The sequence below is a fragment of the Prionailurus bengalensis genome, chromosome A3 (genome assembly GCF_016509475.1).
Source record: "Prionailurus bengalensis isolate Pbe53 chromosome A3, Fcat_Pben_1.1_paternal_pri, whole genome shotgun sequence".
NCBI classification, from domain to species: domain Eukaryota; kingdom Metazoa; phylum Chordata; class Mammalia; order Carnivora; family Felidae; genus Prionailurus; species Prionailurus bengalensis.
The window spans coordinates 119,731,838-119,875,298 of NC_057354.1; the positions used below are offsets into that span (position 1 = coordinate 119,731,838).

Consider the following 143,461-nt stretch of genomic DNA (forward strand, 5'->3'; position numbering starts at 1 on the left):
TTGAACCTGTCCTGTCAATGAACATTTGTTATTTATAATATTTTGCTATTAGAGAGCAATGGTGCTATGCACTCTCTTGCACGCGTCTCCTGGCACTCCTGTGCTGGGTCACAGACCGTGTGTCCTATTCAAATGTGCAAGATGCCAAGCTGTTTTCCAAGTGGTTCATATCAATTTGTATTCTCACCAGCGGTGTGTGATCGTTCCTATTGTTCCACATCCTCATCAACACCTGATATTGAGTCTTCATTTTTCCTGATGGGTATAAAAGAATAGCTCATTATGATCCTAATTTGATTTTTCATTACTAATGAGCCTCTTTTCATGTTTATTCTCCATTTCTACATTATATTATAAAAAATGCCGGTTCATATCTTTTGCCCATTATTTTGTAAGTCATCTTTCTTCTTTCTGATGTACGGGAATTCTTCATATAACCTGGATCCCTTGAAAGATAGATCTATATCAGGGTGACATAGATCGTGAGAGAGAGAGAGACGTATCTCCTTTGTAGGATGTATCTGTATCTTTGTCCCTTTTGTGGTTTGTCTTTCCATTCTGTCACATAAACAAAAGTTCTTATTTCAACATAGGCATTTTTTTTTTAAGGTTTATTTTTGAGAGAGACAGAGCGCAAACGGCGGGCAGGCGGGGGGGAGGGGCGGCAAAGAGAGAGAAGGAGACAGAACCCGCAGCAGGTTCCAGCCTGGTGCTGTCAGCAGAGCCCAGCGTGGGGCTCGAACCCATGAACTGTGAGACCATCACTTGAGCCAAAGTCGGACACTTAACTAACTGAGCCCCCCAGGCACCCCTCTTTTAAAAAGGTTTTTAATGTTTTTATTTATAAAATTTCTTTACACTTGACTTAAATCGTGGCAGAGACATCTCCGAACAGTGAAATAAATTTACCCCCAAGGAGCAATGGGGAAAAAAGTGTTATTCTAAAACGGGTTTTTGTTTTTGTTTTTTAACATTTATTTATTTTTGAGAGACAGAGCATGAGCAGGGGAGGGGCAGAGAGAGAGGGAGACACAGAATCAGAAGCAGCCTCCAGGGTCTGAGCTGTCAGCACAGAGTCCAACACGGGGCTCGAACCCAACGAACCGTGGGATCGTGACCTGAGCGGAAGTCGGATGCGCAACCAAATGAGCCACCCAGGAGCCCCAAAAAGGTGTTATTCTAAAGCAGGACCCTCTTTATACCCCTAGCAGCCACATGACTGACTAAAATGGCTAAAAGTTACAAATGAGTAATTAAAGGCAAAATCTGCCCCCAAGCCAAGGGAACCACCCTTTACCTCTGGTAAAAACTAAGGCAAACAGTTCTTCAATACTCCCTCACTTTATTAAGTGTAACAGGGTACTTACATATCTAAACATTTACTGTAAGTTTTCAGTGACATTTAAACTCTGAATTACCTTTCCATAATTAAGTTTCTTTAGGCACATTGGTTTGTATTTTATAGAAAACACACATCTTTAGGTCACAAATAGGAAGGAGTATACTTTGCAAATGTTACAAAGATGATTCCAAATCTCAGAAAACCTCTCTCCTGAACTGCAACCACTCATTTAAGTATTTAATGAAAATAGAGCCCCCAAACAGCTGTTTAAACATAACACTGAGAGATTCTGCTGATTAAGAAATCCCTGAAAGAGTAGTAAGCCGTGATTACTGGAAAGCTCAGAATACTAGCAAGGCTTAATTGCAAAGTATTGAACAGAAGGCCACAAATTGTCTTTTCCTAAGAGGAGATAGGAACTAAGGATGTCAGTTAGTAATGCATTGGAATGGCATTGCCTAGTGCGAGTGTTGCGCAGAAACTCCAGGTCAGCTCTCCTTTATTATTTTGGATAAGCTTCCACTATCATCGCATGGCCCTGTAAAGGAGAAAAAAAAAGAGCTCCGTTAGAGCAACGGAAGGCAATGAATCCAGCCAGTCCTGAGGCAAGAGGGAACAATGGGAAAAGTACGGGCTTTGGAGTCCGATCCTGGGCCTGCCTTTCAAACACTGTGTGATCTTGTGTGTGTATGGGCAAGGGGAGTGTTGCCACTGGCATCTAGTGGGTAGAGATCCCGCTAAACATCCTACAACACGGAACACAACCCCCCCATAACAAATAATTATCTGGCCCCAAATGTTAATAGAGACAACGCTGAGACACTCTATATCCACAATGCGGGATTCCTCCTCTGGTCTCCCAGTCACATTTGCATCACTTATTTGGCTCTTGATGAAACAATGCCAAGTTTAATCTACTTTTTAATCATCTCCTCTCGCCTTCACCAGACTGTAAACTTCTAGAAGAAAGGTACTGGGTGGTATTCTTCATTCATCCACAAAAGCATCCGGTATTGGGTTTTACTCTGTGTGCTAGGTGAACAACCAGGGAGCACACACTAGAAACCACAAGACACTAACCCACGTGGGCTGCCCACCCCGCACGATACTGTGCCCTCGTTATCTCCCTCAGTTAAGCCTGGCACAGATGGTGGGGGGGGGGCTCCAGTCCTGACTATGGTTTTCTCTGGACACAGGTACACAGACTGAAAAGTGCTTTTCATCATGAAGTCTGAAATACTCTAGCCTACAAATAACTGACCCCTTGTTTCTTCAGTTTCTGAGACAGGTCATAAATAAAGGCTTTTAAATGCAAGATGTTTAAACTTTTATATAGCTTATTATTTATCTTGATCAGCAACAGAAAGTTTCTGTAATCTGGAAGAAAACCAGATCTGTTTCCCTCAGGACTGGGGACAAAAAGATTACAATCAGCCCTCCTTTTGGATTTTATTCCCAGAGTGAAATGTCATATGTAGCAGGTAGGAAGTTGTGTCTGTAATGCAAGTAAGGCCAATGAAACGAATCTGTAGAATAACAAATTCCCCCCAAATAAACAGCAATGTTATCCAGCAGTAAATTAATTTTCCAATTAAGGTATAATTCAGTTTTCAGGGAAGATAATTTACTTTTCGGAGAGATTTTATAAATATGACCTCAGGGTGACTAGATAAATGAGTAAAATTTTATCTAAAAAAAAATTTTTTTTTAAGTTTAAGACAGAGACAGTGCAACTGGGGGAGGAGCAGAGAGAGAAGTAGAGAGAGGATCCCTCTTCGCACTCAGCACAGAGGCCAATGTGGGGCTTGAACCCCCGAAACCATGAGATCATGACCTGAGCTGAAACCAAGAGTCAGACGCCTAACCGACTGAACCACTCAGGTGCCCCGGCTCTAATTTTTTTCTACACGCTTTTTGTATATAGAAACATAATGAGGATGTATTCCTTTTAAAATTAAAAAATATATATAAACATTATTTTAGGAATAGAAATAGCTCGAGTTTAAAAACTGTCTTCCTTCCAAAGTACTATCAAGAATTAAAGTTGTACCCTCCTCCCTCAAAATAGGCTGCTTTTTTTAGTTGTCTGTCATCAGAAATACTGCTCTAAGGATGTTTCAGAGTGAACCAAATGAAACGTGCTTGGAATGAGCTGGTTTGGTTTCCAAGAAAATGACTTTCCAGAAGCACCTCTGAAGCTGCTGTGACATACCTGCCCTCCGGCGGCACAGGCAGCCACCAAGCCATACTGGCCTCCCTCCTTCCGTAATCTGTTGGCAGCTGCCATGACCAACCGGCAGCCAGTAGCTCCAAATGGGTGTCCCAGGGACAGCGATCCACCCCAGTTGTTAAACTTCTCCAAAGGAGGTGACCCAACCTGGCTCCCACAAAAACAGACACAAATATAATGATGAGTTTACTTAAGGTTAAGAGTCAGGCCAGACTCCTAGCAAGAGGAAGGTAACAGAAATGGAGAAAATGACTAACTTGAGACACGTCATGTATTACTTTAAAGTAAAGAAGAAATTCTAGGTCAATTCTGAAAGCCACTGTCTATTTACCTTCACCTAACACCAGAACTGGAAGAACAAAAGACAAAATAGAATTTTACTTTCATTTTTTCTAAAGATTTCCAGGAACTATTTTCCAACTAAGAAATAAATACATTTAATAAAATAAAAAATTCTTCATAAAAAGGAATTGCTTTCCCCTTCATATTTTTATTAACAGCCCAAATATTACTGTGCTTTGGAAATTCAAGCATGCTTTTAATCACTTACCTTGGTTTTTCTACCCATGTAATTTTGTGCAAACCAATCAGAATCCATGGCTTTAAAATTAGCCAAAATCTGACCCTACAAGGGAAAGGACCTTGTTATTAATGTCCCTTGACATTAAAGTTGAGCAAATCTTTACATCAGTTTTCAGTGAAATCTTCCTAAGGGAACATTTGCTTCTTTTGAAGGGCCTCTAAGAGATCACAGCAAAAGGTATGTCTTCAAAACTGCACGACTGGATTCCCCCCACTTAACACCCCTTCCAACAGCATAGGTCAGTATTTCAAATATAAAGCTCTACTTGTGTTTTATAACACTATCATAAAACACACTTGGATCTCCCCAACACAATACATTTTTTATGATTACAGTCCTTTGATATGTATCTTTTAAGTGACTTACTGAGAACGCTTCATGAAATTCAAAAGCATCGATATCAGTCATTGTTAATCCTGCCCTTTCCAGAACTTTTGGAGTAGCGTAAGTTGGTCTAAAAAGAAAAAATAAGTAATGTGTTAAAACTTTAATTTTTTTTTTTCAAAAAATTTTTTTTTCAACGTTTATTTATTTTGGGGACAGAGAGAGACAGAGCATGAACGGGGGAGGGGCAGAGAGAGAGGGAGACACAGAATCGGAAACAGGCTCCAGGCTCTGAGCCATCAGCCCAGAGCCTGACGCGGGGCTCGAACTCACGGACCGTGAGATAGTGACCTGGCTGAAGTCGGACGCTTAACCGACTGCGCCACCCAGGCGCCCCAAAACTTTAATTTTTAACCTAAGAACTCCTTATTCTCCAAGGTGAGTTTTACATAAGGTATTATCATGCCCTCCACTCATTCACTGTTTCTGTACAAATATTAAGTATTGGGGACACGATACTGAACTAAACAGACATAGCCTCTGTCCTTACAAAGTTTACATTCTAGAGTCAGGGATATAGCTAATAAACAAACTATGAAAGAGAAGGGCAAACAAATAATGTGAAGAATTAGAAAAACACAGAGCTGTGAGGGATGGGAAGACAGTCTAAACACTAGGAGGCTTACATAAAAGGCCATTATAAAGACTATGTAGCAATATGAAAAAATGCTTATGACACCTTAATGAAAAAAGAATACATTATATATATATATGTAGAAATGTATATGAAAAAGGGAAAAAAAAATCCAAAACTGTAAAATAATATACCAACATAAAGGATTATTTTTAAGAATCCAGCACACAAAACAATTATGAACTCAGAACTTAATGTACTTTAAAATCTATATAATAAATGTGGGTAATCAAATACTTCTAATGATAGTCCTAGGATATTTCTACACTGTTACCTACCCAAGTAAAAGTTGATCTTTTGGATCCTGAGACACATACACAAAATCCCTAGGTAAAAAACAGAGGGGTTAGCTCCAGTAATAAAATAAAGAAACCGAGGTGGCCGTTTATTTGAACATTTACTTTACCTCAAATATGCCTTTGGCTTATAACCCATGGCCAGAGCTTTCTCCTCTGCCATTATCAGCATTGCAGATGCACCATCAGTCTGAAATGTTAAGCAGAACAATAACGTTAAATTCTTCAGCCTTTCTGGAAGTCTTTGTACAACCATTTTCTATGTAGTGTTCCTGAATCTATCAACTAATTACACTGTATACAGAGATTTTATAAAACAAAACTATTTTCATTTTATCCATAATTAATGGGCGACCCAAATACACACACTGACCCATTGTTTTAAGGAAGAGGGTAGAAAAACCTGTCCAAAAGTACCATCGTTATCAAAATGGACAAAGAGAATAGGTAACATGAGAAGTATGTATTCATAATAAACTTAAGCCAAAAGATTTTTGCTTTTGGCACAGAATGAGAAATCTTATGAATTAAAATAGTCTCTCATTTACTTACTTATTTTTACATTTTATGGACTGTTTCTGAACTTGTTTCCTGACTGTGGAAGGAAACACAGGCTTCGAGGTGATATGAAAGAAACAGGCAGGCAGCTGAGAACATTGGAACCATGGTCTTTCCTCTCTGGACACACCCCATATACTTCTTACCAACTGAGAAATCAAGTTGAGAGACAAAGAGCTACCACTGAAAAAAAGCCTTATACCATGACTAAAAGAAAGCTCAAAAAAAAAAAAAAAAAAATCCAGGGGCACCTAGGTGGTTCAGTTGTTTAAGTGTTCAACTTCAGCTCAGGTCATGATCTCATGGTTCATGAGTTTGAGCCTCACGTTGGGCTCTGTGCTGACAGCTGGAGCCTGCTTCGGATTCTGTGTCTCCCTTTCTCTTTGTCCCTCCCCTGCTCGCCCTCTTTCTCTCAAAAATAAACATTAAAAAGAAAAAACAAAAATCCAAAACCCACTACTTCGGAGTTTGCAACATAAGAACAATTTCTACCACATTCTATGATATTATTTTAACTTAGTAACCCTGAAGTCACGATGGAGCTACCTTACCACCAACAGAGAAGCCATAAGGTCTGGAAACAGTGGTGACCATACATAATAATGGTTTATGGACATTACATTAATATGTTCAATGTGCCATTGTGCAAAGTTACAATGAATGTGGTGCATCAACACATTGCCCAAAACCCACCTATCTGTGATGTGCTGCCTCTGATGATTTGCATTTCTGACTTCCAATGACTAAACCTGCCCCTTTAGCACACACCAGAAGTAATCAAGGAAGTTCAGATCTGGCAAGAGTATAGCCCACCCCATATGGCCCTATCATTCAATTTGGTGGTGGAAATGATTATCTAACCAGTCCTTCACCGCTCACGCCTAACAAGATGGTGGCGTACCATCCTGCTGGAATCATTCCAGGCACCCCTCCCCTAGCCCAAGAGTGGGCGTTAAGTAGTCACTTAACAAGGTCAAACATGTCAACATGTACCCATGTTACCCATGCGGGTAAGGAAGATACACTGTAAAAGAAATGCTGACCAGCTAGACTCTGTCCAGAGGACTATACCCCAAGGTGGTAGGAGAAAAGAAACCACATCTTATGAGCAGAAACAGAATCAAAGGGATGTTTAGTTAAGGAGGAGCCACAAAACAAGGAAGGATATGAAGCTATATGCTGATAAATAAAACCACCACCCCAAGAAATGAGGGTAGATATACTTATTCTATAGGTTTTATAGGAAAACGCTTATAGAAATTGCTTATAGTAACGTAATTGGGGACCAGTATAGAGCATCATTTTCTAACAAGCGGAGCTAAAAGATAACTTGTCACACTCTCTGCCTACTTTCCACATCTCATACAACTCCTCAAATTCACATCCTGTGCTCCAACCAAGCTTTTCCCCGAAGAAACCCTCGCTCTCATACCTCTTTGCTGTTCCCCTTGCCTAGAATGCATTTATTACACTTCTTGAACTGGCTTGTACCCTTCCTTCAAGATTTGCTGCTCAGATGCTACCTCCTCTATGGAGCCTCTCTGACTCCTCCCGTGTGCGTCTTCTCTGTTAGCCTGCGCTTACAACCTCCATCGCATCTTCTCCTGGCATTATCATCACTGGCCTTTCTACCCCCAGTGCCTAGGAGAGCTAATCAGAGCTTCCTGACCGGTTAAATGCCTGAAGTGAACAGCTTTTGTATCAGAATGGTGGCTAGATTAGGTGACTGTGAAGGCGTTAAAACTAGGCTTCTTTTTGTTTTTTTAATAATCCCATTTTAATATTTTTATAATGAATAACTTAGATGTTTACGCCTCTATAATACATATAAATAGATCTATTGTAGGCTTTTCTACTGAAAGGCCACAGATATAAAAGTCACTAGTAAACACATAGAGCACACATAGTTACCAGGAAAGAAGAATTTGCAGCCGTCACTGTGCCATAGGGCTTGATGAATGCAGGTTTTAGTTTGGCCATCTGCTCCAGAGATGAAGGACGAATGCCATTATCTTTGGTAACTGTATCTTTTCCTAAAAAAAAACATGAACTTTTTAACTCTAAAGAAGTACAAGCTTTATATATCTTCTCCAGAGAAATATGTTTTAGAAACTATAAGAACAAATGAAATGTAACCCATAGCTATTTACTAAAAAGAAAATCTTTTACAGTTATTAAGATGTCATCGAATCTTAATCAATACTTTGTTTTAGATTTTTTTTTTTTAAGTAATCTTTATCCCTAACCTGGGGCTTGAACCTACAACCCTGAGATCAAGAGTCGCATGCTCTACCAACTGAGCCAGTCAGGCACCCCTGAACTATATTTTTAAGACATCTGGGAAATAATCTAAATGATCTAACAAAAGGACACCCTACTTTCTTTCTTTTTTTTTTTAAAATGTTCATTTATTTTTCAGAGAGACAGAGTATGAGCGGGGAAGGGGCAGAGAGAGGGAGACACAGAATCCGAAGCAGGCTCCAGGCTCTGAGCTGTCAGCACAGAGCCCGATGCGGGGCTCGAACTCACGCACCGTGAGATCACGACCTGAGCTGAAGTTGGACGTTTAACCGACTAAGCCACCCAGGTGCCCAGGACACCCTACTTTCTTAAGGTATTTATTCACATTTGGCTATTCTTCTATTCAGAAATCAGATGAATGAAGAATTTTTAAATGGGCATCTACATAAAAAATAAATACAGCAGGAAGACCTAAAAGCAGACTCTTATGAGACTTCTCTTTAAAATGTTGTGGAGCACCTGGGTGGCTCAACTGGTTAAATGTCTGACTCTTGGTTTCGGCTCAGGTCATGCTCACAGTTGTGAGATCAAGCCCCACCCCTTGCACTCTTCTGCACTGGCAGTGCAGAGCCTGCTTGGGATTCATTGTCTCCTTCCCTCCCCCTCTCTCTCTCCCCCTCCGCCCCCACCCCCACTTGTGCACATGCTCTGTCAAAATAAATAAACATTTAAAAAAATAAAATATTGACCTATTACAACGTAAATCGAACCTTGAGTCCATGTTTAAAAGTGAGTGTTCTGGAAACAGAACCAACATACTTACTGAGAAGTCATTTGGGGCTTTTGGAGCTTCAGAAGCAATTCAGAACTCTCAGAACTCCCTAACAGGTGGCATGAAGCATCCTCCTTTATAAAGCTGAGGAAACCATTTTACCTGGTACTTTGAAGGGCACAACATCAGACAGGAGTCCTTCATCCTGGGCCTTCTTGGCCAGGCTGTGAGAGCGCAGCGCGTACTCATCCTGGTCCAGTCGAGAAACAGCAAAGGCAGCGGCCAGTCGGTCTGCAGAGTGGCCCATGGTCTCACTGGTGGAGAACTCGGCCACCGCAGGGAGCTGGGGAAGGGAACGTACAGGATCAGGTACGCTGTCAACAGGTGTTATACCATGCCCAGGGTTATCTGGGAAAGTCAAGACCCAGACAGGAGAAGCTTTTTGTGAGCAGGGCGTCTCTCAGGAGGGCTTACAAATTCAAATTTTCTAAGCACCATCTTTTTTCCCCATCTTGAGCAAATAATTAACCTTTCCCTGTAACTAATAGAATCTACAAATGAGCATAACCGACCGTATAACTAATTATGTATCTTTGCAGTGGGATGCTTTGGAAGCACAGGTCTTTACATAAGAGGTCCCAAGTCTTACCTCAGGTGACAGGAAATTCAATCTGAATTTAGAGATTAAAGACAGCCGCTGACCCAGAGTCTTGGCCTTATTGAGATCAAGCAACATCTTCCTCATTTTCCTTGAATGACGAATAGGGACATCAGACATTAACTCTACACCACCTGCCACGACCACATCGCACTGCCCGGAGGCGATCAAGCCAACACCTACAGGGCACAGGTTACAGGAACATGAACATCTTTTGCAGAAATTAACAGACCACTGATAATTGAAGCTTCTTGATTAAATTCCTGTTGTACGACAGTTATCAGCGTTCTATAACATGTGTAATTACGATTTTAACTTTTTCAGAGGGATTAAGATAATTTTTTTGAATGACTAAAACTGTATTCAATGCGCTAGAGAAAAACAAGTTTCATTCAGTCCATATGGACAACAGCTTCTGGAAATATCCACTGGACCAACCCTCAAATCAGTCTAAACCAGAACATTCTGCATATTTTACAAACTCCCAGCTTTAGTTTTCAGAAAGATTTTTATCCCTACAACAGGAATTTTTACAAGCTAGAGAAAGTCTAGCTTTTGAAGATGTAAGGCAGCCCCTGCTCCTCTTTCTGGCCACTGGCGAGTATTTTGTTGCTCTGTCTGGAAGTTGTCACATGCTTCACAGAGTGGTGAATGCCCCCAATCACAGCCTGTGGCATCATTTTCTGCCACTCATGAGGCAGGCTGCAACGTGGCCTTGATGTTACTAAAAGAGCACAGTCATCTTTCAGGTTTCGGTCTTTTCACAACAGGCACTGCCACTGCAAAATGTCCCACTATTTTGCTAGAGTTTGTCAGGAGAATTTGTAACTAATTATTAAAATTCCACAGGTGTGGGGAGAAAGCAGAGGAAAGAGTCTGTACTTCTTACACAGTGATTTATCACTTGGGCCACAACCTTCATGGGGGTGTATTAGACTCCCCTAACTTAACCATTTTTTTTTCTAATTTTTTTTTTTAATGTTTATTTATTTTTGAGAGGAGAGGGGAGCAGAGAGAGAGAGAGAGACAGGGAGACAAAGAATCTGAAGCAGGCTGCAGGCTCTGAGCTGTCAGCACAGAGCCCAATGCAAGGCCTAAACCCATGGACCGTGAGATCATGACCTGAGCCAAAGTCAGATGCTTAACTGACTGAGCCACCCAGTCATCCTGGGATTCACCTGACTTTAAAACCCAACAGGTTAGGGGCGCCTGGGTGGCTCAGTCGGTTAAGCAGCTGACTTCGGCTCAGGTCATGATTTCACGGTCCATGAGTTCGAGCCCCGCGTCGGGCTCTGTGCTGACAGCTCAGAGCCTGGAGCCTGTTTCAGATTCTGTGTCTCCTTCTCTCTGACCCTCCCCCGTTCATGCTCTGTCTCTATCTGTCTCAAAAATAAATAAACGTTAAAAAAAATTAAAAAAAAAAAAATAAAACCCAACAGGTTATAAATTATTCATGGCTCAAATTCAGAAGCACCCTCCTAGAGACATACTTCTCCAGCTGATAATCCCTGCTGTGGCCAGCCACATTACTGATGGAGAAACTACATGAATGGTTGTGTCCCTCAGGCATAGACAGCAAGAAAAGATGAGAACTACTTCAAAAATCGAAATGTTAAATATAACCTTATTTTTGAAAAATGACAAATTCAGAGATCTCTGCTGATCATATACTTTTGTTAAGAGTACTTTTTTTTATGATCGCATAAACGACCAAGGAGAATTAACATGTACCTTCTGCTTTCAAGTAAACATACCTGTGGTCATGGCTTGGTTGGCAGAGATGCAAGCCATGGTGACAGTGTGAGCAGGAGTCTTGTCAGAGAAGCCAGCTCCCAGGGCAGCCTTCAGGAAATACAGGAACGAAACGGTCACTTCTAAAGGAAGCATTACGTGGAAATGATGTCATGTGAGCACCACTTCTCCGTGTGGTGAATCAGGAAAGGGTTTGAGGTTAATACTCTACAGAGTAACATTCAGAATGAAATTAGGCGAAATGGCCCACTCATTTTTCATCTAGCCATTAACCGACAAGCGCTTGACGAAATTCTTGGTAGCCGGTTTCCAGTGTGGTCAACAGGCTACAGGTCACCTAATTCCTTAGCAATGCTGTGCTCTGGGCCTTTGAGAATATCAATACATAACTGGATTTTAATCTAAATTTCCAAATAACCTTAAAGTAAACCTTTCAAATCTACCTGGTGGAAGGATGAAATAGATCATGGAGTAAGATCCTCACGATCTGTGTTCCTGCACTTGAAAGGCTTGGTGGCAAAGCAAAAGTTACCAAAGCAGAAAGTGATTTCTAAAGAACCAACCACTCCCCTAACAGCCTTCCCACTCAGGTCCCTGCCTGCTCTCCACTCATTCCTCCCACTGCTAGTCTGTCTCTCTTTGTGACTGCCACAGAATTCAGACAGCACCCTGAAGACCCAATGCAAAGGCGACTTGGAAAACTTACCATTAAGGAGGAGTTCAAGTTGATGAAACAAACTTTGCAAAAGTGCCTAAGCCCCAAGTAAGCATCTTTGAAATAAGGTCAGACCAGCTAACCAACTGGAAAAAGACAAACCTGTCCAGGATGATGACACAATAGTTGCTTCAAAAGAGAACAATTTGAGGGGTCTTGACAAGAACTGAGGCCCTCCAGGGGCGCCTGGGTGGCCCAGTCGGTTGTGTACCCAACTTCAGCTCAGGTCATGATCTCGCAGTTTCTGAGTTCGAGCCCCGCATCAGGCTCTGTGCTGACAGCTGGGAGCCTGGAGCCTGCTTCGGATTCTGTGTCTCCCTCTCTCTCTGCCCCTCCCCTGCTTGTGCTCTGTCTCTGTCTCTCAAAAATGAATAAATGTAAAAAAAATTAAAAAAAAAGGGGCGCCTGGGTGGCGCAGTCGGTTAAGCGTCCGACTTCAGCCAGGTCACGATCTTGCGGTCCGGGAGTTCGAGCCCCACGTTAGGCTCTGGGCTGATGGCTCAGAGCCTGGAGCCTGTTTCCGATTCTGTGTGTCCCTCTCTCTCTGCCCCTCCCCCGTTCATGCTCTGTCTCTCTCTGTCCCAAAAATAAAAATAAACGTTGAAAAAAAAAAATTAAAAAAAAATTAAAAAACAAAAAAAGAACTGAGGCCCTCCATTAATCTTGCAAAATGGCCTCTATCTCTATGGCACAGTAAACGTTACACATAACATGAAGACACCTATTATTTTAATACTTATTGGGGAAAATAATGCTGCCAAAAAAAAATCAATGTCTGATCCCATGTTTGCTTAAGAATTAATGCATAGATACAATAACAAAATATTTCATAACATTAAAGTTACGTTTTAAAAATAATGCTCTCACTATCCCCCCACCAGCCACCACCACCACTATTTAACTATGAGATTCTGGTTCCCATGAGGGGAATTCTTTTTTAGTGGCCCTTTTCTGAAACTATTTAACTATGTTCAGAATACAAGATCTCCTGTAATTTGGTGAAATAAACCTGTTTCCAAAGTCGAGATGAAGGAGGCTGAATGTATCTTAAATAAGTTTTACTTTTTTAAAGTTTATTTAGAGAGAGAGAGAGAGCCCGCGCATGGGAGCGCCTGAGGACGCATGAGAGTGGGGGAGGGGCAGAGAAAGAATCTCAAGCAGGCTCCACACTGTCAGTGTGGAGCCCGACATGGGGCTCAAACTCAAACACCGTGAGATCATGACCTGAGCTGAAACCAAGAGCCGGCCGCTTAACCAACTGAGCCACCCAGGCGCCCCGCTTTTATATTTACACTACCCATGTATCATCATCTGTAGAAACAGAAGTACGTCATAGTACATAGTACATACAGTATAACCTTATTCTGGTCTTTCCAGGTAGACTTGATACTCAGTGCCCAACCTACTCTGCTGAAAACTACACCCTGGCAACGGCACGTCAGCCTCTCAATGCAGACCAATTCAAAAAAGGAAGAAAGAAGCAAATCTCCAGGGGCCAAGGGAGGAGAGCACACCAGTGGGGCAAGTGTAAAGGGCACTCAGGTTGTATGGCCCAATCCTCATAAGGTCCTTTCTAGCACGTATCCCACCCTTGGCCCCAGCTGACTCTCAGCCCTGAAAGAGCTTTAAATAGAAGTGGTTTCTGGGGAACCTTGTCCACATGCTTCTATTTAAAGCTTGAACAGCTCTCAAGGCACGCTTAGGCTCTAGATAGCACACTAAGAGAAAAGGAGGAAGACGCCTCTTAGACAAGGAGGAGAGCAGGGAAATCTGCAGAGGCCTTTCACTAAAGTCAGGTTCATGGGAACTCAGCAACAGAAGTCTTTAGCATTTCCCATAAACATGACGAATACAGACAACAGGTCCTTCAAAAGCTCCCTAGTTGGAAGGTACATTAGCTTTTAGGTTACAATACAACTACGGAGAGACATCCTCATAACATCCTCCCCCAGGGCAACCTTCCCCTGGAGTGAATGCCCCTGGTATTGGTACAGGGCAGGGAGAGGCAACTACCACACGTCAATTCATAGCTGCGATTTGCACATGGATGTAAAATTTTCTGACAGAATTTAGGGAAAAACATTATGGCTTCAAGTATTAGAACGGAAATACTGAAAAAACTGAAACGCTTGGTTGTTTTCAAGTGCTCTTATAAGAGCCACTTTGCTTTTTGCAGAATATAAAAGTTGCAAATGTATTATGACTAGCTTGACGCAGTCGTAAGATTGTCGTATTCGACCCAGTCAGAAACGTGAAAGCCCAGGGAAAAACCAAAATAATCAGGAAGGGAAAAAAAACATTTTCTGTTCATAATTTTTTTTCTGCCTCCCTAACATCCTACAGTTGATTCTGTGGGCTTAAGTAACAGCAGATGTTCAGCAATATTAGCATTTACTGGCAGGTAAAAATGTGGGGCAGAACCAATACTTCCGGCCCTGCTCATGTCCCCTCCTGGCTGATAGTGATGGAAATTATTGCTCCCACAACTGTACTGAACACAGAGATATGGCAGGCACAAAGCTAGAAATAAAGAAAATGCTTAACACACTGAAATGTGCTTTGGAGCCAACTTTATCCAAATAATCACTTTCAAATTGAAACAAAGCCCAGAAGATGTGTTTGGACTCTTTACCAGGAAATGCCTGTGTGACGTGTCACACAAGTTTTAAGGTCTGTTATAATCTCAGTTGCCACCAGTGAACACTACCTGGAGCTATGCCAACTAGGGTAAAGGTAAACTCCTATGAGATGGTTTTAAACACACACCCTATGTGTCATGTAGTTAATGGGAACAAATGAATCAGCAATGCAACCTCCAACAAAAACCATGTTGTGAAATAAGTTCTTTGCACAGTGTTGAAATTTTGAGTTAATTAGTAGCCACCGTAACATTATCAAGGTCACATCACCCATACTTCCCTACGATCTCTATTATCCTAAGGGATAGAAAAATGAACATATCGCAAAGCAGCTCAAATAATTGATTTGACTTATAGTATGAATATACACCAGTACAGGGCAAGTCATTTGGTTTATACTATAATTCTCTCAAACATTAAATAACATTCATTATTCAAATTGTAAAATCACATTTTAAGTCAAATATAACCTTACTTAAAACTTTTTAATAACTTTTGAAGAATAATTCTGTTCACTGAAATTCAATCGATTCTCCTATCAATCTCTCGGAACAACATGAAGTTCGTTTTACTCACCTCTCTAGCCACATTGCTAGTCTTCACTTCCTGTATAACTGTGCCAAAGATGATATAATCAACAACATCCTTCGGGACATTGGTCCGATGCAGCAAACCCCTGAGAGAAGTCCAAAGCAATAAAAACCGAGACAGTGCCGCAGGTCATCACATAAAACATTGTAATTCTTTTAAAATGACAAGCTAAATAGGAAGAACCAAAAATCATTTTGAGGGGTGCCTGCGTGGCTCAGTTGGTTGAGCGTCTGACTTTGGCTCAGGTCATGATCTCGTGGTTCATGGGTTCAAGCCCCGCCATCGGGCTCACTGCTGTCAGTGTGGAGTCCACTTTAGATTCTCTGTCCCCTTTCTCTCTCTGCCCCTCCCCATTTGCACGCATTCTCTCAAAAATAAAACATTAAATAATTTAGAAAAAGATAAAGCAGATACATAAATATAGTAATGTTAATAGGAACCAAAGTTTCAGTCAAAAGAGAAAAGAGAGACAAGTATAAAATCAAAGAGATGAAATAAAATCCCAGGTATATTAAATTTAAATTTGGAGTACCAATATAAACCCATAATTGAAGCTATACATTTGTCTAGTTTTACCCACTGATAGAGACTAGAAGCAGTCATATTCCAATAGGAAAGGAAGGAGTCAATCTTTTGGGTTTTTTTTAAATGTTTATTTTATTTTTGAGAGAGAGCGCAAGCAGGGGAGGGGCAGAGAGAGAGGGAGACACAGAATCCGAAGCAGGCTCCAGGCTCTGAGCTGTCAGCACAGAGCCCGACGCAGGGCCCAAACTCATGAACTCTGAGATCATGACCTGAGCCGAAGTCGGACGCCCAACCGACTGAGCCACCCAAGCGCCCCAGGAATGAGCCAATCTTGAACTCAGACTTGGTTCTTTTTTTTTTTTTTTTCAGACTTGGTTTCTAAATGCCATTCCCCACTAAAGGAATCAGCTTACTTTTTTTTTTTTTTGAAGATTTTATTTTGTTTTTTAAGTTTACCTATTTGAGAGAGTGGGGGACAAGGAAGAGAGAGAAGAGAGAGAAGAGAGAAAGAGAGAAAGAGAGAAAGAGGAGAGAGAGGGAGAGGGAGAGAGAGAGAGAGAGAGAGAGAGAGAGAGAGAATCCCAAGCAGCTTCCCTGGTGTCAGTCTAGAGCCCGAGGCAGGGCTTGATCTCATGAACCATGAGATCATGACCTGAGCCTAAACCAAGAGTCGGGCACTTAACTGACCGAGCCTCCCAGGTGCCTAAATATTTTATTTTTAATTAATCTCTCCACCCAACACTGGGCTCAAACTTACTTACAACCCTGAGATCAAGAGTCACATGCTCTACCAACTGAGCCAGCCAGGTGCCCCAGGAATAAGCTTTTTAAAAAAAATGACAGAGGCTAGGTCTAAGGCAAGACAAGTACAAAGTAAATCTCACTGATCTTTTTTGTGCCAAAAATAAGAAAGTACTTAAAGACTAACGGGATATCAAAAACAGGAACATGGGTGTACACATATGTCAAAGTTCATCATACTATACACTTAAATCTGTGCATTTTATTATACTCAAGTCATACCTCAGAAAATAACATTATGCTAAAAAACAAAGGGACATAAGAACTTGGGGGTGCCTGGTTGGCTCAATTAGTAGAGCATGCGACTCTTGATCTCAGAGTCGTGAGTTTAAGCCCCACAATGGGTGGAGAGCTAACTTAAAAAAAAAAAAAAAAGATGGGGCGCCTGGGTGGCGCAGTCGGTTAGGCGTCCGACTTCAACCAGGTCACGATCTCGCGGTCCGTGAGTTCGAGCCCCGTGTCGGGCTCTGGGCTGATGGCTCAGAGCCTGGAGCCTGTTTCCGATTCTGTGTCTCCCTCTCTCTCTGCCCCTCCCCCGTTCATGCTCTGTCTCTCTCTGTCCCAAAAATAAATAAAAAACGTTGAAAAAACAAAAAAAACAAAAAAAACAAAAAAAAAACAAAACAACTTGACAGGAGCTCCCACAGATAAAATGCGTGAGCTTCAAAAAGAATATTGACTAACCTTAGCTATGACACAGTAAGTATAATGGGGCACCTGGCTGGCTCAGTCAGTGGAGCATTCGACTCTTGATTTTGGGGGTGTAAGTCTGAGCCCTATGTTGGGTATAGAGCTCACTTAAAAATAAAAAAAATCTTTTTAAATGGTTATATATTTTATTTTTTGAGAGAGAGAGGAAGGGTGGGGCAAAGAGAGAGGGAGACAGAATCCCAAGCAGGCTCCACACCGTCAGTGCAGAGCCCGTCGCAGGGCTCAAACTCATGAACTGTGAGACCGTGACCTGAACCAAAATCAAGAGTCAGATGCCCAACTGACTGAGTCACCCAGGCAGTCCAAAAATAAAATCTTCAAAAAAACACAGTAAGTAAAAATTCGTAAGTCTTAAAACAAAGAAAAGCTGTTCTTTACAGAAAATACCAGCCGATAAATGTAGGAGGAATAACAAAATTAGAAAAATCATAAATTTGTAATGTAATAAAACTGATTCAGGCAAAACTGTCAATGAATGCTAAAAACCATCTGGTGAAAGACCGTTGGGGAATGGGCTAGTCACACGGTGCTATGATACCACTTTACAGATTACTAATTGCAAAAGAAAAAAATGTACCTTTATAATCAAAAGACCTGGTAGTCTGACCATGACTGAGTGGTTAGATTTAGTATCACATATCATGTGCCTCCTGACATGACAGAATACCACGTGCGTAAACCCATAAAGCATTCTTCCCAAATACTGTTTAACCTGAAACTAATCAAGCCTCTAGAACGCATCTCCAGTTTACAGGAAATTCATAAGGGAAGTTAAATATCACCATGAAGAAACATCGAGAATACGGGACATTCCATCAAACAGGTGGCCTAGAGTTTTCAAAAGTCCCTGTCCTTTGGGGCGCGAGAATGTTGGGGGAGAAAGAAAATGTTCTAAACTGAAGAGACGAAAAGAGACCTATCCATTTGTAATATGAACCTCGACTGCGTCCTGGTTTGGGGGCAAAAAAAAAAACTAATGAAAGAAAAGACATTCTTGGAACAATTATGGGGGAATTGACTATGAACTGAACATTACTAGTTATGGAATCACTGTTACTGTTTTAGCTGTAGTAACAACATCCTGGAGGTCCTTATGCTCAGGAGATAAACACTTGAAGTATTTAGGGCTGAAGTTTCAAGATGTCTGCAACTCACTGTCAAATGCTTTATTAAACTATATAGACATGGCCAAATGGTTAACAATTATTAAATCTAGGTGGGAGGTATTTAGGTGCTCACTATATTATACTTTAAATTTTATTGTACACTTGACAGTTTTTAAAACAAGAAGTTGTGGAAAAACTTGCAAAGCACCAGTCTGGGATCATAATCAGAAATAGGACGGGGCGCCTGGGTGGCTCAGTTGGTTAAGTGGCCAGCTTATAAGTGGCTCAGGTCATGATCTCACGGTCCGTAGGTTCGAGCCCCACGTCAGGCTCTGTGCTGACAGCTCAGGGCCTGGAGCCTGTTTCAGATTCTGTGTCTCCCTCTCTCTGCCCCTCCCCTGTTCATGCTCTGTCTCTCTCTGTCTCAAAAATAAAACATTAAAAAACAATAAAAAATAAATAAAAAATAAAAAATAAAAGAAATAGGAAAACAAGGGGTAACCGGGTGGCTCAGTTGCTTAACCATCCATCCGACTTCAGCTCAGGTCATGATCTCACGGTTCGCTGAGCTTGACTCCATGTCGGGCTCTGTGCTGACAGCTGGGAGCCTAGAGCCTGCTTCAGATTCTGTGCCTCCCTCTGTCTCTGCCTGAGCGCCCCCGCCCCCCCCCCGCCACCCCCATCCCACTCGCATTCTGTCTCAAAAATGAACACTAAAAACATTTTTTTTAATGGAAAAATAAGCTAGTTTTAGGGAAAAGATAATTTTTATTTTTCAATTTTTGTTTTTTTTTTTTTGAGTAGGCTCCATACCCAATGTGGGGTTCAAACTCACAACACTGAGATCAAGAGTCACGTGCTCTACTGAGTCCAGGCACCCTGGTAAGTTTTATTTTTGATACACTGCACTTGGAAGTGTCTAAGGGCTCAAGTTTAGAGATTTGGGAACCCTCCACATAACAAAATAAAGATTAAGTAGATGAGATTTTTTTTAAGGAAAAGCATGCATACATAGAAATGCAATGCTGTAAGAACTAAAACTTGTGAAATACTTGTAGGAAAGTTAAAAAGATCCAGTTTTTTATTTTTTTTATTTTATTTATTTTTTTCTTTTAATTTTTTTTTTTCAACGTTTATTTATTTTTTGGGGGACAGAGAGAGACAGAGCATGAACGGGGGAGGGGCAGAGAGAGATGGAGACACAGAATCGGAAACAGGCTCCAGGCTCTGAGCCATCAGCCCAGAGCCCGACACGGGGCTCGAACTCACGGACTGCGAGATCGTGACCTGGCTGAAGTCGGACGCTTAACCGACTGCGCCACCCAGGCGCCCCAAAAGATCCAGTTTTTTAAAGTAGGGAAAAATCATTCAGAAGATGGAAGGAAAATCTTAAAGGCATAATATGAATAAGTCAAAGGAAGACGGGGTCAAGTACAGCTGACAGGTCAATGCTAGAGAATACAAAGAGACCAAGGCCTGGGAAAAGGCCTGGGGAAAGGCCTGTGCATTTAGTGACCACAAAAGCCATTATAGAGAGAAGCTCCCGAAAGTATGGTTACTGAAGAACAGTAGGAATGGAAATAATTATTATGAGATTCAAGGAAATGAATGGTAAGAAAAGAGAAGCAACTGCTGCTTTCATTCATTTTTAAAGTCTGGCAGGAAGAGAAGAAAAAGAATCAGATGGGCAGAAATGTCACCTGAGGGTTTTTTCAAACTAGAAGAGACCTGTGGCTGGTTTCTGAAGACACAGAAACAAGGCACTGATGAAAAATGAATGAGGTGATGCTTCACATGCTACTCCTACTGCAGAAACAGCCACACATTGTAGGACTTTCACCAAATTACTCACCTGGCTCAATCTCCTGTAACCATACCTAATTTTACATTCTTACTTGGCTTACATATGGATCTTCAAGTCTCATTCTAGGCTTCTTTGTAGATAAATATTAGCTCCCATCTAAAACAATCATCAGGGGGGCGCCTGGATGGCGCAGTCGGTTAAGCGTCCGACTTCAGCCAGGTCACAATCTCGCGGTCCGTGAGTTCGAGCCCCGCATCGGGCTCTGGGCTGATGGCTCAGAGCCTGGAGCCTGTTTCCGATTCTGTGTCTCCCTCTCTCTCTCTGCCCCTCCCCCATTCATGCTCTGTCTCTCTCTGTCCCAAAAATAAAAAAAAATAAAAAAATAAAAAATAAAATAAAAAATAAAAAATAAATAAAAAATAAAAAATAAAATAAAAAAAATAATTAAAAAAAAATAATAAAATAAAACAATCATCAGGGGCGCCTGGGTGGTTCAGTTGGTTAAGTGTCTGACTTAGTCGGCTCAGGTCATGATCTCCCAGTTTGTAAGTTCGAGCCCCATGTCGGGCTCTGCGCTGACAGCTCAGAGCCTGGAGCGTGCTTCTGATTCTGTGTCTCCCTCTCTCTGCCTCTCCCCCGCTTACATTCTGTGTCTCTTTCTCTCAAAATAAATAAATAAAATAAAATAAAATAATCACCAAATACATACATTGTATTTGCACTGATCGGTTATAACTAGCTACCTAGCTACAGTGCTCGTGAAGGAATACTGTCACACTAAGAAACTGTTTGTCAAGCCCGCAAAAGAAACACTGCTGACATCTACCAGCTGCTTGAATTTGTTTTGCACACATGGCCAAAATGGAGCGTCAGTAAATCTTGAAAAAGCTAGTAGGTGTGTGTTTCTCACCACATAAAAGGTAATATATCCTAGATATGGAAATCCTATTAAACATGTTTCGCATGTAAAAACTAGAGTAACAACTAAAATAAAACTGCATTTACTTACAAAAGTGCTGCTCTAGCCAAATCATGTGGCATCAGTTCCTTATATCTGAGGAAAGAAAAGAAACAATTTAAACTAAAAGCCTAGAACATTAACAGTGTTTTCATTCTATTTGAAATACCTAGAGATACCATCTAATATGCTCCTGCAAATGCACTTCATGATCTAAGGCAGTCCAGCATTCCAAATGAAGCAATATTGTGACTACTCTTTGTCATCCTTCGCAATCTGGCGGGCCTGAACTCCTACTGAGCTGGCTAAGAATCTAACCAAGATGTGGCCCAGTATCTTATTGTTCATCATGACATATGTTACACGCTCTTTGAAACTAAACTCCATCTTCTCAGTTCTCTTTACTTCATTTTTTAAAATAGATTATTTTTCAACGTCCAAAGGGACCCGAGGGATGTATTAGGACTTTTTCGGAAACTTTTTGAAGTAATTTAAGGTCTACGACAGAACTGGAAAGACGGAACAGACATCCTGAATACCCTTTACCTGGCTTCCTCTAATGCTAGTATCTTATCCAACCATGATGCACCAGTCGACACTAAGAAATTGGTACTGCTACAACATTCACTAAGCTGCTAACTTTATCTGGATCTCACCAGTTTTTCTACTAATGCCTGCTTCCTGTTCTGTTCTAAGACCAAATCCATGTACTTAGTTGTCATGCCTTTGTTTCCTCCAATCTGTGACAGTTTCTCAGCCTTTCCTGGTCTTTGTGACCTTGACATTTGAAGACTAGGGTCATGGGTTTGGGGGAAGAATACGAGAGAAGTGAAGTGCCCTTCTCATTGCTTCATATCAGAACGTGCATGATAGCAACATGACTTATTACTAGTGAATCACTTGGTTAAAGCAGTATCTGCCAGTTTTCATCACTATTTTTCCCTTTCTGTACTCAAGTTGAGTATAGAAGTGAGTCACCAGTCTGGACCTCGCTCGAAGGGAGGAGAATTCAGCTCTACTTCCTACTGGAAGGAATAACAAAGGATTTGTGGACATGTTAAAAGCACCACAGTAATTAATAAATATTTAAGGGGAAAGAGTTGAGGCAACGCAAGTATCTCGTTTCTCAACATTTCTCACCTCCTAATTTTAGCATTCATTCATAGATCCTCCTGGCAGCAATTATTACTGTGGTGTTCCAATGGTGATTCATTTCTTTTCATCATTCCTTCTATATTTATTAGCTGAAATTCTTTGGTAAAGATGATGTGTCCCTTCTCTCTCATTTATGTATTTATTCAATTATTTATTTATTTATGTAAGATGGGACTCACATAAATATTTATTCTTTGGGTTATGATGTAATACTCTATTTTACTGGTCAAATTGTTCTAGCTTTCATCATTGGAAGTTATTTCAGATTGGTCCCTTGTCCTTTTCTCGTGTCATTTTTTTTTTTTTCTTAAAGCACTTCTTTACTTCCAGGCACTACAAAATGCTCCAGCCTCATCTTGTATTTTCTCTGGCTCAGCCCTGGTCATTCTTCTAGGCAGGCCTGGCTCCTTATACTGAAGAACCATATTTAGAAACCAAGCTCTGCATGCAAACTCTGTTTCAGTGTCAAAAATAAATTCCCTTTAAGTCAAAGATTAGGCCATTGGATTGAATAAGTTCATTCTACAAGTTCCTGAAAATCAAAACCTAAAAATCCAAAAATGTTTTTATTTTAACTCTGAATCACAGAAGAATTATCTGTAGTTTTCCAAATCTTTCAGAGGTAAAATGAGTTCCCTCAAATTTAGAACAGAATAATCTGGGGAAACACTGTGTGTCAATTTTAAAATGTCCAAACACTAAATTATCATTTTACAGTTAACACTCACATTCCTACACCTTTCTCTACAAGGACGATTAGCAGATTCCCAAATCCCACTGCTGGCATCCATTCCTACGAGTGCTTCCCAAATGCCCTCCCCTTTTAAGAACCTTGTCTTCCAAATAGCACTCAAGTTAAAAGCAAAGTTTCCTCAAACTGAACAGAAGAAGATCTTTTTCCACCTAGAAAATCATCTATTATATATAGAAGACCTATTTGTCACCTCAATCATAACATCAATCTCATGACTTGATTATTTGTCTTCTTTATAAATTCTTCTCGCTATATTATTTTGTCACTTTTGTTCTTTACATAAATATTACCTTGAAATTTTTTCCTCCTTTTCTACCAACTTTAATTTCTTATGTTATTCCAAGTTCATCTCTTCTCTGTACCACTAAGTTGCCCACGTACTTTGTCATCTCAGTCAGTTAAGATCCTGAATTAAACTAAAACACAACCCCAAACAACAAAAGGAACCCCATACCAATGTGCTGAATATCTCAAATCAAACTTTAGGCAAATACTAATTACCAAAGAGTTTAAATAACGTAAGTAAATGATATAGCTGAACATGTTCAAATTTCTTAATAACTAGTAAAACAGCTGGAAATAAATACCTACATAGTATATAAGCAACCCTTACAAAAAAAGAATCGTCTTCCTAGCCTAGAACTTTCTGCTCTTGACAGAACTTTCTTTTTCTACCCTGCTGCTGCGAAGTACGAGGCTCTCCTGTCCTCACTTTCCTGCTGCTACAGCTTGAGATTCTTACTTTTACTGCTTTTGTCAGTAGAGGAAAAGATTATAGAGAAAAATGGCTTTACGATGCTGAGACAAGAGGGTGAGTGAAGAATCTTCACCACCACTCACTTACAGCATTAATTCTGTAAGAAAATACTCTCTAGGTTCTAAACCATATGTTTAAAAAAGAACGTTTACTGTTTGTGTATGTACACACACACACAAAGGTATGCGTCTTTGACAAACACACTGCTCTGCACCTTGCTCTTTATACTTAACACATCCTCAGAAACTTTCTATATTAGTATATATTGATAGGCCTCACTCCTCTTAGCAGATGCCCAACATTCCCCAGGGCAGTAAGTTAGTGACTGCTTGTTCAAAATATGAGTATCAAAACAACCTAAACAAAACAGAACTAGTATTTCACTTAGTTTGAACCTAGTTACCAAAGCCCATTATCAGCTTTTGGACAGACTAGGCCCCACTTGGGGATACAAAGCAGCAGACAAGTCTAAGGAGAACAGCAGTTTGGTTCTGGGAGACTTCTGTGCTCATCTAGGATCATTCTGGTTCTATTTACTTGGGGTTGTGCTATGCTGGGATTTCGACCAGCCTGTCAACTGCAATTCTGATCAGGAAGCCAAAGCAATGAATTAAAGGCCCTTCTGAATACCCACTGGCCCACAGCCTCAGTATTCAAACTTCTGAACAAGGACAGAAACAAGGTACTTATCTCCAGACAAGGAAAGCATACCTCTGCTGGAACCAAGGCATCTGGATCCACACTAGGTTTTCAAAATTGGCTTGGTTCAATCTAAAACTATACTAGGCTTGTTCATGAGAAAGGATGAAAAACAAATTTTGCCATTTTATTTTAGCACTGGCCTGACTTATTCTGTATTAATTTCATAAAGAATGCTATGCGTCCATTAACCCACTAGCGACAGTATTACCGACTGGGTTACATTTGCAAAGACCACTTTCGAAAGTGTTGTAAAAGAAGAAATAAATAAAGTTATGTGTTCATTAACCGGATTTTAGTAATCATTTCACAATGTATACATGTGTGAAATCATCACATTGTATACCATAAAAAATCATGTCGTACAACCTAAATATATACAATTTTTATTTGCCAGTGATACCCTGAATAAAGCTGGAAAAGAAAAAAGAAAAAAAGAAGAGAACACAATCATTTAATACTTACGAAGTGCCCGACTGCAAAAATGGAATGCGAACACCCTCCACCACCACAATATTCCTTATATTGGGTTTGGCTAAGGTTTTCTTCGACTTGGTCTGGGCGGCTTTAAGGTAAAGTTCAAAGAACTATTAATTCAAATACATGAAGTCAGATGACTTTTTACATTTTCAAAAATAGACATTCTAAGAAGAATTACAACATTCAATGCCAAGCTGCATTTGCCACTTACCAAACCAGTTCAATTAAAAATTTTTAAAAAAGGCTAAGAAACTGACTAGCATTTACAAGTTTCCAAACGATATTTAAGGTAAATACAGAGATTATACCTAATAATGGTATATTCATTAGTGAGAGTATTCATGCCACTAACAAGATTGTTTCTTTTTATCAAGTGTTTGACAATCACATTGAGAGCAGCCAATGTGTCACAGGTCTTCCCTTAATATTAGAAGTCCCGGGGTGCCTGGATGGCTTAGTCCTGCAACTGAGAGCATGCAACTCTTGATATCAGGGTTGTTAAGTTTGAGCCCCACATTGGGTATAGAGATTACTTTAAAAAATAAAAATCTCAAAAAAAAAAAAAAAAAGGAGTCTCAATAAATGATATCTACTCTTCACATAGCTTAGTATTCTTGTTTTTTATGTAGAAATAAAAGCCATTTGGTTGGTGATTATCGCCATTCTGCAAAAACCTAGAATGCCTCCTGATTCTGTTTGACTCAATTTATATAGTTACTTTCCAACATCAAAAGAGCAACCTTCGTGCCAGTATAGGACCGGCACAAAAATAGACTCAGATCCCATGGAACACAACAGAGAGCCCAGAAATAAACCCATGCTTATATGGTCAATTAATCTATGACAATGGAGGCAAGAATATACAATGGGGAAAAGACAGTTTCTTCAACAAATGGTGTTGGGAAAATCAAACAGCGACATGCAAAAAATTGAAACTGGATTACTTTTTCTTACACCACACACAAAAATGAACTTTGATGAGTTAAAGACCTAAATGTGAGACCCAAAACCATGAAATTCCTAGAAGAGAGCACAAGAAGTAATTTCTTTGATATCGGCTATAGCGGTACGTTTCTAGATAGGTCTCCTGAGGCAAGGGAAACAAAAGCAAAAATAAACTATTGGGACTACATCAAAATCAAAAGTTTTTACACAGCAAAGGAAAACATCAACGAAACAAGGCAACTTACTGAATGGAAGAAGATATTTGCAAATGATATATCTGGTAAGAGGTTAATATCCAAAATATATAAAGAATTTATACAACTCAACACCAAAAAACCCAAATAATCTGATTAAAAATGATAGAGGGTCTGAACATTTTTCCAAAGAAGACATACAAATGGCCAACGGACACATGAAAAGATGCTCAACACCACTAATCATCAGGCAAATGCAAATCAAAACTACAATGAGATCACCTTACACCTGTCAGAATGGCTAAAATCAAAAAGACAAGAAATAACAAGTGTTAATGACGATGTGGAGAAAAAGGAACCCTTGTGCACTACTGGGAAAATCGCAAATTGGTGCAGCCACTGTGGAAAACATTATGGAGATTCTTCAAAAAATTAAAAACAGAAATACCGTATGATCTAGGGTCACCTGGGTGGCTCAGTCAGTTATGTGCCCAACTTCGGCTCAGGTCATGATCTCACGATTCATGAGTCTGAACCCTGCATCAGACTCTGTGCTGACAGCCTGGAGCCTAGAGCCTGCTTTGGATTCTGTATCTCCCTCTCTCTCTGCCCCTTGCCACTCACACTCTGTCTCTCTCTCAAAAATAAATAAGCAATGAAGAAAAGAAGAGAGAAGAAAAGAAAAAACACAAGACAAGACATACCATGTGACCTAGGAATTCCACTTCTGGGTACGTACCCAAAGAATACAAAAACACTAATTCAAAAAGATATACACACCCCTGTGTATACTGCAGCATTACTGAGAATAGCCAAAATACGGAAGCAACCCAAGCACCCACCCATAGATGAATGAATAAAGATGTGATGTGTACACACACATACACGCACTCAATCAAATATTACTCAGCCGTAAAAAAAGAATGATATCTTGGCATCTGTGACATGTATGAATGCCATGAATACCATGCTAGAGGGTATAATGCCAAGTGAAGTAAGTCAGAGAAAGACAAATACCATATTATTTCACTCATATGTGGAATTTAAGAAACAAAACGAATGAACAAAGAAGAGACAAACAAAAAACCAGACTCTTAAATACAGAGAACTGGTGGGTTGCCATAGGGGAGGTAGGTGGGGGAAATGGGTAAAGTAGACTAAAGGGATTGAGCATACACTTATCTTGATGAGCACTAAGTAGAGAACTGCCGAATCATCACCTTGCACACCTGACCCTAATATAACAGAGTTAATTATACTTCAATAAAAAAAGAGCAACCTTTCTCTAATTTTTTAATTAAAAAAAAAAAGAATACATGCTCGTGGTAAAGACACAAAAACAGAAACACACAACTCTAAAAGATGGAGAGTAAAACTAAAGTTCCCTCTTGATGCCCTCCCCTGTCCTATCATTTCCTTTGAAGGAGATACTGCTAATTTGGTGTATAACTTTCAAACTTTTTTCTCTTTGAAGTTACATACATGCATACACTTATGTGTTATGTACAGTCTTCTGACCTGACCACCCCTACTGATATCATAGAGAACTATTTATGATAAATATCCACAATCAACTTGAAGGCAACAGTGGTCAGAGCTAAGAACCATGATAAAATGGGGTACAGATTCCCCTGTCAGCTCTAACAGAGGTGTGCTGGTGCAGGACACAAAGGCACAGGGAGATCAGCAAGGAGACTCTGGCAGACTCAAGCATGTGGTGCTAAAAGCCAGGATACAGGCAGTATCAGCGTATGAATGGAAGGAAGGGACCTAGACAAGAGATTTTATCAAGGAAGATGAGGCATCCTGGTGACCAATCAGATATGGAAAGAAAGGACAACAGGATTATAAAGGAAGCTTAGAGACTAAGAAAACCTAACTATTCTACACAGAGTAACAACTGGTTTGGGAAGAAAAATGACTTCACTCCTAAATATGCTGACTTCGAAGTGACAGAGAGACACCCAGGTGGGTATGTCCGCTTGACGAGGTAAAGCTCTGAAGACAAATGGGGTGTAGATGGGAGACCCATGAAGTACTTGCGGTTCGGAACACGGAAGAACAAGAGGCAGGTTTGACAGCAGCAGCTCACCCATCCCCCCTCTAAAGGGAGCTGGGCAGCCACAGACACCTCATCCCTGAGCCCACGGCCAAAGCTGATTAGATTCCAGGTGGGTCCTGGACCACCAAAGGACAATCCAGAGAGTGGCCAGCCAGTAACCCATGTCACCTGCCTGAAAGTGATAAGCTGTGCCAGTCAGATTCTCTCTCTTAGGAATCTATGCAAAGAAGCATGAAGACAAATACTAATTAGTGGAAGCTGAAAGGATGCTGAGGGAAAACCAGGGCACTGGTAAACTGAAGTCACTTGTAAGCCAGTTATGGGGAAGCAAAAACCTTGAGTGAGCAAAGAAGCCAGCAGGCAGAGTGAAGAAGGATGTAAAGAAAGAAGAGAAAAGCCAGGAAAGAACACACCACATGTCCAGGAGAAGACAGCGTAGCTGGCCCCTAGGGCTTCCTGGTTCCTACCGCCTTCCCAGCTGCAGCACGCTCAAGCCCTCTTATCCTTCACTTGAGCAGGTCCATTACTCACAATTAAGGACTTGGATCTGTTGACCTCCCTACATTCAGAGGACAGGGGGAAGGTGTGGGACAGAAGGTGAACTTGAGAGACAGCAGGAGAGTCAGTAGAGATCAATGCCTGACAGCAAAAGCAGGAGAGAATCAAGGAGCACAAGATGGTCAAATGATTCAATACTCAAGGAGAATGAGGACTGGAAAGAGGCCATGAAATTGGAAGACGTGCAGATTACTCGTGACTGACCTTGGAGACAATAAAGAAATAAGGGGAAGTCAGATGACATGCCATCGTGTCCTTCCACTGACCACATGTCCCTTTTATACACTTCCAGATACAATTCAAATTCCTAACTCTTCTAATGAATTCCCGGCTTCACTAGGTTCCACCTCAACTCTCCCAAAGCATTTTCCCCTATTCAACACGTAACAAGAAGAGTGAGCCCCAGTCCCTCACACTGCTCGTGGGTTCATTTCAACCTCCCTGGCTTCATTCATGTACCCTCCCATCCGAGTGGCCTCTGCTAATTCTTACTTATCCCTCAAGGCTGGTTCACATTCCACCTCCTAGGAAACCTGTCCCTGATAACTAAGGTTACCTATGGTTCTTGCCTCTGAACTTCTGGCAACCTCTGGGGAAAAAATTGGCTATTCAAAACAATTTGGCATATTATAAAGCAATTAAACTAATGTTACAAGCCACATTTAAAAATAATATTTGCTACTCATTATGTACTGAAGTCACCCAACGGTCTCTCATTCTGTTTCTTGTGCACACTGGCTCCCAACCACATCAGAATTTTCTCAAAGGCTCCTTTTTATGTATTCCACAATGTATTCTAAGAAACTGAGTTGGGGATTAAAATATCTGGGTTCAAGTCCCTGCACTGCCAAAACTTTACTATTTGCTGAACTAGATGGCCTCAAAAGGCTCCTACACATTCTATATTTTATATATATAATTAAAGTCAAAGCAGATATGTGTTACATATCATCCCAGTGGTATACACACGTGTGTATACAGACACATAACATATAGATATAAACACTGAACCAGCCCATAATCTCCAGTCTGTCTAATGACTGAAAACACCAACAAATTCTGTATCCCTCTATTCTAAATCCTTCATCCTAAGAGTTCTGTCAAGCAAGGATATTCACGTGAGCTTCAAGAGGAGTAAGTTATAAAATTACTGCAACCTAAAACCTGTTCAGCATATGCCTCCCACCCCCACCCCACCCCCACCAGCTGGTCACATTCCTTTGTCTTATCATGTGCCTTCCTGCACACGATCATCATCAACAGAAATCACTTTATGGCACAAAAACAGACACTCAGATCAATGGAACAGAATAGAGAACCCAGAAATGGACCCACAAACGTATGGCCAACTAACCTTTGACAAAGCAGGAAAGAAGGGCCAATGGAATAAAGACAGTCTGTCTCTTCAGCAAATGGTGCTGGGAAAACCGGACAGCGACATGCAGAAAAATGAACCTGGACCACTTTCTTACACCATACCCAAAAATAAACTCAAAATGGATGAAAAGACCTAAATGTAAGATAGGAAGCCATCAAAATCCTAGAGGAGAAAACAGGCAAAAACCTCTTTGACCTTGGCCGCAGCAACTTCTTACTCAACACGTCTCCAGAGGCAAGGGAAACAAAAGCAAAAATGAACTACAGGGACCTCACCAAAATAAAAACCTTCTGCACAGCAAAGGAAACAATCAGCAAAACTAAAAGGCAACTGGCAGAATGGGAGAAGATATTTGCAAACGACACATCAGATAAAGGGTTAGTATCCAAAATCCATAAAGAACTTATCAAACTCAACACCCAAAAAACAAATAATCCAGTGAAGAAATGGGCAAAAGACAGGAATAGACACTTCTCCAAAGACACCCAGATGGCCAACTGACACAGGAAAAAAACACTCAACATCACTCATCATCAGGGAAGCACAAATCAAAACCACAATGAGATACCACCTCACACCTGTCAGAATGACTAACATTAACAACTGAGGCAACAGATGCTGGTGAGGATGCGGAGAAAGGGGATCTCTTCTGCGTTGCTGGTGGGAATGCAAGCTGGTGCAGCCGCTCTGGAAAACAGTACGGAGGTTCCTCAAAAAATTAAAAATAGAACTACCCTACGACCCAGCAATTGCACTATTAGGTATTTATCCAAGGGATATAGGTATGCTGTTTCAAAGGGACACATGCACCCCCATGTTTATAGCAGTGCTATCGACAATAGCCAAAGTATGGAAAGAGCCCAAATGTCCATCGATGGATGAATGGATAAAGATGTGGTATGGTGTAATACAATGGAGTATTACTCGGCAAACAAAAAGAATGAAATCTTGCCATTTGCAACTCCGTGGATGGAACTGGAGGGCATTATGCTAAGTGAAATTAGTCAGAGAAAGACAAAAATCATATGACTTCACTCATATGAGGACTTTAAGACACAGGACAGATGAACATAAGGGGAAGGGCAACAAAAATAATATAAAAACAGGGAAGGGGACAAAACAAAAGAGACTCATAAATATGGAGAACAAATCGAGGGTTGCTGGAGGGATGGTGAGAGGGGGGATGGGCTAAATGGGTCAGCAGCATTAAGGAATCTACTCCTGAAATCATCGCTTCACTATATACTAATTTGGATGTAAATTTTAAAAAATAAAAAATAAAGTTAAATTATAAAAAAAAAAGAAATCACTGTTAGACACCAGGGATGTAAAAAGGTTCAGGTCTCACAAGGGCTTGCAATACAGTTGTGGAGATAGAAACATGTATAAAGAAAAATAGTCTAAATGCTGGGTAAATGCTTTCCCTCTGTTGGTATTCGGTTTGACCTTCTCCCAGTTGGCAAGAATCAGGTCTATTTATGTGACTGCATAGCAAAGGCATCAGGGCAAACATCTGAATTAGGGAAAAGGTAAATGAGACAGAAAGGAATTATTCTTCATGAGACTAAAACAAATCAATACTCTAGCTAGACTTTAGAGGCTAGAAGAAATCTATTTGTTATATGACAACATTAAACTTCGCTAGATGGGATTAGGCAATAGACCTCTGAGGATATACTATATGTAAAATATAAAAATATCGGGGTGCCTGGCTGCTCAGCCAGTAGAGCATGCAACTCTTGATCTCAGGGTTATGAGTTCAAGCCCCATGTTGCGCAGGGATCCTGCTTTAAAAAAAATTTTTTAATTGTAAAAATATAGGGGTGCCTGGGTGGCTCAGTCATTTAAACATCCAACTCTTGGTTTTGGCTCAGGTCATGATCTCGTGGTTTTGTGGGTTCGCACCCCACGTGCGGCTCTGCACCAGCAGTATGGAGCCTGCTTGGGATTCTCTTTCTCCCTCTCTCTCTCTGTCCCTCCCCCACTCCTGCTGTCTGTCTCTCTCAAATAAATTAAAGAAAAAAAAAAAAACTTAAAAAAAATTTTTAAAAACTGTAAAAATATGTATGTATCTAAAAATACCATTTTTCACTTATATTGAGTTTAGTTTTCAAAGTGCTTTGAGATACCTTCATAACTATCTGAGACTCTAACAAGACTACAATTGTTATTCTTTTTTAGACAAAGAAATTAAAGCACAGGGAAGTAAAATGACCAGTTCAAGGTCACAGTGACTTGAGACAGAACTGGATGGAACAGAGTAAAGGTCTTCTGAATCCTGGCAAGATGCTTTTCTATTAAGCTATCGTCCAAGTAGAAATAGCATAATAAAACCAAAATCGTTAAATCATAGGTCAGTATAGGATCCGGGCAAAGAGAATAATGGCATGAACACGTCAGAGTGTTTTTAGCTCTGGTCAGTGAAGATACATACCTACAGCAGATTTACATACCTACACTGGGCTTACCAAGGGTCTACATGACCATATAAATTCAACACATTTCCCGACTAAACAACATTCTTTTATTAACAACTTCCCCAATCACCCCTATTTCAGGAATGGGTCCTCTCCCACATGTGGATTGACAGAGAAGCCCACATTATTCACCGCAAATGTAAAAAAGCGAACTTTGTCTCAAAATGTCTGTATCCTAATCATCTCCAGGACTGACAGCCGACTACACTGACCAGCAAGGTACACGGAACTGCCGTGAGTCCATCAGTAGCCTCCTGGCAACCCTACACCATGTAACGTTATTACTGGCTAGCCCTATATTGTTTTAATGTGAAGGCAATCGTGATGTTCCTGTTGCTCAGAAAAAAGAGAGAATTGGCAAATTAGTCTTGGTTTTTATTCATAATTCACAAATCTAGAATCTAACTTTTAAACCAGAAATGTTTATTTTATAAATTACTGTACCTGGGGCAGCTCGTAGCTGGGAGGAACAGCTTAGAGGTCTTAAAGCTGGAAGATAAAAACAGACTTTTACAAAAAGCAGAACAATTCCATGTCTGTGTAAGTTACTTATAAATCCAACTCTAATCTTAAAAAGAAAGAAGAAATACTTACAAAATCTGAGGGCCCATTTTGATGTACTGGGAAGACTTTTAAGCGTGTAAGTCAAGATGGAAGTCATTCTGAAATCTAAAAAGAGCAGACCAAAAATATATCCTGGGTTACTTGAACAATTTTGTGGCTTATAGTCTATGATCTCATCTTATCCATGGTGGCTATAAAGTACTATAAAATTACTGTATTACAAACTATCCTTCCTCTGATAATATAGCTACATTGACATGGCTTTCATAGTGTGTAAACCACTATTTTAAGCATTATTATTACACTCTTTGTAGGGACGAGAAAACTGAAGCACACAGGGACTGAGTGATTTGCCCAAAGATACACAGCAGGTAAGGGGCAGAGCTGGGATCTGAAGCCAGGCAGTCCAGCTCCAGAGGTTACATCCTTCTCTAGGGTCAAAGGAGTAGAGAGATTGCTGGACATGACCATGAAGCCACCAATGTTAATTTGTTGACTTTGAAGGTTATGCTGTGATTAGATATAATGCCTTGTGCAATGTTTGTATGTGAAGAAATGTACACTAAAGAATTTAGGAATGGTGTAGTGTCATGTCAACAACTTACTACCAACTGCTATAAGAAAAAAAAGGTCATGTATTGTACTTGCGACTTTTTTTTTAAGTTTATTTATTTTGTGTGTGTGTGAGAGAGAGCGAGAGACAGCGTGAGCGAGCTGGGGAAGGGCAGAGAGAGGAGAGACTCCCAAGCAGGCTCCTTGCTGTTAGCAAGGAGCCCAGTGCAGGGCTTGAACCCACAAATCCTGATCTGAACAAAAACCAAGAGCTGGAAGCTTAACGGAGCCACCCAGGTGCCCCTGCACTTGCTATTTTTAATAAGCTCGCTATTGTTTCAAAATAACAAAAAAAATGAAAAGACCCTACATATTAAAAATATTTAAAATACACTGCTTCCCTAAATTCTTCAAAAATGAATTCCTACAAATCAGTAAGAAAAATGGACAAAAGATATGCACACACTATTCATAAAAACAGAAATACAAATGGCTCTTAGATACATGAAGAGAAGTTACTAAGGGAAAGGCAAATTGAAACCATAGAGACAGAATATTTGACCTGTGAAACTGGCAAAGGCTGGAAGGTTTGATATACCGTGTGCTAAGAGTATGCACAAGCAGGAGCTCTCCATACTACTGTAGAGAGGGCAAACTGGGGCAATCCCTACAGAGGGCAATTTGGCAATTCACTGTCACAACTACAGTTGCCTAGAACTTTTGACCCAGCAATTCCACTTCCATGAATCTATTTCAAGGACGTTACCTACACACGAGACAGGATGCATTTCATTACTGCGTGTAACAGTGAAAGATTAGAAGAGTCAATAGGGAATTGGTTAAGTAAACCAAACAACAACCACCACCCAGTGAAATATTATGCAGCTATGAAAGATAAGGAAATGGTTATGTACCATATAGTATATTGGTAACCTATATTAAATGGAAAAAGTGTTGGGGCGCCTGGGTGGCGCAGTCGGTTAAGCGACCGACTTCAGCCAGGTCACGATCTCGCGGTCCGTGAGTTCGAGCCCCGCGTCAGGCTCTGGGCTGATGGCTCAGAGCCTGGAGCCTGTTTCCGATTCTGTGTCTCCCTCTCTCTCTGCCCCTCCCCCGTTCATGCTCTGTCTCCCTCTGTCCCAAAAATAAATAAAAACGTTGAAAAAAAAAATTAAATGGAAAAAGTGTAAAATAGGGGACAGCAGGTATTGTTCATGTTAAAAGGAGAAAAAATAATGTATGTTATTTCCTTGTATCTGTGTAAAAATATCCCTGAAAGTAGAAAAACACATTAAAAAGGAAGAAAACTGAGGAGCGCCTAGGTGGCTTAGTTGGTTAAGTGTCCGACTCTAGATTTCGGCTCAGGTCACGATCTCACGGTTCGTGAGTTCGCTGGGCACGGTTTGTGAGTGTCACTGCATTGACAGTGTGGAGCCTGCTTGGGATTCTCTCTCCCTCTTTCTCTGCCCCTCCCCACCTCTCTCTCTCTCAAAATAAGTAAATAAACCTAAAAAATAAAAAAAAGAGGAAAGGAAAGAAACTGAGTAAGTAGGGGGCAAGGTGTAAGGAAGACTTGTCATTTGTCTGTCTTTTGTAATTTCTCAATTTTGAAACATAATTAAAAAAAAAAAAAAAAAGCTGGTGAGATTTGCCTATGAAGACTGTGGTAGCCAGCCTCCAAGACGGCTCCCGATAACCTCCACCTTTTGGTATTCCCATCCTTGTACAGTTGCCTCCCACATCATACAGCAGGTGGCCCATGTAAACAAAAGAACACAACACAAGTGACTGTGTCATTTCTGAGATCAGGCTATAAGAAACACTGCAACTTTGCTCTTGGTCCTTCTGATCCCTCACTCCGGGGGGAAGCCAGCTGGCACATCTCGAACCAACACCTGTGAAAGGATTCACATGGTGAGGAACTGCCACCTCCTGCCAACCGTCACATGAGCTTGGACGTGGACCCTCAAGCAGAGGCAAGCTCTCAGATGATGACAGCTCTGGGCAACATTCTGATTGCAACCTCATGAGAAATTAAGTCAGAACCACCGAACTAAGTCACCCCCCAAAAACTGTATGAAATAATAAATTTTTGTTTTAATCTGCTAAATTTTGGGGTAATTTGTTACAAAAATACAATAGAAAATATAAAAGCCTTGTTTAACTTCTCTTGGGTCTTTACAGACTAAAAAGAGGATGCCCTATGACTTCAATAAAGAAAAAAAAAATCACATTTTTCCAGATATATGGATTGAAAAGAGATGAAGGAATCCAAACTCCAGGCTCACCAGCCTAGGGATGCTCAAAAGACTTTGGCCAGGGAGAGACAAACTGGCCCATGAGATGAGGACCACTGTTTCCAGAAGCTACCCATGATGCCACATGAGTCCTGGATACAAATTCTCTTAAGTTCATCTTAAGCATCATAAAAATAATCAAGCAAATGTCGATAAAGAAAAAGGAGTGGGTGTGGGGGACCTTGCTCCAATAGATACCAAAACTTTCTATAGAAATACCAGGAACTGGGGCACTTGGGTGGCTCAGTCAGTTAAGCATCCAACTTCAGCTCAGGTCATGATCTTGCTGTTCATGAGTTTGAGCCCTGCATCGGGCTCTGTGCTGACAGCTCAGAGCCTGGAGCCTGCTTCGGATTCTGTGTCTCCCCCTCCCCCACTCACGCTCTCTCTCTCAAAAAAAAAAATAAATAAACATTGGGGCGCCTGGGTGGCTCAGTCGGTTGAGCGGCCGACTTTGGCTCAGGTCACAATCTCGCGGTCCGTGAGTTCGAGCCCCACGTCAGGCTCTGTGCTGACAGCTCGGAGCCTGGAGCCTGTTTCAGATTCTGTGTCTCCCTCTCTCTGACCCTCCCCCATTCATGCTTTGTCTCTCTCTGTCTCAAAAATAAATAAACGTTAAAAAAATTTTAATAAAATAAAATAAAATAAACATTAAAAAATTAAAAAACAACACGAGGAACTAGTAGTGCAACACTGCCACAGGAGCCAATAAAACTAGTCAATAGAACAGAACGTAGCAAGTTCAGAAGCACACTCAAGTGCAAAAGAATTAAGTATGTAATAAAGATAACATTTCAAATAAACAAGAAAAAGATGAATTATTCAATGGATTTGTTGGGGGAAATGGCTAATCATTTGGAAAAAACTTTAGGTCCATAACTCATACATGCACAAATCAAGTCCAGACAGATTAACCTAATTGTTCATAAGTTAACTATAAAAGTACTAGAAAAAAGTGTCAGAGAATATTTTCGTAATCTTATATGGGGCAAGGCTTCCAACATATGCCATAAAATCCAGAAGGCATAAAGGAAAAGAGAAACTAATGGATATGATTAAATTAACATGTAAAGATCTACACAGCAAAAGATACTAAGAGAAAGTTAAAAGGCGAACAATAGATTCAGAAAAAATATTTGTAACACATAAAACAAAGGTTTAAGTAAAACAAAGGGTTAGTATCCATAATCCATAAAGAACTGTTACAAATGACAGAAAAAAGAGAAATAACATACAATGGAATCTGTGGTTTTCACCCAAATATCCATTTCACCCCGCTATGCAGTTGCCGTATGTCGTTTACATGGGATTGAATCCAGCCCAACTCCAGGGTTTAAACCAATTAGAATAATTTCATTTTCTTTGTCAAGATCATTGGTTCGGATAACCGAGGCCTAAAACAATTGTGCATGGTATTGACTTGACCGCTGGTATTGACTTAGGGATAATCTAGTAAGTCTGACATGCATATCTTCTGCCTGGAATTCTGGAATATAAATCTTTCCTTCTGCAGCTTGGCACAGCTACCACAGTTTGCAAACATGAAAAAAGTTAGCCTAAGCATAGAGAGCTGACCCCCAAAAGAGGACAGAGCCGAGACTTTCACAAAAGGAAACTAGAAAAAAGGAAAACTGCATCATATCTGAAGTCCATCCTCCCTTTGTGCTTTTCAGCTATCAGTCAGTAAATCCCCTTTAATAAGCCAAGCTGAGTTTAATTTTGTTCTTTGAAACTAAAAGCCTCCTTACTGATACACCACTAAAAAGACAAAAACAAATGAACAATTCACAGAAGTAAAAATGTCAAATAAACAAAATATTAAATGTTCAACCTCACTAACAATAAAAATATTTTTAAACAAATCAAACAAGGTATCATTGTGGGGTTGTAAGATTGGCAAAAATTAAAAATATGGTTAATACATAACTCTAGTAAGAACGGATCTATTTGAGCACTTCCATACACAGTGGGTAGTGGTGCCAACTGCTAAGGCCTTTTTGGCAGGCACTTTTTAGTCATCTGACAAAATCTGAATTGTGAATCCTCGAATTGGTCTTTAACCTGTAGAAATACTCAAGACGTATATGTAGCATACACAGATCTCTGGCCTACAGAAATAGTCAAGATGTTCATTGTAGCACCGTTTGCCTCAGTGGAACACTGGAACTAATGTAAAAGCACACCAGTAGGAAATGGTTAAATACACTACAAACATACCATGGAACACTGCACAAGAGTTTGGAAAGAAAAATGAAACACAGTATACATGTAAATACTGACAGTGGAAAGATGTCCACAATATATATTAAATGAAAAAGCAACGTGCAGAACAATATATACAGTAAGACACCCTCTTATTGCAGAGGGAGAAACAAGTCCATAAAGCTACGAGTCTACACACGGAATGAAGAAAGGGCTTTCATTTTATATTCTTCTGTCTTCTCAAAAAAATTTTGTTACAATGAGCATTTTACTTTTTATGTACAGTTTAATTCTAGTTTTAAAGTCTACATAAATATTTCTATACATGTAAGTACACAAATGCATAAAAAATGTCCAGACAAATACATTGCAAAATGTTAACAGTAGTTATCTCTGGGTAGTGGAATTATAGGTATATTTATTTTATTCTCTGTAGTTTCTGAAAAATACTTAATATTATGAAATAATTAAAAATATATTTTAAAAAAAGAGACAAAGCAAACTACCCTAGGCTGACCTTTACTGTCATTTGCTCTAACCTTTAGGAAAGAGACATTTGAACTCAAGAATTTGGGAAGTGTGGAAACTCAGCAGAGTAGTCTAGAGCAGGGTGTGGAACTATAGAAAGATGCATGAAGTTACAGGCACCTGGGTGTAAAGAAAAGGAAAAACACCCTAGGTAAGTAATGAAAGCCAAATGGAGCGGCTTAACACTGTTACACTGTTACAGTGTCATTAAGACAATATAATGGTGGCACAAAAACAGACACTCAGATCAATGGAACAGAATAGAGAACCCAGAAATGGACCCACAAACGTATGGCCAACTAATCTTTGACAAAGCAGGAAAGAAGAGCCAATGGAATAAAGACAGTTTCTTCAGCAAGCGATGCTGGGAAAACTGGACAGCGACAGGCAGAAAAATGAACCTGGATCACTTTCTTACACCATACCCAAAAATAAACTCAAAATGGATGAAAAGACCTAAATGTAAGATAGGAAGCCATCAAAATCCTAGAGGAGAAAACAGGCAAAAACCTCTTTGACCTTGGCCGCAGCAACTTCTTACTCAACACGTCTCCAGAGGCAAGGGAAACAAAAGCAAAAATGAACCATTGGGACTCATCAAAATAAAAACCTTCTGCACAACAAAGGAAACAATCAGCAAAACTAAAAGGCAACTGGCAGAATGGGAGAAGATATTTGCAAACGACACATCAGATAAAGGGTTAGTATCCAAAATCCATAAAGAACTTATCAAACTCAACACCCAAAAAACAAATAATCCAGTGAAGAAATGGGCAAAAGACAGGAATAGACACTTCTCCAGAGAAGCCGTCCAGATGGCCAACCGACACATGAGAACATGCTCCACATCACTCATCATCAGGGAAATACAAATCAAAACCACAACGAGATACCACCTCACACCTGTCAGAATGGCTAACATGAACAACTCAGGCAACAGATGCTGGTGAGGATGCGGAGAAAGGGGATCTCTTCTGCGTTGCTGGTGGGAATACAAGCTGGTGCAGCCGCTCTGGAAAACAGTATGGAGGTTCCTCAAAACATTAAAAATAGAACTACCCTACGACCCAGCAATTGCACTATTAGGTATTTATCCAAGGGATATAGGTATGCTGTTTCAAAGGGACACATGCACCCCCATGTTTATAGCAGCACTATTGACAATAGCCAAAGTATGGAAAGAGCCCAAATGTCCATCAATGGATGAATGGATAAAGATGTAGTATATATATATACAATGGAGTATTACTCGGCAATCAAAAAGAATGAAATCTTGTCATTTGCAACTACATGGATAGAATTAGAGGGTATTATACTAAGTGAAATTAGTCAGAGAAAGACAAATATCATACAACTTCATTCATATGAGGACTTTAAGACACAGGACAGATAAACATAAGGGAAGGGAAGAAAAATAAAAACAGGGAAGGGGACAAAACATGAGACTCTTAAATATGGAGAACAAACAGAGCGTTACTGGAGGGGTTGGGGGGGTGGGCTAAATGGGTAAGGGGCATTAAGGAATCTACTCCTGAAATCATTGTTGCACTATATGCTAACAAATTTGGATGTAAATTAAGAAATAAAATTTAAGAAATAAATAAAATAAAAAATAAAATGAAATGAAATAGAGAAAAAAAAAAGACAATATAATGGAAGGCACAGACTCTAAAATCAGCCTAAAGCCAAATCCTGGCTCCACCCTAGTTTTCTGACCTTAAGCAAATTAATCTTTCTTAGAGTAAGATGTAGATAATCCCAGTACATACCTCATAGGGTTTCTGTGAGGAATAACTAAATTAATACAGACAAGCAATTAGAACGGTGCCTGATATGCACAGTAAGGGTCAAAGATGTTTGTTATTAATATTAATGGATGGTGGTAGAAATACACTTAGTTCCTCTCTATGTAAGCCACAATAAGCATAACATTTCTGCTCTGATGGAACTTATGATTTTGAGAGTACAAGGAACAAAAAAGTCAAGAGCCAAAAGGGGATGGCAAACTACAGTCCACAGGCCTTTAGCTAAGAAGAGTTTTTATACTTTTAAAGAATTGTAGAACTGAAGAAAACGAAACAACGAATATATGAGAGATCAATATGGGTCTGCAAAACTTAAACTATTTACTATCTCGCCCTTAATATAAGAATTTCCCACCGTTTATCTAAATAATGTGGCTAAACGTAATTATATGCAGAAGATAGCATTATGACGGCAGGAGACAAGCTTTTAACTGTAAAAAAAAAAATCTTATGAGCTGGAGGGCTTCTGGAGATCATCAAGAATCCTTTTTGCAAATTAACGTTATTTCGTTTTGGAATCAATTGCATTAAGGCCTCGAACCCTTCTTTTCAACACACAAAAAAACTATTATGCAATGTAGAGCTCGTGACTAGAAGTTAGTAGAGCGGCTCTAGTGCTATTTCCACCACCTGTGGCCATGGATGAGCCCGCTGACGCTGATTTACGGGCTTCATCGATAAAGTGGATAAATGACCAGATGATGGCCAGGCCCCTCCTACGTTAGAAAATCCTCTGGAGCCCTGGCTCTCCCAGCAGGATAGAAGAACAGCTCTACTCCTCCCACACTGGAGGCCCGAAAGGTCATGTGACCAAGCCCCGCTCCAGGTAGCTGGTGTAAGGTAATCCCAACTCCCCGTTCTAAATTTCTATTGCCGCTGACCTGCCTACAGGCAAAACGGATGAAACAAAAACACACAACGCAACATAGCCCAGCGCTTTATGCCGACACACGAGCAAAGAATTCGTTAACTTGCGGTGATAAGTTTAAAGACACAGATGACACCGCTACTCAGAGCTACCGACTTCGAGCAAGTCCGTTACTGTCCTTATTGCACTGGTCCTGGAGACCCTGTCCGAGGGGCCTCCTTTCGCTCCCTGGAACTCCCCTCCCCGCGAGAAGGGAGGCGGCCGCGGCTACTGATGCAGTAGACGGGAAAGAAAAGGCAGATGTCGCCGCTGGGAAAGACCAGGCGGAAAGCCAAGCGCACGCCTCGACTCACCTTAGCCTCAGTCCTCTCCGGCTCTCGCTGCGGGCAAGCAAGGTTTTAACCCAAGTGCCTGGACTAGACGTGACCAAGGGGCGGGTCCTGCCCAAAAGGACCCCTCACTCCCGCCAGCGAACTCCGCGGGCTGCCCACTGGCCGCCTGTATGGAAAAGTGGGCAATGCGCCTCCTCCTCTATGGGCCTCCTTCCTTCCAGCGGAGAAAGAGTCCTCCCCGCCCTGTTAGCTGGAAGCGAACGGCACGGCAAGGAGCCAGGGCCAATTCGACATTGGGGGTTTTAGTCAGGCAGTATGTCGGGCGCCTGGCTCGGGCCAGGCTGAAGGAGCAAAATCCTCCACCCGCAGCCCCCACCTGAGTGCCTTCCACTCGTCCTCTTCAGCTCAAGATGGTGGCCTCCCGGGCGATAGGCAGTCTCCGCCGCTTCACTGCCTCCAGGACGCTTCGCTGCCCAGGTGAGACCTGGGTGGGAGCACCCCGCAGCCCCAGGCAGAACTCTTGGGGAGGCGCGTCTTCCTTTCGCTGTCACCTTCCAGCCCCGCCTGGGAAACTCTGTCCTGGCTGCAGGGAAAGGATGCCCCTCTTGGACCCCCTTCCTGTGTCCTTGTGCACACTGACACCTCCTCTCTCACTGCTCCCATGCCCTGCAACGATTTCAGGCTCCGTAACCCCTAACGTTTCTGAGTCCTGTCTCCCGGGTCTGGCACCTTCCGCAATTCTCGTGGCACTTCTGTGCTCACGCCCATCTTCTTTTCTTTTACGATGGCCTCGGACCTGTCCCTTCTAGATCAGGAGTTCCAGGAGGACTGGGGCAACCCAAATCCGTCACATGTTTGTGGCCCCACCGCACCTTACTCTGAACAAGAGCTGTCTTAAAAGCTTCTTAGGTGGTATTAACCAGCTTTGCAAATTACTGCCACTCCCCGCTGCTTTCCCACAAAACCTTTTTTTGTGTGTGCCTATTACCACATTTCAATAGGGAGCTCGACTCTTGCAGTTCCAATAATCCCGGTGTGAATGTCTAGTATGTTAAATTTCAAGGGAAGGTTCTGCAGTTTACCAGAAGAAACATTTTTTAAAAAAATACTCAAATACCACTGTCCTGCCTGTGGACACACTGGGGGCGGAGTGTCGAAAAAATAAGATACCTGTACCTTAAGGAATAAAATGTTAGATAATTTTAAGAACTGTTCTAATTTTGTTTCTGATGGTACCCAGTTAGGCTTGCGTTAGCTATATTATCTTTTTTCTTTTCAGAGTGGCAGTGAAAGGGTTAAAGTGGGTGCCTAGGGAAAATCAAGCATTTTCCTCCCATCTCAAATCTCTCTGTAAGGTGAAAAGTGACTTTTTATTGCATGTTACACTTAATACCGGCTAGTTTGAATTTTAACTCGTAATATGCCTTCCTCCTGGACCACCGAAATAGTATGCTTTTTGTAGACGTAGCTGGGGTCTGCTGTAAGGGATTAATTTTGGAAGAGTCAGTCTTTTTCTGCCTTCTTATTTCAACGTGTGATTTTAGTCTCCCCCGGACTGCTGTGTGTGTATATACCAATCATTATATTACAAAAAATTGAAATGTAAAGTTTGGGGAAGGGTTAAGAAAAAAGAGTCACCCATTCTCTTAATACATACATTAATTGTTAGCATTTGGACATGTTACCTTACAGTTTTGTCTTGTTTTCTTTTCCACATTTGTGGCTTAAGGCTTTCTGGAAATCAAATATGTATGTTTGAACTAGCTTCCTCATTGGTTTTAAGGTACTTCTTATGGATTAGCAGCTTGTGTAACACTGAGGTGGTGGTCAGGTCGTGTGATTTCTGGTCACTAACTAGCTGTGTAACTTTGAACAAATATGTTAGTGTAACTGAGCTTTATTTTCCTCACCTGTGAAATGAAGGAGACTTTTGGATTTTCTTAGACATTAGAAATACCATGAAAGAGCAATTCAAAGCATTTAAACTTGGAGTCTTTTAGGCTTGAATCTGGCTCTGCCTTTTATTCTTTAGTGACCTGGGACAATTAATTTCTATGTCTGTTTTCTCATTTGTGAAATGGGGAGTAATACTTTTGAGAACTTCAAAGGAGTTATTTTAGGTTAAAAGCAATTTTTCATTAATTCTCAGTACATGCTGCTATTAACTCTTTCCTGCCCTAAAGAACTAGGATTCTGTATATCTGAGAATAAATGACAAGCTTAACTTTTCTATATTTTTTGTATAGAAATATATATACCCATATAAATGTTTATATATTTTGCATTGCTTTCACCAATAAGAAAATGTGGCTTATTATAGTTATTACCCCTTTGAATAGCAACTTAGGAATTTTGAAAACATGTCTAGAAAGTGAATTCAAAGTTGCCTGCGACCTGGATTGCCATTTATACTCAACATAATACTGAGTCTAAAAGAAAGTCTGTGCCATGGTCATTAATAAATGTTTAATGAGATTATAACATTTACTGGTGGATGGGTAAATTTTCTTGAAACTGATTTCTAATCCTCAAAGTTCTAACCCATTCCTCCTCCACAAATTCTGTAATTATGAATATGACTGTGAAATTAAAGCCACAACTTGGCCAAGATATTTTATTTAATTCCTACTCCTCAGTCTCGATTTCTTTTTTTTTTTTTAACGTTTATTTATTTTTGAGACAGAGAGAGACAAAGCATGAATGGGGGAGGGTCAGAGAGAGGGAGACACAGAATCTGAAACAGGCTCCAGGCTCTGAGCTGTCAGCACAGAGCCCGACGCGGGGCTCGAACTCAGGGACCGTGAGATCATGACCTGAGCCAAAGTCAGCCGCTTAACCGACTGAGCCACCCAGGCGCCCCTCAGTCTCGATTTCTAATATGTAAGTGGTAAAATAATTTCACAGGAAATGAATTAGAGGCAAATACCATAGTAGAAGATGTGTATTTAAATTTGACTCACTTCCCGGGGTGCCTGGTGGCTCAGTTGGTGTCCGACTTTGGCTCAGGTCATGATCTCGTGGTTAGAGAGTTTGAGCCTAGTGTCAGGCCCCGTGCTGACAGCTCAGAGCCTGGAGCCTGCTTCCGAATCTGTGTCTCCCTCTCTCTCTACTCCTCCTCTGCTCGCTCACTCGTGCTCTCTCTCTCTAAAATAAATAAACATTTAAAAAATAAATAAATAAACAAATTTGATTCACTTCCTTAATCCTATGTCTTGCCCCAGGGTTGAATATTGAGAAAAGCTTTTGATTGTATAACCCAAGTAACATTTTTGTATTGAAATTTGTGTCCTTGTAATCCAACTCTCTCCACTGCTGTAGTTTTAGGTCTTGTAGGTATCTTTTGAGTTAAGTTATTGGGATGATTAAGAAGTAGGACAAAGGCTTATCTCTTTTGCTGGCACAGTTGATATAGGCTAAAGGTCACCTAGCTGCTATGGAGTAAGCTGTCCAGATTTGGTAATGGATACGGCTAGATTCCAAAAGCAAAGCTACCTTGTGGCTACCAACTTAATTTAGTTGCCTGTGGTTTGAATTCAAGATACATTTATACACTTATTTTCTCTTGGTTCTTTTTTTTTTTTTGTCTCTACTATGGCTTGAATTCGTTTCAAGATATGTTTGTACTCTTATTTTCCCCTTCGTTTTTTGTCTTTATTGATTTGGAGGAGGTGTTTTGTGTATATGTATATGGGTGCGTGTGCAGCACAGGCAGATTAGTGGTAAGAGTTCAAAATGGTTTGACCCATGGGGCGCCTGGGTGGCTCAGTCCATTAAGCGTCCAAGTTCAGCTCAGGTCATGATCTCATGGCAAGCCCCGAGTCTGGCTCTGTGCTGACAGCTCAGAGCCTGGAGCCTGCTTCAGAATCTGTCTCCCTCTCTCTCTGCCCCTCCCCCACTCACACTCTGTCTCTCCCTCTCCCTCAAGAATAAATAAACCTTTTAAAACATTAAAAAATGGTTTGATCCATAAGCTAATGAGCACCAACCTGTTGTCTCAAATAGTTGGTCTTTAAAAATGCAACCCATGCCCGAGCCCTGGCACCTGCTCTATTTTCTTTTTGCTTAGCACTTACCTCCTAACTTACTTTTTTTACATATATTTATGTTTCTTGTTTTTCGGCTGTTTTTCCACCCCGTCCCTCCCACCCTGCATTCCTAGTCAGTCCATCCCCACTCTCATCCACTCTACCCTGTTCTATTCCCTGTTCCCCTCCCACTGGAATTTCCACCCTACGGGCAAAGTTCTTTTTATGCCAGACCTATTTTCACTTCTTCATTTATCTCTACTGAGGAGAAACTGATTCTTCCTATGATATTCTTCCTGATATATATAATCCTCTGCTGCTGTAGAATATAAGCACCACAAAGACCAGGATTTTTATCTTTTTGTTCAGTCCAAGTGCCTAGAACAGTGCATGGCAGGCCACAGTGATTTTTTGGTGTTGCTGAATCAATGAATGATTGTGAGATGATGTTGGAAGAGCATACTCTTTAGTTGGGGGAATGCAGTGATTAAAGAACAAAGTAGTTGGGGCGCCTGGGTGGCGCAGTCGGTTAAGCGTCCGACTTCGGCCAGGTCACGATCTCGCGTTCTGTGAGTTCGAGCCCCGCGTCAGGCTCTGGGCTGATGGCTCGGAGCCTGGAGCCTGTTTCCGATTCTGTGTCTCCCTCTCTCTCTGCCCCTCCCCCGTTCATGCTCTGTCTCTCTCTGTCCCAAAAATAAATAAACGTTGAAAAAAAAAAAAAAAAGAACAAAGTAGTAAATAATAAGGGTCAAAATTGGCGGGGGAGAGAAAGATCATTACAGATGGAATCTCTTGATAACGCCTTGTGGAAAAGGTTGGGGCCATGATACAAAACATAAAGAAAGAAGACTGGTAAATACAGATGGTACAGATTTTAAAAGATGGGAAAGCAGAGAAGGGAAGTATATCATTAGTGAGGTAGAGGCATGGGGGTTAAGGAGATGGCTGGCTGGCTTCTCCTATCTTAATTTATTAGGTTGTAGCCCTGTGACTTACAGATACGTTTATAATGATTATATCACTTTTACTTCTATCTTTATAAGAATGCCAAAATGCTCTAAGAGACTTGTTCATACAGCTAGTAAATGATAAACTTGATGTTTGAACCCAAATCTTTTAACTCAGGTCCTTTGTCTTTGCTGATTTGGATTGATTAAAGGAAAAATGCAGACAGAGCCAAAGATCACCTGACTCTGGTGCTTGTGTCATCCACACAGTTTTCTTTAACATGTTGCTTGCCCTTCAGATCAGTGTAAAGCTGCTATTTTCTGCGCTTTCTCTTCCTCTCCCTTAAAGAACTGCAGGATAGAGGGAAAGAAAGAGGAAGCAAGAGGCTTGGCTACCGCGACGGTCCCTCTCCTAATCCACTGCACCATCAGCGGGTTCTCCAAATCAGTGGCTCCCACATGCCCACTTGTTTGCTGTTTCAGTCTCCTTTCTAAAAACTGCAGATTCTGAGGCCCAGCCCCCTTAAATTCTGATCCTGTGGTTCTAGGTTGTATGTCACCCAGACATCTGTGAGTATATTTGAGCCTCCCCAGCTGATTCTAATGCCTGGAATCACTTCTCAATACTGCTGTGGGAATCCCAGTCGAGCTAGATATGGTGCATTGTCTCTTGGGTCCTGCTTTGGCCATGTGTATTAGTTCCCTAATCCAGAAGGGTCCCCACCTCCTTGTCAAATATAGACCACCCTCAACATAAGCCCCATGTTGGGATCTGTGCTAACAGCACAGAGCCTGATTGGGATTCTCTCTTTGCCTCTCCTCCAATCATGTTCTCTTTCTCTCTCTCAAAGTTAAAAAAAAAAAAGGTTAAAATCCCTAGTAACCTCTCAGCAGCTGAACCTTTCCACCAGCCTGTGACCATATGTCTTTCTCTGTGACTACTCTCTCATTCTCCAAATCCCTTACCTTTATCCGGCTTAGATTTTGAGGGATCTCAAGAGTCTAAGACTGCCTTAGCATGCAGTGATAATCAAAGGTAATGAACAATAAAATTAAACCATGTTGGTCATTTTATGTCATGGTAGTATTCTTTTTTTTTTTTTTTTTTGGAGAGCACGAGATGGGGAGGGGCAGAGAGAGGAGGACAGAGGATCCCAAGCAAGCTCTGCCCTGACAGGCTGACAGCAGTGAGCCCGATGTGGGGCTTGAACTCTCAAACTGAGAGATCAAGACCTGAGCCGAAGTTGGAGGCTCAGCTGAGCCACCCAGGTGCCCCAACCTTTTTTTTTTTTTTTTTTTTAATGCACTCCTAAGTTAGGCGGGCACTCCACACTCTCTTTAATTATGCTTGTGGATTCCAAGACTATCTATAGCCCCTAATGTAGTCCAAATGCAGTATGGTTTCACTGAAAATTAAACATAAAAAAAAGTTTTAATACTAGTAACTAAGAATGAAATAATGATGGAATATTATTCAACTGTAAAGAATAAAATCTTAACCACTTGCAATAACGTGAGTAGTACTAGAGAGTATAATGCTAAGTGAAATAAGTCAGAGAAAGATACCATATGAACTCACTCATGTGGGATTTAGGGAACAGAACAAACGGGCGCCTGGGTGGCCCAGTTGGTTAAGTGTGCCGACTTCAGCTCAGGTTATGACTCATAGTTTGTGGGTTTGAGCCCCGTGTCAGGCTCTGTGCTGATAGCGCGGAGCCTGGAGCCTGCTTCAGATTCTGTGTCTCCCTGTCTCTCTGCCCCTCCCCTGCTTGTGCTCTCTCTCAAAAATAAATAAACGTTAAAAAAATTTTTTTTTATTTAAAAAAGAACAAAGAACCAAAAGAAAAAAGTGGCAAACCAAGAAACAGACTCATAACTATAGAAAACAAACTGATGGTTACCAGAGGGGAGATGGTAGAAGGGATGGGTGAAATAGGTGATAGGGATTAAAGAGTGCACTTATCGTGAAAAAATATATAAAAGGAAAGAAATTAAATTTACTAATATTTAGTGTATGAATTGATAAAGGTAAATGTACGTAAGTTATTTTAAATTTTTTTTTTCAACGTTTATTTATTTTTGGGACAGAGAAAGACAGAGCATGAACAGGGGAGGGGCAGAGAGAGAGGGAGACACAGAATGAGAAACAGGCTCCAGGCTCTGAGCCATCAGCCCAGAGCCTGACGCGGGGCTCGAACTCACGGACCGCGAGATCGTGACCTGGCTGAAGTCGGACGCTTAACCGACTGCGCCACCCAGGCACCCCATGTAAGTTATTTTAAAAAGAAGGAAATAAATACTGAGGGAAAGCTAGCACAGAGGGATACATGAAGGAGCCACTGGATATTATTAAAGTACCAATTCTTGGGGCGCCTGCATGGCTCAGTCAGTTAAGCATCCTACTTAAGCTCAGGTCATGATCTCACAGCTCCCAGAATCGGGCTCTGTGCTGACAGCTCAGAGCCTGAAGCCTGCTTCGGATTCTGTGTCTCCCTCTCTCTGCCCCTCCCTCGTTCATGTTCTATCTCTCTCTGAAAAATAAACATTTAAAAAATAATAAAGCACTAATTCTTTATTGTATTTGATATTACTTTAAAACTTATGCCTTTTCCTGGATACATGTGTTTCCTGTGTACTGCTATTACGGTTAATAATTATTAAGGGATGATTTTTTTATTTTTAGAGCTAAAGAGAAGACTTCTCTAAGATATTGGACAAGGTTTGGAAGATGTGGGTAGGGAGGAGAAAGCAATTAAAGAGGCGTAGTTTGAAGTGGTTTAATATGGTTTGAAGTGACATGTGGTCTGAAGTCCAGCATGAATATGAAAGAGAAAGGAAGAAAGAGCAAGGTGTTTTTAAAGAAGTTTGGAAGTTGTAACTAACAGATATGGACCCAGTGCTGGCCTCCAGAATAGCTTGGTTACTGCTTAGAGCAAGACGTTTGTATGAGAGCGGGGCAAAGGTGACCCTTCAATGCTAGAAAGGACATAGAGTAATGCCCAGAACAAACTGAATTTTTGCGTAGGAATTTCCCAGTGTTCCTTACTTTCGATCTGTAGTCCAGTTTGAAAGACCCCCTGTCGGGACTCCTCTCGTGATGACTTGTGCTCAGTATGTCATCTCATCAGTGTTATGCAGGAGAGCGTGAAGTAGTGAAGTGACTAGGAAAAAGGGAGAAGAGGAGCTGGTCTGTGTGGATATCCTTGGTGGAGTGCAATATGGACCTGTTCAGTTGGAAATTCTTAAGAGTATGACTGGACTATTCCATAAATGGCCACTAGTGCCCGTTGATTTCACTTTTTTTTTTAAGTTTTTACTTGAATTTTGTTTGAGTTTATTTTCTTATTTTATTTTTATTTTAACTTATTTGAGTTTAGCTAACATACAGTGTAATATTAGTTTCAGGTGTACAATATAGTGATTCAGCACTTCCATACATCACCCAGTGCTCATCACAAGTACATTCCTTAATCCCCATCACCTATTTAACCCATTCTCCCACTTACCCCCTTTTGGTAACCATCAGTTCTCTGTAATTAAGAATCTGTTTCTTGGTTTGCCTCTCTCTTTTTTTCCCTTTGCTCATTTGTTTCGTTTGTTAAATCCCACATAAGAGTGAAATCATGCAGTATTTGTCTTTCTCTGACTTATTTTGCTTAGCATAGTACTCTCTGGCTCCAACCGTATGGTTGCAGATGGCAAGATTTCATTCTTTTTTAGGGCTAATATTTCATTCTATATAATTTTACTTTGGATCATTTCTCCATAAAAATACAAGAGGATGTGGGGTGCCCAGGTGGCTTAGTCAGTTGAGCGTCCAACTCGATTTCGGCTCAGGTCATGATCCCAGGATCATGGGATCTAGCCCCGTGTCAGGCTCCATGCTGTGCATGGAGCCTTCTTGGAATTCTTTCCTATTGCTGCTCTAACAGATTCCCACAAATTCAGTGTCTGAAGCAATACAAATTTATTATGTATGTCAGAAACGAGTCTCATTGGGCTAAAATCAGAGGTGTTGCCAGGGCTGTGTTCATTCAGGATGCTCTGTTCATTCTGGAGAAGTCATTTCCTTGTCTTTCCTAGCTTCCAAGGCCACCTGTATTCCTTGACTTCTTCAAAGCCCGCAAAGTAGGGCTAAGTTCTCATGTTGCCATCTATCTGGTCCTCTTTGACTCTCTCTTCTTTGTGATTACATCGGGCCCATCTGGATAATCCGGGCTACTCTCCCTATGTTTGGGTCAATTTTCCATTCGTACCCATGATTTCCTTTACCGTATAACCTAACATATTTACAGTTTCTGGGACCTGGACATCTTTTTTTTTTTTTAATGTTTATTTATTTTTGAGCAAGAGAGAGAGAGGGAACACGCACACAAACGAGGAAGGGGCAGAGAGAGAAGATCGGAAGTGGCTGTGCACTGACAGCAGAGAGCCCAATGTGGGGCTTGAACTCGTGAACCATGAGATAGATCATGCCCTGAGCAGAAGTTGGATGCTTAACCGACCGAGCCACCCAGGTGCCCCAGGGACCTGGACATCTTTGAGGGGGGATTCTTCTACCTACCACATTTAATATCTAAATAATTTTATAAGCTGATAATTAAAATGAAAAAGGTATGGTAGTAGTCACAATCATGGCCCAGAATACATTAATCTCATTTTGGTTTTTTGTGGTTATAAACTCCAGCTTTGTTATATTTAGCAGGTACTACAGAAACTCTTAATTTTGTAATTGAATTTGAATCAAAATAGTAATTAAACTTGAATACGTTTTTCTTGCAGGTTATACCTGCCGCAACTTTTCAGCATCCTCTGCTTTGCTAAGTAAGTTTAATTTCTTGTCGACATGCTTACATTGCTTTTTAGATTTGTTTAGCAATAAACATGTTTACGAATAAATTATCCTTCTCTTTTTAGCCAGAACCCATATTAACTATGGAGTCAAAGGGGATGTGGCTGTTGTTCGAATTAACTCACCCAATTCAAAGGTACCTAATTTAACTTGCTGCAGTCTATGTCTACTAACTACATTCATGAATCCAGTGCTAAATAAGAAAGAAAGAGAAATCCACCAGTCTGACAGTAATCTTATATGAATTTGTAGTTGTAATAGTTTGACAAATTGCTCAAGGAATACAGTTTTCTGGAGCAGAGGTCCTTGACTAAGAATTCCTTCTAGTTGACCTTAAGTGTCAGGTTAACATCAAGGATTAGTGAAATTAGCCTTCTGTTACTGTGTAGAATATGGAGGTGATTTACTAGATAAGAACCAAAGCGCACGCTCTGTTTATAAGAGTCAGAACTCACCTATCCATCTTAACTACCAGGTTGTTAAACAGGCTTTCTTCATTACCTGCCCGCTGTAGTCATTATTCATAGAAAATTGCCTGGGTTAAATGTGGGTGTTAAGATTCCTGAGGGACTGGAATGACAGTGCACTTCACATGTTGGAAGTCAAGTTCTGTTCCAAGTGGAGCTTCATTTGTTTTTGGCAACTTCAACAAAGCATTAATCCAGTCTTTGCCAAGAAGACCTCTGTTGCAGGAGCTCATGCTTTTCCCCCATCTAAAATGGGTGTCAAGTTTTGTTATTAGAGGTCTAGAGGGAACAGCAGTACCTAGATGGAGGCAATTAACAACTATCACAAATTAAGGAAAACAAGAGCCAGTCTTCCTCACTAGAGTAAATTTTGGTGCCCACTGACCAATGATTCAAACTTAAGCTATTTTTTCCGAATTTTCTAAGTTGACCATTTTTTCTGAACACAAAACAACACATGCCTACAGTGGGAAGTTTTAAAGCTATAAAGAAGAAAATAACAAATCATTCATACTACAGACCCAAAGATAACCACTTTTAACATTTAATCTAGTTTCAACAAATATTTACAAAGTAAAATCATACTATAGGTCTAATTTTGAGTTCTTTTATTCTTAATGTTATACAAACTTTTCCATACCAACAAATTCCATAGACTTATTTGTAGCCTGCATATGTTTTGAACTCTTTAAGAGTATGACCCTGAGTTGCTTCTTTGAGTAGATCTATTTTTAAAGGGAGGGTGCTTATGGTTGGCCAAAGCTGAATAGAAAGCTACTGGGTTTAGAATTTTTCCCCCTGCCTTTCTTGCTTCTAACAATATATTTCTGCTGGATAAACAAATTTCCTACGATCAAAATAGCATTTCATGGTGATTTGCACATCTGGTACTTCAGATTTAAACCCTTAGATTTATATGTATTTCCCTTTGGCAGGTAAATACACTAAGCAGAGAACTGCAATCAGAGTTCATAGAAGTAATGAATGAAATCTGGGCTAATGATCAAATCAGAAGCGCCGTCCTTATCTCATCAAAGCCAGGCTGCTTTATTGCAGGTGCTGACATCAAGTAAGTTTTCAGAAATTTGAAGTCACCTTTGATCTTGGCTAGTAGTATGTTTCTTTGGCCTAATCATTCCTCCATTTAAAAGACGACAGAAGTAAATTCTCTGAGTTTTCTTTTTTAAAATTATTTACACAAATGTGTTAAAGTTGGTAAAAAAAAAAAAAAAAAAGGGGGGGTGCTTGTTGCTTAAACCATGTAAGACTAACCTTTCCTTAAAGAAGTTGAAAGCAGTTCTAAGAAAAATATTTGAGTAGAATAAAAAAATGCTATAAAATTAAGCTAACAATGTGGTGCCCCTCTTTTTTTTTTAAACCCAACAGACCATTAAATATTTAAAAGTTTGAAAATACCATGTTAACAAGGACTTGGAGAAATGAGACAGTTAATATATTACTAGCAGGAATGCCAGTTGGTACAGCAACTTTGGAAAACATTTTGGCAGCATTTAATAAAATTGAAAATGCATGTATCATATAATTCAATGATATTCTTCTAGCTACACATGCTAGAGAAATCATTTATGAGGATGTTCAGCCCTGTGTAGTTAAAATAATGAAGAATTTAAAGCAATTAAGTGTCAGTCCGTAGGGAAGTGGATAAGTAAACTGTGGTATTTTCACATGATAAAATACTACAAAATGATTCAAAGGAATTAACTAGATCCACAACATAATGTTAGAACTTAAAGACATAATGTTAAGTTTAAAAAAAAAAAAAAAGCAAGTTGTAGAATGTTCTATACAGTATGTAGTTTATGTAAACATTTTAATATTTTTTCTTAAGCTTATTTATTTTGAGAGAGAGAATCCCAAGCACTGACAGTGCAGAGCCTGGCACAGGGCTCAAACTTAATGAACCATGGAGATCATGGCCTGAGCTAAAATCAAGAGTTGGAAGCTTAACCGACTGAGCCACCCAGGCGCCCTAGTTTATGTAAACATTTTAAAATCACGCATAAAATGTCTTATTTATGGATACAAATGTGTCGTTGGTCTGGAAGGATACACTGCAAACATTCGAAAATGGTTGTTTCAGGGTAAATGACTGTTTCAGGGAAAATGACTGTTTCAGGTTTTTTGACTGTTAAAAACTTGAGTTTGTCAGAGTGAACTTTAGTGATGCAGCTAATATTTTGTTATTTTTTAATGGTAAGATTTATGCATATATAATTTGTTTACAGTTCTTTAAAGCATTTATAAGGACTCTGTCTCTCAAAAATAAACATTAAAAATTTTTTTTTTTAAAAACGGGCGCCTGGGTACTCAGTCAGTTAAGCGTCCGACTTTGGCTCATGTCATGATCTCACAGTGCGTGAGTTCGAGCCCACATCGGGCTCTGTGCTGACAGCTCAGAGCCTGGAGCCTGCTTCGGATTCTGTGTCTCCCTCTCTCTCTGCCCCTCTCCTGCTCGCACTCTGTCTGTCTCTCAAAAATAAATAAACATTAAAAAAAATTTTTTTAAAGCATTTATAAGCAGGTGAGATGCTTAGTGTTAGTTTAATGGCTTAAAATGTTAACAGTTGTTAATTCTGTCAAAATATGAGTGTTTGTTATATTATTCTTTGTACCTTATACAACAATAGCCTGCATTATAGGCTGAGTAATTTGTACCTAAGGTGTCTGTATAGTTTCAAACCTTGCTCCACATTGTGTACTCTTTTTGTTTATGGATAGTAATTAAGAATTTATAAATATTTAATGTGTATTTCTTAGAAAAAGCAAAATTATCTGTATCAAGTGCTTTTTATTCTAGCTCATTTATTTGAGCCTAGCAAGACACTGATGTCTCAGGGCGCCTGGGTGGCTCAGTCGGTTAAGCGTCCGACTTCAGCTCAGGTCATGATCTCATAGTCTGGGAGTTCGAGCCCCGCATCGGGCCCTGTGCTGACAGCTCAGAGCCTGGAGCCTGTTTCAGATTCTGTGTGTCCTTCTCTCTCTGCCCCTCCCCTGCTCATGGTCTCTTTCTGTCTCAAAAATAAATAAAAACATTGAAAAAAAAAAAAAAAAGACACGGATGTCTCACTAAGCTACCTGGCTGTAACTTTCTGTATCCATGGGAAAATACTTGCAGCTTCTGTGAAGCTAGCTGAGCAGCTCCCAGTATATAAAATGACAAAAACTTGTTATCTTTGACCAAACATACAAAATCCACAAATGTTTTCAAGACCAAAGTAGCAAGTGAAACAAACTGAAATGAAAGGACATTGAATGCAACATTAGTGTGGTGAATCTTTTTTAATCATTAGGAGATCTAAAAACAACTTGAAAGCGTTTTTTTTTCCACTGTCATTTTGATTAGCGTTCAATCTGAGGGTTACTTATAGTGAACGTTTAATGTGGTAGGAAAATATTTACCAGAAGATGATTTTTCTCATGTACAGAGTTTTGTAATCTAATGATTTTTTTTAATAGAAAATAAAATTTTGCAACATGTTTTGTTTCGTGTTCTCTGGATCCGGAAATCTAACATTCTTTATGGAGAGATGATGTAGCTGATATTAGTGCTATCTGAGGCAAAACCATTCTTAAACTTCTGAGTATTTGAAGATTCACTATCAAGTATTGACATATGATAGGGTAAGGATACAGTGGATGGCATATTGAACCAAAGTAGGGTATAATTTCATCTTTGTTTCTTTTCTCTGCTTTCTTGTTTGCTGCAGCATGTTAGCCTCTTGTAAGAGCGCGGAAGAGGTAACGCAGCTATCGCAGGAAGGCCAGAGAATGTTTGAGAAACTTGAGAAGTCCACAAAGCCTATTGTGGCTGCCATCAGTGGATCCTGCTTAGGAGGAGGACTTGAGGTATAGATTTATTCCAAAGTCTTTGAGACACTGTTGAGCATGTTGGTGGGAATTACAAACTGCTAAACTGTAGGCTACTGTTTTGCCTGCAAAAAGTTCTTAGAGGAGAATCAGCTTCTTAGTCATCCTCATGGCACAGAGCAAGTAAACCAGAGTGTGATATATTCATTTTTATAAATTTAGAAGTTTTGAACTAGATCTGTAAGGTCTCTTTCAATTCCAAAAACCTGGTTCAGGTTTGCAGGGCAAAGATTCAGAAGTGTGATTCATGCTCTTGAGCTACTGAAGTCTAGATGAGACACACAGAGCAAAATATGTGTGTAAGTGCTTTGTAAATAGTAAAGATGGTGAATAATGTCAGATCTGAGAAGAGATGCTTACTAGACTGGAGCATGTAGGAAAAGAGAGGGAAAAATAAAATAACATTTATTGAGCATTTATCACATGCTGAGCTCTGTGATAAACACTTTGATATATATTAATTAAGGAAACATATGCCTGGTCCTAAAAGACAAAATCATTCCACCTATGGGTATGGTATGAGCAAAGACAAAGGTAAGCAAAACCTATTAGGACATCATAAGTAGGCCTTCTTGATTGAAAAGAAGGGTCTCTAGATGGTACAGGCCTTCTTAACTTGGCATGCAATGGACATGGTGTGTGTACTTTTCTATTGAGAGCTTCCATAGCTTTCAGCAGATTTTTAGGGAGATCCACACCCCCCAAAAAAAGGTTAATAAATTAAGGGGAAAGTATGAAATAAGGCTAGAAAGAGAAATTATAGAAAGCATCAAATGCCAGCCTAGTGAATTTCCATTTATTCTGTGGGCACATTCCTGCATTAAGTAATCTTTAGACCCTCACATAACCTAAGGTTTTATAAATGTACATTTTCTAACATTCTGATTTTCTTTCATTTGTTTGAAGCTTGCCATTTCCTGCCAATACAGAATAGCCACAAAAGATAGGAAAACAGTATTAGGTACCCCAGAAGTCTTGCTGGGGATCTTACCAGGAGCAGGAGGCACACAAAGGCTGCCCAAAATGGTGAGTATAAGCCCCCTTGTGACCTTTAGAACCTCATTACCTATAGGCCCCTTTAGATCTATTTCCTCTGGTACAAAAGGTATAACATGGGTATTCATTGTAGAATTTAGAACCAAAATAAAATACGAGTGTATAGGATCCACAACAAATTTTAGGGGCACCTGGGTGGCTCAGTCAGTTAAGCATCCAGCTTTGGCTCAGGTCATGATTTCCTGGTTCGTGAGTTCAAAGTCCCATGTCGGGCTTTGCACTGACAATGCAGAACCTGCTTGGGAGTCTCTCTCTCTCCCTCTCTCTGCCTCAACCACTTCTCTCTGCCCCTTCCCCACTTGTGTGTATGTGTGCACAAATAAACTTTAAAAAAAATAACAATTTTATTCCTGGTGTTTAGTTTTTCAATTCCACTTTTTATTTTTTTAATTCCTTCATCAAAATGATTGATCAAGGGGGCACCTGGCTGACTCAGTCAGTTAAGCGTCCAACTCTTGATTTTGGCTCAGGTCATAATTTCACAGTTCATGGGATTGAACCCGCATCAGGCTTGCTTGAGATTCTCTCTCTCCTTCTCTGTGCCCCTCCCCTGCTTATGTACATGCTCTCTCTCAAAATAAATAAATAATAACATTTTTAAAACTTAAAAAAATGTTTTTTAATTATTTATTTATTTGATCAAGGTTCTTTGTTAGTCTCTGAGGAAGTATAAAGATAAATAAGATATATATTTGTCTTTCTGGAACTTGCAGTTTTTTAAAGATTTTATTTATTTTTTACCTTTTTACCTTTTTTTTTTTTTTTTTTACCTTTTTAAAGATTTTTTTTTTTAAGATTTTTTTTTTAAAGTTCATTTATTTTGAGAGAGACAGAGCATAGGCAGGGAGGGGCAAAGAGAGAGGGGGACAGAAGGTCTGAAGTGGGCTCTGTCCTGACAGCAAAGACCCGGATGTGGGACTCAACAGACTCACGAACTAGGAGATCATGACCTGAGCTGAAGTCAGATACTTAACTGGCTGAGCCACCCAGGCACCTAAGATTTTATTTTTAAGTGATCTCTATACCCATGAAGAGGTTTAAATTTCCAGCCCCAAAATCAAGAGTTGCATGTTCTACCGACTAAGCCAGTCCAGTGCCCTTTGAGCTTATGGTTTACTTTGTTCCTTCTGTGCACAGTACCATTTTACCGGTTTTTCAAATCCATGGGTCGTATTTCATGATAAATATAAGAGGCAGCCCTTTCTCCTGACTTGGATGATCTCATTGCTGTATTCTGTAGAACCAGCAGCCAACCAGACTTCTGAATTCTTAAGGAGAAGGGAAGCATATCAGACCTGGAGGCCGCAGAGCAATCTTAATATCCGACTTGAGGCCCCGCTGAGCCTTACAGCTTTGGGCACCATTGACTGCTCAGTGAAAACAAGGCTCCGCAGAAATACTCTTTGTGGGGAAGTTGATATCAGCTGGGCACAGAAAAATGGGAAGATTTATGGTGTTAATTTTCTGATAATAGGTGTGCATTCCTTTACTGAAATTTTCAAGAGAATTTATTGAAAGAATTGATATGGGTATAGAAAATACTGCTGAGTTTCTTTTGTTGTTTAATTGGTATGTTGCTAGAAACCATTCTTCTAGTAACTGCATAAGAAGCCCTGGCTGAGTTTTGTTTTTAAGCCTAAAATGCTTTTTACATTTTTTTAAGTGTGTATTTATTTTGAAAGAAAGAGAGAAAGTGTGCACAAGCAGGGGAAGGGCAGAGAGAGAGGAAGAGAATCTCATGCAGCTCCATGCTGTCAGGGCAGAGTCCAACATGAGGCTCAGTACCCTAAACTGTGAGATTGTGATCTGAGCTGAAATCAAGAGTCGAACATTCAACCAACTGAGCCGCCCAGGCACCCATTTAAGCCTAAAGTTCTTTATCGAAGACATTATCGAAACTACCAGGTTTCTCAACCTCCACTAATTCCAATAAAGGAATTTTAAGTATCGGGGCACGTGGGTGGCTCAGTCAGCTAAGCATCCGGCTTCAGCTCAGGTCATGATCTCGCAGTTCGTGAGTTCGAGCCCCACGTTGGGCTCTGTGCTGACAGCTCAGAGCCTGGAGCCTGTTTCCGATTCTCTCTCTCTCCCTCTCTCTCTCTCTCTCTCTCTCTGTTCCTCCCCTGCTCATGCTCTGTCTCTCTTTCTAAAAAATAAAGATTAAAAAAAAAAAAAGGAATTTTAAGTATTATATAAATGACATAATATGTAAGTGCAGAATTTTAGGAAACATGAAATTATTTCTCCATCTTATCTATTTCATAAGACAGAAATCTTAACATTTGAATTAAAAGAAGAAATACAGACATTTTAGCTTCCACTGGAGGTGTCTAATCCCAGAGTTACCTAAAACGTGTATTGGTGTGTAAAAATTAACCGATTGGTAGATAGCGTAGAAATCTGGTTTGATTTTTCTCATTTTAATATTTGCTCAGTTGAATGAATTGTGAACTGTAATTGTCACTCTCATATTTTTTCCCCTGTACTCTGATCCTTGCTTGCATGTTAGGTGGGTGTGCCTGCTGCTTTTGACATGATGTTGACTGGTAGAAACATTCGTGCAGACAGAGCAAAGAAAATGGGACTAGTTGACCAATTGGTGGAACCCCTGGGTAAGTGGTAGCATGCCTCAGAGTTGGGCCTTATGAATTTATTTATTAAAGAGTTAATGTCTTGAATATTGGTTAGAGTAAAATTCATACTCTTAAGAAATGAGTCATTCTGAAGAGTGAAGTTTTCTAAGTATAGCTAATACTAAATCATTTCCAACATCACCCCAGCTTCTTGTTTTATTTTATAAATTGCACATCAAGAGTACAGAATTGAATCAAGTCATTATTTTTGGTTCTTAAATTACCTGTATCATTATTCATAAAAACCTTCCTTCAGTTTTATGCATCTGTTTTAATACTACAATAAACATGTATGAAACAACCTGAGGATATTAACAGCAGTTGACATCTACAATGTGCCACTTCCTCCATACAGCATCTTTTCCTCCTCTGACCCAAGGAAACCACTATTCCACATTGTGTGTTTGTCACTGTCTTGCATTTCTTAAAAATCAGCATTACTGAGGGACACCTGGGTGGCTCAATCAGTTAAGCATCCAACTCTTGATTTCAGCTCGGGTCATAATCTCGTGGTCGTGGTTGTGGTCATAAGAGCAAGCCTTGTGTCGGGCTCCACACTGGGTGGAGCCTGCCTGAGGTACTCTGTCTCTCTGCCCCTCTCCCTCCCGTGCATGTGCACTTTCTCTCTTTAAAAAAAAAAACAACACAGCATTATTGAGATGTTATTTATTGGACAATAAATTTACCAGTTTTTAATGTACACTTTGAGTTTTGACAAGTGTATATAGCTGTGTAAACACTACCCCAATCATATAATAGGATGTTTTTAGTGTATAGCTTTTTGTGTCTTCTCTCATTTAGCCTAATGTTTTTGAGATTCATCCGAGTTGTCACATATATCAACAATTCCTTCCCATTGCTCAACGTTATGCCATTGTATAGGTATACCATAATTTGTTTATCCATTCAGTAAATGATGGAAATTAAGTGTTTCCAATTTGGGGCCGTTCAAAATAAAGCTGCTGTGAACATTCATCCACAAGTCTTTACGTGGATGTATATTTCATTTCTCTTGGACAAATACCAAAGTGTACATTGGCTGGATCATATGATAGATGTGTGTTTAGCTTTTAAGAAACTGTCAAACTGTTTTCTCAAAGTGGTTATACCATTTTGCATTCCTACCAGCAGTGTATGAGAGTTCTAGTTACCAACCACTTTGCAAGGTCAGTCTTTTTAATTTTAGAGCTTTTTCTTTTCTTTTCTTTTTTTTTTAAGAGAGAGAGCGAGCACGAGCATGAGCAGGGGAGGGGTAGAGTGAGAGAGACTGAATCTTAAGCTAAGTGTAGAGCCCAATGCGGGGCTCAGTCTCACAATCACGAGATCATGACCTGAACTGAAATTAAGAGTTGGACGCCAGGCACTCCTAATTTTAGACCTTCCAATAGAAGTGTAGTAATATCTCATTGTGGTTTTAATTTATATTACTCTAATGACCCGAGTCATTAAGTTTCTTTCATGTGTTTATATGCCTTTTGTATATATTCTGGTAAAGTGTCTGTTGAGATGTTTTGCCCATTTTGATTGAGTTTTTCTTTTTGAGGTTTTTTTTTTAATGTTTTTTAAATTTATTTTTGAGAGAGAGACAGAGTGTGAGCAGGACACAGAATCTGAAATAGGCTCCAGGCTCTGAGCTGTCAGCACAGAGCTCGATGCGGGGCTCAAACTCGTGAACTGTGAGATCATAACCTGAGCCGAAGTCAGCCATTTAACCGACTGAGCCACCCAGGTGCCCCCTCTTATTATTGAGGTTTTGGAGTTCTTTTTATTAGGATACGAGTCCTTTGTGAGATCTGCAAATATTTTCTCCCTGTCTGCAGCTTGTCTTTTCATTTCTCAATGCAGAAATTCTTAATTTTGAAGGAAGGCCATTGTATCAGGATCTTCTTTCATGGACCATGCTGTTGGTGTTGTATCTAAGAAATTTTTTTCTTTCTTTTTTTTTTTTAATGTTTATTTATTTTAGAGAGAGAGGGGTGCAAAGGGGGCTCTGTGCTGACAGCAGAGAGCCAGATGCAGGGCTCAAACTCAAGAAACGTGAGATCATAACCTGAGTGAAGTCAGACTCTTAACCAACTGAGCCACCCAGGCACCTCTAAGAAATCTTTTCTTAACAAGACCACAAAGATCTTCTCCTGTATTTTCTTCTGGAAGTTTTGTGGTTTAGCTCTTTCATTTTGGTCTGTGACCCATTTCAAGTTAACTTTATGATGGTATGAGGTAGATTGAGTTTTGTTTGGGGTTTGTTTGTTTTTTTTTTTTGCAAATGAATATCCAATCTCTTGACACAGTTTATTGAGAAGACTCTTCTTTCTCCCTTGAGTTACCTTGACACCTTGGTCAAAAATCAGGTGTTTGGGTCTGTATCTGGATTTCCTGTCTCCAGTTATCTAACTGTCTTTACTTAAGCCAATAGCATACTGTCTTCATTATTGTCTTTTAGTAAATCTTGAAATCAGGTTGTATGACCCCCTCTATCATGGTTCTCTTTCAAAATTTATTTTGCCTATACTAGTGTCTTTGCATTTGCATACAAATTTTATAATCCTCTCATCCATGTCTACAAAAATACATGGTAGGATTTTGATTGAAATTGCACTGAATCATTGTATCAATTTGAGGAGAATTAACATCTTTAAAATATTGGGTCTTTTCATCATGGGTATGGTATAACTTCATTTAGTTCGTCTTTAATTTCTCTCAGCAGTGTTCTACACTTTTCATTGAATATATCCTACATTTTGTTAAATTTATACCTTAGTGCTTCATACATTTAGGACATCATGCTATTTTAACTTTAATTTCTCATTGCTAATCACTAGTATATATAAATATAATTGACTTTTGTACATGGACCTTGTATTCTGTGACTTTGCTAAATTTATTCTAGTAGCTTTTTCTATAGACTTCTAAGGAGTTTCTATGTAAATAATAATGTTGTCTATAAATATAGACATTTTGGCTTTTTCCTTCCTCATCTGGTTGGCATTTGTTATTTTTTTCTTAACTTACTGTAGTGGGTAAGATCCATAGTACAGTATTGGGTAGAGGTGGTAAAACCAGGTACTATCTTAGGGGAAGAACATTCACTCTGATGCTGTGGAGTGTATAGTGTTAGCTATAGCTTTTTTATATATGCCCTTTGTCAGATGACAGACATTTCCCTTTATAGTTCGCTGAAAATAGATGTTGAATTTTGTCAAATGCAGAGTACAGTTGAGCCTTTCTGCATCTAATAAGATGATTGTGTGGTTTTTGTCTTTTTTAGTCTGTTAGTAATATCAGTTATACTGAGTTTTGATTATTCAACCAGACTTGCATTCCTGAAATAAACTTCACTTGGTCATAATGTATTATCCTTTGTATAACATTTTGTACAGGACTTTTATGTCTGGTCATGAGAGCTAATGGTCTCAAGGATAATTTTCTTGTGATATTTTTGCTTGGTGTTGGTATCAGAATAATGCTGGCTTCATAAAATGAATTGGAATTATTTTTTCTATTTTCTGGAAGAATATTTGTAGAATTGGTATTATTTCTTCTTTACTTGATAGAATTCACCAGTGAAGTCAGGTGGATGTGGAGTTTTCTTTGTTGGGAAGGTTTGTTTTTTATATATATATATATATATATATATATATATATATATACAAATTCACTTTCTTTTATAGATATAGGGTTATTGAATAAGGTTCTCCAGTTGTTTTGCTTTTGAGTGAGAGCTGTAGTAGTTTGTTTCTCAAAGATTTTGTCCATTTTGGGGGTGCCTGGGTGGCTCAGTCAGTTAAGCATCTGACTTCGGCTCAGCGTATGATGTCATGGCTCATGAGTTCGAGCCCTGCGTTGGGCTCTGTGCTGACAGCTCGGAGCCTGGAGCCTGCTTTGGATTCTGTCTCTCTTTCTCTCTCTCTGTCTCTGTCTCTCTCTCTCTCTCTCTCTCTCTCTCTCTGCCCCTACCCCGCTCACACTCTGTCTCTGTCTCTCTCAAAAATAAAACATTTTAAAAAATAAGAAATAAATAATTTTTAAAAAAGGAAAAAAAATATTTTGTCCATTTTATTTAACTTTCCAAATTTGTTACAGTGCAGTTGTTCAAAATACTTCATTATTATTCCTTCGATATCTTTATGCTCTGTAATGATATATATCATTTATACTCTTTCATTCCTGATATTGGTAATTTGTGTGTTCTCTATTATTTCCTTGAGAAGTCTGGCTAGAAATTTATCAAGAAATAGCTTTTAGTTTCATTGGTTTTTCTCTTTGTTTTTTTTTTTTATGTTTATTTATTTTTTGAGAGAGGGAGAGTCAGAGCTGAGCAGAGGAGGGGTTAGAGAGAGAGAGGGAGACACAGAATCAGAAGCTATCAGCACAGAGCCCAATGCAGGGCTCAAACTCACGAAGATCATGACCTTGAGATCATGACCTGAGCCGAAGTCAGACGCTCAACCAACTGAGCCACCCAAGCGCCCCTGGTTTTTCTGTTTTTTGTTTGTTTGTTTGCTGTTTTATTGTTTTCGGCTATCTCATTATTTCTGCTTGCTTTTGGGTTTAATTTGTTCTCTTTCTAGTTTCTTAAGGTAGAAGTTTAGATCATTGATTTCAGGCTTTTTATCCTGACATAAGCATTTGAAGCGATCAACTTCCCTCTTCGCATTGCTTTATTTATCTGCATATTTTAATATTATGTTCTCACTTCCATGAAGGTCAGAATATTTTCAGATTTCTCATTATTTTTTTGACCCGTGTGTGATTTGCGAGTGTGTTACCTAATTTCCAAATATTTGCAGATGTTTCAGATATCTTTCTGTTACTGATTTCTGGTTTAATTTTGTCGTGATTACAGTCGAGCCTTATTATTTACAAGTTCCTTATCTGTAAACTTACCTACTCACTAAAATCTGTTGTGACCCCAAAATAATACTTACGGTGCTTTTGCAGTCATTAAGAGACACCTACAGAGTGGTGAAAATTTCACATCTCCCAGTGCACGTGTTCCAGCTGAAGTCAAACAAGGCAACATTTTGCGTTCTTATTTCAGCTCTTAGAGCCAACAAGTATCCTTTTCATGGTCCGTTTAGTGCCATGCTCTTCTCTTTTTGTATGTGTGTGCTTTTCGGTTGTGATTTCGCTATTTAAAATGGTGAGAGCTAGGAGTGGAAAAGTACTGGCTCAAGAGTAGAAGTATCTTTAAGGTTTCTCTTTCTTCCCGCAATAAGGAGGCCTCATCAGAGGCACCTGAAGACGACCCTGATTGGAGGAGGTCCCAAACAGACAGAAATGAGGCACTTGGGCAAAAAGGGCAAATATATGGAAGAGCATAGCCTGCAAGAGGTACCTGAGTTACTGACTACAAGTCCCATGAAAGTCTGTGATGCATTGGCTGTGCCCCAAGTCGATTGTGGGAAGGACAGCTTTCCCAGTGAGGCCTGCTGGGTAAAAGCCTTTCTAATTGCCTGTGGTTGGGCCTGAAAAATCACACTTAACGGTTTTTGGCCAGGGGCTGGATGCCTCAATTTCTACAAATAGTCATGTGGCCATAGCAGGGGTTTATAACTACCTATTTCTGTTTCCCGTTCCATATTCCTTTTGCCCCCAGGAAGTACCTCAGTTGGTCATGGTTCTGTGCCTAGTAGGGTGACTTTCGTTCCTAGAAGGTCTGGGCCACTAGCAGTACTGCGTGAATTGAGTTGTTGTAGTTTTCCATTAACTAATTACAGGTCCTTGTAGCACTAAGAGACCCCCGAAGAGATCTGTCACAGTCAAGCCATACTCTTCCTTACTCCCATTGTGCAGTAGCAGCCCGCACCCCCTTGGTGACCAGAGTTCGTCGTCCTGGAAAGGGACTGCAGCAGTGCACTTTCAGATGGCGCCTGCATATCACACAGAGCTGTGGACAAACCGGGCCTGAGTTTTCTCTTCCCCAGTCATCTATCTGGTCATAAGAAACTCCCTGTGAGGCCCTAGGGGCAGACTAGGACAGAGAATGAGCAGGGATATTTTGGCCACCTTTTCATACAACTTGTGCCTTTAGGGTCTCCTCAAGCCCATTTTCCCATATACCACTTCCATTCCATAATGGAGTACTGTTGCACACACGGAACTTTATGGTTTAGTGGGCCAGACAGCATCCGTTTCGTGATGGGCAGCTCAGGTCACGTGGTGATTTGCTGGCCCATGGTTAAGCTTTGAGTCTCTACTTAGGCCCGCTAACAAGCCAAAAGCTACCTGTCAGTAGGACAGTAGTTATTCACAGAGAATGGTAGGGCTTTGCTCCAAATTCCTAAGTGTCTGTACTCCAAACAGCATCTCTATCTAGCACTGACACTTCATGCCCCATCAGATCTGAATCATATGGTCCAAATAGTTTTTCTTCCTAGGCCCCGCTCAAAACTAGCAGCCTCTGAGTTACTCAGTAAAGGAGCTAGAGTAGCACACCCGAATGAAATGTTGCCTCTAAAATCCAAAAAGGCCCAGTAGGCTTTGTGCCTTGTTTTATGTAGTAGGATGGGCCGGGTGTGACAATTTATCCTTCACCTTGGAAGGGATGTCACCAGGCCCCACACCACCGGACCCTTAGAAATTTCACTTAGTTGGATATGTCTAGAGTAGTTGGTACTTCCTGTTCACCAGATTCATTTAGGATAATACCATCAATATAATGAACAGCATGATATCTTGTGGAAGGGAAGGGCAATAAACATTTCAAAAACAAAACAGTTATCTTTTAAAGAGATTAAAAGTGAGAAAGGAGTCTTTCATATTTACCCACATATTTAGCATTTTTGGTGCTCTTTCTTTGTGTAGTTCCACGTTCCCTTTTGGTTTGATATTATTCCAACATGAAGAGCTTCACTTGACATATTCTGTAGAGTAGGTCTGCTGACAATTAATTCTCACCTTTTGGTTTGTTTAAGTCTTTATTTCAACTTCATTTTTCAAAGATATTCTTTTTTTTTTTTTTTAATGTTTATTTTTGAAAGAGTGAAAGTGACAGAGTGCAAGTGGGGAAGGGGCAGAGAGGGAGAGGGAGACACAGAATCTGAAGCAGCCTCCAGGCCCTGAGCTGTCAGCACAGAGCCCCAGGCGGGGCTCAAACTCATGAACCATGAGATCATGACCTGAGCCCAAGTCGGATGCTTAACTGACCTGAGCCACCCAGGTGCCCCCCAAAATATTCTTGATGGCTATAGAATTCCACGTTTCTAGTATTTTTCTTTTAGTACTTTATAGATGTCAACGTTATGATGTGGCTTGCATAATTCCTAATAGAAAGTCTGTTGTTTTTATCTTTGTTCTTCTGTGTATAGTATGTCTCTCTCCCCCCTCACCCCCCGCAGCTGCTCTCAGACTTTCCCTTTATTACTGGTCTTATTTATTTATGATGTGCCTGGCTTTGTTATTGTTGCTGTTGTCTGTTAATGTTTGTTAGGCATGGGACTCATTGAGTTTCTCGGATAGTGGGCTTTTAGTTTTCATTAAATTGGAAAATTTTGGCTATTTCTTCCAATTTTTCCTATCTTCCCCCACCCTTTTTCTGGGGTTCCAATTTCACGTATGTTAGATTACTTGATATTGTCCTAAAATGAAGCAGTTTTTCTTTTTCAGTGTATATATTTTCTATATATAGAAATAGAATAGAATATATAGAAATAGAACGAAACATAAATTCTATATAGAGAATATATATAGAATACTTGCCATGTATTCAAGTTTCCTGATTATAATCTATTAATCCACTCCTGTGTATTTTTCATTTCAGGTGTTGGGTTTTTTCATATCTAGAAGTAACATTTGACTCACTTTTATGTATTCAATTTCTCTTCATACGTCTCTGTTTTCCTCTACCTTCTTGAACATATGGCATGAATTTACAATAGCCTTTCTAACATTGTGTCTGTTAATTCTATCTTCATTTATGCATCTGTTTCTATCAGTCAATTTGCGTCTTGTCTTTAGGCCATTTTTTTCACGCTTCTTTTCATGCCTTTATAAAAAGAAGCCTCAGGTAGTTTCGTTTCATGCATGTGGAGAACAGTATTCGGCCAAAGTTTCGAGGGCCCCTCTGTAGATCTCTGGAGCTCTCTTTTCGTGGAGCAGCTACTCTCGATATTCTCCTTCACAAATTCCAGTTGCGTTGGCCTCTCTACAAGCTCATTGTGACTTTCGTGGGCCTTGTGCACATTTGCCATTCAGAAGTTTGGGGCTTAGTTCTTTCTCTTCCTCCTTCACATACTTTTAAAATAGTGCAAATGTCTTAAGGGAGAGATTGCTTGTGTATTTGTTTCAGCCTCCTCCACTCTCAGGATTTTGTTTCCTAAATACTGCAAGATTGCACAAGATTGCCTTTTCAACTGCAGCTACCCCCTCCTTCCAGGCTTTTGACTGAGAGCCTGATAGATGTCTGTTTTTACAGCTCTGTAGAAAGAGCCTTTGAATTTTGGGGGCCTAGCTCTTTAGTCTCTTGCCTCAAGCAAGTTCAATATTGGGCAGATGCCTGAAGTGGAAAATGAGTTCCGTATTTTTAGCATGCCCCTTTCTGTATAGAAGTGTACTTTGTGTACTAAATTTTATGATAACTGAAATTTCTCTCTAGTTTTTTGACACAGCTCTTCCAGCTTCCTGTATCACCTTAGAATTCCACAAATGTTCCCTGAGGAAGACTAGCTTTGCATTTGGCTTCTTCTAGTTTCTGATCTTTTGTGCATGACCACCAAAAACTGATCATTTCAATTGCCCACAGGAGCATCCTTCTGCTTGAGCCAAGTCTGATCTTCAGCCGACACCCAAAAGCATAACATACCCTCAGAAAAGAAAATGTCCAGCAATCATCAGTTCACCTCAGACAGGCTTTTCTCTCTCTGGAATTTTAGTTCATATGGTCCTCATTGCTTCCACCACTCTCTAGTTTCTTTACAAATGTGATTTTACGATTTATTCATTTTTGTCCAGTTTTGCAGCAAGAATACAGGCCTAATGAGACCTTCTTCATCTGACTCAGAATTGTTGGAAGCCAGACTGAAAGGGCTTAAGACATTGTTTTCTATCTAGAGGACATTGTTGCACCATTGCTCAGGTGTTTTTTTTGTTTGTTTGTTTTTTGAGTCCATAGTTCAGGACTCTTGTCTGACTTGGAAAGCTGTGCTGAAAGTGAAAGCTGTGCTGAAAGTTCCAATCTATTGTGTTCATTTTTACAGGACCAGGACTAAAACCTTCAGAGGAACGGACAATTGAATATCTAGAAGAAGTTGCAGTTACTTTTGCCAAAGAACTATCTGATAAGAAAATCTCTCTAAAGAGAGACAAAGGATTAGTAGAAAGTGAGTGTCTTTATTAAAGAACAGAGACAAAGGTTCTTTCCAGGGAGTTTAATCTTATTTGCTGTAAATTTGAAATGAGAAAGAGGTAATAAATGCATTATCTACTCCAAGCATAGAGGCATCCTTAAGGAGTGTAGCAACAACTCTGCTCTAGGGTTCTGAACCTTACACTGGTTGGTTAAAGCCGTTTTTTTAAACTTTTTATTTTGAAAACTTTTAAGCATTAATACAAGAGTGGAATAATAGTATAATAGTGTAATAAATACCCGTGCACCCAACACCCAGCTTTAGCATTTATCAACTAATTAAACCATGTGTATAGAAGTGCTTAGGTTGCAATTTGGATTTTTTATATCAGAGTAAAGAGAAGTTCTTTCAGATAGCTGCAGTTATTGCATTTTTATGGAGTTTACAGAACAAACTAACAAGGAAGGCTAGGCTTTTTCCATGAAGTATCTAAAAGCATTTGTTTTGTTTTTTTTTTTTTTACAGAATTGACATCATATGCCATGAGCATTCCATTTGTCAGGCAACAGATTTATAAAAAGGTGGAAGAAAAAGTACGAAAACAGACCAAAGGCCTTTATCCTGCACCTCTGAAAATAATCGATGTGAGTCTTCACCCCATATTCCCACATTTCTCATATTTCCTCCCTTTGAATAGAGCAGTATCCTTTATTGCCATTCTGAACCATGTGTTCCAGTACTAAAGTTCTTAATTCTGCTAGTGCAGTACTCACTAAAAATGAAGGAGGAGCATAGCAAGCTATGTGAGGGCTCATAAACTGACATATTGGGTAATAAGTAGTGCCAGGCATAATGCTTTTAAAACTAACTACCGGTTATAAACCAGGAAAGGAACCTATATAATATCAGTATAACAAGGCCAGTAAAAGATTGGGCATTAATTAAGAGGTAGTCAAAACAAAATTGATGGCCTCAGTCTAAACCATTGTCAGTACCTAAAATATTTCATTGACTTCTCCTTTGCCATTATTATAAAAAAGATGTAGTGATACAGACAAGTTCTGAAAAAGATCAAGGAGGGGGTGCCTGGATGGCTCAGTCAGTTAAGCCTCCTATTCTTGATTTCAGCTCAAGTCATGATCTCTTGGTTCGTGGTTTCGAGCCCTACGTCAGGCTCTGTGCTGGCAGTGCAGAGCCTGCTTGGGATTCTCTCTCTGTCCGTCTCTCTGCCCCTCCCCTGCGCTCGCTCACGCATTCTCTCTCTTCCCCCCACAAAGTAAATAAACTTTAAAAAGAAAAGGTCAAGGAGGATAATTAAAATGATCCCAGGATTAAGAACTTCTGTCTAAAACTCTTCAGTCTTCAATCCAGAAAGTCGAAGATTAAGAGAACATATAATCAAAGACTTCAAATATGGAGAATAAATCAGTCAACAGATATGTTTTGAGGAAAAGACACCAAAATGTGTAAAATATGACACGTAATTCCCTTCCCCCATTCATCTCCCAGCCTGGGCTGGGGAGATGAGACATGTGTATGTGGTAAGGCAGGTAACTGGAGTACAAGAGGCATTAGATGCCAGCATGGGATCACTGTCAGATAATGGGGAAAGAGGAAGATTGTTAAATGCACAGAGGGAACAATCACTATGAACCAGAGAGATTAGGAAGAGCCTCATAGAATTTGACCTGAGCCCTGAAAAATGTATAGAGAGTAGGCGAAGAGAAAGTAGTACCTGGTAGGATGGGCATTTTGAGCAAAGTTACAGAAGCCAGAAAGCATGAGGCTCTACAGGGAACATTTCATGAGGTCGTTTTTGGAGGAGAATAGTGAAATGTCTGCCAGAAGGCAGAATGAGCCTAGATTTTAGAAGATTGACAAGTAATGAGTTTGGAAATTTGACTTTTGTTCTGGATAGATCATAGAGATCATGGTAGTAGCAAGTAAAAACAGGTTAGAAGGAGAGACAAAGTAGACACCTGAAGTCAGAAGCCATCTTGGTAACTCAGACTTGATGTTAGAGTGAGACCCCAAGGTCGAATAGTAAAAACACGAAGGTAGTAACAGAATTGCCAAAGAGAAGAGATCCTGAGTTAAATTTTAGAAGTGTTGAGTTTAGATGTTTCAGGAAACTCAAGCAACAGGAGTGTACACAAGTCAATTAAGAATGTAGGTTTATTTATCTGTCTGTTTGTTTTTAATCAATTTGTCTTTCCCATAAATTATGGTGAGTGATTACAGGGTCACTTCTTCGTCGTTTATACTTGCCATTGTACTTGAGATAGTACTTCCCCCAAATGTTAAGTTGAATCTATAGAGTTCATGAGCCGCATGATAAACCAGATGACGTGCCTAGGGAAGAATGCACAGAGGGAGAAAAGGGCTCAGGGGGGACCTCTGGGGACGTGCCTGTGTTAGGAAAGCAGGGGACAGTCTGGAAGAGCAATTTAAGCAGGAGGGAAGGGAATTAAGAAGAAAAGGGAAATCTTTTCTTGGAGTTGGGCAGCGCTCCAAATCCAAGAAATGGACAGAGCTGATGGCAGCTCTCTCTCTCTCTCTCTCTCTCTCTGTCTCTCTCTCTCTGACAAGATAACAGGGTCTAGAGGTGGATAAGGAGGTAGAGTTTGAGCTGTGGAAACTCTGTCTTTCTTTCCTACTCTGACTTTTATTTATTCCCTTCTGTTTCATTTCCTTGGATTTTATGCAAGGCCTCGGAGATGGACAATAAAGTCAGTCTTAAGCAGCTGCTCAGTCCTCCTGGCTTTCTTACTCCAATTCCAGACTTTTGACTTACTCTTTGAATACTAACAAACTACCAATTTTATTCAGCATTATTAGACATCTTGCCTACCCATCGCAACAATGAACAGGTGCTTTATGTATTTTTTAGGCGGTAAAGACTGGAATTGAGCAAGGGAATGATGCTGGCTATGTCTCTGAATCTCAGGTAAAGTTATTTCCTTTCAACTTTTTGTTACTAGATACAGGAAAGCCAAGATCTAAAACTCTGTATAAAGCTGAAAAAAGAAAAAGTGCCCAAAGCCTATCCCAAATTTTTTTCTTCCAGTGGTTATCACTGCTTAGGATTGATTAATCTCAATGAGTGAGTAGATGCTAAAGAACACCTTGGTGGTCCCAGCTGTTCCAACTTCCTTTCAGTAATGAGGGTTTAACTAGGGAGAGCAAGGCCAGACTTCTAATCCGTTCAAAATGAATCACTTAGATGTTTTTGTTCTGAGTTGAGCTGGTTTTGTTCTGATAAAATGAATACATTGATAGAAAATTATGTTTCTTACTTGTTGGGGCCTTGAGGTAAGACTTTGAAGGCCAGCCTCTCTTGGTGAATTAGAAAATGGAAGGAACTGTCACATACCCACTAAAAGAAGACAGAGGGGCATATGAACCAGCCTTACCTCTTCCCACTTTTCCAACAAGTTGGTGATATTGCAGATTTAAGTGGTGTGGGTTGTTTTTTAAGTTTTAAGCAGTCCTTGAAGAATGGGTTGCTCTCTGATAATAAGACAAAAGGTATCTGAAGAGCTTGGGACTAGTTCAAGAGAAAACATGTATTGTACTGGGTCGCTTATTACAGTCCACTCTGATTTAGACTTTTGTCTCTGATCCAGGTACATGTATACATATGTACAGAAAAATTGAAGCATAGGTTTCACAGATCAATTGTTGGCCTCACCACGTATGTTGTATGCAGTATGTCCTATCTGTTCTACTTACCACAGCCCACTAAATTTACGACAACTGATGGATCTCTACCTGCACTTTGAATATCACTGGTTTATTGAATAGACTCCACATTATTAGGGGTGCCTGGGTGGCTCAGTCGGTTAGGCATCCGATTTCAGCTCAGGTCATGATCTCACCGTCCGTGAGTTCAAGCCCCACATCGGGCTCTGTGCTATCAGTTCAGAGCCCGGAGCGTGCTTCAGATTCTGTGTCTCCCTCTCTCTCTGCCCTTCCCCCACTCACGCTCTGTCTCTATCAAAAAATGAATAGGGCGCCTGGGTGGCGCAGTCGGTTAAGCATCCGACTTCAGCCAGGTCACGATCTCGCGGTCTGTGAGTTCGAGCCCCGCGTCGGGCTCTGGGCTGATGGCTCAGAGCCTGGAACCTGTTTCCGATTCTGTGTCTCCCTCTCTCTCTGCCCCTCCCCCGTTCATGCTCTGTCTTTCTCTGTCCCAAAAATAAATAAACGTTGAAAAAAAAAATTAAAAAAAAAAAATGAATAAACGTTAAAAAAAATTTTTGTAATTAAACAAAAATTAGTAGAACATTGTTTTATGTTCTATTGTTTCATGTTATATTAGGACATGAGAACAACTTTATTATGGGGATTCCTCCTTTGAAGTGCTATCTGTAACCATACCAGTTAATTCTAGTAATATTGATGATCATGATAGCTGACATTGAGACCCTAGTCACTTTACTAGCATTCTCATTTAATTCCAGCAATACTGTAAAATAAGTGTTGTTTTTCCCGTTTAAGGATAAAGAAAGCTTCACAACTGGGAAATGGCAGGGTCAGGATTCAAACCCGGTTCTGTCAAACCCAGACTCTAAGTCTCATGCTGAGATTTGCTCTCCATAAGTGTTAGGGCACTTTTCAAAGTGGCAGTTGTCACGTGGGGTGGACCAGAGTTGGGAGTCCTACCGCCTGGGTGTGTGAGTTTGATTTCTGTCACTCTAGGTGGTGTGGTCTTAAGCTTAATTTGTCCGGGCCTCCTCTTTCCAGCCTTTAAAATGAGAAGGTTGGTTGGGATGACTGTGCAGGTCTGTTTGGGCCCTGACACTCCAGTTCCATGAAAAAGGTTGGTTACTGCCACCTCTGGTGTACATAGTCTGAGAGCTCCAATGTATCCATAGCATCTTCAAAACAGTTGTCGGAAAGTGCTGCAGGTGAGAAGGCCCCACCGCACCCCAGAGCACCCAGGGCTTCATGTGTGTTACCTCTGCTCTGCAGACAAACCTGACCGAAGGAACCCCCGTCACTGAGACTGTGAAGTTCCACCTTTTCTTGTTCTCCTTTACTTTTCAGAAATTTGGAGAGCTTGCAATGACCAAAGAATCAAAGGCCTTGATGGGACTTTATCATGGTCAGGTCCTGTGTAAGAAGAATAAATTTGGAACTCCACAGAAGGACGTGAAGTAAGTTAAATGCCACCTAGGGCGCCTTGGTGGGTTTCTCTACAGAGCTAGATTTATACCTTCGGTCTTCCCTACGCCTCCTCTGTCCTGAGCACATTAGATCCGTTTTCCTACTAAGAACTTTTTGACTTTCAAAGTGCTGCCTGGGCTGAGTTTTCTCCAGGCGCCCCCCCCTCCCCAAAAGGGCTTCTATAGAGGCTTTCTTGTCTCACTATTGATGTCCCCTGGAAGTCTGGTTTACATCCCCTGTTCCCAAACCAAACACACTCTGCACTGTTTAATGGTCTTGTCTCTCCCTGTGACTTGAGATACCATCTCTGGGAACTCATACTTTCTCATTAAAAAAAATAAAGCCTCGTTCAGATTATTAAAGGCTTTTCCTTCCTCTAGCTTACAGCCTAAACATTAAAGATTCTACTTGCCTGTTTCATGTCTCTTCTTTTCAGAAAGCCTTTCAATGCTACACTGCCCAATAGCTCTTCAGCATTTTAAATTTAATAATGCTCCGGGGTGCCTGGGTGGCTCAGTTGGCTAAGTATCCGACTTCGGCGCAGGTCATGATCTCACAGTTTGTGGGTTTGAGCCCGGCATTGGGCTCTGTGCTGACGGGTCAGAGCCCAGAGCCTGTTTCAGATTCTGTGTCTCCCTCTCTCTCTCTGCCCCTTCCCTGCTTGCACTCTGTCTCTCTGTCTCTCTCTTTCAAAAACAAATAAACATTTAAAAAACAAAATTTAATAATGCTCCTAGACTCATCTTCTAGCTCAGTGGTTTCCATCCTGGGCATTGTTGCCCCCCACCCCACAGCATCATTTGAAGACGCCTGGAAACATTTTTGGTTGTCACAGCTGCTACTGGCATCTAATGAGCCAGAGGTCAGGGATGCTACTAAACACCCTACAGTGCATGAAACAGGCCTCTAGTCTGGGGTGCCTGGGTGACTCAGTCGGTAAGTGTCCAGCTTTGGCTCAGGTCATGATCTCGTGGTTTGTGAGTTCGAGCCCCGTGTCAGGCTCTGGGCTGACAGCTCAGAGCCTGGAACCTGCTTCAGATTCTGTGTCTCCCTCTCTCTCTCTCTGCCCCTCCCCTGCTCATGTTCTGTCTCTCTCAAAAATAAACATTAAAAAAATAAAAAATAAACGGGTGCCTAGGTGGTTCAGTCGGTTAAGCGTCTGACTTCGGCTCAGGTCATTGTGGTCAGTGAGTTCAAACCCCGTATTGGGCTCTGTGCTGCCAGTTCAGAGCCTGGCGCCTACTTCAGATTCTGTGTCTCCTCTCTCTGCTCCACCCCTGCTCAACGCTCTCTCTCTGTCTCTCAAAAATGAATAAATCTTTAAAAAAAAAAAAAAGTTTTAATAAAAAAAAAAAAGAAAGAAACCTAATGAGCCACTCCAAACTCATATATGAGTATGATTCATATATGCAGACCCCTGTCTGCATATACTTTTTACTGTCATATGTAGATAGCATATACCATCTGGAAAGGTGTTGTTATACCAAATACACAAAAAAGACAGGCAACATCCACATGAATCTCCTATAAGAAGAAATTAAAAAATGAGAATCAAAATACAAAAAACAACCATACAGAAGAAAACTGTAACACAACACTTCCAAACTTGAATTAAATATCCTTAAATAAGTATTTGCAGATAAGAAAAAATCACCTTGGCTCAGAAATGCAAAAACTTAGGGACGCCTGGATAGCTTAGTAGGTTAAGCGTCTGACTTCGGCTCAGGTCACGATCTCACAGTTCGTAAGTTCGAGCCCCGCATCAAACTCTGTGCTGACAGCTCAGAGCCTGGAACCTGCTTCAGATTCTGTGTCTCCGTCTCTCTCTGCCCCTTCCCCTGCTCATGCTCTGTCTCTCTGTCTGTCTCAAAAACAAACATTAAAACAAAAAATTTTTTAAGACATTCAAAAACTTAGAACTAAATGGGCAGAAAAATAGGGTGATATAAGAGTTGATCTAACTTGGGAAATCAATTGAGGAAAAAGGTAACATCACCTTAGAAATGAGGATTTAATTGGGAATTCATTATAGGGTACTCAGGGCAGAATAGGTTGAACAGAATTGAATAAAGAACCTCGAAGAACTGAAGAAAGGGGATCCTTTTTCCTGCTTTCCCAGTTGTAACACCTCTGCTTCCTCCACTTCTGTCTCTCTGGGCTCTTCCCCCTCACCTTGGATAATGACTTGAGTTCCTTATCTGTGTTCTCTTTTTATAAATTAATTTCTCTATGCAGAGAATGCATGCTTATTCTCTTTAAGAAAACTGTTTTAGGGGCGCCTGGGTGGCTCAGTCGGTTAAGCGTCCGACTTCAGCTCAGGTCACGATCTCGCGGTCCGTGAGTTCGAGCCCTGCGTCGGGCTCTGGGCTGATGGCTCAGAGCCTGGAGCCTGCTTCTGATTCTGTGTCTCCCTCTCTCTCTGCCCCTCCCCCGTTCATGCTCTGTCTCTCTCTGTCCCAAAAATAAATAAATGTTAAGAAAACTGTTTTAAGTGAGATTAAATATTAACTGATACTCTTTTGTGTTTATGGTTTGAATGTTGTAATATAAAAGGGACCCTTCGGTATAAAGCCTGTAACTTGCTCTTTTTATTCAGTAGTATGACTTGGAGACTATGTATATTGGTACATATCAATTAACTCCTTCCTCTAAATCTTTTACTGCTGGATTGATGGCTGTTTCCGATTTTTCATTATTACAAACATTGCACAACTGTTCATCACAGCCTGTCATTGTGTACATAAGTGCATTTCACTAGAGTACAGAATGAGATGTAGAATCATTGGGTCATAGAGTATGTGATTTTTAGCTGTAAGAAATTTGCCCTCCAAAGTAGGGCAAATGCATACTTCCATCAGCCATGCAGTGAAAAAAGCAGTTTTTGTACATCTTCACTGATGCTTTTTTTTTTAATTTTTTTTTTTTTAACGTTTCATTCATTTTTGAGACAGAGAGAGACAGAGCATGAACAGGGGAGGGGCAGAGAGAGAGGGAGACACAGAATCGGAAGCAGGCTCCAGGCTCTGAGCCATCAGCCCAGAGCCCGACGCGGGGCTCGAACTCACGGACCGCGAGATCGTGACCTGAGCCGAAGTCGGCCACCCAACCGACTGAGCCACCCAGGCGCCCCTCACTGATGCTTTTAAACTTTTTGCTAATCTGGTAGGGGAAGAATATCCCATTTTAATTTGCATTTCCCAGGGAAGTTGAGCATCTTTATTGGCAGTTTGAGTTTTTTTCTTTAGTGAATTGCTTTATATAAGCCCTTGCCCATTTTACTGGGTTGTCCATTTTGTTTTGTTTTTTGTTTTTTTTAAGTATATTTATTTTGAGAGGGGGCTGGAGAGAGAGAATCCCAAGCAGGCTCCATGCTGTCAATGCGGAGCCCAATGCAGGGCTTAAACCCACAAACCATGAGATCATGACCTGAGCCAAAATCAAGAGTCATGCTTAACTGAGACACTCGGGCATCCCGTCCTTTTTTGTTGTTTTTTAAGTAATCTCCATGGCCAACTTGGGGCTCAAACTCATGACGGTGAGATCAAAAGTCACACACTCCACTGAGTAAGGCAGCCAGGTACCACTGGGTTGTCTTTTTTTAATTGATAATATGCATGTTCTGTATTTCCCAAGTTGTAATTCTTTGCTGCTATATGTTGCAGATTTCCTCCTATCCTATGTTTATCTTAATTTTGTGCAGTCATTTGTGTAACAGAAATTTTTAGTTTTCACACAATAAATGTATCAATCTTTTCAGTCCCTGTTTTTTGTTTTTTGTGTTTTTTTGAGAGAGAGAGAGAGACAGACAGACAGACAGACTGAGCATGAGTGGGGAGGGGCAGAGAGAGAAGGAAAATCCCAAGCAGGCTCTGCGCTGTCAGCACAGAGCCCCGTGCAGGGCTCGATCATGAAATGTGAGATCATGACCTGAGCTGAAATCAAGAGTCAGATGTTTAACCAAGTGAGCCACCCAGGCGCCCCTCAGTCTGTTCTTTATATGTATGTCTCTATCCTGTTTTCTCATTGTTCTCCAGTTACTTAACATTAACCATGTAAGTGTGTTACTACAAAGTTACATTTGAAAGTTGCTTCCAGGACTTGAAATTAGGTTTCCTTTTTTGGGTCATAAATATGATTTCTGAACATTATAATCAGAACTGTTAGGAATGAAACTTTAACCTGTATTACAACTCTAATTTATGTCTACATAGTGCTGTAAATTTAGGCTTCTTTTTTGAAGCAAATCGTTCTGGAAAAAATTTTATATTTGCTCTAGGAGTATGGCACATTGCTCCGGAACTATGGAAAACTAAAAAGAGGGGCGCCTGGGTGGCTCAGTCAGTTAAGCGTCCGTCTTCGGCTCAGGTCATGATCTCACAGTTTGTGAGTTGGAGCCCCGCGTCGGGCTCTGTGCTGACAGCTCAGAGCCTGGAGCCTGCTTTGGATTCTGTGTTTCGCTCTCTCTCTACCCCTCCCCTGCTCACGCTCTGTCTCTCTCTGTCTCAAAAATAAATAAAACATTTTTAAAAATTTAAAAAGAGGGGCACCTGGGTGGCTCAGTCGGTTAAGCGTCCGACTTCAGCTCAGGTCATGATCTCACAGTTCGTGAGTTCGAGCCCCGCGTCGGGCTCTGTGCTGACAGCTCAGAGCCTGGAGCCTGCTTCACATTCTGTGTCTCCCTCTCTCTCTGCCCCTTCCCTGCTCATGCTGTGTCTCTCTCTGTCTCAAAAATAAATAAACATTAAATAAAATAAAAAATAAAAAAATTTAAAAAGAGTAATCAGGTATGATCTCTGGCCCATGAAATGCTTAGAATGTAATTGAGAGGACAAAAATAATGTGGATATATGGAGGTATTATTGGGGGATAGCGGGGTTAGGTCTAGAAGCAAAGAAGCCATCCAGGAGAATTTTGATCTAATCCATATAAGGAGTAAAATTGGCACAAATTTCAGGAGAAATGAAAACTTACTGGAAAATGGTAAAATCACTAACAAGTTAAGTGGAAGAAGTGGTATGTCTTTGGACACATCGCTGCAAATTGGCTTTTGTTTGGAAAACAGAAATACTCATGTTGACTTCAGAATAAACCAGGTTGTTTTGTTCTCAGTGATCTTAAGGTATGATTGAAGATCAATATAGTTCTGTCTTCTTGTGTAGGCCAACTCTTGTAGACCTAATGGATTTTTGCATTTAACTCCAAAAATCACTTATTAAAGGCATATTTTTACAGATAAAAATTGTTTAAAATACCTTATCATTGTGCCCACTTTAGTTGGTGTACTGGATTATAACTTGGACAGTCTCCCACTTTTACTGAAGTGATAAGTTTACCAAAAGTCATTTATGCTTTCCTTCTAGGCACCTAGCCATTCTTGGTGCAGGGCTGATGGGGGCCGGCATCGCCCAGGTGTCTGTGGATAAGGGCATAAAGACCATCCTTAAAGATGCTACACTAGCCGGACTGGACCGAGGACAGCAACAAGTGTTCAAAGGGTGAGCCAGCTCTCCGCCTCTGTCAGCAGAATGCTGTTTGTTTTTTGCCATTACAGGTTCCTTTTTCCTGAACGTGGTGAGTACTGGATGCTCAGTAGTTAAGCTGTTTCCTTTGATTTTTAGAAACCGTGATTCCTTTCCCTTCATATTGTTGTACATATTATGAACCATGAACGTCACTGGAATCTGTAATGTCTGAATGCAGAAGAGAAAACTATCATATATTTTTAAATGCCATTTATTTTATGCTTTGGTATCAAGACCAGAAATCCTCGTGTTTGTGAATTTTGATAGTTTGCATTTCACTGCTGTATTGTCATGGAACATTGAAACAGCATGACTCTGTGGAAGAAGAGGATGTGAGGAAATGTGTCATAACTGCAAATTGAAGGTTGGGGCTGGGATCAGAACTCGTGTACCTTATATTTCTTGGCTGCGTTACTGTGGAGAAGCAGGTAACAGATTTGGTTGCACAATGTCTGAGTCTTTACAGAATGTGTCTCCATCTTACCTTTGAATTAATAAAAGGTGAATATTATTCTCCCTCCTGCCCACATCCTCCTCCTCCTCCCCCGGTCCCCACTCCCTGTTTTGCAGAGGGGGAAAAGCAGAGCAGCAGCTTGGCCAAACTAGGAACTGGTTTCAGCTCAGTTCCCCGCTCCAGTGTAATGAATAAGCTTGCTGCACTTGGACTGCCCTACACGTGACTTGTAGTTGAATGAGCTTTTTTCTTCAATGCGTTATGTAGCTTAATCATGTTTGACCTCTTTTCTGCAGAGAGTCTTCTGCTGCTACTACTGTGCTACCCAAGACATGGCAGGTTTAATCATTTTGGCAGGTTATTGTAAGATAGCAAGGAGTTGGAGTAAACGATTCTGAGCCCCCCCCCCCCCCGCCAAAATTGGCATGTGCTAGCTAGATAACAGCGTTGCCCTGAGACTAGCATGTAAGCATCCCCAAACACCATCTCCTACGGTCACTGAAATGAGAAATTGCTGCTCGAGAACAGGTGCCACTCTGTCTCTCTTGGAGTTAGGTGCCCCAGGTTTCCCTCTGTGCTTCAGAAACGTCAGCCTCTGGCAGGTGCCCCTCACCATACTGCTGACTGGGCATACACGTGTTTCCTAGCCTCTCTTGAAGACAGTTTCAAGATTAGGCATTAGAATTAGAGCAACTAATGATGTTTTGAACTCTGATGAGCATTTTGTTTGCTGACTGCTGACACGGTTGTCAGAAACCAAGAAATTTGATTGAATACTTGTCTGAACTTACCCTGTGGCTTGAATTTTTCTTTTGGTTAAGGAAATTACTGAATGTGATTCAGCTCCGTTCTTCCTTCAGATGAAAACTCTAGGTCAGTTATTCTGAAAGTGTGGTCAGATTAAAACCTAAGAGAGCCTGTTTTTCTTGGCAGTGAAAAGTAATCAGTTAAATGTCTAAATCGCAGAAATCCTTTTTAACTCCCTATGGGAAATAAGAAACCTTGAGTTAATATTTTATGTAATCAATACAGTGTGCTACCACATGCTAACTGGGAAGTGGATTTAAGAATAAAAGAAATAGGGGTGCCTGAGTGGCTTAGTCAGTTAAGCATCTGAGTCTCGATTTCAGCTCAGATGGTGATCTCACGGTGAGTTTGAGCCCTGCCTCAGTCTCCATGCTGACAGCACAGAGCCTGCTTTGGATTCTCTCTTCCTCTCTCTCTCTGCCCTTCTCCCCTGCTTATGCACTCTCTTCTTCTCTCAAAATAAATAAATAAACTTATAAATAAATGAGAAAGAATATAAGAAGTCATGCTTGGTCTCTTTTCCAGAAGGTTCTAATTATAGAATAACAAAATGATGCATAATCAGGTAGAAGTCCATGTGGTCTAGGACACGTGTGGGGTGTTCCCTCTGTTAGAGAGTTACTAGAGCTGCTCCTTTGTTTTGCCACTCTAGTGTTTGCGTTTACTCTTCTGGACAAATTTAACTGTTTCAGGAGTAATAGAGTTTATGTAAGTTCTGCATTTAGAGGCATCTTCTAGGAGAAAGAATGTGGATTTGGGGGCCGGCCTGTCTTTGGCCCCTAGTACCTAGCCATTTGCCCGTGAATCCCTTTGAGCCTGTTTGAGGAACTCTTCTTTGTCAAAACGGGAGTAAAAGAACTGCCTCACAGTATTGGTTGAAAATACATAGTGTACCGTCTGGCCCATGGACGCTCGGTAGATGTTAAGTTTCCTATTCTTCCCCTCTGACTAGGACTGTGTTTCTTCTAGATTGAATGATAAAGTGAAGAAGAAAGCTCTAACATCATTTGAAAGGGACTCCATTTTCAGCAACTTGACTGGACAGCTCGATTACCAGGGTTTTGAAAAGGCCGACATGGTGATTGAAGCTGTTTTTGAGGATCTTAATGTTAAACACAGAGTGTTAAAGGAAGTAGAAGCGGTAAGTAAGAGGCCTGTTGTACTTGAATCCCAGTGAGTGGAGGACACGGGCTGTTTTTTGTTTTGTTTTTTAAACAGAAACTCATGGTTCCCTTTATAGGGCTGTTCATTTCCAAACATCAGTTTTTATGTCAATTCGTGCACACTACGTAGTTACAAAAGTCAAATCTGAGTCCTGAGGGAAGAAAATCAAGTAGTTTATTAACCTAAGCACAGGGTTCATTAGCATTCCGTGGGAGTTCAGTCACCCAGACCTACAGATAACCTCATGGAGTATAGCCAGCTTTCTTGACGTTTTTGGTTGGCTACAAGCCGTAACTATACTTCTTCAGGTCTAGTCCACAAAGGAAGTAGGGGAGAAATTTTTTCCCTGGCAGGTTTCAGATGCTCACTTTGTGGAAATGCTGCTTTGGTTTTGACCCCAAATGCTCTACCTCCCATAAATAAAACAAGTGTTATAGTGGGTGGTATAAGAAAAGGCCCAGAGAAGAAATGACAATAATCCGGGCACAAGATAGAACCGGGGTCTTGACCAGCCTATAGTTGTATCAATAGAATGTGGGCTAATAAATTGTGCAAATGAAATGGCACAGACTTGGCAGTACTCTGGGTGTCTTGAGTAGTGGCTGTACCCTCACGACGCCCTTCTGTGTGAGGACGGTCGCTGCTGTGTGATAGACTGAACCTAAGGGGGGTTTAGAAACTAAAGACGAGCAGCTCTTTTGGGGACAGCTTCCGCTTTGAAGTCCATACGTTGCAAAATCTTCCCTTTTGACAAAGTGTGATGTCGATTAGCTGAGGGGAAAAGTTCGAAGAGCCGGGTAGATTTATGTTCCATCTGTGCCGGGTGGCATGTCAGCTCACGTGTGTAGGTGGTGTTCCCACGGCTCCGGGGGCACCTGCCGAGGCAGTGGCAGGTAGACCCTCAGGACCGGCAAAAGCAGACACAGGCAACATGGAGAGAAGAGCGTCTGCCGGGTGACCGGGTGATGGTATTTGCTTCCGGAGTGTCTGGGTTTGGGAGTGCCGGCATGGAGAAAGGTTTGTTAGTTTTAGCGGTTGGGAAACTAGCGGCCAAGGAGAAGAGAGGGAGGAGGGATCAGATCAAGAGAAGTGCAGACTGTGAACGAGCCTGTACAGCGGTGCCTCTGGCTGCCGAGCGAGCAAAAGCAGAAGCGGTGGGGGCTTCTCAGGGCCTGGCCTGGAGCTCAGCGCCTCACTGCTGCTCTCCGTTGGTAAAAGCAAGTCATGAGACTCGAGGGAGGAAGCAGTCTCCACCTCTGGATGGGAGGAGAGACGCCGGAACGAGGAGGGGGGGGAGTTGTTGCCAACCGCCTTTGGAGACACTGGTTTGCTCTTCATAGAGAGTTTCACCACCAGCATGAAACACCTCACCGCCAAGACATGCCCCCGGAGAGTCCGTTAGCTCCTTGCACTTACGCTCTGCTGTCAACTCACTGCTGATTAACTGAGACCCTGGGGGCCTCACCACAAGCTGACCGCTAAGCCAGGCTTCGTCCACCAGGGGCCTCTCTAGAGTTTTCCCTTTTTTCTTTTTAAAAAAATCTTAATGCAGTATTTTGCCGGGTTACAATATTTTATACTCACCTTTCAGTGTGTTGAATGTGTCTTGAACCTGATTCCCATCTCTGATGTTAAAATTTTGCCTGTCCCAGTTTGCACAAATTTGACAGATGCGCTGTCCATGTTTTTATATAAGCAGCTGAATAAAAACATGAATAACTTGCGATCATGGACAGAATGATGACACAGTCTGTATTAAAGACTATTCTCCAGGTTGATAAAGCTAATAGTTAATAGTATTCACGTGCCGTAGATTAATTATCGTGGTGCACCGTTTTCTAATAACACCATAAAATGAGCTAGGCACGCACGGTATGGCTTGTTCTTATCAAAGTGAAGGGTGGGGGTATCATGAGCTTTCAGACTTGAGTGCAGATCCAGACAAGAAGAGGAATTGGCACCCATGCCAGCTCTTGAAACGAATGAGATTTGATTCAAAGCCATCTTGTCAAGTGTTTATCTGAGCTGTCTCATTTACCTAACTGCCGAGGTGTAGTCTCCAGGTTAGGATGCCGGGCCAGAGCTAGAAGGCAGCTGAATGGGAAAGAGAACAAGGCCGACACACTCCCCATCTCGGAAGCCCTGGGCAAATAGTATCCACTGTCTGAGTGGTTCTGTGGGAGAGCAGGGCTGGACCCAGGTGTCACTTTAGCTTTGCTTTGGACTGCAGTCATCTCTCAGGCCTACAGGACACGTTCTTAAATGCTTTTCCTTTGCAGGTGGTTCCGGATCACTGTGTCTTTGCCAGTAACACGTCTGCTCTCCCCATCCGTCAAATTGCCTCTGTCAGCAAAAGACCTGAGAAGGTAAATTCTGAACAGAGGGAAAACCCTGAAATGTTTTCCCACCACAGGCTCCCTGAGGAAGACTTAGAGCATGAGAAGGGACTGGTGTGGACTGTGAAGTAGAGGGGTGGTGGGGTCTCCCCAAAAACTGGGCACAGAGCAGCTCATCCCATGACCACTGTGAGATGCTGGCGTAAGGGAAGCACAGTGAAAGTGTACTTTCACAGGTGATTTGCATCCCTAACGACTCTGATTTTTTAGGTTCAGACTATAAAACCTACCTTCTTTGGGGCGCTTGGGTGGCTGAGTCAGTGAAGCATCCAACTCTTGATCTCAGCTCAGGTCACAATCTCATGGTTTGTGGGTTTGAGTCCCGCATTGGGCTCTGCGCTGACAGCACGAAGCCTACCTGGGATTCTCTGTCTCCCTCTCTCTCTCTCTGCCCCTACCCTGCTTACTCTCATTCAAAAATAAACATAGGGGCGCCTGGGTGGCGCAGTCGGTTAAGCGTCCGACTTCAGCCAGGTCACGATCTCGCGGTTCGTGAGTTCGAGCCCCACGTCAGGCTCTGGGCTGATGGCTCAGAGCCTGGAGCCTGTTTCTGATTCTGTGTCTCCCTCTCTCTCTGCCCCTCCCCCATTCATGCTCTGTCTCTCTCTGTCCCAAAAATAAATAAACGTTGAACAAAAATAAACATAAAATAATGAAACCTACCTTTATTACAATAGAGTTTTTTTTAACGTCTATTTATTTTGGGGGCACCTGGGTGGCTCAGTCGGTTGGGTGTCCGACATTGGCTCAGGTCATGATCTCACAGTTGGTGAGTTCGAGCCCCACATCAGGCTCTGTGCTGACAGCTCAGAGCCTGGATTCTGCTTCGGATTCTATGTCTCCCTCTCCCTCTGCCCTTCCCCCATTTGCGGTCTGATTCTCCGTGTCTCTCAAAAATGAATAAACATTTAAAAAATCTTTTTTTAAATAAATAATGTCTATTTATTTTTGAGAGAGAGAGGGAGACAGAATCCCAAGCAGCCTCGAACTGTGAGATCACGACCTGAGCCAAAGTCAGATGTTTGACTGAGCCACCCAGGTGCCCTATAATAAGGTATTTAAAGATAGGCCCAAGGGGCACCTGGTTGGCTCAGTCTGTAGAGCTCGTGATGTGTGACTCATGATCTTGGGGTTGTGAATTTGAGCCCCATATTGGGTGTAGAGATCACTTAAATAATATCTTTAAAAATTAAAAACTTTTAAAAATAAAAATAGACCCCAAAATAAGAGGGGATACTCAAATCTCACATAAGCTACAGAGCAGACACCAGTGACTGAGACCTGTTTGGTTCCAACTTCATATCCAGGAATGGAAAATCAGGAGGTGTGTTGAGATGTGTCCACCTGTGGGTTCACTCAGACTTCCCACCAGGACACGAAAGGGTAGAAGCACTTTCAGTGAGCATTTGGAATGATGCTTAGAGATTCATCTTTGGGCTTCTGTCTACCGGAGTAACACTAGGAAAGTGAAATCACCCAAGGAGAAATAAAACACCTCACCTCTCCGGAGGATAGCAATTAGCCTCAGCTAGCCAGAGTCAGCCAAAAGTAGGCAAGAAATATAAAGGACCTTTAAGCAGCTGGATTTGTTAACACAAAGTCCTTGTACTGAAAACACAAAAGTCTGTTTATTCCTATTCTAATAGTTTGCTAATGCAAGGTAATCTCATTTCCTAGCACACAGCAGATCGGAAGTGATGTAGGACCTGATAGAGGCAGGTTCAGGGATGGCAGGAGAAGGTCATAGGGAGAAGTGGCAGCTGATAGTGTGACACTGAGGGGAGACACAAAAACAGTATAAAGGTAGATGGACAGTCTGGCCATGTCCTATCACTCCGAGCACCTCTGCAACATTGAAAGTCCCCAAAGGAGGGGCGCCCTGGTGGCTCAGTTGGTTGAACATCTGACTCCCGATTTTGGCTCGGGTCATGATCTCACAGTTCGTGAGTTCAAGCCCTCTGTCAGCACAGAGCCTGCCTGGGATTCTCTCTTCACCTCTCTCTTTGCCAATCCCCTGCTTGTGCTGTCTCTCTCAAAAATAAATAAGTAAACATTTAAAAAAAATAAATGAATAAAGTCCATAAAGGAGAATCTTCGATGCTAACTTCTCATCTTCCCAGTGGAGTGGAACAAGCATCATGCTTTGCAGTCCTGGCCTCCAGGTATCTTGGATAGCTCCTGCCACCTGCTTCTCCTTTGCTATATAAAATTAAGGTCAAAGGGGCATAGGTAGGGTCCTGGGACGTAGGACCTTCAGTGCTCCAACCAAGAAAGTCCCGGCAGTCCGGGACAAGTTGGTCACCTTTGGCACACCTTTCTTGAGTGATGTAAATACATTTTGCTTAGGGTAGTAATTACACGAGTGTATATGCAGTTGTTAAAACCCACCAATATGAACACTTTAAAGTCTGTACATTCTGTGTATAAATTATAGGTCATATAGGCTAATTCCTTTTGCTCAGAAGTACTGAGTCTGAATAAGGACCTGCCTTTTTAAATGCTTTAGACATCAGTTAAAGAACAGTTGAGGGGTGAAAAGTAACTTTTGGATTGGTAAGTTTATGGAACATGTAAATGATGTGTGTATTACATAATGGAGGGTAGGCAGGCTTTGGAAACAGGCCAACTGTGATAGAATCCCACTGCCATTCACTAACTGACCCTGAGCTACCACTTTTAACCTGCTGATGTCTTTTTTCCTCATCTAGATAAGACTGGCTAGTTCACAGAGCGATGGATTAAGTGTAAGGAATAATGGCAAATGTACTAAAGAACAGTGCATAGCCAGCAATCAGTATTGCTGTTATTATATTAGTTATATTATTAGATATTATTAGTTATATCTTACAATTAAGGTGAGGATAGGGGGAACAAAACTAAGTTCTATGGTTAAATTGTTCTCTCCCACAGCAGTTCAATTTGGAAGGACCAATTGTTAGCTTAAGAAGGAGGTTCTCAACTTCAGCATGAATCAATCACCTGGAAGACTTCTTGAGCACACATCTGGACCCTGCCCCCAGTCTCTCATTCAGTAGATGTGAGTGTGGGGCGGGCCTGAGAATTTGCAGTTCGAACATTTCCCAGGCGATGTTAATGCTACTGGTCCAGTACTTCACTTTGAGAATCATTGGTTTAATGAGTCTTCAGGTGCATTTGAATGTTGATAAATGTTATTTAAACCCGGTATCCTGGTGGTGAGGCCCATCTGTAAACTCGAGATCTAGCTCTGACAGTCTGGCATACTGACTCTTCTGCCTCCCTCTGCCTCCCCACCAGAAAAAGTGGGTCCTCTCACCTAAACTCAGTGTCATCAATATGAGTGGAACCTTCGTTCATTCTTCCCTGATAAATCTAATGTGGCCATTCGCTGTGATTTGGTGCTAATTGTCAGGATCTGTTGCCCTCAGTGAAAAGCCCTAGAAGCAGATGGAAGAAGAGGATTCCGATGAGCCCTATGAACATACTGAACTTTTTCTCAGAGAACCACAGCGCCACACGGCTCGGCGGTGCCGAGCAGCGTTCCTGTATCCAGCTGCCTTTCTCTCCCTTGCTCTCCTAGCAAAGCGTGTGTGCTGGCGGGTTCTCTCCTCGGTGTTCTTAGATGTCGGCTTTGCCTTCCCCTTGCCAGGTGATCGGCATGCACTACTTCTCTCCAGTGGACAAGATGCAACTGCTGGAGATTATCACAACCGAGAAAACTTCTAAGGACACAACTGCTTCCGTCGTGGCAGTCGGGCTCAAGCAGGGGAAGGTCATCGTTGTGGTTAAGGTAAAGAGCTGTGAAACAGAGTGGCAGATTTGGGGAAAGTTCTGTCAAGACTCCTTACACCTCCGGGCTTGTTTACACCTATTCTGGGGCAAATATGTCACCTTTGGGTATGATTTCCCCTTGGTTGTCTGCCTCATGGACAGCGCTGTGGACGGTACTGCTGAGTCACGGTCTGAGAGGGGAGTGTCTGGGACACGGCAGGTTCTCCCAGCCATTCCAGACCTTTCAGGTGACTGTGAAACCCTGTGTTGTGCCGTTTGGTTGAAGCCGTGCTGCTCTGGCTGTGGCTTCCCCTGCAATGTAATTTTAACGATTCTGTTTGAAAGTATAAACCGCCTTGAATTTTGAAGCGACACCTGGGGAAGGGAGCCTGCTTTCGCACTTGGGTGGCACCTGAAGCAGAGGAGCCACTGAGCTCACGTTCTCTCCCTTGGCAGGACGGACCTGGCTTCTATACCACCCGGTGTCTCGCACCCATGATGTCTGAAGTCCTCCGAATCCTCCAGGTTGGTACCGCTCTTGGAATGTTGGAGGCATCTTCCACCCCTTACACCAGTCCTCCAAATTGGTTCTGTCGGGATGAGGAACAGGCTTCCTTCTAATACACTAAGTCCTGGTGCATCCCCAAGATGCCTGGGGATCTTTTTGCCTGGTCCTTCCACACGGTGGTTGGAAATCATGGGCTTTGCTGCCCTACAGTGGGCAGAATTTTAGCTCCGCTCCCTTAACCGCCTCCCCGCTTCACTAGGCCCAGGGCCTCCCGACATGCTCTTCACGGTTTCTGCATCCCCTTTGAGGCAGGGACCATCCAGAACACGCAGGCCCACTGGCCTGATGGGTGCTGGACCGGCTTCTGCTGCACACACCCCTCTGGTGGCACCCCCTCGCCGGGCACTCGTCAGATGCTGGCTCGGGGGCTCCGCAGCACTGCTCCGTGGCGAGGCCTCTTCTCTTAGTTATGGGAGACTTCGCCCTGTGCGCCGCAGGATCTCATTACTCCCGAGATTCAGAATTGCAAACGAGAAGGAAATGAACAGTGTGTTCATCTCTAAATGAATTTGTTCATTCCTTAAAGTGCTGTGGGTTCGGGAAGGCTCAGACTTTCCCCCTGCTGACTCCCAAAGCTCCTTTGCCTCCCTGGGTGGAACAGCCCCAGTCCTGGGCCTGGCCAGGCGGCGCCTGGGAGAGAAGCGGGTGTTGCGGCAGCCCGGTCTCGGAGGGCCCGCGTGGGGAGCCTTCGTGGGAGGGCCCAGAATGCCTTTCCTTGAGGTCCCTGCTTACCTCCCATTCAGGAAGGAGTTGACCCTAAGAAGCTGGATTCCCTTACCACAAGCTTTGGCTTTCCCGTGGGTGCTGCCACACTGGTCGATGAAGTTGGCGTGGACGTGGCAAAACACGTGGCAGAAGATCTAGGCAAAGCCTTTGGGGAGCGGTTTGAAGGTGGAAGCATAGAACTGCTGAAGCAGATGGTGTCCAGGGGCTTCCTAGGTGAGTAGCCTCAGAGACACGTAATTCTGGTTTCCTGAGACACAGTCACAGAAGGCCTGTGTGGAAGAGTTCTTCCTAAACACAGAGCCCACTGTCATGGGGAGTTTTTTAAATGATTTCATGACAACCCCTTAGGCTAGGCCCGTAGATTACAGACAAAGGCAGGACTCTGGCCTGAGGCTCTGCCACCTCCCAAGGTATGCAAGACTGACAGGCACTTTCATCGGGGCCCAAGGCCTGGAATACACCTGTCATCCTGCAGGAGCAAGTTCTGCACCCAGGCGTCACCATGCTGTCTGGCCACCCGTGCAGAGAAGGTGATGCTTCTAACACAGAGGATATGAGGGAGGCCCGGGAGAGGTGGCTCGCTCTCTCTCGTCGGAGCACGGCATACTAGGGCCTGGCGTTGCGTGTCTGGACTTTATTTTTTTTTTTTTTTTTTTTTTTTTTTTAATTTTTTTTTTTTTCAACGTTTATTTATTTTTGGGACAGAGAGAGACAGAGCATGAACGGGGGAGGGGCAGAGAGAGAGGGAGACAGAATCGGAAACAGGCTCCAGGCTCTGAGCCATCAGCCCAGAGCCCGACGCGGGGCTCGAACTCCCGGACCGCGAGATCGTGACCTGGCTGAAGTCGGACGCTTAACCGACTGCGCCACCCAGGCGCCCCTGGACTTTATTTTATTTTATTTTTTTTTTAACGTTTATTAACTTTTGAGACAGAGAGAGACAGAGCATGAATGGGGGAGGGTCAGAGAGAGGGAGACACAGAATCGGAAACAGGCTCCAGGCTCTGAGCTGTCAGCACAGAGCCCGACGCGGGGCTCGAACTCACGGACCGCGAGATCATGACCTAAGCCAAAGTCGGCTGCTTAACCGACTGAGCCACCCAGGCGCCCCAACATGTCTGGACTTTAAAGCTGATCCAGGTGGCCTTTCCCAGCCACATACGCAGAGTTCCAGGCTCCGGGAAACACAACGTCATTTTCCCTTCTCTGCCAACGCTGCTGGCAAACCCCGAATTTCCAGGGTTAGCCAGCCAGCCAGGTCAGGAGTACGGTCGAGAGGTTAGAGCTTCGCAGCAGACTAGCGGAGGAGAGAATCCTCAGGCTGGCGCTCTGAGAAATGGTAATCCTCCCTTTTCCGGCTTCTTTTAGGTCGCAAGTCTGGGAAGGGCTTTTACATCTACCAGGAGGGCGTGAAGAATAAGAGTTTGAATTCTGACATGGATGGTATTTTGGCAAGTCTGAAGGTGCCTCCTAAGTCTGACGTGTGAGTTAACTTGAGTAGCTACTAGTGTGGAAACGTGTTTCTCTTCAGCCCAAAGTTTCTCAGTCCTCTTCCGTCTTTGTTACACTCACCTTGCCTGACCAGAATACTCCTGCCCTTCCACGTGCCTCCTCGCTTTCTGCCAAGCATCGGGGTGGGGACTGCAGCCAAGCCTTGGAAAGACCCCTGTTCCAGCCTTCCCTCTGAAGGTCTGGAGAGAACTAGAAAGACGATTGTCCTGGGTCCCTTCAAGCCCCAGACCATTTTTATCACTTGTAATTGGCAGCAGATGATGTCAAGAGATTCTGTCCACCCTCCCCTCCCCTGTTCTAAGCGCCAGTTTCAGGCCGATTAGGACAAGCAGCCCTAAGACTCTATTCCAAGGGCAAGGGCGGCTTCACCAGTGGCTCCTTCTCTCCAGCATTGGAGGTTCTGTCCTGGCTGACCCTCTGGGCTCTGGCGGCAGCAACCCTCTTTCCCGCGTCCCTCCCGTGACGCTTCATCTACCTCAGCGTCCCTCTCTCTCGGCAGCTGCTCTGACGAAGACCTCCAGTACCGCCTGGTGACAAGATTTGTGAATGAGGCCATCATGTGCCTGCAGGAAGGGATCCTGGCCACGCCCGCAGAGGGAGACATCGGAGCCGTCTTCGGGCTTGGCTTTCCCCCGTGCCTTGGAGGTTGGTCTCGCAAGTTGGGAAAGTAGCTTGTTTTACCCCAGAGCTCGTTTTGGTGTCGCCTTCAACGAAGTCCTGTTTCTCCATGTAGGGCCCTTCCGCTATGTGGATCTGTATGGCGCCCAGAAGATAGTGGACAGGCTCAGGAAGTACGAGGCTGCCTACGGAAAACCGTTCACCCCGTGCCAGCTGCTCATCGACCACGCTAACAGCCCCAACAAGAAGTTCTACCAGTGACAGGCCCTCACACCCTGACCCCCCGGCTGACACAGCTGCCGGCGGTGCTGGCTCTCCAGGAGAGTGGCATCTAGATTTATCAGGGTAACCAGAAGGAAAACAAATTCTGGCATTGGGGTGTGCTGGGATTCAAGTGCCTTCAGCTAGGACTGTCTCTTCCTCCTGGTGAAATGTGGCTGTGAATTAGTTTGCACTTCATGTTAGAAGGTGGAACCCACCGTGCTTGTGAACCCATAAGCCTTGACGCTCAAAATGGCAGAGTCTCCGGAACCATCCTGCCCCCGCCCCCGGGCCAGTGGCGGGGAAGGGCAGTTTTGCACCCTACCCAGTACACGAGAACAATAAAACCCAACTCTTCTCAGCCTGTCTGTATGCTCCTTTTTCTTCGCTCTTTGCCCTTCTGGTTTAAACCCGTCCTTCAAGGAGTCAGAATAAAGCCTCGGGCTCTCGGGGTGCGCATGTGTTGTAGAGTTCTAGACAGCCCCTTGAGAGAGAGAGAGAGACCGTGACACGGGGGGATTTAGGGGACTTCACAAACTAAACCCTTCGAAACCCGGCTGTGTTTACAGACTCGGGCAGGCTTCTGCTTGCCATGGGAAAGAGGCCCGACTGACCAGACGAGGTGAAGGGCGAGAGGCCTGGAGGCCGGGGTTTAAGAGGCTTCTTTCCCCAGACGGCATTTCCTCATGGCACAATGTCATCCAGGGTTTATTGTGTGTGTGGCGGGACGCATATTCAGGATGTCAGCATGGGCATGAGGCACAGGAATGAATATTTTCCTGGCCAATAGATCCTGCACATCTTGGCTGCCCCAGAGCACGGAAGGATGGATGCGTGGATGATCAGCGCAACGAGCGGGACGAAGGCCTAGCGGCCCGCCAGCACCACATGCTGTGAGCCCCCCCTCCGCCCTCGCGGTGCCCTCTGGGCCAGAGAGGCCCTACGCTCACCTTCCGGCAGAAGCGCTACCCAGTCTGTGTAAGCAGCTAGGGGGCCCCCGACCAGCCTGGCAAAAGGACCTCCACCGCATGTGCACAGAATCCTAATGAGTCACACCGTGCCGGGCTCTGAACCGTGACCCATTGCTCCTGCGTCTGCTCCAGCTGCCGGGACTCCAGACACCATCCCGGGCCCAGCTCTGCCGGGACCAGTGGGCAGGGAGCTTAGCTCCGGCTTGACTGACTACTCACCGTTGGTTGGTTGGTTGGTTGCCACAAAGCCAGACTCTAAAATCAAGCCACCTCGGTGCTAGGGGTTCTCAGGTGACCAAAAGAGAACGGGTCCTCACACCAGAGCCATTAACAGGCTCCTAAAGGGCGCTCTGGGAGAGCCTCAGGCAGGCATTTGGCCAATGCAGGAAAAACCTGGGGCCTGGCTGGCGAGCTGGAGTTTTCCACTCAGCAGCAATGGAGAGTAGGAATGATGCTGAAACCTTTGAGGGAACTAGAAGGTTCTTGTAGGGTAGGGGCTGATGAGGGGTTTTCAGAAGAGAACCCAGGAGTGGGCCACAGGCACACCCATTCCAGAGCCTTCTGCCTGAAGACCTACACATTGTACCTGTCGGTCCCCGTGGTCCGGAAGAAGAGAGCCGCCGACACCCAGCATTCCACCTGCACTGTCCAGTGCTCTAGCATTTATTTCACTAGTCCCGGAGGATTCACTAAGGGATCGACAAGGAAACCAAATGCTTCAGCATCAGTTTGTGTGTCCTGCTTCCCGACTCCCCTTGCCCTGGAGCGGAGGCATCAGCTCAGGGCCTGAGCACCAGCATGGCTTCACTACTCTTAAGAGAAAAACAGGAAATAAATATCTAGGAAGGCTAGGTAAGGCAGAAGAGAAGGCCCGTAACCCGGGGCCTGAGGCCAGCGGCACGAGAGTTAGTGTGGTCCTGGGTGAGGAGACGGAGAGCCCGGGGGCTGGGGAGTAATGGGTGCTCGTACACCATGGCCAACCTCCGGGTGCCAAGCAGGTCGTCGTGCCCGAGATCTGGGGGACGAGGGCCTGCTGTGAGGCACATGAGCAAGTGCAGGAGGCCTGGGCTCCAGGAACGGGGAACGAGGTTTCCCCAAACCACCGTGCTTTCTCCCCACCCACCCCACCTGTGCCAGCTACAGAGAGCAAGAGGACGGCACCGTGTGCTGGCCAGAATCAAGCGAAGTGGGAGCAGAGGGGAAGTGGGAGAGACTGAAGGCCACTCGCCTCCAGAATCCAGGAGCGGCTGACCTAAATCTACCTGCTCCTCGGCGGAGTGAGAATCTTCGCAGACCGGACCCAGCCTGGCAAGATGGAAGGCGGAAGCCTGGGCACCGGAGACGTCAGGGGACCACCCGGCTCCCCGACTAGAGCACGTCAACAGCAGGGCCGTTCTCGTCGAGGGTCTTCACCCGCAAACCGGCACCGAGAGCTGGAGCCTCCGAGGCACGGTGGCACAGGCTTGTACTCGCTACCCCAGTGCTCGGGGCCAGGGCCCTGATTCACAGAAGGGGGAAGGAAGGGCGTCCCAGAGATACAGAAACGGCACCCAGACTCTGGGGCAGCTTAGGCCAAAAGCCCACAGGGCAGAGGGGAGAGGGCACTTGGGGAATTTGTGCTTAAGTTACGGACCATCTTCTTCCCTAGTCTCTAACCTCAACCTACAAGCTTGAGAAGTGCAAGAGGCCTGTGAAGTTCTGCACAAGGACACGGGAAGATGTTAGGTCACCGCGAAGGCCAGCTTTTGATGCCCTTCCTCCACGGGAATCACAGCAATGTGGCCCCAGGCCCAGGTGTGCCCCAGTGCCTCCAGCCTCCTCCCCACATACTCTGCACAAAGGCCAGATGTCCTCGTGTAGGGGTCTGACCCCAGAGTCCCCCACTTCCAAGTGTGTCTGGATTCACTCTGAGGGGCTGCCTGGACGCCTCAGTCTTGGCATAGATTCTCCTCGCAGGCGGGACCGGCTCCTGGGTCCCGCAGGCTGTCCCCCTGCAGCCCCGGGGCCTCCGTGCCAGCTTCCAGTTGCGCAGCTACGAGCCGGGAACATCAGATCTTGGGCCGCCAGCCTTTGATGAACTGCATGATCTTCTTGACCTGCAGCTTGGTGAGGTGGAAGTCATCGGCCAGGATGTCCTCGCTGAGCTGCACGAAGATGCTGCCGTCAATGCGTTCTCTGGCAAAGAAGCTCACCACGTCCTCTGAGAGCCCGATGAAACGCAGACTTCGAGAGACTTCTTCCAGGGAGAGTGCAGACAGGTCAGCGGGGGGCTGCCAGGAGGAGGCATCCCGGCCTCCCCAGCCTGCGACCCCCTCCCGGGGACTGGCAGGAGGCCCCTCCAGGCGCCCTTGGGCGAGAAGGAGCCGAGCTCCGCCCGCCTCAGGCCCCTGCAGGGCCACCGGTGACAGTGGGGTGGGGACCTGCCGCAGCACCAGACCTTCTGGTTCAAAGGCCTTGGGGGGTCCGAGCGGCGAGAGGCAGGGTCCGGGCCCAGGTGCCCCCACAGCTCTGGGCTCCTGACAGCGCAGCAGCTCGGGCTCCGGGGAACCGCCCTGGCCCAGCTCAAAGGGCTCCAGGGCTGGTTCCGGCCACTCGGAAGAGGAGGAGGAGGAGGTGGGACAGGAGGGGGGAGCAGCTGAGTAGGCCTGGCCTGGTGAGCCTGGGCCTGGAGAAAAGGCAGGGCTGGAGGTAGCCAGGGGGCCCGAGGTGGTCGTGGGCCCAGGAGAGGCGGCCACGGAAGGGCCCGAGGGGTAGGCAGGCCCCGAAAAGGGGTTGAGAGCTCCAAACGGAGCAAAGCGTTTCTGTGGGTGAGAGGGCTTGAACAGAGGCGGGCAGCCGTGGTACGCCTTGACGGGGGTGTCAGCCCCCAAGACGGAGGCAGCCCGACTGCTCGGGGGCTCTGCGAGGGCCCGCGCGGCCTGGCTGGGCTGCGTGGTGGAGGGCAGGGGTCCCGGGGGTGGGCGGCCGGAGGCCTCGCCGGCCTTGCAGTCTCCCCAGGTGCACGGGTAGCAGTAAAGGGAGTAGGCATCCGGTGACGGAGAGCCGCTGCCGCTGCGGGAGGCTGCCCTGCGGGCAGAGACACAGATACGCGCGGAAATGCGACAGGCCGCTCTGCCAGGGCAGAGACTGCCCCGCTGATCTCAGCAACGCCGGCTCGCGCCCCGGGCCCCCAAGGCCTGAGGCACCCCCCCCACCCCGCCCAGGACTGCCCTAGTCTTCCTTCCAGCCTCTCCCGCCCCCGGGGAAAATGAGACTACGCTGAATCACGTAAAATTTTCATACGGCAAGGAGCACTCCATCCCGTGGCAGATCCCAGTCTGGAGGGAACCCGGGCCGTGTCCCCACCCAACCAACACCAGTTAGGAAAGGAACAAACTGAAGGTGGAAAGCAAGGTGTGGCCCCAGCCCCCAGCGCCCTCAAGCTCAGGTACTGCTCAGGAACGGATGCCCTCCGAACCCCCAGGCCTGGACTCTTCCTCGGCACCGGCTCCCCTCCCCAGCCCTCTTCCGGAGGACCCAGCACCGAGAGAAGGAGGGGGCTCACCCATCCTGGAGGCCAGAGGAGTAGTAGGAGAGGCTGGAGCTGGGGGAGTGGATGGGCTGCAGCTTGGGGAAGCGAGGGGGCACCGGGGGGCTGCCCGAGGGCCGGCCGCTGCCATTGCCACCCCGGGGAGGCACAGGTGGGGCGTTGAGCAGGCGGCACTCCTCCTTCACCTGCAGGCAGAGGGCCGTGACTCCGCGTCCTGTCCCCAGGCGGCGGACACCCCTTGCCTCGCCCTTCCCAAGCAGCTGGGCGAGGAGGGTGTCTGGGATGGACACTGCCCCACTTTGCCAGGAGGCTATCTCCGCCTTACTCACCTCTGCCATTCACCCACCCCGGCCCTCTAAGTCTCTCCGGCCTGTTTCACTCCACGAGAGCCCATGACATACACACCATCTCCTGTGGCCTTGGAAAGCCATCGTGAATATAAGAATATGTATACATGAGGAGATCCAAAACAGATAAGTAAACCTAGTCCCTCCTCAAGGAAAAGGAGAGGAAGAAAATGGTGTGACAAGGAGAAGAAAGGGCCATCGGTCATCAAGATCCCTTCCTTATAGGTCAAATACTCCAAGTGGACTCCCTGGGATGTTAACGGCTGCAGTCCACTGCTGTGGACCAGTGCGGTTGCAAAATTCTGCAGTAGGCACAGATAGGGTTCCTTAGTGCAGGACTTCTCAGAGCCTTTAATGAACCAGCGTTCTGTGGTTCCTAAGTGAGGAGGCGGTGGGTTAGGAATCATCCACTACATTTTCTAAACTTATTCCACCACGGGACCTTCTTTTCCCTGGACAACTTAAAGGACTCCTGTTCTGTGGAGCCTTCTGAGCGCATCCCCAAACTCTCTCAAGCTAGAGACCTACGAGCATCTTTGTCTCCAGAACTCCCAGTGCCACCGTCCCTGCTTATCTACATACCATACATATCTACGTCCCTGGTATCCACACCGGCCCTGGTATACCACAAACGCTCCAGCGTCCTTCTCCTTGCCCTTCTCTCCTTCCCCCACCCCTGGGACACCTTCTGTCACACGCTCCAGGGGCTGGAGGCGGAGCTAGGAGGCTGGGGCGCAGGAGAACTTGCTTCTGGCCGGCCACCTCCCTGGAGCAGACACCCCCAGCCCCCCTCCCTGCCTCCCACCCCCGGCCACTCACCGCCTCGGACTTGGGAGGGACGGGAGGCGGCGGCGCCTCCGGCTCCAGGCGGGACGGCCCGGCGGCCCCGAAGGAGATGAGGTCGGGCCCGGGGGGCGGCCGCGTCCGGCCCTCGGCGGCGAGGCCCTCGGCCGCCTGGTGCGTCCACAGCTCCTCGTAGGGGATCTCGGCGGGCGGCGCGCCGGGCTCTGGCGGGCCGGCCCAATCGGGGCTCACGTACTCCTGCTCGCCGTCGCCGGGCGGGCCGGGGGCGCGGGCGGGCGCCGGGGCGCGCGGGGGGCGCGGGCAGGCAGAGGCGCGCGCGGCGCGGGCTGGCGCAGTCGTCGGCCAGCTCCGCGGGCGCCTCGCGCACGGCTGTGGAGTACTCGTCGGGGTCGAAGCGCTCGCGGCAGTAGGAGGCGCTGTCGCGCACCAGGCGCTCCACGCGCGGGTCCCCGGCCAGCAGGCCCTGCGGCAGCGCGAAGCGCGGCGTGTCGGTGAGCAGCAGGAAGTGCAGCGGCGCCGGGCCCTCGCGGCGCAGCGCCAGCCCCAGCACCACGGTCTTGGAGATGATGCTGACCAGCTTGTAGCAGTGGCCCTCCCGCACCGGGTGCAGGTCGTAGGGGTTGCGCGGCGGCCGGCTGGGCACCAGCACGTTCACGGGGAGCCGCACGCGCTCGATGATGGCGCGCACCGTGTGCTCGCCCTCCTGCATCTGCAGCTCCAGCGGGCTGCGCGTGCTGAAGCGGCCCTGGCACTGGAAGGGCAGGCTCAGGCTCTCGTTGGTGCGGTGGTTCATGCAGATGAGGCAGGGCATCTTGCCCTTGACGGGCCTGGCGCCACCGCCGCCGCCACCCGCGGACCCCGCACCCCCGGGGCCGCCGCCTCCCACCCCGGCCAGCGCCCCGGCCCGGCCCAGCTTGCGCAGCAGCGTGGTGAAGCGCGAGCGCTCCTTGGTGGTCTTGGCACACAGGATCTCCGCCTGGCCCATGAGCGTGAGCTCGTCGCCCGCATGCAGCGTGAAGTTGTACACCTCGCTGTCCTCGCTGAACTCACCCGACACCACCTGCGGATCCCAGAGACCGGGTGGGGCTTTAGCCGGTGGCCCAGGCAAAGCCCTCCTTTGAGGCGCGCGCACCCCCCCCCCCCCCCCCCGACCCGGGAGCCTTTCCCAGGCTGAGACCGGATCAAGAGCACCGGACTGCAGGGTCAGGAGACCCACCTTCTCTCCCGGAGAGGCCACGTAGCAGCCGTGCAACCTTAAATGAGCTACTTCTGGGGCCTGAGTTGCCTCGTGTGTTAACTCTTACTTGGAAGAACTTTTAAAATATCCAGTAAATGGCAACTTTTCTTTTCATTGCCTATACGATCCGGGAAGTAACAATACTCCATCTACTCAAGGCTACTGTGAAGAGGAATGAACTGGTGGATAAGGGTTTGTAAACAGAAACGAGCCATCCATACACCAGTGGGGGTCTGCCGGGACTGTGTGCCCCCAACGACCACTCTTCTACCAAAGGGACGGGCTGCCCTGAGGATCTCCAAGTCGGGGCAGGACCCTCCACACACCCTTCACCACCTATTCCAGGAAGTTCTGCAAGCCAGTGGGTCATACACCTGGCTCTTCTGACATGGCCCAAGGCCCTCAAGGGGCACTGTGACACCTTCTGCCTCCTGGACCCTAAGGACAACCCTCCAACCAGCGTGGGGACACCAGGCCTGGTGTGGCAAGGACTGACCTTGACACTGAAGGTGATAGCTTCCATCACAAAGATGCGGTCAGGGAAGACGCTGGCCACCTCTTCCACGCTGCTGAAGTACCTCACCGGCTCCCGCACGTCCCGGGCCTGCTCCAGGAGCTTGAACTTCCCTACGAAGGACGAACACAGGCTGCTAGGGCAGGCCTGCCCGCCGGTCCCCCCTTCTTGCTCCCCTCGCATCAGCCAGCCCCTCTAGAACCGAGACTGCAGAAAGGCAGGTTTGCACAGCCTGAGGTGGAAGGGGCCGGGCAGCTGGCTCAAGGGGGGCAGGTGAGCACAGACCTAGCAACCAGAACCCCATGGAGAGCTTGTGGGTGGGTGAGGAGGTCCGCAGCTGCCTGCCCAGAGAAATCCAAGTGCACGTTGGCAGCCAAACGCTTGCAGACAAAACTGGCCTCCAACCATCAGTGTCGCACTGGAGATGCTGGCTCCTGGCTTCGTCCCAGCCCCACTGACTTGCTGTGACCTTCCCCTCTCGGGGTCCTCGTCGGAGGGCAATGGAGCAGACGATCTGGGGTCCTGTGTGGATCTGGCATCCAACGCATGTACCTTGGGTTGCCGATCCATACCGATGCACCTGGCAGACCAGGGGCTCAGCCCCGGGCCTTGGAGACCCCAGGAGGGCTGCTCAGATTCCAGCTCTGTTCCCAGACCCTGCCCTGGTCCAGCATTCAGCCCCTGGTGCGACATCCCAGAGGCCTCTGACCTGAGCCCGACAAAACCGCCTCCCTCCCTCCCTCCGACGAGGCCTTCCTAACCTGCGGTCGGGGGCTGTTTTAAGCTGGCCCGGCAGATGCCCCCAGCAGGCACAGACTTTAAAAGAACGAGGATAATCCATGAAGCTGACCCCCTTGTATAAACTGTCTCACCTCACCGGTCACATACACCCTTTATGTGCCCGGAGACAGAGGGTACAAGCCTAGATGACCCAGATAGAGTTGGTGCGACACAAAGCACCCAATGATGGCAGGATGGGACAGCTGCTACAACAGACTCGTGACTGAAGAGCCAAAGACCCGCCTGACGGTCCGAGGGGATCTTAAGAATGAAAAGAGTTTTACAGGGGCGCCTAGGTGGCTCAGTCAGTTAGGCGACCGTCTCTTGATTTCGGCTCAAGTCATGATCTCATAGTGGTGAGATCGGGCCCCACACCAGGTTCCACACTGTGATGCCTGCTTAGGATTCTCTCTCTCCCTCTCTCTTGCCCCTCTTCTGCTTGTGCTCGCTCTCTCTCTCTCCAAATAAAAAAATAAACATTAAAAAAAATGTTTATAGAACAGACAGTCCACATGGAAGAAATAGCACGGATAAGACAGGGTCACCGGGGCGGCTCAGTCGGGTAAGGCTCAGGTCATGATCTTGCGGTTCGTGAGTTCGAGCCCCACGTCGGGCTCCGTGCTGATGGTGTGGAGCCTGCTTGGGATTCTCTCTCCCTCTTTCTCTGCCCCTCTTCTGCTCTCTCTCTCTCTCTAAATAAATAAATAAACTTAAAAATTTTTTTTAAAAACAGGAGTCACGAGAGCAGATTGCCTACCCAAAATGGTGAGTGCCTATGCCCAGGACTTGAGGAAAGTGCCAACGGCATGTGAAGCAGTAACCAGGTTATGAAAGGCTCTAAATGCCAGGTTAAGGCAGAAAGACTTTCCTCAGTAAGAAATGAGCTTTTGGCTTTCAGCTCAGAGGAAGCCAAGGTGCCACTTTCTCCCATCGTCCTGAATCCGGATTCATCTGACACCAGCCACCTCCACCAGGCCACCTAAGTCCGACGCCCAAAAGATCGAAGTCACGTATGGAAGGTGCCCTGGTGGGGTAGTCACTGCCATGTCTGCAGAGCCCCCAAGACCGGCCCCCTGGGTGCGCGTCCCAAAAAGGTTAGTGAGGACATCGCCAAGGCAAGTGGTGATCAGAAAGGTCTGAGGACGACAGCGGAACTGACCATTCAGAACAAACAGGCCCACACCGAAGCGGGACCTTCTTCCGCCTACGCTCTGGTCATCAAAGCCCTCAAGGACCCACCAAGACACAGAGAGAAGCAGAAAAACATCACGCTCGGTGGAAGTCTCACTTTTGACGAAACTGTCAACGTTGCCCAACAAAAGCAGCATGCATCTTTAGCTAGAGAATGCTCTAGAACCATTAAAGAGATCTTGGGGACTGCCTAGTCTGTAGGCTGCAATGCTGAAGGCTGCCCCCTTCAGGACAGCCTGTATGACGTGATGCAGTGGACTACCCAGCTGGCTAAGAACTACAAAGGAAAATATCTCAATAAACGGTCATCTCACAGCCCAAAAAAGAAATGAAAGCCGTCGCAGTGTTTTGAACAAGAAAATGCCAAGCTCCAAGTTGAGCTCCATAAAGAAAGCAGAGAGGTCATTCTGCAGGAGAGCCGGGACAGCCACTGTGGAAATGGCAAAATCAAGCAGACCAAGAGGCAGACTGGGGCAGCGGATTAGGTCCAGGTAGGGGCAGGAAAGGACGCAGGCCACCAGCCGGGTCAGAAACGGAGCTGGCAAAACAGACCCTTAACTACAGAGAACAAACTGAGGGTTACTGGGGGAGGCTGGGGGGTGGGGGGGAGGGGATGGGCTCGATGGGGGATGGGTGTCAAGGAAGGCACTTGTGTTGAGCACCGGGCGCTCAACTACATTCTACTCCTGAAACTAATATTGCGCTGTATGTTACCTAACTGGAATTTAAATAAAAACCCGGCACTACCAAAAAACCAGAAAAACCAACACGACAACTGGGAACCTGGAAGTAACATGTGGGGCAGGAGCCAGTCCTTTGGAGGCCAAGTGAGGCCCCCCAGGGGGTGCTCCTAGGGGGGTGAGCAAGCGCGGGCAGGGTTTAAGGACTCCGGGTGGGAGGTACAGACTGAACCCACAGGTGGGTCTTCAGCTAGGGCGGATCTCAGCCCTTTGGGAACTCTCCTCCCAGAAAAAAATGTCAGCGTCCTCCTGGCGTGAACACAAACACCGCGTTGTATACAGTAGGTGGGTCCTGGAGCCCCCCAGACCCAGCCAGAATCCCAGACTGAGGACACCCCCCTGCCTCCAACGTGCCGAGAATGAAGAACCAAGGGCCCGTCAGCACCTAGAAGCGGGAAAGAAGTGAAGCTGAGAAAGGGAAGGGAAAGTGCCCAGGAGAAAGAGGAGACCCTTGTAAGGAAATGTGCCACAGCCCTCCAGGGCAGCGGCCAGAAACTGGGGAGGCGCCTGGCAAGGAACGGGGGTCTGGGGTGGGGGGGGAGGGTCGGGCAGCAGGGGCCGCACATCGCTACCATCCCACTGCGGGTGCCACCCCTCCCTCCCGCAGCCTCCCCCCCCCAAGCCCCCCACCACAAGCAGCCAAGCGGGGAGAGCTGCCCGCTGCCCCCTGTGGGGAGAGCTGGAGCCAAGTCAGGACTGCAGCCGGGAGAGGATGTGGCCGGCGGATCGATGTAACCATGGTAGCCAGCACCACCCCCTCCGCCGCAGCGCGGGCCCAGCACCGGTCATTACCGCGGGAGGAAGGAAGGGAGACCTCCCGGGAGCGATGCGCCAGCCCCTGGAAGCCTTCGCTCCCCCCGGCAGCTTCCTCTCCTGCCTCCCCCGTAGTGAGACCCCAAGCGCCCCCGCACCCTAGGGACCTGCCCCACCCCAGCCTGCCCCTGCTCCCTGCCCTTTCCCTCCTATGTCACATTCGCGCTCCCTGGCGTCCCTTCCAGCCAGAGCAGTCTCCCCCTCCCCTTAGCACCCGACCCCGGCCGCGCCGTTCCCTAAAGAATGGCGAGTAAATGTACAGGCTTGGGGTCGGACAGACCTAGTTGAATCCCATCTCTGGCACCAACCAGCCGCGCGACCTTGGGCGAATTATTTAATCTCTCCGGGCTTCAGTTTTCCCATCTGTGAAATGGAAGCACAGGGCTTAGCTCCCAGAATGCCGGCCAACGCTGACCTGAGCCACCTAGCCCCTTGTGCGGGGCGGTGGGGGCCTTCTCCGGGCGGCCAGGTCCCCCGAATCCACGGGCGCTGCACTGCACTCCCCTCCCCCGCCTTCCCTGAGGCTCCCGGGTCTCGCCACTGCCCCCGCCCACGTCATTATTAATTCATTAGGAGGAACTAGCGTCGGGCTGCGCGCTCCGCTTCCAGGCTATAACCCCGTCCCTCCCCTCCCCCACTAGGGCCACGGAGCCACCCACCGGAAAGATGCGGCTAGGGATGCGACTCCCCTGCAGGCCAGCCGTCGCCCCATGACCACACCGTCCACATGCACACAGGGGCACCAGAAGATTGCATAAGGGAAAGGGCCCCAGGCCTCCTGCACTCACTCACTCACTCTTCCCTAGGAGGCTCTGTGCCTTGGTTTCCCCGATGTTTAATAACACAACTGAAATGGGACAGTAAAGTCACACTTCTGTCAGCGAGGGCTTTTTCCAATCTTTTGTTTTTTCATCCCAAGAAGATCTGGGGCCCCTTCCTGGACCAATACCAGATAGCCAGGCTGGGAAGTTTCTAGCTGCTAAGCAGGCCTTTCAAGGGCTCCAGGCTCAGGGCCTAACCCCGGGTCAGAAAGACACCAGAGTGCTTCCTCATCTTTTAAATGGGGTGTGGGAGCTATGGGGGTACCAACTTCACAGCGTTGTTTGTAAAGAGCAGAAGCCTTAGTCCTGTCCCCCTGGCTCAGAGGAGACCCAAGAAGGGCTGGGGACCCCAATACCTGGGAGGAAAGGAATGGGAGCCTTCCCAGCTCCAGCTCGGGAGTTCCCAACTTCTACTAGGGCAGGGGAAGGGGACTAGCAGTCACAAACACAGAACTGGGCAAGCTACCAGAGCTCTCGGAGCCTCACTTTGTGAGTTAGACGGAGCTAATAAGACTTTCTCACACGGCTGCCGTGAGGATGTTATGACGAAACACTCAGCTCAGCATCTGGAGGGCGGCGTGCGTTTAACACGCAGGAGCTGTGGGATCGTTGGGGCACATAGGGGCATCTCTGGAGGGGGCCACCAGATTCCCACCCTTTCCACCCAGGTGACAACAGCCCTGCATCGCTGGTGTGGTACAAGCAAGCATCAGCCCAGGAGTCCGGTCACCTGGGTTCTAGCCCTTGCTCTGCTGCTTCCTAGCTGTGTGACCCTGGGCAAATCACCTCCCTCTTAAAGCCTCTGTTCTGTCACGTGTAAAATACAAGGGCTGTGCTTTCCAGCAGCAGAATCCTCTCTTCAAACAAAATCGTATGTAAGATATCAACATCACACATATAACAGATAAAAGTATGGGTTCATTAGCATCATCTCATTTAAGTGTAAAATTTTCACATTCGCTGATAAAGCCAGTCAGTGAAAACAAGGAGTTTAACAAAAAAATTGGGAAAAATCAGGATTAGAGTGGACGAGTGCAGTTCTAAAATCAGCCTGAGCATCCCTTTGTTTCTGAAGAATTTTGGTTGCACACCAACCACTGAGAAGATCCCCGCACGAGACATTCTCTTCGAGGGTCTGGACAAAAAAAAGCCTTAATGAGGCAGCTCACAGTACACACCCAAGGTCTCTAGTTAGGGTTAAGGTTTGATTTGCAGCAGTGTGAGAGTGGGGTTAATTTTTAGATCATCAGTTTAAAATAAAATGTGAATGGGGCGCCTGGGGGGCTCAGTCCATTGAGTGTCTGACTCTGGCTCAGGTCATGATCTCGCAGTCTGGGAGTTCGAGCCCCGCATCGGGCTCTGTGCTGACAGCTCAGAGCCTGGAGCCTCCTTCGGATTCTGCGTCTCCCTCTCTTTCTGCCCTTCCCCCACTCGCGCTCACCCTCTCTCAAAAATAAACGTTTAAAAAACTAAACGAAATAAAATGTGAATCAAAATTTTGCAACCAGAAACCCAGGACTCCCCCAGAAACGGTATGAACACCACAGGGCCCTAACCGCCACCCGGCCAGCCATGTCCTCGTTCATCCCTGTGGCTCCAGGCAAAGGGTGGTCACTAACAGTTTCCCCCAAGGCCTACCCCCTACCCTCCTGCCTGCATCCCCCAGTGGCTCTATGTCATCTGTCCCTGGCTGGGCACACCTGGGTACTGCAGGGGGATGTCAATCTTGGGTCCGATGACGTAGTGGCCCTCCTCCAGGGTATGGGCTGTCACCGTTGTCCACTGGCGGCAGGAGTGAATGAGCAGGATGTCTCTCTCACTGACACCCTCAGCATACTCCCCTGGGAAGAGGAAGGAAAGGTAAAGTGAACATTAGGAGGGACGAGGGAGGCTAACGTCTTCACCAAGACCCCGACTGGGGACGGCTGCCCACGATCCCTGTCCAGGTCAACACCGCTCAGGGGACAGGCGCGCTGCCAGCTGTGGCCTCAGGGCTGTGAGTCACGCCTGGTCTCCCAGGGCTCTGGCTCCTGACGGGGCCCCAGCAACCACCCCGGCCACAGTCCTTCATTCACCACTCGCCTGGACGGCCTGCTGTCCCAGGCCCTGTGCTGCCAGCCAAGGTTCTGGCAGATGAGCCAGCCCCGCCCTCCCAGAGCACTTGGGCCCATGGGGAGGTGGAAAGAGAGGTGAACCCAGAAAACAGGCCACGTTGGAGGTGCTGAGTGGAGGGTGTCTGGGTACTCCCCGATGGGAGCAGCAAACTAGGTGAGGTCTTCCCTGAGCAGACACTAGAGCTGGGCCTCAGGACCACCAGCAGAATTCTCAGCCCCCAAGTCAGTGCCTAAGCCAGGCGAGGAGGGCCTTGTCGGGGGCACAGACAGGGCTGAGACGGGCTATCCGTTGTGGATCCCTGCTTGAGGGGCCCCCAGAGATTCCTGGCTCTCTCCTGGGCAGCCCCTTCTCACCCACTGCCACAAGGGTCTCCTACATGCAGGGGACCTCAAAGGAGAGGGGACAAAGTCTCCGATAACCTCTAGCCCCTCTCAGAGAAGCTGTTTCTTGGCTCTCCTTTGTCAGCCCTTCACCCTCCCTGTCTTCGAAACACAGTGATGAGGTGGGGGGGGGGGGGGGAGCTTGAAGGGGGAACCTAGTTCTGGGGGAAGCAGCACTAGGGCAGAGGTGTTGGGAGGGGCCTGGGCCCAGAAGGTTCCAACCCCAGCAACGGTTTCCAGGAGAGCAGGAGGGGCTAGCCCAGCTTCCAGGGGCCTGGTCTCCTGGATGCAGCTGGTGGGCAGGGGGAAGGTGGGGGAACGCCTCCTTCCCAGCCCTCTCAGACACAACTTACTAAATTGCTGCCACCCAAGCAAATGGGAAGTGGTTTATCCTGATTATCCTGATGACTGAGGGCTCCATGAAGGGTGTGGGGAGGATGTGCTCAGGCCCTTTGAGTGGGGCGGGCTCCCACTGCATTGGAGGGGGTCAGAGCTTCCCTCCTCAACTCCTCATGTCCTGGGGCAGAGGAAGCCCTCCTATTCTGCAACCCTTCACAACCACACAAGGCACACACCAAAGGCTATGGTTCATGGCCCCCAACAGTTGAGCCAGCACAGCCCCTGGGCCTAGTGACAGGAGCTTGTCACCCCACTGACACAACTCAGTCCCATGGCTGCAACTACAGGGGCCTCTCCCAAATGCATAGGCTGTAGGGCCTTTAAGACTAAAGACACATTTTTGTTCACGTATTCGCACTCACAGTGACCACAGCCATAGCCACCACAGACAGGTCACAGACAGGCAGACAGCTGGGCCATCACACCAGTTGTCCATTCACTCATCCCTCCGGTAAGTCCAGAATCTTTGTTAAGCGGGATATCCTCCTTCAAGGAGCCTGGAGCCCAGTGTGAAGGCAATAAACTATAAAAACGGGCATACAGATTCAAGTCAGGGGTGCCGAGGCGCCACGGGAGCCCAGAGGAGGCCTGCTGGGACTGGGGAGCTCAGAAAGGACCCCCAGGAAAGGGAGATGCCAAAGAGGACGTGTGGGAAGTGGCCAGGCAGAACCTAGGGCCAGCTTATCCCATTCACACGCAGAAGGGGACAGCCTTGATGCTGACGCGGACAGCCTCGTCGGGATCACTCGCTAACGATCTGGAGAGCAAGAGGTTGGGCTGCTGAGCTCTCCTGCCCGACGGCCCCGGCTCGGAAACTGACACGCAGCCCGGTCGGTCGAGGGACACGCTGCCGCTCAAGGTTCCCGTTCCACCCCGCCGCGGGTCGGAGGAGGGGCTGCGGGCCCCATGGAGGGGAGAGGAGCCTGTGGCCGCGGGCCCCATTAGCATTCAGGGAAGCGAGTGTGCCAACGCGGGCCAAACCCCTATTCTTCTCGCACACAAAACCCCCGGCCTGGCTGCCAGCCCTGGCTCCCGCCCCTCCTCCAGCCAAGCAGCCGCCCCCCCCCCCTTCCTCCAAACGGTCCCCTCGCTCCGTGCGGCCTCCAGGCGTCCCCTCTCGGGCCCCCATGCACAGTCCCATCGGCAGAGCAGCCTGGGCCCCTGGGAAGTGGGGCAAAACATGAGGGAAGGCCAGGACTTGGGGGCACGGCCGGCGGGAGGGCCCGATCATTCCGGCCTCTCCCCGAGGTGACCTGCCCGCCGGGGGCCGCAGACTGCTCCCCGGGATGAGAAAGGAGAGCGCAAGAAGGGTGTCAACAGGGGCCGATCGGGGCTGGGGGGTGGTGGCGGCGGTAGGAAGACGCAGTCCGAGGCCCAGGGGATGCGGGAGGATCGAGGTGAGAAGCGGGAGACAAAGGGATGGAGGGGGGCGCGGCCCAGGCGGGGGGTCTGAGGGCTGCAGGGAAAGGGATGCACCGACGGGGCGGCCGCGGGGCCTCTGCCGCGCTCCGGCTTCTAGCTGGCCGGGAAAACTCTGTCCCAGCCTGGTCTCAGTCCCTGTCCCAGATCTCTGTCCGGTGCCCGTGAGCAGGGCCCAGGAGGCGGCGGACCCTCGGCTCGTGGGCCCTGGGTCTCCAGGGAAGGTGTGCCGGGAGCCGCGCGAGGCCGAAGCCGGGAGCGGGAGGGCAGGGGCCACATTGTCACGGCCCCCTTAGCACCTGCCCAGAGAGCCCCCGATTTCCCCGCGGACCCCCAGCCCCCCCTTCCCGCACCCCAGTACCTGGCCCGAGGCAGGCGAGCGTGGGCAGGCGGCAGCGGCTGACGATGAGGTCGAGCGGGAAGGCGCCCATGCTCCAGCGCAGGCCGGCCAGCCCGGCCGCCAGCTTCTCCATGGCATGGGCGCCCCCGGGGCCACCGTCCCGGGGCCCCGACGGCCAGTCCCGCGCGGCCCGGGCTCCCGCGCCCCGCCGCCACCTCCTGGGGCCGCCGCGGCGCTCCCCGCCTGGTGGCCCGGCCGGGGCTGCAGGCGTCACGTGGCCGGCCTCCCCGCGGGGCGCCGGCCCCCGCCCCCCGGCCCTCGCCCCACCCCCCGGCCCGCGCCCGCCGCCAAGTCCCGCCTCCCCGCCCGACCCCGCGCGCCCGCCCCTCTGCCCGGGCGTCCAGGTGACAGCCCGACTCGGAGAACCCCGGGCGCGCGCCTGGAGGGAAAAGGAAGACGCGCGGCGGCACCTCCGGGGCGGGGGCGCGGCGGGGGTCAGCCTCCTGCACCCCGGCGGGTGGATCTGGACCCCCTTTCCCCGCCGGCAGCGGCGCCTCTCCTCAGCCCCTCGTGCGGTGGCCTCCTGGAGTCGCCGCCGGCCCTGCCCCGGCCCCTGAAGCTCCTGATCTTCGGCAGCTGCGGTCGTGGTCTCCAGGGCATTTATCACCGCCGGCTTCAAACAGCCTGCGAGGCCGCCTCATGAACCCCATTTTGCTGATGAGCAAACTGAGGCTCAGAGAGGTCAAGTGGCAGCTCGGCCTTGAATTCTGGTTTGGCTTCAAAACCGACTACCTTCCCGGTACTCACCCCCCTGAACCCCAACTAAAGAGCACTTGCCAGGTTCCCCCTGCCTTCTTACCGCTTTTCCCAAGTCCTGGGGGCCAGAGAGCTCCAGAACACACACACACACGCAGTGTGAACTGCTCCCGCTCTGCCCAGGAGGGGACAGCTCTGGGTGGGTGACCGTTGGTGGAGTCCTCTCTCTCAGGCAGTTACCCAACCCCTCGTCACCGCTCTCAGGCCCTGAAGTCCTGCTTCCTTTTCTGCTGTCCTCACCTCCTCCTCCCAACCCCTCGGGGCTCCAGCTCCGGAGTTCCTCTTGGGAAGCCCCTTCTCAGAGGCTGCGGTGACTTCAGCAGGGCCACCCTGCCAGAGGACCCCCTTGGCCCTCAATGTGTCTGCCCGCCTTCTGCAGGTGACCAGGGGCTGGTGCAGGGCTCCCGAGGGGCCGTGGGCCCTAGGTTGGTCCTTAAAGGGCCCCATGGACGCTAGTTCTCAGCCTCTGCACCCAGGGAGCCCCCCCCCCCACTCCACCCCCACACACATTCAACACCAACCATCTCTTCAAGGTGACTAACCTCCCACATCGTGTGACCCGACCACCATAAAAATTGGCATCAAATAAGATGAACACAACTTCTCCTTGCGAAGATTCACACCAGGTCACTTGTTCAATCTCCATATTTTGCGGAGGTCAGAACGGGAGACTCCAAGGGCAGGATGCTTCGCTCCGAGACAACAAAACAGGAAAGCCGGACTAGGACTAGGAAGCAGGCCTCCAGCCGGGGCTAACCCCACAACCCCGCTGGCCCCGCTCCCTGTCCCGCCCCGGCCGCCTCGCCCCAGGCCCGCTGTCCACTGCGCAGCCTGGGCAGGGGGTCCCCCGGCTCGCTCTTCCTTCAGCCACCAGAGTTGTGACTTGGGGTGGTCTGTGGGGGTGGGGGTGAGTTCTTTCCTGGGAAAGTGGGAAAGAGAGACAGGGCAGAAGGGAAGGAGGAGGTAGAGAAAGGGGGAAATACGAGTGCCTAAGGAGGGGATGAAGGCGGGAGGATGAGGAGGCCAAAAGAAGGAAGTGAGGGAAAGGAGCCTGGCTTAGTCGCTTTTCTTTCCCTCCCCGCAGGCCCTCTCTTGAGTAGGACGGCCATATAATTTGTCGCCCGAACGAGGACACTTTTGAGAGTGAAAGAGGTGCTAACTGGAACGAGAGGCATAAACCAGACTCTAGGACAGAGTGCAAACCAGGACTGGGCCATGTGGTCACCCCATCCCCGAGGGACACCTGTGAGCCCCGGATGTAGACGCCCCGTGTACCGTCCCACCTCAGCTCTGGACCTCAGCTTCCAGCCAGGCGCCCTCACCCCTCCAGCGGCATTCAGAGACCTTCCATTTCAACAAGCCGGCTAGCACTTGCTCCTCCTTTATCTTCTATCCCGACTAAGGAAACACCTTTCACCTGGCCCCCCAACCTGGAAATCTCCTTAACCCTTACTTACATCCACCTGGTCGCCAAGTCCCTGCGGCGGTGCTTGCGCTCCCACCGTGCGTCACGAGTCGCCCTTCCTCCTCGCCAGCCCTGCTTGTCCCTTCGTGCCTTCGGTGGTGCCTCCTCCAATCTTCTCTCCCCCGGGCCACCCTTCATCTTCCATGCCCAAAGCCCTAGAAGCTCTGGATTGGGGCTGAGTCAGGGACCACACTGGTGTGAGACGTCGGGCAGAACCGCCTAACCTGTTGGACCCATTTCCTAACTTTTGTAAATTGTTCCGGAGTCTCTCCAGGGCTTTTGAACGGTTGGCCAACCTCCCAGGGACCCCACACAAGTGCCCAGATGCATATAGCCCTTGATTTGCTTGGGCCTCAGGAGCCATGTAGGAAGGAACGCAGCCTCACTTAGAGTCAGAACTTCTTAGCTCTTAGGCTGAGGTTTCTGGAAGATGGCTGGCAGGACACAGCCAGGAAGTACGGTGAGGGAGGTAGGGGGCAGGGCGGGGGACACAGCCTGGTAGAGGCCCGCGGTTGGCAGGGGTTAGCGGAGCAGGCCGCGAGTGGGGCAGAGAGGTCAACGGAGTAGAAAGATGGCAAAAGGGGCCTGAAGTGGCGGGGGAGGTGTGGGCAGCAGCCCTGCCCCATCCCGTCTAGCGGACAGAGAGCCGTCTCTGAGTCCATGAACTGGGGGAGGCCAGAGAGCATTTGGGTAAGCACCTCTGAGAAATCTTGGAAATATTGCATCCAACTTTTTCTTTTAGAAAATTCGAAGCGTACACAAAGGTAGAGGTAATATGCTTATGAACCCCCGTATTTCTATGTAGCTGCTTACTCCCCCTCCTAATATGTTTTTTAAAAATGTTACTGAGGGGCGCCTGGGTGGCGCAGTCGGTTAAGCGTCCGACTTCAGCCAGGTCACGATCTCACGGTCCGTGAGTTCGAGCCCCGCGTTGGGCTCTGGGCTGATGGCTCGGAGCCTGGTTCCGATTCTGTGTCTCCCTCTCTCTCTGCGCCTCCCCTGTTCATGCTCTGTCTCTCTCTGTCCCAAAAATAAATAAACGTTGAAAAAAAAATTTAAAAAAAAAAGTGTTACTGAGATATCTAATTCACATACTGTAACAACTCATCCATTTAAAGTAGACAATTCAGGGGCGCCTGGATGGCTCAGTCGGTTAAGCGTCCGACTTTGGCTCAGGTCATGATCTCACGGTTCGTGAGCTCGAGCCCCATGTCAGGCTCTGTGCTGCCAGCCTGGAGCCCAGAGCCTGTCTTTGGATTCTGTGTCTCCCCCTCTCTCTGCCCCTCACCTGCTCATGCTGTCTTTCTCTCAAAAATAAATAAAACATTTAAAAAAAATTTTTAATCAATTATACAATTCAATGTTTTCAGCGTATTCATCATCTTGTGCCACCATCACCATGATTTTGCCATAAATATGATTTGTGTCTCCTCATTTGTATCTGGACTGGGCAGCTGTACTGTCATTAGGCATGTCTAAGGCCACGCACCCATTAGAAAGGATGCTTACAAAAGAATTTCAATGACTTGGGGAAATTCTCATTGTATAGTGTTAATGTAAAAAAAAAAGCCGGGATAGCATTTCATGAATGGATAAAAATAAGGAAAAGAAACAATCAAAGGGAACATGCTCTAATGTTAAAATGTTTGTGTCTGGGTCATGGAGTAAGTGATATTGTTTCTCTAAATTTAAAATATTCGAAGTTTTATACAGTGAAGAGGCATTTTTTGTTAGAAGCCAGTTTAAACTTTGCATACAAATGAGGGAGTAGGACCTGACGGTATCCCAGGCCCTGCTCACCTCGAAGATTCTGGTATGTGAATATTCTCCAAGCAGGCATCTTGTTGCCCACCAGAGGGCGCAGCGGGACCTCACAGCAGCAGGGCCAGCGCCCTCTGGGATGGGGGAAGGCCTCCGATGGGGGGGACCGGGACCACATGAGGGTTCTGGGGATAGCAGCCAATTTCCCTCCTCATAGGACACCCAGGGAGTGTCCTCACTCAAACTGTTTCTTTGATAAAAGAAATTCTTTCAGAGAAAAAAAGAAAAATTCTTTCACTACCTCTTTATTTCAAATTTAGGCACTTACTACATGCACTAAACATACATAACCGTTTGCTTTATTTGGAGTTGCCTTTCATTTCGCTTACAATCCCTAAGTAATTTCCATGGATATAGCCCCAACATTTTGTTCAACCTGTGTTTACAGGTTGTTGCAGATTGTCTTTTGCAACATTAAGAATCAGACAACTGGGGTGCCTGGGCTGCTGACTCTTGATTTCCGGTCAGGTCATGATCCCAGGGTTGTAGGACTGAACCCCGCATTGGGTTCCTCGATGAATGTGAAATCTGCTTAAAATTCTCTCTCTCCCTCTCCAACTCGCTCCTTATGGGGTATATGACTTATTTTTCTCATTTAAATACAAGTTAGAAAACATATATTGTAGTAACGATTTCAGGAATAAAATTTAGTGATTCGTCATTTAAAGGGGTATATGAGTTAATTATTGAATAAAATTTTTTAAAGGGGGGGGGCAACCTGGGTGGCTCAGTCGGTTAAGCGTCCCACTTCAGCTCAGGTCATGATCTCACAGTTTGTAGGTTCAAGCCCCACATCAGATTATGTGCTGACAGCTCAGAGCCTGGAGCGTGCTTCGGATTCTGTGTCTCCCTCTCTCTCTGTCCCTCCCCGAGACTCGTGCTCTGTCTCTCTCTCTCTCTCAAAAATAAATAAAACATTAAAAAATTTTTAAATAATAATATGGAGCATCTGGCTGGCTCAGTTGGTAGAACATGCAACTCTTGATCTTGGGGTCATGAGTTTGAGCCCCACCTTGGGTGTAGATTAGTTAAAAATTAAAAAAAAAATCTTTTTTTTTTTTTTTTAGTGTTTATTTGAAACAAACGTGAGATCATGACCTGAGCCAAAATCAAGAGTCGGATGCTCAACCGACTGAGCCACCCAGGTGCCCCAAAATTAAAAAAAATCTTTTTATTTTTTTTTTAATTTTTTTTACGTTTATTTATTTTTGAGACAGAGAGAGACACAGCATGAACGGGGGAGGGGCAGAGAGAGAGGGAGACACAGAATGTGAAGCAGGCTCCAGGCTCTGAGCCATCAGCCCAGAGCCTGACGCGGGGCTCGAACTCACGGACCACGAGATCGTGACCTGGCTGAAGTTGGACGCTCAACCGACTGAGCCACCCAGGTACCCCCCAAAAAATCTTTTTAAATAAATAACTATTCCAGTGAGTGACTCTAGCTACGCGTTGTACAGACTCAGAATTGTGACCGTGTCCTTACATGTCTGTCGGCTGACAATTTTTCCAATTGTTCGTTGCTACTGTATAGACACCGTTGATTTGTATACAGCAAACTTCAACCTTCTTAAATTTACTTACCAGTTTTCATTTCTGTTTTTGTAGTTTCCTTGGGATTTTTCTATGCACATAATTGCTTGCCTATGTAAACAAAGACAATTTTATTTGATTGTCTCCAATCTGTATGCCCTTTATTTTGTGTCTCACTACACCAGCTAGGACCTCTAGTCCTGGGTTGAATCAGAAAGCTGAAAGTGGACATCTTTGCCTTGTTCCTGATTTTCTAGAAGAAAGTCTCTCGTCTTTCACCATGGAGTACGATGTTAGTTGTAGAGTTTTTGTAGGTGACTTATCAAGTGAGGCAGTTCCCTTCTAGTCCTAATACTTTGTTTCTGTTTGTCCCCTCTATTTTTTGTTCTCTGTTCTTCCTTTCCTGCCTCTTTTTCTATTTAAAGATTTTTTTTTTTTTTAAGTTTTCTGCTGGCTTTTTAACTATACTTCTTTCCATTGTGTGTGTGTGTGTGTGTGTGTGTTCTAGGGATTACATTATTCATTCTTACATTTACCCAGTACTGTTCCATACTAAATGTAGAAAACTTATCACATATAGACCCATCTATCCCCTCTCCGATATATTATAGTGCTAGATGGATTCCTAGATACATCTTATTGACCCCACAAGACAATGTCGTTGCTTTTACTTTAAAGAGTCACACATATAGGGGTGCCTGGGTGGCTCAGTCAGTTTAGCATCCCACTTCAGCTCAGGTCATGATCTCATAGTTCGTGAGTTCAAGCCCCATGTCAGGCTCTCTCTGCCCTTCCCCCACTCACACTCTGTCTCTCTCAAAAAAATAAACATTAAAAAAAATTTTTTTAGGGGCGCCTGGGTGGCTCAGTCAGTTAAGCGTCCAACTTTGGCTCAGGTCATGATCTCACAGTTCGTGAGTGCGAGCCCCGCATAGGGCTCTGCGCTGACAGCTTAGAGCCTGGAGCCTGCTTCAAATTCTATGTCTCCCTCTCTCTCTGCTCCTCCCCCACTCATGCTCTGTCTCTCTCCTTCAAAAATAAATAAAAACATGAACAATTTTTTTAAAAATTAAAAAAGATTTTAAAAAGAGTGACACATGTAATGAAATTAAGAAGAAAATAACAGACCTTCACACTTACCCACTGATGGTCTTTTACTCCTAAGGATCTAAGTTTCCACCTGGTATTATTTCCCTTCAGCCTGTGGGACTTTCTTTAGCAATTGTCATGTGCAAATCTGTGAATTCTCTTATCTTTTATCTAAGAATGTCTATTTTACCTTTATTCTTGAAAGACTTTTTTGCTGGATATAGAATTTTGAGTTGGCACACTTTTTTTTTTCAGCCTTTAAAAATATCCTTTTACTTTTGTTTGGTATTTACAGTCCACTCCCTAGGGGCTTAATTTAGCTGTGTGTGTGTGTGTGTGTGTGTGTGTGTGTGTGTGTGTGTGTGTGTTAAATCCAGAGTTTCTCTTTTTTTTTCTTTCCTGTGTAAAGTTGCTCTGGCAGGATCTTACTCAACCATCACCGAAGTAGACGATGTATCCCAAGTTAATTTTCAATTAAGCCTTTTTTTTTTAAGTTAAACCAATAGGAAAGTTGCAAGAATATTACCACAAAGTCCCATATTCACCACGTATACCTATTATTCTTTCCTTTTTCTGAACCATTTGAAAGCAAGTTCTAGACATCATGCTGCTTTGCCCAGCGTGTGTTTCCTAAGAACTAGAACATTCTCTTACACAGCTAGAATTCAATTACTAAATTCAGGAAATTTAATCTTAATACATAATATTCAGTTCATATCTAATTTTTATTATCCAATATTGACCTTTATACTGCAGAGTTCTTTTTTTTTTTCAAGATTAAGATCTAGGCTCATGCATTGTATGTAATTCGTTGTTATGTCTCTAATCTAGAACAGTTTCTCAGCCTTTGTCGAACTTCTATGAAACTGACCATCTCCAAGAATACAGACCCTTTGCTCTGCAGAATGATCAGTCTGGGCTGATGCATCACTGTCAGGAATACTCAGCACGTTGCATCAGGAGACAGGTGATGTCAGTTTGTCCCATTTTTCATGATATTAACTCGGATCACTTGGTTAAGGCGGTGTCTGCTGGGTGTCCCCACTGCAAAGGCACCTTTTTCCCCTTTGTGATTAATGAAGAATTGGTGGGAAAATGTTGACTGAGTCAGCATGCTGTTTCTAGTACACTCTCACATCCCATGATAGCATCCATTGCTGGTTCCTCGGCCAGCTACCACTGTGATGGTTGCCACATGCTGATTTCCTAACTATATCATTTCCTCATGAATCAGTTGGCATTCTACGGTAAGAGGACCTTGCCCTCCACCCTCCCTTTACTTATTAACAATTCACGAATTCTTCTAAATTCTTCATTTATTGTGATGCTCACACTGAAGTCTATTTGACCAGTGGGAGCGTCTTTCAGTTAGTTCCTGGGTTCCACTGTCATGGTCCCATAATTCTTTGGAACTTTTCTTACTTTCTGGAGCAACAGGACGTTCCAGGGTAATTCGGCACATTCCCTGCCTCACCTAAGAATGGACTCAGCCATTTATTCAAGAAGTGCTGCTTCCTGTTAGTGATCCGTGGATGGTACTCTAGGGCAGTACTATCTTGAGTCCAGAGGAGAGATGCTCATCAGAGATGACAACAAGTAAGAAGCTTGTGTTGTCATCTGAGGGAAAAGTGTCCACAATCCTGCCCACCTGCTGCTTATCTCTGTGGATGCAACACCATAATAATCACTGCCCTCTCTGCTGGCAGGCTGCATAGACCAAAGAACAGTCTGAAAGTCTTTCTTACTGCTCATTATTGGAGTGCCATGTGGGTACTGTCACCACGTGTTCTTACAACAAGCTGAGCCAGGGGCGCCTGGGTGGCTCAATTGGTTAGGTGTTCGCCTCTTGATTTTGGCTCAGGTCATGATCTCACGGTTTCATGGGTTCAAGCCCCACGTCAGGCTCTGCGTTGGGGGTGTGAGGCCTGCTTGGGGTTCTCTCTACCCTTCCCTCACTCGCACTGTCTCTGTCTCTCTCAAAATAAATATATACACTTAAAAAAAAAACAAAAAAAGCTGAACCACATCGGAGTTGTGGGGGACTCTTGATCTGGGGGTTGTGAGTTTGAGCCCCACGTTGGGTGTAGAGATTTCTTAAATAAATACAACTTAAAATAGATAAATAATCTTAAAAAGTTTAGCTGAGCCATTCGTAAGGACATTTAAAAACTGAGTTTAATTTGTTGACTTTCAGTCCTCATTCAAGTCAGGACACAACACTGTGGTGGTTTCACTTTTATTCATCCTCTACAGTTAAGAATAGTTCACTGAAGATTTTCCTTCTTATTTCTGTGGTGTGAATTAGGAAATTACTTAGAACACAGCAAGATATAAAAGAACCACAATTTGATTGACTGGCAATTTACCGAACGTAGCTTGTTATTGCAAAAGAAAACATGGAAAGGAACCCATTAAGGGGCTTTTTTTCTTTTGTGTGTTTATGGTTTATCATAAAAAAGAGACTATTGTAAGGAGAAAGAGGAATTGAAACCTAATCCTTATCTATAGGCTGTCTCTGAAATGCTCCTTCCTAAAAATAAATAACTCATGAAATATTTACCTCAGGAAGCTAGAATTTTAAGTTTGGGGTCAATAGTGCCGAACACAGTAAATCATACTATGCCTCTTATAAGTTGTGTATTTTTTTTTTAATTTTTTTTTTTTCAACATTTATTTATTTTTGGGACAGAGAGAGACAGAGCATGAACGGGGGAGGGGCAGAGAGAGAGGGAGACACAGAATCGGAAACAGGCTCCAGGCTCTGAGCCATCAGCCCAGAGCCTGACGCGGGGCTCGAACTCCCGGACCGCGAGATCGTGACCTGGCTGAAGTCGGACGCTTAACCGACTGCGCCACCCAGGCGCCCCAAGTTGTGTATTTTTTAAATGAATATGTTTCTTTATTCATTTTCGTTTAGTTATTATTTTTAACTAAATAATACATGTTTAGGGGCACCTGGGTGGCTCAGTGGGGTTAAGCGTCCAACTTCGGCTCAGATTGTGATCTCACAGTTTGTGAGTTCAAGCCAGGCATTGGGCTCTGTGCTGACAGCTCGGAGCCTGGAGCCTGCTTCGGATTCTGTGTTTCCCTCTCTCTGCCTCTCCCCAGCTTGCACTCTGTCTCTCTCAAAAGTAAATAAACATAAATTTTTTTTTTACAAAAATAAATAATACATGTTTATCCTAAACAAAACATTTTGACTCTAAATAGTATTTTAAGCTTAAGAAAGTCCTAAGTGATCAATACGTTTCATTACTTTCCTTAATCCCTATTTTTTATTTTGTAAAATTTCTTCTAATTAAACTTCACTCTTACTAAGACTTGTTTTTTTTTTAATGTTTTTTAAAAAAAAATTTTTTTTTTCAACGTTTATTTATTTTTGGGACAGAGAGAGACAGAGCATGAACGGGGGAGGGGCAGAGAGAGAGGGAGACACAGAATCAGAAACAGGCTCCAGGCTCTGAGCCATCAGCCCAGAGCCCGACGCGGGGCTCGAACTCACGGACCGCGAGAGCGTGACCTGGCTGAAGTCGGACGCTTAACCGACTGCGCCACCCAGGCGCCCCTTAATGTTTATTTTTGAGACAGAGAGAGACAGAGCATGAGGAGGGGTGGGACAGAGAGACAGACACACATAATCCGAAGCAGGCTCCAGGCTCTGAGCGGTCAGCACAGAGCCTGACTCAGGGCTCGAACTCAGGAAACATGAGATCATGACTCGAGCCGAAGTTAGATGCTTAGCTGACTGAGCCACACAGGCGCCCTCACTAAAAGTTTTTTTTACAAAACTATTTGTTTGTTTGTTTAGACAGAGAGATAGAGAGAGAGTTGGGGGGAGAGGGCAGAGAGAGAGGGAGAGAATCTTTTTTTTTTTTTTTTTAGCAGTTTCTTAAAATGTCTATTTTTCTCAGAATAGCCGATGATTTTCTGTTGTCTTTTGGTTCTTTTTTTTTTTTTAATTTTAACTTGTTTTATTTATTTTTATTTTTTTAAATTTACATCCAAATTAGTTAGCATATATTGCAACAATGGTTTCAGGAGTAGATTCCTTAGTGCCCCTGACCCATTTAGCCCATCCCCCCTCCACAACTCCTCAGTAACCCTCAGTTTGTTCTCCATATTTATGAGTCTCTTCAGCATCTACTCCCCGTGTCTTTTTCGGCACAGAGGCAAAGACAGTGTTAGTGGCCGGGTCCAGGGCCAGCTCCTTCTCATCGTTTCTGAAGTCTGTTCTTGGACAATATCTGCATGACCCCTCCAGGCTGCGGCCTGCAAAGCTGTGTCTCTCAACTTGTTCTGTTGGTTCAGTTCAATATTTGGCTGAATGAACAGCATTCCCACTGTATCTGTGTGGCCCCCGTGGCAGGCCCGGCATAGAGTAGTGCTTCTGGCTTTGTCTGAGCCATTAACACCGACTCGGTTGTCCAAACACTCAACCAGCGCAAATCGTCTCTGTTTGCAGCCTCATGCGATGGATTCTGCCCGCTTGGCCACACAGTTGCCTGGGATTAATCCGGTCCTGCCTTTGGAGGTGCCTTTCCACCAGCTGGTACCTCTCAGGTCAGTCGTGTAGACAATACGCCCCTCCTCAAAGTACAGTTCATCTGCAGCTCTGGGTTCAAACGTATGCAGAGATCTGAACACTTTAACTGGCCCTGGTTTGACCAGTGTGGGTGGCCGCTTCGACATCATCGCGCTCCCTTGAACAGCAGAGGAGCCTCAAGACCACACACGAAAAGCCAACCCAACGCCCCAACAGCCCGCACTCCAGGGGCCCCAAGGTTTCTTTTTGTCTGGTCTGCAGCTGTGGGCCTTCAAGGATCTGTGCCCACCCTTGGCCGTCAGACCAGCAAGTGCAGGCAGAAGAAAGAGAATCTTAAGCAGACTCCACGTGGGGGCTCGATCCCATGACCCTACAGTCATGACCTGAGCTTAAATCTAGATCTGGCATTCTGACTGAGCCACCCAGGTGCCTGACTTTTTTTTGTTGTTGTTTTTAAGTAAGCTCTATGCCCAAGGTGCAGCTTGAATTCAGAACCCACCCCCCGCCGCCCCCCATCCCATTGCAACCTCTGCCCAGTGAGCCAGCCAGGCGCCCCCCCACTAAGATGTTTTTAAATCTGATGTTTCATTATCCTTTTTGTGTCTTGCTTTTAAATATTTTTATTTTCACAATATGACAAGTTTCAGAATCCTTTAAGAATGACTTCATTCAAATTGTTTTCTAAAAGAGAGATTCTGCGCCGGGTGTCATTCATACTGTTCAGAACCACATTTGCCTGAATAAACATTTCGGATGGACTTCGTGTCATCTGGGCCCAAGCGACAGCAAACGATGAAGCAAAACTGTAGAAACTGTCCAACATCTTTTGCGTGAATCAAGTCGATGAATTAGCTGACCATCTAACAGCTTTGCCTTTGTCTGCTGAGATGGACCGTCCAATAATTCCAATGAAATTCCCATCTGAGCAATGAGACAATTAGATCGATGGAAGAGAATAGAGAGCCAGAAATAGACCCATACAAATATACTCAGCTGATCTTTGACAAAAGAGCAAAGGCATTCAATGGCAAACGAAAGAATAGTCTTTTCAACAAATGCTGCTGGACCAACAGGACATCCACACGCAAAAAAAAAAAAAAAAAAAAAAATCTAGAGGCTCTTGGCTGGCTCAGACCATGCAGCGCGTGATTCTTGATCTCAGGGTTGTAGGTTCGAGCCCCAGTTGGGTGTAGAAATTACTTTAAAAATAAATTATAAAAAAAATACAGAAAGAAAGACTCTAGACACAGACCTTACACCCTTCACAAAAATTAATTCAAAATGGATTCTAGATCCAAATGCACAATACAAAACTATAGATTTCATAGAAGTTAACACAGGAGAAAACGTAAGTGACTTGGGGTGGGCGATGACTTTTTAGATACGACATCAAAAGCACGATTCATGAAAGAAAAAATTCATGGAAGAGAAATTGGACTTCAGTAAAATTACAAACTTCTGTTCTACCAATCTGAGCAGTGGATAGAGCGTGGACAATATTCACGGTTACCAAAGAGTGTTAGCTTCCTTCTCCAGATTTAAATCTGACATTTTGAAGAAGGCAACAAATCCTAGGAACTAACATATGGGCCTACATCTGAATCAGAACAGGAAAAGGGCAGCTTCCCCTTTTCCTCGGGAAATGGAATTATTCCCATCACAAAAAAAAGTACAACATGGCTGATACTTTCATAACCAGGAAAATCAACCACAAATCTACCCTGACACTGCTTTGCAGCTGTTTACAACAAGGATTCTAGCCACCTGGCAGCAGGGGTGGAAGGCGGCAACTGAGAGGCCCGGGCTTACTGATCTAGTCAAGCCAAGGAGTTTCCAGAACTTGAGCTCCTACCCAGTCACCTACACAGTGACTGGACAGCCCTCCTGGTAAGTTGGATCGATCTTCATGTCACAAGTAGATATCCTGGCCTCACAAGTAAATACCCAATAAAGGCAGAAACTCCAAACTCACTGTGAAATCACTGGCAGTTACATGAGAATTTCAAAGTTTTTAGCAAATTATATATTTCAACTTATTTGTGTTCTAAGTGGAATTCTATTGAAGAAAAGCATTTACTACTGAACCACTGATAAAATGAAAAACAATATAATGCTATTGTTGAAAACTATGGTAACAAAAAAACTTGTGGTAACACAACATAAAGTTTACCATTTTAATTTTTTTTTTATGTTTACTTATGTATTTTTGAGAAGGAGTGGGGGGCAGGGAGGGACAGAGAGAGAGGGAGAGAGAGAGAATCCCAAGCAGACTCCACAATGTCAGCACGGAGCCCGACACAGGGCTTGAACCCACGAACCATGAGATCATGACCTGAGCCAAAATCAAGACCAACTGAGCCACCCAGGGCGCCCCTAAAATTTACCATTTTAAAGTGTACAATTCGGTGGCATTTAGTACATTCACAACATTGTGTGCCCATCACTGCTATCTAGTTCCAGAACATTTTCATCGCCCTAAGAGGAAACTCCACACCCACTAAGCAGTCCTTCCCCAGGCCCTCTCTTCCCCAGCCCTGGCAACCACTAATCTACTTTCTGTCTCTGGGATTTTTCTTTCTTTTTTTTTAATATTTATTTTGAGGGGGGGGGGCGGGGGGCAGAGAGAGAGGGAGAGAGAGAATCCCAGCAGGCTCTGTTGTCAGCACGGAGCCAGACGCGGGCTCGATATCATCAACCACGAGCTCATGACCTGAGCCCAAATCAAGAGGTAGATGCTTAACCCACTGAGCCACCAGGCGCCCCTAGGATTGTTCTATTCTGAATGTATCATATAAATGACTCCTACACCACACGTGGTCTTCTGTGTCTGGCTTCATTCCCTTAACCACAATGTCTTCTAGATTTCATCCCTTTTGTAGCATAAATCAGTACTTCGTTCCTTTTTGAGGCTGAAAAATAGCCCAATGTATACACAGACCACATTCTGTTTATCCACTCACCAACTGACGGACATTTGGGTACTTTCTTCCTGTTGGCTATTGTGAGCAGTGCTGCTTTAGTGGTTGGGAACAGGTTCTTGTTTGTTTCATTTCTTTTGGTTACAGACTTAGGAGTGGAATTGCTGAGTCATCTGGTAGGTCTATGTTTCATTTCTCAAGGAGCCACCAAACTGTTTTCCACGGTGGCTGCACCATTTTACGTTCCCACCAGCCAGGTACCTGGGTTCTAGGTCCTCCACATCTTAAGCAACACTTGTCTTCTCGGTGGGGTTTTTGGTTGGTTTTGTTTGTTTGTTTTTGTTACGGCCATCCTAACAGGTGTGAAGTGGTATCTCATTGTAATTTTCAAGACAGAAGGGGCTTTTTGATGATTTCAATGTTTTTAAATGTATTGAAACTTGTTTAATGTAGTGCTATTTTGGAAATGACATGAATCTATTTGTTTTTTTAATGTGAATTCTTATTATTACAGTATTCTGGGAAATTAAATATTAATAAAGACAATCGGTTCTGTAAAAGGGAATTGTAAACGCTAATCAATTGTATACCTACACCTCTGTGTGATGCAAAGTCCCATTTTGATATTGTAGCGTATATACTTTTTATATCATTTCCTAAAGTACTGCTTCACTTTTTTTAAGACTTTATTTTTAAGTAATCTCTATACCCATCATGGGTCTCAAACCCACGACCTGAGATCAAGAGCCACACGCTCCATGGACTGAGCCATCCAGGTCCCCAGTACTGCTTTATTTTTACTATAAATATCAAGGAGTGAAAATAGCCCTTCATGAGGGCATAGACTTCTGTGAGTCAGACCCGCCTGGGACTGAACCAAAGTCTTTCTCCCTGCTGTGTGACCTTGGAAAATTACGTAACTTTGCTGAGCTTGCATTTATTTATGTGCCAAATGGGGACAATGATGCAAGGAGTGTATATCCTAAGTCAGGATTAGTTGAAATCAGATTATAAAAGGTGGCTGGCAGGGGCGCCTGGGAGGCTCAGTCGGTTGAACATCTGACTTCAGCTCAGGTCATGATCTCACAGTTCATGAGTTCGAGCCCCTCGTGGGGTTCTGTGCCAACAGTGTGGAGCCTGCTTGGGATTCTCTCTCTCCCTTTCTCTCTGCCCCTCCCCTGCTGGCTCTCTCTCTCTCTCTCAAAATACATAAATAAACTTTAAAAATAAAAGGACAAACATGGTGTCTGAAGCCAGGAGTTTGATGGCATTCCCTGGGGCATGAGTGCAGATAAAGGGGAGACAGGTGCTCTGAGAACTGAGTTCTGAGACACTCTGACACTGGAGGTCAAGAGGAAGACACCAGCAAGACTGAGGGGAAAGGGGAGGGAATGGAGAGCAGGGTTCTGGAAGCCAGGTGAAGCAAGTGTTTCAGGAAGGAGAGATTGAGGCAACATCTCAAGAGTGAGCGGCCACTCTGACCTTGGCAGGAGCTCTCTGGCTGGGGTGGAGGGGAAGGAGCCCTGAGGGAATGCTCTAGAAGGGTTGGGGACAAGTACACATGGCGCTTTCGGAGAATTTGGCATAAAGCAGAGCAGAGAAATGGCTGTTGGAGCCGGGCATCCCAAGGAGAGGGCTTGTATTTTTTGCTAAGTATTAGAGATATTTCAGCATGTTTCAAGTTGTGGTCTTCCTGCCCTTGTGTGCAATATTGTGCCCTTAGAAGAGATTCCCCCTGTTCTAGGTGGTTTGGAGCCGTTTCTCTAGAAAACATTTTCCCTCTGAGTTATCCAGTCCATTTTTGTCAACGCTGAGAATTTGCCCAGAGTAACGGCTTCCTCTCTAATTGTGGCAGCCAGTTTAAAAAGGGAGGTTCCAGGGGCTGGAGTTCTGCACCCCTGCTTTCTGCCTCTTACTGCGTGTGAGGATTTATCACAGCCCTGACGGGAAGGTTTCAGGTCACCACAAGCCTGCGCTTCATCCTGCTCGTTCCCCAGTAAGAGTAGAGGCGCCAGGACAAAGTGGAAATGGCCTTGATGGGGAAGAGAGAGCGACCTGGGCCCCCCTGCAGCTCAGGTCCCATCAGCTGTGTGCCCATGAGTATGTCCAGCGACATCTCTCGGCGTCTGTAAATTAAAGCACCACAACCAGATCTGTCCCTCAGATTGTGCTTGCTTTCTTGAGAATTTAGCTATGCACTGACAGTTCTTACAATGCACTAATATGATTCCTCCTGCTTGTTCTGGAGACCACGTCCTCCGGGTCCACTGGAGGCAGCTTGCTTCCTGGGCCAGCTGCACAGCCGTCCAGGGCTGGCTTCCTGGGACTCGGGGCTCCCTCTTTCTTGGGGCACTTTTTCATTTTGCAAGAATGTCCTGTAATAGATTCCTGAGGTGAGCAAGGGAAGGAAAAATTTACCTCTTTGTATATCTGAGTATGTCATTTTTTATTTGACAGTAAATTGAGTAAGTACAGAATTCTACACAGAACATCCCTTTCGTTCAGAATTTTGAAGATACTGCCTGCATTACTTTAGGACAATGTATATCATTCAGGTTCTTGATCCTTTGTATTCCCCCCCCCCCAATACTTTTTATTCTTTCTTAATCTTTTCTTTTATCCTTGCGGTTCTGAAATGCCATGATGACGTTCCTTGGTGCAGGTAGTTTTTCGTTCTGTGCCAGGCCCTTTCAATCTGGAGACTAGTATCTCTCAGTTTGGGGCAGTTTTCTTGCATTCTCTCTCCAATGATCACCGTCCTTCTGTTTTCCTATTTTCTTTTTCTGGACCTCCAATTAATCCGATTGTGGCCTTTGGATTCGCCCTCTGAATTCCTTACCATTTCTTCCACTTTTCTGTCTCCATGTCTCCATTTCCCTCTCCACCCCCCCCTCCCCCATCTTGTGCTAGTTTGTGTGTTTTACTTTCTGGGAGATTTCCCTCATTTTCACCTTCTAATTCTTCTCTTGAATCTTTTATTTCAGTTGACCATTTTTATTTTTGTGAATTCTCTCTCATTGTTTTTGTTTTGTTTTGTTTTGTTTTGTTTTTTTAAAATAGCATCCTGAAGCACCTGGGTGGCTCAGTCGGTTAAGCATGTGACTCTTGGTTTCGGCACAAAACCAAGGTTGGTTGTTCGAGCCCCGAGGAGGAGTAGGGCTCTGTGCTGGCAGGGTGGAGCCTACTTGGGATTCTCTCTCCCTCTCTCTCTGCCCCTTCCCCGCTTGTTCTGTCTTTCAAAATAAATAAACATTTAAAATATAGCATCCTATTCTTATTTATTTATTTAAGTAACCTCTACCCCCAACACAGGGATCTTACAACCCTGAGATCAAGAGTCACGCACTCTACAGACTGAGTCAGCCAGGCGCCCCAGCATCCTACAGTTGCTTTATGAATTCAACATCATGTTGTATCCAAGGATATTCATTAAAGTGCATTTGAGGTTTTTCTTTGGTTTTCTCCAGGTTTTTTGTTGTTTTGCTTCCTTTTTCTGTCTCTCTGTTGGTTGTTTTATTCTCTTTTATGTCACCACGAAGAACTGAATATCTGATTCAATGCAAGTATCGGTTAAGTCTGGGTATCGGGTACGTGGATTTTTATTCGTTTTCTATACTTTTCTGTATGCTTGAGCGATTTCATATATGTTTCACGTAGATTGAAAACTTCATGTATGTCCGACTAGGTGACTGGAAACCTTCAGCACAGCATAAGCCACAGCGAGCTGGCCTTTTATGTGGTATAACTCCAAGCGGCAGTATTCTCTTGCGCCAGGTTTCCCAGAGCAGATCTTCTCATCTTCTGCCTGGACACCCCCAAATTCTGGGGGCATGGAGGCGAGAAGGCAAGAGTCTGAGGAGCCCATCATTCAAGATGCAGCCGTTCACTGCCCTGCTTTTGACCCTGCACCTCATCCCCACCTTTCCCTATGCCTGGTGCCCTTGAGTCCAGAACCTCTGTCACTCCATTTCTGCAGATAATAAACCTTCAAGATAAAAACCTGCAACTCCCGGCTGCAAGGGATGATCAGGGACACCTGGGGACCCCATTATTCCTTTTTTTAAAAAAAGATTTTATGGGGGGGGGCACCTAGGTGGCTCAGTCAGTCGAGCTTCTGACTTTGGCTCAGGTCATTTGGGAGTTCAAGCCCTGCGTTGGGCTCTCTGCTGTCAGCACAGAGCCTGCTCTGTCCCCCTCTCTCTCCGCCCCTCCCCTGCTGGCTCTCACTCTGTCAAAAATAAACAAACATGAAAAAAATACATATATTTTATTCTTTTAATCTCTGCGCCCAACATGGGACTCGAACTCAGAATCCCGAGGTCAAGAGTCGCACGTGCTACCGACCAAGCCAGCCAGATGCCCCCCATTGTTTCTTATACAGACTCTCTACCTGTCCCGTTCCATCTATGGCCACGTGCCTGACATCTCAATTGTACCCGGTGCTCCTAAATCCTGGAACTGGGGATTCAGGGCAAATCTCACTCTTTTTTGGCATTCTTCTCTGAAAACATTGAGGTTGTAACTTCTGCTCTAGGACATTTTAGCTCTGTTCCCCATCTCTCATTTTTAGAAGACTTAGTTCAATATTTGCATAAATAAAACTTTTAATCCTCACGGATGTCACTTGCCTTTGAATATATTTTCTAAACTTGGGTACAAATGACACAAAGTGTTACATTAGTTTCAGGTGCACAACATGGTGATTCGAGAAGCCTATACTTATGCTGTGCTCACCACGGGTGTGTAGCTCCCATCTGTCACCATGCGGCACTGTTACAATATCATTGACTATATTCCCTAAGCTGTACCTTTCATTCCCATGACTTATTTATTCCATAACTGGAAGTCTGCATCTCCCACTTAATTTTGTGTGGCTATGTTTACCATAAATTCGACAAGACGGGATCTCACACTGATGGGCTCTGGGAAAATTTCTCATGGACACAATGGAGACATGCAGTTCCCAGAAATGGTCACAAGGTGGCGCGGTGACTCTACATTTAATTTCTAGTTTCTCCACACTACCCCAGCCAACCCGCAAGAGTTAAAAGTACTGTGAATCTTGGTTAAATCCAGCAGAAGGGAACCAGCAATCTAGGATATTTCTGCGGGAAGGAGTCTCAGATTACTTTCTGGTCCACCCGCTTTTAGAGACAAGGGAATGGAGATCCACAGGAATCAACCAATCTGTCCTATATCCGGAGGTGGTCAGTTGGAACAGACCCTAGGCTTGAATTTTAAAATTCTCTTAAAGTCATATTCAGAGTTGCCTTCAAATTGTAATACAAATGTGAGTGCATGAAAGTGGCCGTAGGAACGAGGAGGCCAGTGCAGTCCCTGCGGAATGAGGTGGCCTGAAAGAAACAGAAGTAAAAGTCGCTGGTTCACTTACCCCATGTCCTGAGCTCTTGCCACAGTGTGTGAAGTGTTGTGAAGACACGAAGGGGACAAGACAGGGTCCCCGCCCTGCAGAGTTTACAGTCTGGTAATGAGATGAGCCAAGAGGAGACAGTGAACTGCAACCAAGGAAGTCTGCCCCGGGGGAAGGTAGGTCACAAGGGCTCCTCTCAATAACGGAGAAGCAGAAGCCCCTTCCCTGTTCAGGAGCGGGTGCCCTTGCTGGTGGGATTTGGGCTGGCTCTGGAAGAACAGTGGAAGTCAACCCTTCTCAAATTGGGATCTGCTGTGCCTAGGGCTTTTGTTTAGACGCAGATTGTAACTCAGTAAGATTGTGTGTGCTGAGATTCGGCATTTCTCCCAGGCTCCCAGGTGATTCCGGTGTGGCCTACCTGAACGAACAGCAAGGCTGGAGGCACTGGTTCTTGAACAAAAAAAACACTAACACTCCAGTCTCACCTGAGAGATACTGTGTTAATTGGGCTAGGGTGTGACTTTGGCATTGGTATTTTTAAAAGCACTTCCCAGGGGCACCTGGGTGCTCTCGCAGTTTGTGAGTTCGAGCTCCCTCCGCCTTGGGCTCTGTGCTGACAGCTCGGAGTCTGGAGCCTGCTTCAGACTCTGTCTCCCTCTCTGTCTGCTCTTCCCCCACTGGCACTCTGCCTCTCTCTCTAAAAAATAAGCATTAAAAAATTAAAATATATATATATATATATAGGGGCGCCTGGGTGGCGCAGTCGGTTAAGCGTCCGACTTCAGCCAGGTCACGATCTCGCGGTCCGGGAGTTTGAGCCCTGCGTCAGGCTCTGGGCTGATGGCTCGGAGCCTGGAGCCTGTTTCCGATTCTGTGTCTCCCTCTCTCTCTGCCCCTCCCCCGTTCATGCTCTGTCTCTCTCTGTCCCAAAAATAAATAAACGTTGGGAAAAAAAAAAAAATTAAAAAAAAAAATTAAAAAAAAAAATAAAAGCACTTCCCAGGTGATTCTAATGCAGAGTAAGGTGTGAACATCACTGATGTGGGGGACATTTGTCACTCTTTCTACCCAGCACCTGAAACCCCCCACCCCCACCCACACACCTAGAGTCAGAGCCCACCCCCACACTACTGAAGCTAAAATCAAGAGATGCCCTTTCCCCCACTTCCCAAGCATGGGGGGGGGGGCACAAATGTGCACTTGGGCTTCACCAACCAACTTAGCCATCTCAGACTTTGCAGCAAGAGCCACTGAAAGGAGCGGAGGCTGCACGGTATTGACCTTAGCCAGGATTCTGGCAGTGGTGGCAGCTACATTGTTCCCAGAGGCAGCGGTGACAATTCCTGGGGCACGACGTGCAGCAGCAGGAACTGTCAGACCTTAGCAGACCAATTCTGCTCAGCCTGATTTTGAGCAGGGGACTGGGCTGCACAGCCTCTGAAGTTGCTTCTGTGGTCCCAGAGATTGGGGGCTACCCACTGTAAGTTTAAACCCACACAGAGGCTTTATGATTAAATATAATATACACTTTAAAACACCAGAAAACATATGCATGGGTTAGTGAATTGTTACAAGGCAAACACCCTTGTAAACACCCAGGCCAGAAGATTTTGCTGTCCCCAAAACTCACTTATAACTCCTCGCTCCCTGCTAAGAATATCCCTGTCCTGACTTTTAGAGTAATCATTTCATTAATTTTCTTTATAGTATATAACCTCTGTGGTTCCCTAAACACCTTATAGTTTAGTTTTGCCTTTTCTTTTCCCCTTTCAGTCTTTGATTCATTTAGAATCTCTCTCTCTCTCTCTGCCCCCACTGAAATTTAATGGTTTGAAGAGACTGGATCAGTTGTCTTGTAAAATTTACCGGTCTGGATTTTGTTGATTGATGCAGTTCAGTGTGTTCCTCCGTCCTCAGATTTCCTAGAAACTGGCAGTTGCATCCAAACCAAATGTTTGATCTGAGGCTTGAGATTTTTTGGTATGGCCTCATCACAGGAAGCACTCTGTTAATGGTCAGAAGTACATGTCTGTCTCTGCTTTGTTGAATCTCCGTGATGTTAGCCATTAGTCATTCCTAGATCCATTAATTGATTAGCAGTTTCAAAACAGTAAAATTCTGTTTCTTCTCTCTTCTTTGGTGGAATACTTCTCTGTAGACTAACTTCACCTTGTTAACTATTTATTGAGAAGAAAAATGTTCTCTGTCCTCCTAGGGGCAGTTGTTTGGAAACTTGCAAACTCAACCAAAAGACACATTAGCAAGAGAAAAGCAGATTTTTATTCACTATGTATCTGTGCGTTCACGGAAGAATGTGTCTCTTAGAATTTGGGGTTTATATCGGGGCGCCTGGGTGGCGCAGTCGGTTAAGCGTCTGACTTCAGCCAGGTCACGATCTCGCGGTCCGTGAGTTCGAGCCCCGCGTCAGGCTCTGGGCTGACGGCTCGGAGCCTGGAGCCTGTTTCCAATTCTGTGTCTCCCTCTCTCTCTGCCCCTCCCCCGTTCATGCTCTGTCTCTCTCTGTCCCCCAAAAAATAAATAAACGTTGAAAAAAAAATTTTTTTTAAAGAATTTGGGGTTTATATACCACTTTAATGGAGGACAGGGGAGGGCAGAGAGGCACTTCTAAGGGAACAAATGACTTCTTATGGGGGGAGGGGGAGAATGGGCACTTAAGTGACTTTTTGGAAAGATAAATGATCCCTTAGGAGGACAGGGGGTAAAATAGTCCTGCAACGATGTATTTGGATGTGATATAAATCTGTCCAAAAGCTGAGTTGCTCCTTAGTGACAAGTGAGTTCTTTTGGGAAGCTATGTTTTTAGGCACATAAGGGATTTCAGAAACTCAGATACTTTTAAGTTCAAAATAATTTTTAGGCCACAGTGGCTTATTTTGGCCCCTTCACTCTTTTAGTCACCCAGTGATATAGTCTGCATGGGGAAATCAAGGTAAATTCTTGATTGTTTTCTTTACCAGGGAGAGGTGTGGTCGGGAGGAGAGAGCTGTTTCCCAAGCAACCTCCAGTAGCGACCAATTAGGGGCGTGTGTGCACGTACATGTGTATCACATCATTATGGAAACACAAATTTAACAGTATTTGATGTGTTTGAAATGTCCTCTCTCTGGCCAAAGTGGGCTTCTTCAAGCTGGCATCCAAGCCATACATCCTTATGATGAGGGAGCGTGGGGCAGGCTGAGAACCAAGTGCAGTTCACAGCAAACCCCACCCCATCCCCCATCCCAGGTGGGATCTGTGTGATATTCCCCGGACACTCCTGGCTACCCAAGAACAAAGGAAAGGGGTGTAAGTGCTTGCCACGATGATGTGGGAAACTAAGGCAAATGAAACATTAAATTCCCTTGCTGTCTACAGTCCACTGACACGCCCTTGAAACTGGCAGAGTGACCACCTTCTACGAGCTCAGCTGCCTGCATGATGACACTGCTAGTGGCCAAAGAGAATCTTGGCTTAACATTATCCTGACCCCCCCACCCCTCCAGGAACCTGCAAGTCTACCTTAACATATAAAAATTCCTTTGTAAACTTCCGTCATCTCAACCGCCCCAAGATATATGTTGGCAATCATACTCCAAGCTTATGGCCCCCTGATATACACCTGAAGGGTCTCATGACTGAGGTTTTGCTAAATGGTAATAAACGGCGTTTTCCTAGCACAGCTCACCCCTCTAGGTCCTGGAAACCTTGCTTCCAAAATACCTTAGAGTTACTCCATCCCTGACCCCCGCCTAACCCGAGGGTATGTAATGAGTGACCTGTCACAACCGCAGTGTAGCAATTCCTGCCCACGGGTCCGGTCCCCGTGCTTTCATAAAAACCACCTCTTTGCACCAAAGACATCTTCAAGAATTCTTTCTTGGCCATCGGCTCTGGAACTAACCCCCCCCCCCCCAAAACTTCATCGCTTAGATTTTCAGAACTTCTCTGGTGTGACATTTTCTGGTTCATCTTATACATTTCCTGTCACAAACATGGACTCTGCCATTTCTTCACAAAACTCTGGTTTCTTTCAGTGGGAAAAAGGAACTTCTGAGGGCCCAGTCTGTGGTAGCCCTCGGTTTATAGAAGATTCCCTGCATTTGCTGTTGGAGTGTGCAAGCCCATGTGAGTGTCAGCCACGGCTCCAACACTGGCTGGCAGAGTTTCCAAGCGCTTGCTGGTTATCTTGGAGTTCTTCAATCCATCAGATGCCCCATTCCTTCCCCGTTTTCTTCTGCGCAGATGCTATTATGCAGCTCCCGTTTCTGTCAGGTTTGGAGGCTTGTGGGGGAACGTCATCAACTACTTGGCTGTATACATCGTTCGTGGGTTTTGCTGTCCTACGTGCTGTGTTTTTATGGCGGCCTTTGTGGAAAATGGAAAATTATGCCACTGCTACCACCTTCTTATAAAAATGCACCTTTAACAACCTCGTAACAAATGTCCTCCATCGTGTAAGTAAAGCCACGCTGGTTTTTACCATTCGCGGCAAAGAACCAAAACGGATACGGAGGGGTCTTAATTAAGCAAAGGGATGGCAGAGGCAAGGATTTGTCACCTGACCTGTTTTGAAGCCTCCAAAGAGTGCTACATTTGTGTAGCACTTTGGTTGACAGTTAAGGCTGCAACATGGGTTGGGGCCTGGAGAAGGTCTTCAACTGTCGGATTAGGTCGACTCACCGTTTTATTTCCCCGGAAGCTTGGATGGTGACAAACTGTGATCAAAGCACTGGACACATCCTTGCTGTAGGCAACTGGGCCACTGGAGATTCCTGAGCAGGGGGGTTCAGAAGGTGAACTTCTGATGCGTGCAAGATGGACAAGGGGTGTGTGAGAGGTAGGCCAACACGGGGTGATGGGCCCGGAAAGTGATGCAGTGTCCAGAAGAGAGGACCGAGCACCAAAACTAGAGCGGTGGGAGTATGAAGGGGAAGGCGGGCAGTAATGGGGGCCGAGTGGGAGAGACTGAACAGTACGTGGTGACGGGGAGAGGAAGGGCGGGCAGCGGCTGAGGTCTCAAAGCTGGGTGATTAATAAGAAAAATAGGAATGTAACCTCCCACACGAGGGACCTCGGGCTGAAAGCAGAAAAGTGATCCCTGTCCTAGGAATTTATTCTTTACACAGTTCTCTTCAAACATTTCTTTCCTAGGAAATACTTCATCGGCCGGTTAGAAAGCAGAGCGCGTGGCCTGTGTTGACGTGGCCTGTGTTGACGCAGGATGGGAGGAAGGAGAGAGCGGATGGGAGGAGGGAGGGAGCGTGGAGGGAGGGCTGTGCTGATGACGCGGAATGGGAGGAGGGCGCAGCCCTCGCTCGGCTGTTCACACGGTGGCCCGTGGGAGGCGCCACAGAGAAAGGCGCCCAGCCGCAGCCCCTCGACCTACAGTCACTCCAGAGCTCGATCTCATCCCACAGCTCGCCGGGGAGAAAGTCAGTGCCTTCACCTCACAGGCACAGCTCGCTGCAGCATCCGCCTCCAAAATCTGCCAGACCTAAGTGGTTTCTGTAATTCGTGAAACTCAAGAGGCTTTAACGGAATACCTGAAGCACTTCGGAAGAGGCACGGGTGGAGGGCCTCTCCTTGGAGTCCAATCATGTGTTCAAAGCAATATCCACTCTGCTACCTGCACATCTGGTCGAAAGTAAATGGACCATTCTCACCGAACACGAAGACCCTGCACTTCAAGCAGTCACGGGAGAGCACAATCTTGGATTGACTACTCTCTAGCTTCAGTCAAAAGACGAGCTGAGCCCATTTCTGAATCAAATGAGAACGTGAATTACCCTCTCTTGAAGAACCTTTAAATAAACAGTAAGTCAAATCACCAGAAAGCTACAAATGCCACCACTGGTTTTCAATTTACTGTTTTATGGAAATTCACAAAAGGGGTAGAAGTACACAAGCAAATGTATGCATTTTAGGAACTTGCATTGGAGAGATTTTCACTTGTAGGCCACTAAACCTTAATGGCGGGAATTTCTGAATTTTGTGCCAGAGATTTTTTCCTTAGCAACCATTCTCTTTAAGATGTAACAAGACTACACACCTTTTTACCTCCGTGCTGGAAATCTCAGACCTAAATTCAGTGTCCCAGAAAAGCTTGTATGACTTAATCTTATATGAAGTTATACTGTACTAGACATTTGTTACAAACGATCTCAAATCCACCTAAGAATTTGGCAAAAACTATATCCAGCTACCTTCCTTCCCCTCTCCTGTATTTTATTTCACCATTACTTGTGGTAGCAATTCATAAGCAACCCAGGTCCCTCTCAAAGTCTACCCTTAGAAAGCCAATTAAGAGAAATGTGAAAAGCAACTGCCTTATTGTTGACCTTCAGGCTAAAGACGTCTGGAAGGAGGAGGAAACATAAAGTTGGTCGGGTGGCAAGGGGGAATATAGGTTTAAACTAACAAGGACTTTACTCTGTTAGAAAAGTGTCAAGGTTAGGCTCAATGGTTAACATTAGCTCGGTAAGACCTGGGGCACCCGGCTGGCTGTCAGAAGAGCACGCGTCTCCTAATCCCAGGGTTGTGAGTTCGAGACCCGTGTTGGGTGTAGAGATTAAGTAAATAAAATTGTTTTTTAAAAACTAGGTTAAGACTACACTCCAGCACTCTTTCTGTGGGCTCTGGCACATGTTGATCACCCCCATTATAATCACTATAACCAAACCCTAAGACTCTTATCCTGAGAAACTGGTAAAGTGAAGATGAAAAGAAGGAGCACTGGCATCACGCTTGTTTTCCAAACCCAACTCCAGCACCAACTGGATGTGCAACCGTTAAGACTTAATCTGAGATGTTTTATTTTGTAAAATGGATACCATTTCACCAGGCAGTCGTGGACATAACCCAAAGAATGTAGAACCACGTCACAGTATCTATCAGGCTCCTTGGTAGGCAAGAAATATTCTTTCCCTTTCACCTACTGGAACTGAAAACCCTGCATTGCCCTCTGCCATCATTTTGCCTGGTCCTATTCAAATCTCAATTCACCTAACTTCCTAGGTGATCAATCTCTAGGACCCTCCTGCTTTTCTCCCGTTTCCAACACCTCCAGACTCGTTTTCCTCAGACACACTTCTCTCTTGCCACTTCCGAGAGCTTACCAGGATTCCCCACTGCCAATCATCAGCCGGTTGGGCTTCTGGTTTCTCACGTAAGCAAAGCCTGTTACAAATTTACTTGTGGACCCTCCTTCCCCTCCCCCTTAAACAATTCACTTATTTAAGAACCAATTCATGTCCCTATTCCCTCAAAAGCGACCCCAACTATTACCCACCAACTGAACTTGCTCTTTAATATTAATACAGCACTTGGGGCGCCTGGGTGGCTCAGTCGGCTGGGCGGCCGACTACAGCTCAGGTCATGATCTCACGGTCTGTGGTTTCGAGCCCCACGTCGGGTTCTGTCCTGAGAGCTCAGAGCCTGGAGCCTGCTGCCGATTCTGTTTCTCCCTCTCTCGCTGACCCTTCCCTGCTTTGCTGTCTCTCTCTCTCAAAAACAATAAATAAAAAAAATTTTTTTAAGTTTTAAATACAATACAGCACTTAAAACCTGAATCACATCTAATTGGGTAAGCTCTACATCCAATGTGGGGCTTCAACTCATGACTCCCCCGAGATCAAGAGCTGCGTGCTCCACCGACTGAGCCAGCCAGGCGCCCCTAGTTGGCTCTTACGTCTGCTTACCTCATTACTGCTTTTGCTTTCTAAACAAAATCATACACTTAAGGGCAGAGACCGTGTTCTATCTTCCCACACCAATATCAAAAAGAGAATCGTGGGCCTCATCCTAGACGTACAAAACAGAGACAGTTGGAGTGAATGGGGAAGCATTAAAAACACTCCCGGGGGCTCGGGGGCTCCTATCAACATCGCAGTAGGAGAAAACTACTCATTACCCTGCCAGCAGAGATCATCTCGTCAACATTTATCTCTACTAGTAACACCCTAATACGGGATCAAGCGTTTTCTCTCTATAAAACAAAGCTGTTGCTGATGGTTCACAAAAAAGGAAATACTTTTTTTCGGACAAGAGGATGGTCACTGCCGCAAGTGCTCGGCCCTCCGGCGCGGGAGCCCACCGTGGTGCCCCAGGGAGTCTGCTGCGTTCGGTGGCAGCTGGCCTTCAGCAGAGTCCAGCACTGTCAGCCGCAGAGGGACCATGACCCTATGACCGTGGCGTCTCTTTGGACACCAGGACGATGCTGCTTTAGTGCCCCAGAGAGCTCCGTTTTCTAAGCAGTTTCTTACCAAAGGTAGTTCTTGAACTTTCTGCCCCTCTGATACTCAGTTTGCTATTTTGCATTGTTTTCAGAAGTAATCCTCCAACTCCATAAATAAATGAAAACCAAGCCACACAGTTGGAAATCAAGTTTTGTTTTTATATGAACAGAAGTAGACCATCTAGAAATATTTCAGTTTATTTAAATTGTTAAGTAGAATATGAAACCGAATTTGTAGCTAGTACCAGAGAATGGACTTAACTGTTTGGTGTTTAATGAGAACAGCTTCTACACAGGATCCCAAGAGACTTACAGAAAAAGGGGCAAAGCCCTAATATTAAGCAAATAAAACTCATGTTTCAAACAGGTTATACAAAAATTGATTTATACTCCATTTCCCTTTTTTTTTTGATATTTAGAAAGTGCAGATTTAACAAAAGGTAGCCATATCCTTTCTATGTACAATGCCGATTATAATTATGCAAACAACAAAACTGTCAGTCTGTTACCCAAAAATCCCAGTGTTTAGCTCTCAAACCTTAAGTCACTGAATTGAATCAGGATTAAAGAGGGTTAAAAAATAAAAAAGCTATTGCCACATTCCAGATAAAGGAAAGCAACACATACATTAAAATTAATCTAACGACAGTAGGTTTAACCTATAACTTTTCGAGAAGCTTAACCTCATTTCATTATTATTTTTAGTGGAAAATTAGGGATTATTTGGCAATGCTGCTTTTACTAGTAAACAATGATAAAGTCAAGTGAAGGAAAAAACCTAAGAACAACCACCAGTGAGGCATATAAAATTGTTTTTAGGGCACTATCTGAAAAATTCATGGATGTTCAGAGCAGATACGTCCCTATGTTGGTGATGTGAGCCAAGAGGGCATTAAAATGCTACCCACGACACAGAAAGACTTTTCAATGGAAGCTGCTGTCCTAAACTCAGCCTCTGCTAGAAATGAATCATGCTATTCACAATTATTTCAACAAAGGTATCATCTTAGGATGCTAGCAGCGTAGCAAACTTAACTTACCCTATCCTGATGATAAGCAATGAAGCGAAACTAGAAAAATGAAGTGAAAAAGGACAGGGTTAGAGATAGCCGGAGATCTGATCTGTACATGAAAAGCCTTTTGTTGTCCTTTTCCCAAATCCATGGTAATACAAGTTTTCCAAAGGGATGTGAAGATAGGACTTAAAATTAATAATACTCTAAAGTACTTCTAATCTTAAGGTAAAGACAACTTAACACTGAAAAAGTGTTCTTCAAAGGCCAAATCTCAGTATATTTGGCAAACATGTTAATAAATCTCACTCCTCCTTCCCACCTTAAAAAAAAAAGAAAACCAACCAACCAAACAAACAAACAAAACAAAAAACATAACTTTTACTGGGCTACCAAACTGCTAGAGGAGTTGCCAAAATGGAGACTCTTCAAATTTAGGTTAAGAGATTTATTCTAGGAAAGTGAATAGGCTATACACCTAATTAGAAAGACAAACCACAACACCCTCCAAACACTAGTGCATGCAATTAACTCTTCCATTTCATAAACTCAATGGATAGAAAGGGAACAGAGAGGGAAGAGGAGCATGAAGTAAAAGAGCTGATGAAGGAACCTGGGGCAGAAGTTTTAGGGGAAAGAGAAAATGAGGGAAAGACATTAGATAGTAGTAGGCAGTTAGAATTTCTCTTTCAGTTTACTTAGCAAGTTAAATCAGTACTTTATGTTAAACTTGAAAAACCTACTAGTTTGCCCCTTTCATTTTTAAATAACTCATACCATTGGGTGGTGGTGGGGGGCGGGGGAGCAAATAAAGCAGCATGCGGGAAGACAGCGAGGAGAAAGTGGCCAAACAGAAGAACCGGTGGCAGGAACAGTTTGAAGTATCAAGGCCACTTGAAATTAAGACTCAGCAAACCAAAGCTATCATTTCTGCATTACCCTTTGTCCTCAGTTAACTACTTTGAAAATTATAGCCAAGCAAACCACAAACATTTGAATGGTTTATGTTTGGATGATATGTATGTCTCCTGCACATGCTTCCACCAAAACAAAACAAAACAAAACAAAACAAAACAAAACAAAACAAAACAAAAAACAAAACAAAAGAAAAACCAAAGCGGTTCCTTTCCACATAAGGCACAGGACAAAATTAATCCCATTTACATATTCAAGGCGAAAATGAGTGTTTTCCTGGCTTTTGTTTCTTTTGCTATCACATGTCTATAGATTATAGGGACTCAAGCACATTATCCATGACAGAAAATTCCACTGTTGTACAAAATAAAATTGTTAATTCTAACTTTTATTCTTATACAATTTGCAGAATAGAGTTGAAATGATTGCTATAGGTTTTAATGTTGATAAGAAGAACTGGACTATAATACAACTGAAATGCAGTGGTGAGCTGAGCAAGTACATTTAAAAATGAAGTCACAGACATGATTTTTCTATACATTTTTTTTTGGAAGAAAATTATAAAGTCAGCAAGCAGTCACAGATGAAAGAACAAATAAAATAGGTGGATTGGATAATTAAGATGAGGAACAAAAGTATCTGTTTCGAGTTAAAAATGGACAGAGTGGTTTATTTTGCAGCAAGAGGAGCCAACAGGGTGGTGGATGGCAACTGACGGAACAGGAGGATGTTCAGCAACATTTGCTCTTCCAGCCTGTCACGCCTCCTCCACTGCTGATATCTACATTCTCACTGTTGGGCTCTTTTACAGGGGTCTGGAACACACACACAAGGAAAGTAACCCATGAATAAACACTGCTATGAAAAAATCAAGATTCAACACAAATATTCTCATAAATGTAACAAAACGTAATTACGGTCACATAAGATAGGTGTTCTCTCCCACGCAAAAAGTAAACATTTGGCAGCTTTGTTTCTGATCTACATTTTGCCTGCTCACTCCAAGCTGTAATGTCTAGAGGCCTCCTGGCATCCTTTTAATAAAGCTTCCAATATCCTTTCTGCTGTTTGCACAGAGGTTTTTCTTAGCCCTGACCCCTGAGTGTTTAGGACTTAAAAAGCATTATCAGGCAAATGTATAAAACCAATGTTGGGTCGAGTCTAACCTCAGGGAAGTGAACCAGCCCTTTTCTGTCTAGTTAACTTGCCTTTTGAGACTGAAGCTTGTGATCCTTTACTATACCTTTAAAAAGGCAGTCTCAACAATGATATGCTAACATTAAGTGGAAGGAAATGGGTGGGGCAGAACACAAAGTTGTAGAATTCATGTTAAAGATGGACACAGAAAAAAGTCAAAAGGAGAGACATCAAATGTCAACAGCAGTAACCCTTAGGTAGTGGGGTTGAGTGATTTTATTTTCTTCTATGAATACTCCTGTATTTCCCCAATATCCTAAATAGTACTTTTAAAATCATAAGAATATCATCTTCTCAATGGACAGCCTACACTGTATGTATGAAAGGAACATTTTTTAGCAACAGCTTGTATTTAGTAAAGTATACAATTTTTTTTTTTGTTTTTTTAATGTTTACTTTTGATAGAGACAGAACACGAGCAGGGGAGGGGCAGAGAGAAAGGGAGACACAGAATCTGAAGCAGGCTCCAGGCTCTGAGCTGTCAGCACAGAGCCCGACACAGGGCTCGAACTCACGAACCACAAAATCATTACCTAGTCGCAGTCAGATGCTTAACCGACTGAGCCACCAAATCTTAACTGTGCTTAGTATATAATGTGAAACTATCAGATCAAAATCTAGAATGTAATACTCCCAGAAGGCTCCCTTATATCCCTTTCTAGCCAGTACTACCCTACTAAAGGTAACCAGTACTCTCATTTCTGTCACCGGAGATTAGGTTTTTTTCTGTTCTTGACCTTCATATACACGGAACCATGTTTTATGTATTCTTTTATGCATAACTCCCTTTACTCAGTATCAGTCTGGGAAATGTATCCAGATTGTTTTGTGTGTTAACAGTAGTTCATCATGAGTGAAAATTTAAAAGCTAGGGTGTAACTGGGAATATATTCTCTCCTAGAAACAATATAAAGTTAAGGTAACCCGGGGGGGGGGGGAACAAAATATTTTAAAGGCACGTAGCCCAAGAGACACCTGCTTAACTAATACTGAGGTGAAATTTCAACTTGCACTTCGAGGTCACCTACCTATTCTCACTGCTTTATGGGATTCTTCTCCTCATTGTACGTTATAGCTACAAGCTTTGCATTTAAAAAACCTTTGTGAGTTTTCCTGAACTAACTTTATTTCTATTGCAGATCTTGAGAAAAATGAGCAGAAGAGAAAGAGGCCAGTCAGCACCTCGCCCACAGCAGAAGAATATGATTGCACAGGAAATACTCTTTCTCTGGTAACTTCCAGGTGTGGGTCAGTTAAAAGTACATGGGTGCTTAAAAACAAACAAACATGGGTGCTTGTAAGCAGGGAGGTCACTGTATCTATTCACTTAGCACTTCATTCACAGTCCATCCCTTCACAATTTAACTTAGAGCCTTGAAAGAGACTCCCTAAAAAAGGGAATTATTCTATGCAGAGCAAAACATTTTAGAGCCAAAAGTATTTTTTTTTTTAATTTTTTTTCAACGTTTTTTATTTATTTTGGGACAGAGAGAGACAGAGCATGAACGGGGGAGGGGCAGAGAGAGAGGGAGACACAGAATCGGAAACAGGCCCCAGGCTCCGAGCCATCAGCCCAGAGCCTGACGCGGGGCTCGAACTCACGGACCGCGAGATCGTGACCTGGCTGAAGTCGGACGCTTAACCGACTGCGCCACCCAGGCGCCCCCAAAAGTATTAATCAAGTTTATTAAGTACAACTCCAAGCTGTTCCCAGCCAAGAATAAGAGAAAGGCCAATAACTACATTTAAAAAGTGAGGGAAAGAATAAAAGAAGTTTACATAAAAGGCAATACAAAAGTGATTGTTAAACAGATCTTTGAAAATGCTCACCTTACTCAAGAGAGCTGCAAATTAAATCCACCTTTGTTTCTTGTTTTTAAACCTGTCAGGTTGGGGAAGATCTGAAGGTCTTACAACCCACTATGTGGTCAGAGTGTGAGTAAACAGACGTCCCCATACACTGCTAGCAGGAATGTTAATGGATACAAACAACCCTCAGGACAGCATGTGGCGCCATGTATCACAATTATTAAAAAACACGTATATTTTCTCTTTGGCCACTTCCAGGTATCTGTCCTTCATATATTTGCACATAATCATGTACTTACAAAATGATTTAAATACAGGATTATTCACTGCAATACAATTTATGAGATCATAAGGTTGAAAATCACTCAAATGTCCTTGAGAAAACCTGTTTAATTATGACAAATCAACTCAAGGGAGTAGCATTCAATTATTTAAAAAGTGGACTTTACGTATACATTTAAAGTGCCAAACAGTGTACACGCTGCCTTACCCAAAGAGTGGGAATAAAAATATATTCATATTAACACCTATATTAATAACTAAGAGGTTTGGGGCGCCTGGGTGGCGCAGTCGGTTAAGCGTCCGACTTCAGCCAGGTCACGATCTCGCCGTCCGTGAGTTCGAGCCCCGCGTCAGGCTCTGGGCTGATGGCTTGGAGCCTGGAGCCTGTTTCCGATTCTGTGTCTCCCTCTCTCTCTGCCCCTCCCCCGTTCATGCTCTGCCTCTCTCTGTCCCAAAAATAAATAAATGTTGAAAAAAAAAATTTGAAAAAAAAAAATAACTAAGAGGTTAAACTGGTTACCTGTGGGGGAGAAATGAGGAGTTGGGGGAATGCAGTGGGAAACTTCTCTGTACTTTCACTCTCTTTATTTTAAATGTTTGAACCAGGAGAATGAATTACCTAGTCTAATAATTAAGTTAAAAAATGGTTTAAATTGCTTTCACTCTGAAGTTAATTTTTCTTGGAGCACCTAGGTGGCTCAGCCAGTTGAGTGTCCGACTTCAGCTCAGGTCATGATTTCGTGTGGGTTCAAGCCCCACATCAGGCTCCATGGTGACAGTGTGGAGCCTGCTTGGGATTCTCTCTCTCTTTCTGCCCCTACCCTGCTTGCTCTCTCTCTGTCTCTCTCTCAAGCATCACTCCTGTTTCCCATATTCCAATGTAAAACAAGTTCATGTTTGATGTTTTAACTCATAACCTGACCACAATGAAAAGCATTATGTATGTGCATAGAAAAAAAAATGCAACCTCACATTTGGGCCTGCCTACATGGGGAAGACTCCAGACTGAGATCTTTCTGTATTGGTGTATCCATACTTTTGAGCCTTTAATATGAGAACAAGGAAAACCTATTTCATAGGGAAACAGATTATATGATTATATAAGCATTTTTTAAAAATGCCAAGATTAGTGAGAAGTTGAGGGCTACAGTATGGACAGAAAGAAATCAGAAACCATGGAGAAAACTAAAAAATCCAGAAAGAGAAAGAACACAAAAGAATATTAACAAGTGTTATGGTAAATCTTATGGGTACTGGAATAATTTTTCACTGTGACCCACAAGGCTCTGAAATACAAAGTATATTATCACTAACTTAAAAAGTATTTTGTGGGGCACCTAGGCAGCTCAGTCCATCTTCATGATCTTGCGGTTCACAAGTTCAAGCTCTGCGTTGGGCTCTGTGCTGACAGCTCAGAGCCTGGAGCCTGCTTTGGATTTTGTGTCTCCCTCTCTCTCTGCCCCTCCTCTGCTCGCGCATGCTCACATATGGTCGCATGCTCTCTCTCTCTCTCTCAAAAATAAGTATTTAAAAAAATTAAAAAAAAATATTTTTCTATCCCTGTTATTCCCTTCATGTAACTAAAAATGCAAACATTTTGGGGTGCCTGGGTGGTTCCATTGGTTAGTTAACTGTCTGACTCCGGGTTTCGGCTCAGATAAGGATCTCCCAGTTTATGAGTTTGAGCCCTGCACTGGTCTCTGTGCTGACACTGTGGAGCCTGCCTGGGATTCTCCCTCCCCCACCCTCTCTGCCCCTTCAGCGCCTGTGCTTTGTCCTTCTCAAAATAAATAAACTTTAAATTAAAAAGTACAAACATTTTTCCTTGTCCACCTAGTATTTTACTTTCATAACTGGTTTTTCTTATTTTTTAAATTTACTGTTTGTTTTTCTTCTTTTTGATGCTACTGTAAATGGAATTATATCCTTAACTTCATTTTTGTTCGTTTGTTTTACAGTCACTCTGAATAGCAATAACTGATGACTTTTTTCCAGTTTGAACACATAATTATAGTTGACAACTACATTTTGCTATATACAAAAGTAAGTT

The 143,461-nt window shown here is 44.5% G+C and overlaps 4 protein-coding genes and 1 pseudogene across 5 annotated transcripts in view; 1 reads left to right on the forward strand and 4 right to left on the reverse strand.

Annotated features, from left to right (window-relative positions):
• Positions 1-812: 812 nt before the first annotated feature.
• Positions 813-42,391, reverse strand: HADHB (hydroxyacyl-CoA dehydrogenase trifunctional multienzyme complex subunit beta). 2 transcript variants are annotated; one of them, XM_043604363.1, is made up of 16 exons: positions 42,284-42,391; positions 33,354-33,428; positions 33,204-33,248; positions 25,131-25,230; positions 21,352-21,396; positions 15,381-15,480; positions 11,453-11,540; positions 9,690-9,877; positions 9,203-9,383; positions 7,939-8,060; positions 5,580-5,659; positions 5,452-5,499; positions 4,522-4,609; positions 4,123-4,197; positions 3,555-3,719; positions 813-1,880 (listed from the first exon to the last, which is right to left on the reverse strand). In XM_043604363.1, exons 2-16 carry the CDS (start codon positions 33,418-33,420, stop codon positions 1,845-1,847), a joined length of 1,428 nt encoding a protein of 475 aa, XP_043460298.1. In that variant the 5' UTR covers positions 33,421-33,428; positions 42,284-42,391; the 3' UTR covers positions 813-1,844. The 2 variants fall into 2 exon arrangements, with proteins under 2 accessions (XP_043460298.1, XP_043460297.1); XM_043604362.1 differs by lacking the exon at positions 42,284-42,391 and adding an exon at positions 41,929-42,032.
• Positions 42,277-92,370, forward strand: HADHA (hydroxyacyl-CoA dehydrogenase trifunctional multienzyme complex subunit alpha). Its single transcript, XM_043604361.1, has 20 exons — positions 42,277-42,384; positions 51,662-51,703; positions 51,797-51,867; positions 53,134-53,267; positions 55,927-56,065; positions 56,993-57,112; positions 59,652-59,754; positions 68,973-69,095; positions 69,588-69,706; positions 71,953-72,009; positions 74,112-74,221; positions 79,592-79,726; positions 81,984-82,155; positions 84,458-84,544; positions 88,203-88,343; positions 88,781-88,849; positions 89,636-89,831; positions 90,987-91,101; positions 91,630-91,775; positions 91,864-92,370. Exons 1-20 carry the CDS (start codon positions 42,318-42,320, stop codon positions 92,007-92,009), a joined length of 2,292 nt encoding a protein of 763 aa, XP_043460296.1. The 5' UTR covers positions 42,277-42,317; the 3' UTR covers positions 92,010-92,370.
• A 1,243-nt stretch (positions 92,371-93,613) lies between these two features.
• GAREM2 (GRB2 associated regulator of MAPK1 subtype 2) lies at positions 93,614-108,611 on the reverse strand. The gene is given in 7 exon segments (XM_043604360.1): positions 93,614-96,046; positions 96,525-96,694; positions 97,676-97,951; positions 97,953-98,720; positions 99,394-99,524; positions 105,457-105,597; positions 108,431-108,611. Coding segments are annotated over 7 exon segments (2,616 nt in total). The 5' UTR covers positions 108,543-108,611; the 3' UTR covers positions 93,614-95,028.
• A 10,612-nt stretch (positions 108,612-119,223) lies between these two features.
• On the reverse strand, positions 119,224-120,167 carry LOC122497375 (annotated as a pseudogene).
• A 16,166-nt stretch (positions 120,168-136,333) lies between these two features.
• The window catches only part of RAB10 (RAB10, member RAS oncogene family), a 78,357-nt gene continuing 71,229 nt past the window's right edge, over positions 136,334-143,461 (reverse strand). Inside the window, exon 6 of the mRNA XM_043604365.1 lies at positions 136,334-138,938. Within this exon, the coding sequence (XP_043460300.1) occupies positions 138,855-138,938 (84 nt within the window). The 3' untranslated portion in view covers positions 136,334-138,854. The remainder of the gene's footprint in view (positions 138,939-143,461) is intronic.

Bases quoted from the DNA above. Each gene is read 5' to 3' on its own strand.
- HADHB (XM_043604363.1), bottom strand. From the start codon at position 33,420: ATGACTTCCATCTTGACTTACACGCTTAAAAGTCTTCCCAGTACATCA. The intron at 25,231-33,203 runs GTACAGTAATTT...TTTACCTTAAAG, and splicing joins CCAGCTACGAGCTGCCCCAG to CCGCCCAGACCAAGTCGAAG. The intron at 9,878-11,452 runs GTATGTTTACTT...TGTGCCCTGTAG, and splicing joins CAACCAAGCCATGACCACAG to GTGTTGGCTTGATCGCCTCC.
- HADHA (XM_043604361.1), top strand. From the start codon at position 42,318: ATGGTGGCCTCCCGGGCGATAGGCAGTCTCCGCCGCTTCACTGCCTCC. The intron at 42,385-51,661 runs GTGAGACCTGGG...TTTTTCTTGCAG, and splicing joins CAGGACGCTTCGCTGCCCAG to GTTATACCTGCCGCAACTTT. The intron at 57,113-59,651 runs GTGAGTATAAGC...CTTGCATGTTAG, and splicing joins CACAAAGGCTGCCCAAAATG to GTGGGTGTGCCTGCTGCTTT.